Here is a 144,179-nt window from a genome sequence, read left to right as displayed (position 1 = left end):
ATCTTCCTTCAGCTAAAACATGCATGTGGAACCCAGAGTATGATCAACCGTGTGATCGGGAGACGTGTTCCAATATGTCTCAGTTTTCATCCTCTGGTACTCGGGTGCAACATTCCAGACGCTTTACTAACACTCTCCCGACATGGAGAGTCAGTGCCTTTAACCTCCTGTTTGGCCCAGTTTGCAATTTCTGCAGAAGATGAACACGAATAGGGAGGACAAATGAGAGACTAGCTGGAGGTGTCTGGACGGGCAAATTTAACTCTCATTTCCCATCAGGAAGAGGAATTAACCAAAGGCTCAGCGTGCCGTGCTGGAAACAGATTAGGGCCTGAAGCAATCCCGCGGTGTTGCGGCCAGCTCACGAGAAAGCGAGTTGAAGAAAGGAGCTCAGGGGCACTGTAATTCACAAACCTGCCGAGTTATAAATGACAGCTATCGTCCAAAAATATACTGAAGTAAGGCTGCCAAGAGGACTTGAAAGCGGGGCAGAATTGCAGGCAACCGATTTCAGGAGGTAGACTGGAATTGCATTTAAAGCATAGGAAAAGAGGCAGAACGTCCACAATGATGCACTTGGCCAAAAAGGGCGTATGCGTTTTTTCCTGAATATATTCAGGAAAAAACGCATACGCCCTTTTTGGCCAACCAAGCAAGCTTGCAAAGGAAATCTGCACTACAATGAAGTCTCACTTCCCCCCGGTCAAAAGGGCCATCTGAAAAAAGTGTAAAATCCAGAAAGGCAGGACAGGCCATGGAGAACTGGGAGCCTTGTTATGCTGATGGGCGGGATGTAAATTGCCAACAGCCACTCGGGAGAAGTGTATGGTGTTTCCTGAAACATCTAAAAAACAAAGCAACAGAGCTTGGGCACTTCCACTTATGGTCCTATAGCTTAGGGAAATTAAAATCAAACAGACACAGCCACCCCAAAGCTTGGGACGTCTCTGTTTACAAGAAACTCATTTACGGTACAAGTTCAATATCGCAGAAAGTGAAAAATGGATAAAGAAGTTGTGGTACTTACGTACAATGCAATATCACTCAGCAATGAAATCTATGTCATCAGGCCCGTAGCAGCATAATGAGTGGATTCAGGTACGATGATTCTAACTGAAATAAGTCTCACAGAAAAAGAAATATCATAAGATATCACTAATACACGGAATGTAAACTTGGCTACATAGGAACTGAATTACAAAACAGAACAGGGTCTCAAATTTAGAAAACCAACTTATGCTTCCTTAAGGGGAAAGGTGAGTTGGGGTGCTGCATAAAACCAGAGATTGAAATGAGCACAGATAAAGTTCCTTAAGCCAAATATGGAATAGACAAGAGCTACTCCTTACTCAACGAAATGGACTCATCACCCCATATTAAACACCTAAGAATGTACCTGACTAGTAAGTAGCTTAAAACCTAAGGAATGCTATGTCTCCGAAAGAGAATCAAGCGTGTGTACAGGGGCATAAACGCAGCAGTGATAGGATTGGAGAGGTTTGGTGAGCAAATGAAGACCCTTTGAAGTCATATTGCATGGTACCCATTCCACGGGTCTCAACTCTCCAGGTTTAAGGTATTCTTCCTTCAGCGAAAACATGCATGTGGAACCCAGAGTATGATCAACCGTGTGATCGGGAGACGTGTTCCAATATGTGTCAGTTTTCGTCCCCAGGTACTCGGGTGCAACATTCCAGACGCTTTACTAACACTCTCCCGACTTGGAGAGTCAGTGCCTTTAACCTCCTGTTTGGCCCAATTTGCAACTTCTGCGGAAGATGAACAGGAATAGGGAGAAAAAATGACAGACTAGATGGAGGTGTCTGGACGGGCAAATTTAACTCTCATTTACCACCAGGAAGAGGAATTAACCAAAGGCTCAGCGTGCCGTGCCGGAACCAGATTAGGGCCTGAAGCCATCCTGCGGTGTTGCGGCCAGCTCACAAGAAAGCGAGTTGAAGAAAGGAGCTCAGGGGCACTGTAATTCACAAACCTGCAGAGTTATAAATGACAGCTATCGTCCAAAAATATAATGAAGTAAGGCTGCCAAGAGGACTTGAAAGCGGGGCAGAATTGCAGGAAACCGATTTCAGGAGGTAGACTGGAATTGCATTTAAAGCATAGGAAAAGAGGCAGAACGTCCACAATGATGCACTTGGCCAAAGAGGGCGTATGCGTTTTTTCCTGAATATATTCAGGAAAAAACGCATACGCACTTTTTGGCCAACCAAGCAAGCTTGCAAAGGAAATCTGCACTACAATGAAGTCTCAATTCCCCCTGGTCAAAAGGGCCATCTGAAAAAAGTGTAAAATCCAGAAAGGCAGGACAGGCCATGGAGAAGTGGGAGCCTTGTTATGCTGATGGGCGGGATGTCAATTGCCAACAGCCACTCGGGAGAAGTGTATGGTGTTTCCTGAAACATCTAAAAAACAAAGCAACAGAGCCTAGGGCAATTCCACTTATGGTCCTATAGCTTAGGGAAATTAAAATCAAAAAGACACAGCCACCCCAAATGTTGGGACGGCTCTGTTTACAAGAACCTGGTTTACGGTACAAGTTCAATATCGCAGAAAGTGAAAAATGGATAAAGAAGTTGTGGTACTTACGTACAATGCAATATCACACAGCAATGAAATCTATGTCATCAGGCCCGTAGCAGCATAATGAGTGGATTCAGGTAGGATGATTCTAACTGAAATAAGTCTCACAGAAAAAGAAACATCATAAGATATCACTAATACACGGAATGTAAACGTGGCTACACAGGAACAGAATTACAAAACAGAACAGGGTCTCAAATTTAGAAAACCAACTTATGCTTGCTTAAGGGGAAAGGTGAGTTAAGGTGCTGCATAAAACCAGAGATTGAAATGAGCACAGATAAAGTTCCTTAAGCCAAATATGGAATAGACAACAGCTACTCCTTGCTCAACGAAACGGACTCATCACCCCATATTAAACACCTAAGAATGTACCTGACTAGTAAGTAGCTTAAAACCTAAGGAATGCTATGTCTCCGAAAGAGAATCAAGCGTGTGTACAGGGGCATAAACGCAGCAGTGATAGGATTGGAGAGGTTCGCTGAGCAAATGAAGACCCTTTGAAGTCATATTGCATGGTACCCATTCCACGGGTCTCAACTCTCCAGGTTTAAGGGAATCTTCCTTCAGCTAAAACATGCATGTGGAACCCAGAGTATGATCAACCGTGTGATCGGGAGACGTGTTCAAATATGTCTCAGTTTTCATACTCTGGTACTCGGGTGCAACATTCCAGACGCTTTACTAACACTCTCCCTACTTCGAGAGTCAGTGCCTTTAACATCCTGTTTGGCCCAGTTTGCAAATTCTGCAGAAGATGAACACGAATAGGGAGGACCAATGAGAGACTAGCTGGAGGTGTCTGGACGGGCAAATTTAACTCTCATTTCCCACCAGGAAGAGGAATTAACCAAAGGCTCAGCGTGCCGTGCCGGAACAAGATTAGGGCCCGAAGCAATCCCGCGGTGTTGCGGCCAGCTCACGAGAAAGCGAGTTGAAGAAAGGAGCTCAGGGGCACTGTAATTCACAAACCTGCCGAGTTATAAATGACAGCTATCGTCCAAAAATATACTGAAGTAAGCCTGCCAAGAGGACTTGAAAGCGGGGCAGAATTGCAGGAAACCGATTTCAGGAGGTAGACTGGAATTGCATTTAAAGCATAGGAAAAGAGGCAGAACGTCCACAATGATGCACTTGGCCAAAAAGGGCGTATGCGTTTTTTCCTGAATATATTCAGGAAAAAACGCATACGCCCTTTTTGGCCAACCAAGCAAGCTTGCAAAGAAATCTGCACTACAATGAAGTCTCACTTCCCCCCGGTCAAAAGGGCCATCTGAAAAAAGTGTAAAATCCAGAAAGGCAGGACAGGCCATGGAGAACTGGGAGCCTTGTTATGCTGATGGGCGGGATGTAAATTGCCAACAGCCACTCGGGAGAAGTGTATGGTGTTTCCTGAAACATCTAAAAAACAAAGCAACAGAGCCTAGGGCACTTCCACTTATGGTCCTATAGCTTAGGGAAATTAAAATCAAAAAGACACAGCCACCCCAAAGCTTGGGACGGCTGTGTTTACAAGAACCTGGTTTACGGTACAAGTTCAATACCGCAGAAAGTGAAAAATGGATAAAGAAGTTGTGGTACGTACGTACAATGCAATATCACTCAGCAATGAAATCTATGTCATCAGGCCCGTAGCAGCATAATGAGTGGATTCAGGTACTATGATTCTAACTGAAATAAGTCACACAGAAAAAGAAACATCATAAGATATCACTAATACACGGAATGTAAACTTGGCTACAGAGGAACTGAATTACAAAACAGAAAGGGTCTCAAATTTAGAAAACCAACTTATGCTTGCTTAAGGGGAAAGGTGAGTTGGGGTGCTGCATAAAACCAGAGATTGAAATGAGCACAGATAAAGTTCCTTAAGCCAAATATGGAATGGACAACAGCTACTCCTTGCTCAACGAAATGGACTGAACACCCCATATTAAACGCCTAAGAATGTACCTGACTAGGAAGTATCTTAAAACCTATGGATTGCTATGTCTCTGAAAGAGAATCAAGCGTGTGTACAGGGGCATAAACGCAGCAGTGATAGGATTGGAGAGGTTCGGTGAGCAAATGAAGACCCTTTGAAGTCATATTGTATGGTACCCATTCCACGGGTCTCAACTCTCCAGGTTTAAGGTATTCTTCCTACAGCTAAAACATGCATGTGGAACCCAGAGTATGATCAACCGTGTGATCGGGAGACGTGTTCCAATATGTGTCAGTTTTCGTCCCCTGGTACTCGGGTGCAACATTCCAGACGCTTTACTAACACTCTCCCGACTTGGAGAGTCAGTGCCTTTAACCTCCTGTTTGGCCCAGTTTGCAATTTCTGCGGAAGATGAACAGGAATAGGGAGAACCAATGACAGACTAGCTGGAGGTGTCTGGACGGGCAAATTTAACTCTCATTTCCCACCAGGAAGAGGAATTAACCAAAGGCTCAGCGTGCCGTTCCGGAACCAGATTAGGGCCTGAAGCCATCCTGCGGTGTTGCGGCCAGCTCACGAGAAAGCGAGTTGAAGAAAGGAGCTCAGGGGCACAGAAATTCAAAAACCTGCCGAGTTATAAATGACAGCTATCGTCCAAAAATATACTGAAGTAAGGCTGCCAAGAGGACTTGAAAGCGGGGCAGAATTGCAGGAAACCGATTTCTTGAGGTAGACTGGAATTGCATTTAAAGCATAGGAAAAGAGGCAGAACGTCCACAATGATGCACTTGGCCAAAAAGGGCGTATGCGTTTTTTCCTGAATATATTCAGGAAAAAACGCATATGCCCTTTTTGGCCAACCAAGCAAGCCTGCAAAGAAATCTGCACTACAATGAAGTCTCACTTCCCCCCGGTCAAAAGGGCCATCTGAAAAAAGTGTAAAATCCAGAAAGGCAGGACAGGCCATGGAGAACTGGGAGCCTTGTTATGCTGATGGGCGGGATGTCAATTGCCAATAGCCACTCGGGAGAAGTGTATGGTGTTTCCTGAAACATCTAAAAAACAAAGCAACAGAGCCTAGGGCACTTCCACTTATGGTCCTATAGCTTAGGGAAATTAAAATCAAACAGACACAGCCACCGCAAAGGTTGGGACGGCTCTGTTTACAAGAACGTGGTTTGCCGTACAAGTTCAATATCGCAGAAAGTGAAAAATGGATAAAGAAGTTGTGGTACTTACATACAATGCAATATCACTCAGCAATGAAATCTATGTCATCAGGCCCGTAGCAGCATAATGAGTGGATTCAGGTACGATGATTCTAACTGAAATAAGTCTCACAGAAAAAGAAACATCATAAGATATCACTAATACACGGAATGTAAACGTGGCTACACAGGAACTGAATTACAAAACAGAACATGGTCTCAAATTTAGAAACCCAACTTATGCTTCCTTAAGGGGAAAGGTGAGTTGGGGTGCTGCATAAAACCAGAGATTGAAATGAGCACAGATAAAGTTCCTTTAGCCAAATATGGAATAGACAACAGCTACACCTTGCTCAACGAAACGGACTCATCACCCCATATTAAACACCTAAGAATGTACCTGACTAGTAAGTAGCTTAAAACCTAAGGAATGCTATGTCTCCGAAAGAGAATCAAGCGTGTGTACAGGGGCATAAACGCAGCAGTGATAGGATTGGAGAGGTTCGGTGAGCAAATGAAGACCCTTTGAAGTCATATTGCATGGTACCCATTCCACGGGTCTCAACTCTCCAGGTTTAAGGTATTCTTCCTTCAGCTGAAACATGCATGTGGAAACCAGAGTATGATCAACCGTGTGATCGGGAGACGTGTTCCAATATGTGTCAGTTTTCGTCCCCTGGTACTCGGGTGCAACATTCCAGACGCTTTACTAACACTCTCCCGACTTGGAGAGTCAGTGCCTTTAACCTCCTGTTTGGCCCAGTTTGAAATTTCTGCGGAAGATGAACAGGAATAGGGAGGACCAATGAGAGACTAGCTGGAGGTGTCTGGACGGGCCAATTTAACTCTCATTTCGCACCAGGAAGAGGAATTAACCAAAGGCTCAGCGTGCCGTGCCGGAACAAGATTAGGGCCCGAAGCAATCCCGCGGTGTTGCGGCCAGCTCACGAGAAAGCGAGTTGAAGAAAGGAGCTCAGGGGCACTGTAATTCACAAACCTGCCGAGTTATAAATGACAGCTATCGTCCAAAAATATACTGAAGTAAGGCTGCCAAGAGGACTTGAAAGTGGGGCAGAATTGCAGGAAACCGATTTCAGGAGGTAGACTGGAATTGCATTTAAAGCATAGGAAAAGAGGCAGAACGTCCACAATGATGCACTTGGCCAAAAAGGGCGTATGCGTTTTTTCCTGAATATATTCAGGAAAAAACGCATACGCCCTTTTTGGCCAACCAAGCAAGCTTGCAAAGGAAATCTGCACTACAATGAAGTCTCACTTCCCCCCGGTCAAAAGGGCCATCTGAAAAAAGTGTAAAATCCAGAAAGGCAGGACAGGCCATGGAGAACTGGGAGCCTTGTTATGCTGATGGGCGGGATGTAAATTGCCAACAGCCACTCGGGAGAAGTGTATGGTGTTTCCTGAAACATCTAAAAAACAAAGCAACAGAGCCTAGGGCACTTCCACTTATGGTCCTATAGCTTAGGGAAATTAAAATCAAAAAGACACAGCCACCCCAAATGTTGGGACGGCTCTGTTTACAAGAACGTGGTTTGCCGTACAAGTTCAATATCACAGAAAGTGAAAAATGGATAAAGAAGTTGTGGTACTTACGTACAATGCAATATCACTCAGCAATGAAATCTATGTCATCAGGCCCGTAGCAGCATAATGAGTGAATTCAGGTACGATGATTCTAACTGAAATAAGTCTCACAGAAAAAGAAACATCATAAGATATCACTAATACACGGAATGTAAACTTGGCTACACAGGAACTGAATTACAAAACAGAACAGGGTCTCAAATTTAGAAACCCAACTTATGCTTGCTTAAGGGGAAAGGTGAGCTGGGGTGCTGCATAAAACCAGAGATTGAAATGAGCACAGATAAAGTTCCTTAAGCCAAATATGGAATAGACAACAGCTACTCCTTGCTCAACGAAATGGACTCAACACCCCATATTAAACGACTAAGAGTGTACTTGACTAGGAAGTATCTTAAAACCTATGGATTGCTATGTCTCCGAAAGAGAATCAAGCGTGTGTACAGGGGCATAAACGCAGCAGTGATAGGATTGGAGAGGTTCGGTGAGCAAATGAAGACCCTTTGAAGTCATATTGCATGGTACCCATTCCACGCGTCTCAACTCTCCAGGTTTAAGGTATTCTTCCTTCAGCTAAAACATGCATGTGGAAACCAGAGTATGATCAACCGTGTGATCGGGAGACGTGTTCCAATATGTGTCAGTTTTCATCCCCTGGTACTCGGGTGCAACATTCCAGACGCTTTACTAACACTCTCCCGACTTGGAGAGTCAGGGCCTTTAACCTCCTGTTTGGCCCAGTTTGCAATTTCTGCGGAAGATGAACAGGAAGAGGGAGAACGAATGAGAGACTAGCTGGAGGGGTCTGGATGGGCAAATTTAACTCTCATTTCCCACCAGGAAGAGGAATTAACCGAACGCTCAGCGTGCCGTGCCGGAACCAGATTAGGGCCTGAAGCAACCCTGCGGCGTTGCGGCCAGCTCACGAGAAAGCGAGTTGAAGAAAGGAGCTCAGGGGCACTGTAATTCACAAACCTGCCGAGTTATAAATGACAGCTATCGTCCAAAAATATACTGAAGTAAGGCTGCCAAGAGGACTTGAAAGCGGGGCAGAATTGCAGGAAACCGATTTCAGGAGGTAGACTGGAATTGCATTTAAAGCATAGGAAAAGAGGCAGAACGCCCACAATGATGCACTTGGCCAAAAAGGGCGTATGCGTTTTTTCCTGAATATATTCAGGAAAAAACGCATACGCCCTTTTTGGCCAACCAAGCAAGCTTGCAAAGGAAATCTGCACTACAATGAAGTCTCACTTCCCCCCGGTCAAAAGGGCCATCTGAAAAAACTGTAAAATCCAGAAAGGCAGGACAGGCCATGGAGAACTGGGAGCCTTGTTATGCTGATGGGCGGGATGTAAATTGCCAACAGCCACTCGGGAGAAGTGTATGGTGTTTCCTGAAACATCTAAAAAACAAAGCAACAGAGCCTAGGGCACTTCCACTTATGGTCCTATAGCTTAGGGAAATTACAATCAAAAAGACACAGCCACCCCAAAGGTTGGGACGGCTCTGTTTACAAGAACCTTGTTTACGGTACAAGTTCAATATCGCAGAAAGTGAAAAATGGATAAAGAAGTTGTGATACTTACGTACAATGCAATATCACTCAGCAATGAAATCTATGTCATCAGGCCCGTAGCAGCATAATGAGTGGATTCAGGTACGATGATTCTAACTGAAATAAGTCTCACAGAAAAAGAAACATCATAAGATATCACTAATACACGGAATGTAAACTTGGCTACATAGGAACTGAATTACAAAACAGAACATGGTCTCAAATTTAGAAAACCAACTTATGCTTCCTTAAGGGGAAAGGTGAGTTGGGGTGCTGCATAAAACCAGAGATTGAAATGAGCACAGATAAAGTTCCTTTAGCCAAATATGGAATGGACAACAGCTACTCCTTGCTCAACGAAACGGACTCATCACCCCATATTAAACACCTAAGAATGTACCTGACTAGTAAGTAGCTTAAAACCTAAGGAATGCTATGTCTCCGAAAGAGAATCAAGCGTGTGTACAGGGGCATAAACGCAGCAGTGATAGGATTGGAGAGGTTCGGTGAGCAAATGAAGATCCTTTGAAGTCATATTGCATGGTACCCATTCCACGGGTCTCAACTCTCCAGGTTTAAGGGAATCTTCCTTCAGCTAAAACATGCATGTGGAACCCAGAGTATGATCAACCGTGTGATCGGGAGACGTGTTCCAATATGTCTCAGTTTTCATCCTCTGGTACTCGAGTGCAACATTCCAGACGCTTTACTAACACTCTCCCTACTTCGAGAGTCAGTGCCTTTAACATCCTGTTTGGCCCAGTTTGCAATTTCTGCAGAAGATGAACACGAATAGGGAGGACCAATGAGAGACTAGCTGGAGGTGTCTGGACGGGCAAATTTAACTCTCATTTCCCACCAGGAAGAGGAATTAACCAAAGGCTCAGCGTGCCGTGCCGGAACAAGATTAGGGCCCGAAGCAATCCCGCGGTGTTGCGGCCAGCTCACGAGAAAGCGAGTTGAAGAAAGGAGCTCAGGGGCACTGTAATTCACAAACCTGCCGAGTTATAAATGACAGCTATCGTCCAAAAATATACTGAAGTAAGGCTGGCAAGAGGACTTGAAAGCGGGGCAGAATTGCAGGAAACCGATTTCAGGAGGTAGACTGGAATTGCATTTAAAGCATAGGAAAAGAGGCAGAACGTCCACAATGATGCACTTGGCCAAAAAGGGCGTATGCGTTTTTTCCTGAATATATTCAGGAAAAAACGCATACGCCCTTTTTGGCCAACCAAGCAAGCTTGCAAAGGAAATCTGCACTACAATGAAGTCTCACTTCCCCCCGGTCAAAAGGGCCATCTGAAAAAAGTGTAAAATCCAGAAAGGCAGGACAGGCCATGGAGAACTGGGAGCCTTGTTATGCTGATGGGCGGGATGTAAATTGCCAACAGCCACTCGGGAGAAGTGTATGGTGTTTCCTGAAACATCTTAAAAACAAAGCAACAGAGCCTAGGGCACTTCCACTTATGGTCCTATAGCTTAGGGAAATTAAAATCAAAAAGACACAGCCACCCCAAATGTTGGGACGGCTCTGTTTACAAGAACGTGGTTTGCCGTACAAGTTCAATATCGCAGAAAGTGAAAAATGGATAAAGAAGTTGTGGTACTTACGTACAATGCAATATCACTCAGCAATGAAATCTATGTCATCAGGCCCGTAGCAGCATAATGAGTGGATTCAGTTACGATGATTCTAACTGAAATAAGTCTCACAGAAAAAGAAACATCATAAGATATCACTAATACACGGAATGTAAACTTGGCTACAGAGGAACTGAATTACAAAACAGAACACGGTCTCTAATTTAGAAGCCCAACTTATGCTTGCTTAAGGGGAAAGGTGAGTTGGGGTGCTGCATAAAACCAGAGATTGAAATGAGCACAGATAAAGTTCCTTAAGCCAAATATGGAATAGACAACAGCTACTCCTTGCTCAACGAAATGGACTCAACACCGCATATTAAACGACTAAGAGTGTACCTGACTAGGAAGTATCTTAAAACCTATGGATTGCTATGTCTCCGAAAGAGAATCAAGCGTGTGTACAGGGGCATAAACGCAGCAGTGATAGGATTGGAGAGGTTCGGTGAGCAAATGAAGACCCTTTGAAGTCATATTGCATGGTACCCATTCCACGCGTCTCAACTCTCCAGGTTTAAGGTATTCTTCCTTCAGCTAAAACATGCATGTGGAAACCAGAGTATGATCAACCGTGTGATCGGGAGACGTGTTCCAATATGTGTCAGTTTTCATCCCCTGGTACTCGGGTGCAACATTCCAGACGCTTTACTAACACTCTCCCGACTTGGAGAGTCAGGGCCTTTAACCTCCTGTTTGGCCCAGTTTGCAATTTCTGCGGAAGATGAACTGGAAGAGGGAGAACGAATGAGAGACTAGCTGGAGGGGTCTGGATGGGCAAATTTAACTCTCATTTCCCACCAGGAAGAGGAATTAACCGAAGGCTCAGCGTGCTGTGCCGGAACCAGATTAGGGCCTGAAGCAACCCTGCGGCGTTGCGGCCAGCTCACGAGAAAGCGAGTTGAAGAAAGGAGCTCAGGGGCACTGTAATCACAAACCTGCCGAGTTATAAATGACAGCTATCGTCCAAAAATATACTGAAGTAAGGCTGCCAAGAGGACTTGAAAGCGGGGCAGAATTGCAGGAAACCGATTTCAGGAGGTAGACTGGAATTGCATTTAAAGCATAGGAAAAGAGGCAGAACGTCCACAATGATGCACTTGGCCAAAATATATTCAGGAAAAAACGCATACGCCCTTTTTGGCCAACCAAGCAAGCTTGCAAAGAAATCTGCACTACAATGAAGTCTCACTTCCCCCCGGTCAAAAGGGCCATCTGAAAAAAGTGTAAAATCCAGAAAGGCAGGACAGGCCATGGAGAACTGGGAGCCTTGTTATGCTGATGGGCGGGATGTAAATTGCCAACAGCCACTCGGGAGAAGTGTATGGTGTTTCCTGAAACATCTAAAAAACAAAGCAACAGAGCCTAGGGCACTTCCACTTATGGTCCTATAGCTTAGGGAAATTAAAATCAAAAAGACACAGCCACCCCAAAGCTTGGGACGGCTGTGTTTACAAGAACCTGGTTTACGGTACAAGTTCAATACCGCAGAAAGTGAAAAATGGATAAAGAAGTTGTGGTACGTACGTACAATGCAATATCACTCAGCAAGGAAATCTATGTCATCAGGCCCGTAGCAGCATAATGAGTGGATTCAGGTACTATGATTCTAACTGAAATAAGTCACACAGAAAAAGAAACATCATAAGATATCACTAATACACGGAATGTAAACTTGGCTACAGAGGAACTGAATTACAAAACAGAAAGGGTCTCAAATTTAGAAAACCAACTTATGCTTGCTTAAGGGGAAAGGTGAGTTGGGGTGCTGCATAAAACCAGAGATTGAAATGAGCACAGATAAAGTTCCTTAAGCCAAATATGGAATGGACAACAGCTACTCCTTGCTCAACGAAATGGACTCAACACCCCATATTAAACGCCTAAGAATGTACCTGACTAGGAAGTATCTTAAAACCTATGGATTGCTATGTCTCTGAAAGAGAATCAAGCGTGTGTACAGGGGCATAAACGCAGCAGTGATAGGATTGGAGAGGTTCGGTGAGCAAATGAAGACCCTTTGAAGTCATATTGTATGGTACCCATTCCACGGGTCTCAACTCTCCAGGTTTAAGGTATTCTTCCTTCAGCTAAAACATGCATGTGGAACCCAGAGTATGATCAACCGTGTGATCGGGAGACGTGTTCCAATATGTGTCAGTTTTCGTCCCCTGGTACTCGGGTGCAACATTCCAGACGCTTTACTAACACTCTCCCGACTTGGAGAGTCAGTGCCTTTAACCTCCTGTTTGGCCCAGTTTGCAATTTCTGCGGAAGATGAACAGGAATAGGGAGAACCAATGACAGACTAGCTGGAGGTGTCTGGACGGGCAAATTTAACTCTCATTTCCCACCAGGAAGAGGAATTAACCAAAGGCTCAGCGTGCCGTTCCGGAACCAGATTAGGGCCTGAAGCCATCCTGCGGTGTTGCGGCCAGCTCACGAGAAAGCGAGTTGAAGAAAGGAGCTCAGGGGCACAGAAATTCACAAACCTGCCGAGTTATAAATGACAGCTATCGTCCAAAAATATACTGAAGTAAGGCTGCCAAGAGGACTTGAAAGCGGGGCAGAATTGCAGGAAACCGATTTCTTGAGGTAGACTGGAATTGCATTTAAAGCATAGGAAAAGAGGCAGAACGTAAACAATGATGCACTTGGCCAAAAATGGCGTATGCGTTTTTTCCTGAATATATTCAGGAAAAAACGCATATGCCCTTTTTGGCCAACCAAGCAAGCCTGCAAAGAAATCTGCACTACAATGAAGTCTCACTTCCCCCCGGTCAAAAGGGCCATCTGAAAAAAGTGTAAAATCCAGAAAGGCAGGACAGGCCATGGAGAACTGGGAGCCTTGTTATGCTGATGGGCGGGATGTCAATTGCCAATAGCCACTCGGGAGAAGTGTATGGTGTTTCCTGAAACATCTAAAAAACAAAGCAACAGAGCCTAGGGCACTTCCACTTATGGTCCTATAGCTTAGGGAAATTAAAATCAAACAGACACAGCCACCGCAAAGGTTGGGACGGCTCTGTTTACAAGAACCTGGTTTACGGTACAAGTTCAATATCGCAGAAAGTGAAAAATGGATAAAGAAGTTGTGGTACTTACGTACAATGCAATATCACACAGCAATGAAATCTATGTCATCAGGCCCGTAGCAGCATAATGAGTGGATTCAGGTACGAGGATTCTAACTGAAATAAGTCTCACAGAAAAAGAAACATCATAAGATATCACTAATACACGGAATGTAAACGTGGTTACACAGGAACAGAATTACAAAACAGAACAGGGTCTCAAATTTAGAAACCAAACTTATGCTTGCTTAAGGGGAAAGGTGAGTTGGGGTGCTGCATAAAACCAGAGATTGAAATGAGCACAGATAAAGTTCCTTAAGCCAAATATGGAATAGACAACAGCTACTCCTTGCTCAACGAAATGGACTCATCACCCCATATTAAACACCTAAGAATGTACCTGACTAGTAAGTAGCTTAAAACCTAAGGAATGCTATGTCTCCGAAAGAGAATCAAGCGTGTGTACAGGGGCATAAACGCAGCAGTGATAGGATTGGAGAGGTTCGGTGAGCAAATGAAGACCCTTTGAAGTCATATTGCATGGTACCCATTCCACGGGTCTCAACTCTCCAGGTTTAAGGGAATCTTCCTTCAGCTAAAACATGCATGTGGAACCCAGAGTATGATCAACCGTGTGATCGGGAGACGTGTTCCAATATGTCTCAGTTTTCATCCTCTGGTACTCGAGTGCAACATTCCAGACGCTTTACTAACACTCTCCCTACTTCGAGAGTCAGTGCCTTTAACATCCTGTTTGGCCCAGTTTGCAATTTCTGCAGAAGATGAACACGAATAGGGAGGACCAATGAGAGACTAGCTGGAGGTGTCTGGACGGGCCAATTTAACTCTCATTTCCCACCAGGAAGAGGAATTAACCAAAGGCTCAGCGTGCCGTGCCGGAACAAGATTAGGGCCCGAAGCAATCCCGCGGTGTTGCGGCCAGCTCACGAGAAAGCGAGTTGAAGAAAGGAGCTCAGGGGCACTGTAATTCACAAACCTGCCGAGTTATAAATGACAGCTATCGTCCAAAAATATACTGAAGTAAGGCTGCCAAGAGGACTTGAAAGCGGGGCAGAATTGCAGGAAACCGATTTCAGGAGGTAGACTGGAATTGCATTTAAAGCATAGGAAAAGAGGCAGAACGTCCACAATGATGCACTTGGCCAAAAAGGGCGTATGCGTTTTTTCCTGAATATATTCAGGAAAAAACGCATACGCCCTTTTTGGCCAACCAAGCAAGCTTGCAAAGGAAATCTGCACTACAATGAAGTCTCACTTCCCCCCGGTCAAAAGGGCCATCTGAAAAAAGTGTAAAATCCAGAAAGGCAGGACAGGCCATGGAGAACTGGGAGCCTTGTTATGCTGATGGGCGGGATGTAAATTGCCAACAGCCACTCGGGAGAAGTGTATGGTGTTTCCTGAAACATCTAAAAAACAAAGCAACAGAGCCTAGGGCACTTCCACTTATGGTCCTATAGCTTAGGGAAATTAAAATCAAAAAGACACAGCCACCCCAAATGTTGGGACGGCTCTGTTTACAAGAACGTGGTTTGCCGTACAAGTTCAATATCGCAGAAAGTGAAAAATGGATAAAGAAGTTGTGGTACTTACGTACAATGCAATATCACTCAGCAATGAAATCTATGTCATCAGGCCCGTAGCAGCATAATGAGTGGATTCAGTTACGATGATTCTAACTGAAATAAGTCTCACAGAAAAAGAAACATCATAAGATATCACTAATACACGGAATGTAAACTTGGCTACAGAGGAACTGAATTACAAAACAGAACACGGTCTCTAATTTAGAAGCCCAACTTATGCTTGCTTAAGGGGAAAGGTGAGCTGGGGTGCTGCATAAAACCAGAGATTGAAATGAGCACAGATAAAGTTCCTTAAGCCAAATATGGAATAGACAACAGCTACTCCTTGCTCAACGAAATGGACTCAACACCCCATATTAAACGACTAAGAGTGTACTTGACTAGGAAGTATCTTAAAACCTATGGATTGCTATGTCTCCGAAAGAGAATCAAGCGTGTGTACAGGGGCATAAACGCAGCAGTGATAGGATTGGAGAGGTTCGGTGAGCAAATGAAGACCCTTTGAAGTCATATTGCATGGTACCCATTCCACGCGTCTCAACTCTCCAGGTTTAAGGTATTCTTCCTTCAGCTAAAACATGCATGTGGAAACCAGAGTATGATCAACCGTGTGATCGGGAGACGTGTTCCAATATGTGTCAGTTTTCATCCCCTGGTACTCGGGTGCAACATTCCAGACGCTTTACTAACACTCTCCCGACTTGGAGAGTCAGGGCCTTTAACCTCCTGTTTGGCCCAGTTTGCAATTTCTGCGGAAGATGAACAGGAAGAGGGAGAACGAATGAGAGACTAGCTGGAGGGGTCTGGATGGGCAAATTTAACTCTCATTTCCCACCAGGAAGAGGAATTAACCGAACGCTCAGCGTGCCGTGCCGGAACCAGATTAGGGCCTGAAGCAACCCTGCGGCGTTGCGGCCAGCTCACGAGAAAGCGAGTTGAAGAAAGGAGCTCAGGGGCACTGTAATTCACAAACCTGCCGAGTTATAAATGACAGCTATCGTCCAAAAATATACTGAAGTAAGGCTGCCAAGAGGACTTGAAATCGGGGCAGAATTGCAGGAAACCGATTTCAGGAGGTAGACTGGAATTGCATTTAAAGCATAGGAAAAGAGGCAGAACGCCCACAATGATGCACTTGGCCAAAAAGGGCGTATGCGTTTTTTCCTGAATATATTCAGGAAAAAACGCATACGCCCTTTTTGGCCAACCAAGCAAGCTTGCAAAGGAAATCTGCACTACAATGAAGTCTCACTTCCCCCCGGTCAAAAGGGCCATCTGAAAAAACTGTAAAATCCAGAAAGGCAGGACAGGCCATGGAGAACTGGGAGCCTTGTTATGCTGATGGGCGGGATGTAAATTGCCAACAGCCACTCGGGAGAAGTGTATGGTGTTTCCTGAAACATCTAAAAAACAAAGCAACAGAGCCTAGGGCACTTCCACTTATGGTCCTATAGCTTAGGGAAATTACAATCAAAAAGACACAGCCACCCCAAAGGTTGGGACGGCTCTGTTTACAAGAACCTTGTTTACGGTACAAGTTCAATATCGCAGAAAGTGAAAAATGGATAAAGAAGTTGTGATACTTACGTACAATGCAATATCACTCAGCAATGAAATCTATGTCATCAGGCCCGTAGCAGCATAATGAGTGGATTCAGGTACGATGATTCTAACTGAAATAAGTCTCACAGAAAAAGAAACATCATAAGATATCACTAATACACGGAATGTAAACTTGGCTACATAGGAACTGAATTACAAAACAGAACATGGTCTCAAATTTAGAAAACCAACTTATGCTTCCTTAAGGGGAAAGGTGAGTTGGGGTGCTGCATAAAACCAGAGATTGAAATGAGCACAGATAAAGTTCCTTTAGCCAAATATGGAATGGACAACAGCTACTCCTTGCTCAACGAAACGGACTCATCACCCCATATTAAACACCTAAGAATGTACCTGACTAGTAAGTAGCTTAAAACCTAAGGAATGCTATGTCTCCGAAAGAGAATCAAGCGTGTGTACAGGGGCATAAACGCAGCAGTGATAGGATTGGAGAGGTTCGGTGAGCAAATGAAGACCCTTTGAAGTCATATTGCATGGTACCCATTCCACGGGTCTCAACTCTCCAGGTTTAAGGTATTCTTCCTTCAGCTAAAACATGCATGTGGAACCCAGAGTATGATCAACCGTGTGATCGGGAGACGTGTTCCAATATGTGTCAGTTTTCGTCCCCTGGTACTCGGGTGCAACATTCCAGACGCTTTACTAACACTCTCCCGACTTGGAGAGTCAGTGCCTTTAACCTCCTGTTTGGCCCAGTTTGAAATTTCTGCGGAAGATGAACAGGAATAGGGAGAACCAATGACAGACTAGATGGAGGTGTCTGGACGGGCAAATTTAACTCTCATTTCCCACCAGGAAGAGGAATTAACCAAAGGCTCAGCGTGCCGTGCCGGAACCAGATTAGGGCCTGAAGCAATCCTGCGGTGTTGCGGCCAGCTCACGAGAAAGCGAGTTGAAGAAAGGAGCTCAGGGGCACTGTAATTCACAAACCTGCCGAGTTATAAATGACAGCTATCGTCCAAAAATATAATGAAGTAAGGCTGCCAAGAGGACTTGAAAGCGGGGCAGAATTGCAGGAAACCGATTTCAGGAGGTAGACTGGAATTGCATTTAAAGCATAGGAAAAGAGGCAGAACGTCCACAATGATGCACTTGGCCAAAAATGGCGTATGCGTTTTTTCCTGAATATATTCAGGAAAAAACGCATACGCCCTTTTTGGCCAACCAAGCAAGCTTGCAAAGGAAATCTGCACTACAATGAAGTCTCAATTCCCCCTGGTCAAAAGGGCCATCTGAAAAAAGTGTAAAATCCAGAAAGGCAGGACAGGCCATGGAGAAGTGGGAGCCTTGTTATGCTGATGGGCGGGATGTCAATTGCCAACAGCCACTCGGGAGAAGTGTATGGTGTTTCCTGAAACATCTAAAAAACAAAGCAACAGAGCCTAGGGCAATTCCACTTATGGTCCTATAGCTTAGGGAAATTAAAATAAAAAAGACACAGCCACCCCAAAGTTTGGGACGGCTCTGTTTACAAGAACCTGGTTTACGGTACAAGTTCAATATCGCAGAAAGTGAAAAATGGATAAAGAAGTTGTGGTACTTACGTACAATGCAATATCACACAGCAATGAAATCTATGTCATCAGGCCCGTAGCAGCATAATGAGTGGATTCAGGTACGAGGATTCTAACTGAAATAAGTCTCACAGAAAAAGAAACATCATAAGATATCACTAATACACGGAATGTAAACGTGGCTACACAGGAACAGAATTACAAAACAGAACAGGGTCTCAAATTTAGAAACCCAACTTATGCTTGCTTAAGGGGAAAGGTGAGTTGGGGTGCTGCATAAAACCAGAGATTGAAATGAGCACAGATAAAGTTCCTTAAGCCAAATATGGAATAGACAACAGCTACTCCTTGCTCAACGAAATGGACTCATCACCCCATATTAAACACCTAAGAATGTACCTGACTAGTAAGTAGCTTAAAACCTAAGGAATGCTATGTCTCCGAAAGAGAATCAAGCGTGTGTACAGGGGCATAAACGCAGCAGTGATAGGATTGGAGAGGTTCGGTGAGCAAATGAAGATCCTTTGAAGTCATATTGCATGGTACCCATTCCACGGGTCTCAACTCTCCAGGTTTAAGGGAATCTTCCTTCAGCTAAAACATGCATGTGGAACCCAGAGTATGATCAACCGTGTGATCGGGAGACGTGTTCCAATATGTCTCAGTTTTCATCCTCTGGTACTCGAGTGCAACATTCCAGATGCTTTACTAACACTCTCCCTACTTCGAGAGTCAGTGCCTTTAACATCCTGTTTGGCCCAGTTTGCAATTTCTGCAGAAGATGAACACGAATAGGGAGGACCAATGAGAGACTAGCTGGAGGTGTCTGGACGGGCAAATTTAACTCTCATTTCCCACCAGGAAGAGGAATTAACCAAAGGCTCAGCGTGCCGTGCCGGAACAAGATTAGGGCCCGAAGCAATCCCGCGGTGTTGCGGCCAGCTCACGAGAAAGCGAGTTGAAGAAAGGAGCTCAGGGGCACTGTAATTCACAAACCTGCCGAGTTATAAATGACAGCTATCGTCCAAAAATATACTGAAGTAAGGCTGGCAAGAGGACTTGAAAGCGGGGCAGAATTGCAGGAAACCGATTTCAGGAGGTAGACTGGAATTGCATTTAAAGCATAGGAAAAGAGGCAGAACGTCCACAATGATGCACTTGGCCAAAAAGGGCGTATGCGTTTTTTCCTGAATATATTCAGGAAAAAACGCATACGCCCTTTTTGGCCAACCAAGCAAGCTTGCAAAGGAAATCTGCACTACAATGAAGTCTCACTTCCCCCCGGTCAAAAGGGCCATCTGAAAAAAGTGTAAAATCCAGAAAGGCAGGACAGGCCATGGAGAACTGGGAGCCTTGTTATGCTGATGGGCGGGATGTAAATTGCCAACAGCCACTCGGGAGAAGTGTATGGTGTTTCCTGAAACATCTAAAAAACAAAGCAACAGAGCCTAGGGCACTTCCACTTATGGTCCTATAGCTTAGGGAAATTAAAATCAAAAAGACACAGCCACCCCAAATGTTGGGACGGCTCTGTTTACAAGAACGTGGTTTGCCGTACAAGTTCAATATCGCAGAAAGTGAAAAATGGATAAAGAAGTTGTGGTACTTACGTACAATGCAATATCACTCAGCAATGAAATCTATGTCATCAGGCCCGTAGCAGCATAATGAGTGGATTCAGTTACGATGATTCTAACTGAAATAAGTCTCACAGAAAAAGAAACATCATAAGATATCACTAATACACGGAATGTAAACTTGGCTACAGAGGAACTGAATTACAAAACAGAACAGGGTCTCAAATTTAGAAAACCAACTTATGCTTGCTTAAGGGGAAAGGTGAGTTGGGGTGCTGCATAAAACCAGAGATTGAAATGAGCACAGATAAAGTTCCTTAAGCCAAATATGGAATGGACAACAGCTACTCCTTGCTCAAAGAAATGGACTCAACACCCCATATTAAACGCCTAAGAATGTACCTGACTAGGAAGTATCTTAAAACCTATGGATTGCTATGTCTCCGAAAGAGAATCAAGCGTGTGTACAGGGGCATAAACGCAGCAGTGATAGGATTGGAGAGGTTCGGTGAGCAAATGAAGACCCTTTGAAGTCATATTGCATGGTACCCATTCCACGGGTCTCAACTCTCCAGGTTTAAGGTATTCTTCCTTCAGCTAAAACATGCATGTGGAACCCAGAATATGATCAACCGTGTGATCGGGAGACGTGTTCCAATATGTCTCAGTTTTCGTCCCCTGGTACTCGGGTGCAACATTCCAGACGCTTTACTAACACTCTCCCGACTTGGAGAGTCAGTGCCTTTAACCTCCTGTTTGGCCCAGTTTGCAATTTCTGCGGAAGATGAACAGGAATAGGGAGAACCAATGAGAGACTAGCTGGAGGTGTCTGGACGGGCAAATTTAACTCTCATTTCCCACCAGGAAGAGGAATTAACCAAAGGCTCAGCGTGCCGTTCCGGAACCAGATTAGGGCCTGAAGCCATCCTGCGGTGTTGCGGCCAGCTCACGAGAAAGCGAGTTGAAGAAAGGAGCTCAGGGGCACAGAAATTCACAAACCTGCCGAGTTATAAATGACAGCTATCGTCCAAAAATATACTGAAGTAAGGCTGGCAAGAGGACTTGAAAGCGGGGCAGAATTGCAGGAAACCGATTTCAGGAGGTAGACTGGAATTGCATTTAAAGCATAGGAAAAGAGGCAGAACGTCCACAATGATGCACTTGGCCAAAAAGGGCGTATGCGTTTTTTCCTGAATATATTCAGGAAAAAACGCATACGCCCTTTTTGGCCAACCAAGCAAGCTTGCAAAGAAATCTGCACTACAATGAAGTCTCACTTCCCCCCGGTCAAAAGGGCCATCTGAAAAAAGTGTAAAATCCAGAAAGGCAGGACAGGCCATGGAGAATTACGCTGATGGGCGGGATGTAAATTGCCAACAGCCACTCGGGAGAAGTGTATGGTGTTTCCTGAAACATCTAAAAAACAAAGCAACAGAGCCTAGGGCACTTCCACTTATGGTCCTATAGCTTAGGGAAATTAAAATCAAACAGACACAGCCACCGCAAAGGTTGGGACGGCTCTGTTTACAAGAACGTGGTTTGCCGTACAAGTTCAATATCGCAGAAAGTGAAAAATGGATAAAGAAGTTGTGGTACTTACATACAATGCAATATCACTCAGCAATGAAATCTATGTCATCAGGCCCATAGCAGCATAATGAGTGGATTCAGGTACGAGGATTCTAACTGAAATAAGTCTCACAGAAAAAGAAACATCATAAGATATCACTAATACACGGAATGTAAACGTGGCTACACAGGAACTGAATTACAAAACAGAACATGGTCTCAAATTTAGAAACCCAACTTATGCTTCCTTAAGGGGAAAGGTGAGTTGGGGTGCTGCATAAAACCAGAGATTGAAATGAGCACAGATAAAGTTCCTTTAGCCAAATATGGAATAGACAACAGCTACTCCTTGCTCAACGAAACGGACTCATCACCCCATATTAAACACCTAAGAATGTACCTGACTAGTAAGTAGCTTAAAACCTATGGATTGCTATGTCTCCGAAAGAGAATCAAGCGTGTGTACAGGGGCATAAACGCAGCAGTGATAGGATTGGAGAGGTTCGGTGAGCAAATGAAGACCCTTTGAAGTCATATTGCATGGTACCCATTCCACGGGTCTCAACTCTCCAGGTTTAAGGGAATCTTCCTTCAGCTAAAACATGCATGTGGAACCCAGAGTATGATCAACCGTGTGATCGGGAGACGTGTTCCAATATGTGTCAGTTTTCGTCCCCTGGTACTCGGGTGCAACATTCCAGACGCTTTACTAACACTCTCCCGACTTGGAGAGTCAGTGCCTTTAACCTCCTGTTTGGCCCAGTTTGAAATTTCTGCGGAAGATGAACAGGAATAGGGAGAACCAATGACAGACTAGATGGAGGTGTCTGGACGGGCAAATTTAACTCTCATTTCCCACCAGGAAGAGGAATTAACCAAAGGCTCAGCGTGCCGTGCCGGAACCAGATTAGGGCCTGAAGCCATCCTGCGGTGTTGCGGCCAGCTCACGAGAAAGCGAGTTGAAGAAAGGAGCTCAGGGGCACTGTAATTCACAAACCTGCCGAGTTATAAATGACAGCTATCGTCCAAAAATATAATGAAGTAAGGCTGCCAAGAGGACTTGAAAGCGGGGCAGAATTGCAGGAAACCGATTTCAGGAGGTAGACTGGAATTGCATTTAAAGCATAGGAAAAGAGGCAGAACGTCCACAATGATGCACTTGGCCAAAAAGGGCGTATGCGTTTTTTCCTGAATATATTCAGGAAAAAACGCATACGCCCTTTTTGGCCAACCAAGCAAGCTTGCAAAGGAAATCTGCACTACAATGAAGTCTCAATTCCCCCTGGTCAAAAGGGCCATCTGAAAAAAGTGTAAAATCCAGAAAGGCAGGACAGGCCATGGAGAAGTGGGAGCCTTGTTATGCTGATGGGCGGGATGTCAATTGCCAACAGCCACTCGGGAGAAGTGTATGGTGTTTCCTGAAACATCTAAAAAACAAAGCAACAGAGCCTAGGGCAATTCCACTTATGGTCCTATAGCTTAGGGAAATTAAAATAAAAAAGACACAGCCACCCCAAAGGTTGGGACGGCTCTGTTTACAAGAACCTGGTTTACGGTACAAGTTCAATATCGCAGAAAGTGAAAAATGGATAAAGAAGTTGTGGTACTTACGTACAATGCAATATCACACAGCAATGAAATCTATGTCATCAGGCCCGTAGCAGCATAATGAGTGGATTCAGGTACGAGGATTCTAACTGAAATAAGTCTCACAGAAAAAGAAACATCATAAGATATCACTAATACACGGAATGTAAACGTGGTTACACAGGACCAGAATTACAAAACAGAACAGGGTCTCAAATTTAGAAACCCAACTTATGCTTGCTTAAGGGGAAAGGTGAGTTGGGGTGCTGCATAAAACCAGAGATTGAAATGAGCACAGATAAAGTTCCTTAAGCCAAATATGGAATAGACAACAGCTACTCCTTGCTCAACGAAATGGACTCATCACCCCATATTAAACACCTAAGAATGTACCTGACTAGTAAGTAGCTTAAAACCTAAGGAATGCTATGTCTCCGAAAGAGAATCAAGCGTGTGTACAGGGGCATAAACGCAGCAGTGATAGGATTGGAGAGGTTCGGTGAGCAAATGAAGACCCTTTGAAGTCATATTGCATGGTACCCATTCCACGGGTCTCAACTCTCCAGGTTTAAGGGAATCTTCCTTCAGCTAAAACATGCATGTGGAACCCAGAGTATGATCAACCGTGTGATCGGGAGACGTGTTCCAATATGTCTCAGTTTTCATCCTCTGGTACTCGAGTGCAACATTCCAGACGCTTTACTAACACTCTCCCTACTTCGAGAGTCAGTGCCTTTAACATCCTGTTTGGCCCAGTTTGCAATTTCTGCAGAAGATGAACACGAATAGGGAGGACAAATGAGAGACTAGCTGGAGGTGTCTGGACGGGCCAATTTAACTCTCATTTCCCACCAGGAAGAGGAATTAACCAAAGGCTCAGCGTGCCGTGCCGGAACAAGATTAGGGCCCGAAGCAATCCCGCGGTGTTGCGGCCAGCTCACGAGAAAGCGAGTTGAAGAAAGGAGCTCAGGGGCACTGTAATTCACAAACCTGCCGAGTTATAAATGACAGCTATCGTCCAAAAATATACTGAAGTAAGGCTGCCAAGAGGACTTGAAAGCGGGGCAGAATTGCAGGAAACCGATTTCAGGAGGTAGACTGGAATTGCATTTAAAGCATAGGAAAAGAGGCAGAACGTCCACAATGATGCACTTGGCCAAAAAGGGCGTATGCGTTTTTTCCTGAATATATTCAGGAAAAAACGCATACGCCCTTTTTGGCCAACCAAGCAAGCTTGCAAAGGAAATCTGCACTACAATGAAGTCTCACTTCCCCCCGGTCAAAAGGGCCATCTGAAAAAAGTGTAAAATCCAGAAAGGCAGGACAGGCCATGGAGAACTGGGAGCCTTGTTATGCTGATGGGCGGGATGTAAATTGCCAACAGCCACTCGGGAGAAGTGTATGGTGTTTCCTGAAACATCTAAAAAACAAAGCAACAGAGCCTAGGGCACTTCCACTTATGGTCCTATAGCTTAGGGAAATTAAAATCAAAAAGACACAGCCACCCCAAATGTTGGGACGGCTCTGTTTACAAGAACGTGGTTTGCCGTACAAGTTCAATATCGCAGAAAGTGAAAAATGGATAAAGAAGTTGTGGTACTTACGTACAATGCAATATCACTCAGCAATGAAATCTATGTCATCAGGCCCGTAGCAGCATAATGAGTGGATTCAGTTACGATGATTCTAACTGAAATAAGTCTCACAGAAAAAGAAACATCATAAGATATCACTAATACACGGAATGTAAACTTGGCTACAGAGGAACTGAATTACAAAACAGAACACGGTCTCTAATTTAGAAGCCCAACTTATGCTTGCTTAAGGGGAAAGGTGAGCTGGGGTGCTGCATAAAACCAGAGATTGAAATGAGCACAGATAAAGTTCCTTAAGCCAAATATGGAATAGACAACAGCTACTCCTTGCTCAACGAAATGGACTCAACACCCCATATTAAACGACTAAGAGTGTACTTGACTAGGAAGTATCTTAAAACCTATGGATTGCTATGTCTCCGAAAGAGAATCAAGCGTGTGTACAGGGGCATAAACGCAGCAGTGATAGGATTGGAGAGGTTCGGTGAGCAAATGAAGACCCTTTGAAGTCATATTGCATGGTACCCATTCCACGCGTCTCAACTCTCCAGGTTTAAGGTATTCTTCCTTCAGCTAAAACATGCATGTGGAAACCAGAGTATGATCAACCGTGTGATCGGGAGACGTGTTCCAATATGTGTCAGTTTTCATCCCCTGGTACTCGGGTGCAACATTCCAGACGCTTTACTAACACTCTCCCGACTTGGAGAGTCAGGGCCTTTAACCTCCTGTTTGGCCCAGTTTGCAATTTCTGCGGAAGATGAACAGGAAGAGGGAGAACGAATGAGAGACTAGCTGGAGGGGTCTGGATGGGCAAATTTAACTCTCATTTCCCACCAGGAAGAGGAATTAACCGAACGCTCAGCGTGCCGTGCCGGAACCAGATTAGGGCCTGAAGCAACCCTGCGGCGTTGCGGCCAGCTCACGAGAAAGCGAGTTGAAGAAAGGAGCTCAGGGGCACTGTAATTCACAAACCTGCCGAGTTATAAATGACAGCTATCGTCCAAAAATATACTGAAGTAAGGCTGCCAAGAGGACTTGAAAGCGGGGCAGAATTGCAGGAAACCGATTTCAGGAGGTAGACTGGAATTGCATTTAAAGCATAGGAAAAGAGGCAGAACGCCCACAATGATGCAATTGGCCAAAAAGGGCGTATGCGTTTTTTCCTGAATATATTCAGGAAAAAACGCATACGCCCTTTTTGGCCAACCAAGCAAGCTTGCAAAGGAAATCTGCACTACAATGAAGTCTCACTTCCCCCCGGTCAAAAGGGCCATCTGAAAAAACTGTAAAATCCAGAAAGGCAGGACAGGCCATGGAGAACTGGGAGCCTTGTTATGCTGATGGGCGGGATGTAAATTGCCAACAGCCACTCGGGAGAAGTGTATGGTGTTTCCTGAAACATCTAAAAAACAAAGCAACAGAGCCTAGGGCACTTCCACTTATGGTCCTATAGCTTAGGGAAATTACAATCAAAAAGACACAGCCACCCCAAAGGTTGGGACGGCTCTGTTTACAAGAACCTTGTTTACGGTACAAGTTCAATATCGCAGAAAGTGAAAAATGGATAAAGAAGTTGTGATACTTACGTACAATGCAATATCACTCAGCAATGAAATCTATGTCATCAGGCCCGTAGCAGCATAATGAGTGGATTCAGGTACGATGATTCTAACTGAAATAAGTCTCACAGAAAAAGAAACATCATAAGATATCACTAATACACGGAATGTAAACTTGGCTACATAGGAACTGAATTACAAAACAGAACATGGTCTCAAATTTAGAAAACCAACTTATGCTTCCTTAAGGGGAAAGGTGAGTTGGGGTGCTGCATAAAACCAGAGATTGAAATGAGCACAGATAAAGTTCCTTTAGCCAAATATGGAATGGACAACAGCTACTCCTTGCTCAACGAAACGGACTCATCACCCCATATTAAACACCTAAGAATGTACCTGACTAGTAAGTAGCTTAAAACCTAAGGAATGCTATGTCTCCGAAAGAGAATCAAGCGTGTGTACAGGGGCATAAACGCAGCAGTGATAGGATTGGAGAGGTTCGGTGAGCAAATGAAGACCCTTTGAAGTCATATTGCATGGTACCCATTCCACGGGTCTCAACTCTCCAGGTTTAAGGTATTCTTCCTTCAGCTAAAACATGCATGTGGAACCCAGAGTATGATCAACCGTGTGATCGGGAGACGTGTTCAAATATGTGTCAGTTTTCGTCCCCTGGTACTCGGGTGCAACATTCCAGACGCTTTACTAACACTCTCCCGACTTGGAGAGTCAGTGCCTTTAACCTCCTGTTTGGCCCAGTTTGAAATTTCTGCGGAAGATGAACAGGAATAGGGAGAACCAATGACAGACTAGATGGAGGTGTCTGGACGGGCAAATTTAACTCTCATTTCCCACCAGGAAGAGGAATTAACCAAAGGCTCAGCGTGCCGTGCCGGAACCAGATTAGGGCCTGAAGCAATCCTGCGGTGTTGCGGCCAGCTCACGAGAAAGCGAGTTGAAGAAAGGAGCTCAGGGGCACTGTAATTCACAAACCTGCCGAGTTATAAATGACAGCTATCGTCCAAAAATATAATGAAGTAAGGCTGCCAAGAGGACTTGAAAGCGGGGCAGAATTGCAGGAAACCGATTTCAGGAGGTAGACTGGAATTGCATTTAAAGCATAGGAAAAGAGGCAGAACGTCCACAATGATGCACTTGGCCAAAAATGGCGTATGCGTTTTTTCCTGAATATATTCAGGAAAAAACGCATACGCCCTTTTTGGCCAACCAAGCAAGCTTGCAAAGGAAATCTGCACTACAATGAAGTCTCAATTCCCCCTGGTCAAAAGGGCCATCTGAAAAAAGTGTAAAATCCAGAAAGGCAGGACAGGCCATGGAGAAGTGGGAGCCTTGTTATGCTGATGGGCGGGATGTCAATTGCCAACAGCCACTCGGGAGAAGTGTATGGTGTTTCCTGAAACATCTAAAAAACAAAGCAACAGAGCCTAGGGCAATTCCACTTATGGTCCTATAGCTTAGGGAAATTAAAATAAAAAAGACACAGCCACCCCAAAGGTTGGGACGGCTCTGTTTACAAGAACCTGGTTTACGGTACAAGTTCAATATCGCAGAAAGTGAAAAATGGATAAAGAAGTTGTGGTACTTACGTACAATGCAATATCACACAGCAATGAAATCTATGTCATCAGGCCCGTAGCAGCATAATGAGTGGATTCAGGTACGAGGATTCTAACTGAAATAAGTCTCACAGAAAAAGAAACATCATAAGATATCACTAATACACGGAATGTAAACGTGGCTACACAGGAACAGAATTACAAAACAGAACAGGGTCTCAAATTTAGAAACCCAACTTATGCTTGCTTAAGGGGAAAGGTGAGTTGGGGTGCTGCATAAAACCAGAGATTGAAATGAGCACAGATAAAGTTCCTTAAGCCAAATATGGAATAGACAACAGCTACTCCTTGCTCAACGAAATGGACTCATCACCCCATATTAAACACCTAAGAATGTACCTGACTAGTAAGTAGCTTAAAACCTAAGGAATGCTATGTCTCCGAAAGAGAATCAAGCGTGTGTACAGGGGCATAAACGCAGCAGTGATAGGATTGGAGAGGTTCGGTGAGCAAATGAAGATCCTTTGAAGTCATATTGCATGGTACCCATTCCACGGGTCTCAACTCTCCAGGTTTAAGGGAATCTTCCTTCAGCTAAAACATGCATGTGGAACCCAGAGTATGATCAACCGTGTGATCGGGAGACGTGTTCCAATATGTCTCAGTTTTCATCCTCTGGTACTCGAGTGCAACATTCCAGATGCTTTACTAACACTCTCCCTACTTCGAGAGTCAGTGCCTTTAACATCCTGTTTGGCCCAGTTTGCAATTTCTGCAGAAGATGAACACGAATAGGGAGGACCAATGAGAGACTAGCTGGAGGTGTCTGGACGGGCAAATTTAACTCTCATTTCCCACCAGGAAGAGGAATTAACCAAAGGCTCAGCGTGCCGTGCCGGAACAAGATTAGGGCCCGAAGCAATCCCGCGGTGTTGCGGCCAGCTCACGAGAAAGCGAGTTGAAGAAAGGAGCTCAGGGGCACTGTAATTCACAAACCTGCCGAGTTATAAATGACAGCTATCGTCCAAAAATATACTGAAGTAAGGCTGGCAAGAGGACTTGAAAGCGGGGCAGAATTGCAGGAAACCGATTTCAGGAGGTAGACTGGAATTGCATTTAAAGCATAGGAAAAGAGGCAGAACGTCCACAATGATGCACTTGGCCAAAAAGGGCGTATGCGTTTTTTCCTGAATATATTCAGGAAAAAACGCATACGCCCTTTTTGGCCAACCAAGCAAGCTTGCAAAGGAAATCTGCACTACAATGAAGTCTCACTTCCCCCCGGTCAAAAGGGCCATCTGAAAAAAGTGTAAAATCCAGAAAGGCAGGACAGGCCATGGAGAACTGGGAGCCTTGTTATGCTGATGGGCGGGATGTAAATTGCCAACAGCCACTCGGGAGAAGTGTATGGTGTTTCCTGAAACATCTAAAAAACAAAGCAACAGAGCCTAGGGCACTTCCACTTATGGTCCTATAGCTTAGGGAAATTAAAATCAAAAAGACACAGCCACCCCAAATGTTGGGACGGCTCTGTTTACAAGAACGTGGTTTGCCATACAAGTTCAATATCGCAGAAAGTGAAAAATGGATAAAGAAGTTGTGGTACTTACGTACAATGCAATATCACTCAGCAATGAAATCTATGTCATCAGGCCCGTAGCAGCATAATGAGTGGATTCAGTTACGATGATTCTAACTGAAATAAGTCTCACAGAAAAAGAAACATCATAAGATATCACTAATACACGGAATGTAAACTTGGCTACAGAGGAACTGAATTACAAAACAGAACAGGGTCTCAAATTTAGAAAACCAACTTATGCTTGCTTAAGGGGAAAGGTGAGTTGGGGTGCTGCATAAAACCAGAGATTGAAATGAGCACAGATAAAGTTCCTTAAGCCAAATATGGAATGGACAACAGCTACTCCTTGCTCAAAGAAATGGACTCAACACCCCATATTAAACGCCTAAGAATGTACCTGACTAGGAAGTATCTTAAAACCTATGGATTGCTATGTCTCCGAAAGAGAATCAAGCGTGTGTACAGGGGCATAAACGCAGCAGTGATAGGATTGGAGAGGTTCGGTGAGCAAATGAAGACCCTTTGAAGTCATATTGCATGGTACCCATTCCACGGGTCTCAACTCTCCAGGTTTAAGGTATTCTTCCTTCAGCTAAAACATGCATGTGGAACCCAGAATATGATCAACCGTGTGATCGGGAGACGTGTTCCAATATGTCTCAGTTTTCGTCCCCTGGTACTCGGGTGCAACATTCCAGACGCTTTACTAACACTCTCCCGACTTGGAGAGTCAGTGCCTTTAACCTCCTGTTTGGCCCAGTTTGCAATTTCTGCGGAAGATGAACAGGAATAGGGAGAACCAATGACAGACTAGCTGGAGGTGTCTGGACGGGCAAATTTAACTCTCATTTCCCACCAGGAAGAGGAATTAACCAAAGGCTCAGCGTGCCGTTCCGGAACCAGATTAGGGCCTGAAGCCATCCTGCGGTGTTGCGGCCAGCTCACGAGAAAGCGAGTTGAAGAAAGGAGCTCAGGGGCACAGAAATTCACAAACCTGCCGAGTTATAAATGACAGCTATCGTCCAAAAATATACTGAAGTAAGGCTGGCAAGAGGACTTGAAAGCGGGGCAGAATTGCAGGAAACCGATTTCAGGAGGTAGACTGGAATTGCATTTAAAGCATAGGAAAAGAGGCAGAACGTCCACAATGATGCACTTGGCCAAAAAGGGCGTATGCGTTTTTTCCTGAATATATTCAGGAAAAAACGCATACGCCCTTTTTGGCCAACCAAGCAAGCTTGCAAAGAAATCTGCACTACAATGAAGTCTCACTTCCCCCCGGTCAAAAGGGCCATCTGAAAAAAGTGTAAAATCCAGAAAGGCAGGACAGGCCATGGAGAATTATGCTGATGGGCGGGATGTAAATTGCCAACAGCCACTCGGGAGAAGTGTATGGTGTTTCCTGAAACATCTAAAAAACAAAGCAACAGAGCCTAGGGCACTTCCACTTATGGTCCTATAGCTTAGGGAAATTAAAATCAAACAGACACAGCCACCGCAAAGGTTGGGACGGCTCTGTTTACAAGAACGTGGTTTGCCGTACAAGTTCAATATCGCAGAAAGTGAAAAATGGATAAAGAAGTTGTGGTACTTACATACAATGCAATATCACTCAGCAATGAAATCTATGTCATCAGGCCCATAGCAGCATAATGAGTGGATTCAGGTACGATGATTCTAACTGAAATAAGTCTCACAGAAAAAGAAACATCATAAGATATCACTAATACACGGAATGTAAACGTGGCTACACAGGAACTGAATTACAAAACAGAACATGGTCTCAAATTTAGAAACCCAACTTATGCTTCCTTAAGGGGAAAGGTGAGTTGGGGTGCTGCATAAAACCAGAGATTGAAATGAGCACAGATAAAGTTCCTTTAGCCAAATATGGAATAGACAACAGCTACTCCTTGCTCAACGAAACGGACTCATCACCCCATATTAAACACCTAAGAATGTACCTGACTAGTAAGTAGCTTAAAATCTATGGATTGCTATGTCTCCGAAAGAGAATCAAGCGTGTGTACAGGGGCATAAACGCAGCAGTGATAGGATTGGAGAGGTTCGGTGAGCAAATGAAGACCCTTTGAAGTCATATTGCATGGTACCCATTCCACGGGTCTCAACTCTCCAGGTTTAAGGGAATCTTCCTTCAGCTAAAACATGCATGTGGAACCCAGAGTATGATCAACCATGTGATCGGGAGACGTGTTCCAATATGTCTCAGTTTTCATCCTCTGGTACTCGGGTGCAACATTCCAGACGCTTTACTAACACTCTCCCGACTTGGAGAGTCAGTGCCTTTAACCTCCTGTTTGGCCCAGTTTGAAATTTCTGCGGAAGATGAACAGGAATAGGGAGAACCAATGACAGACTAGATGGAGGTGTCTGGACGGGCAAATTTAACTCTCATTTCCCACCAGGAAGAGGAATTAACCAAAGGCTCAGCGTGCCGTGCCGGAACCAGATTAGGGCCTGAAGCAATCCTGCGGTGTTGCGGCCAGCTCACGAGAAAGCGAGTTGAAGAAAGGAGCTCAGGGGCACTGTAATTCACAAACCTGCCGAGTTATAAATGACAGCTATCGTCCAAAAATATAATGAAGTAAGGCTGCCAAGAGGACTTGAAAGCGGGGCAGAATTGCAGGAAACCGATTTCAGGAGGTAGACTGGAATTGCATTTAAAGCATAGGAAAAGAGGCAGAACGTCCACAATGATGCACTTGGCCAAAAATGGCGTATGCGTTTTTTCCTGAATATATTCAGGAAAAAACGCATACGCCCTTTTTGGCCAACCAAGCAAGCTTGCAAAGGAAATCTGCACTACAATGAAGTCTCAATTCCCCCTGGTCAAAAGGGCCATCTGAAAAAAGTGTAAAATCCAGAAAGGCAGGACAGGCCATGGAGAAGTGGGAGCCTTGTTATGCTGATGGGCGGGATGTCAATTGCCAACAGCCACTCGGGAGAAGTGTATGGTGTTTCCTGAAACATCTAAAAAACAAAGCAACAGAGCCTAGGGCAATTCCACTTATGGTCCTATAGCTTAGGGAAATTAAAATAAAAAAGACACAGCCACCCCAAAGGTTGGGACGGCTCTGTTTACAAGAACCTGGTTTACGGTACAAGTTCAATATCGCAGAAAGTGAAAAATGGATAAAGAAGTTGTGGTACTTACGTACAATGCAATATCACACAGCAATGAAATCTATGTCATCAGGCCCGTAGCAGCATAATGAGTGGATTCAGGTACGAGGATTCTAACTGAAATAAGTCTCACAGAAAAAGAAACATCATAAGATATCACTAATACACGGAATGTAAACGTGGCTACACAGGAACAGAATTACAAAACAGAACAGGGTCTCAAATTTAGAAACCCAACTTATGCTTGCTTAAGGGGAAAGGTGAGTTGGGGTGCTGCATAAAACCAGAGATTGAAATGAGCACAGATAAAGTTCCTTAAGCCAAATATGGAATAGACAACAGCTACTCCTTGCTCAACGAAATGGACTCATCACCCCATATTAAACACCTAAGAATGTACCTGACTAGTAAGTAGCTTAAAACCTAAGGAATGCTATGTCTCCGAAAGAGAATCAAGCGTGTGTACAGGGGCATAAACGCAGCAGTGATAGGATTGGAGAGGTTCGGTGAGCAAATGAAGACCCTTTGAAGTCATATTGCATGGTACCCATTCCACGGGTCTCAACTCTCCAGGTTTAAGGGAATCTTCCTTCAGCTAAAACATGCATGTGGAACCCAGAGTATGATCAACCGTGTGATCGGGAGACGTGTTCCAATATGTCTCAGTTTTCATCCTCTGGTACTCGGGTGCAACATTCCAGACGCTTTACTAACACTCTCCCGACTTGGAGAGTCAGTGCCTTTAACCTCCTGTTTGGCCCAGTTTGAAATTTCTGCGGAAGATGAACAGGAATAGGGAGAACCAATGACAGACTAGATGGAGGTGTCTGGACGGGCAAATTTAACTCTCATTTCCCACCAGGAAGAGGAATTAACCAAAGGCTCAGCGTGCCGTGCCGGAACAAGATTAGGGCCTGAAGCAATCCTGCGGTGTTGCGGCCAGCTCACGAGAAAGCGAGTTGAAGAAAGGAGCTCAGGGGCACTGTAATTCACAAACCTGCCGAGTTATAAATGACAGCTATCGTCCAAAAATATAATGAAGTAAGGCTGCCAAGAGGACTTGAAAGCGGGGCAGAATTGCAGGAAACCGATTTCAGGAGGTAGACTGGAATTGCATTTAAAGCATAGGAAAAGAGGCAGAACGTCCACAATGATGCACTTGGCCAAAAATGGCGTATGCGTTTTTTCCTGAATATATTCAGGAAAAAACGCATACGCCCTTTTTGGCCAACCAAGCAAGCTTGCAAAGGAAATCTGCACTACAATGAAGTCTCAATTCCCCCTGGTCAAAAGGGCCATCTGAAAAAAGTGTAAAATCCAGAAAGGCAGGACAGGCCATGGAGAAGTGGGAGCCTTGTTATGCTGATGGGCGGGATGTCAATTGCCAACAGCCACTCGGGAGAAGTGTATGGTGTTTCCTGAAACATCTAAAAAACAAAGCAACAGAGCCTAGGGCAATTCCACTTATGGTCCTATAGCTTAGGGAAATTAAAATAAAAAAGACACAGCCACCCCAAAGGTTGGGACGGCTCTGTTTACAAGAACCTGGTTTACGGTACAAGTTCAATATCGCAGAAAGTGAAAAATGGATAAAGAAGTTGTGGTACTTACGTACAATGCAATATCACACAGCAATGAAATCTATGTCATCAGGCCCGTAGCAGCATAATGAGTGGATTCAGGTACGAGGATTCTAACTGAAATAAGTCTCACAGAAAAAGAAACATCATAAGATATCACTAATACACGGAATGTAAACGTGGCTACACAGGAACAGAATTACAAAACAGAACAGGGTCTCAAATTTAGAAACCCAACTTATGCTTGCTTAAGGGGAAAGGTGAGTTGGGGTGCTGCATAAAACCAGAGATTGAAATGAGCACAGATAAAGTTCCTTAAGCCAAATATGGAATAGACAACAGCTACTCCTTGCTCAACGAAATGGACTCATCACCCCATATTAAACACCTAAGAATGTACCTGACTAGTAAGTAGCTTAAAACCTAAGGAATGCTATGTCTCCGAAAGAGAATCAAGCGTGTGTACAGGGGCATAAACGCAGCAGTGATAGGATTGGAGAGGTTCGGTGAGCAAATGAAGATCCTTTGAAGTCATATTGCATGGTACCCATTCCACGGGTCTCAACTCTCCAGGTTTAAGGGAATCTTCCTTCAGCTAAAACATGCATGTGGAACCCAGAGTATGATCAACCGTGTGATCGGGAGACGTGTTCCAATATGTCTCAGTTTTCATCCTCTGGTACTCGAGTGCAACATTCCAGATGCTTTACTAACACTCTCCCTACTTCGAGAGTCAGTGCCTTTAACATCCTGTTTGGCCCAGTTTGCAATTTCTGCAGAAGATGAACACGAATAGGGAGGACCAATGAGAGACTAGCTGGAGGTGTCTGGACGGGCAAATTTAACTCTCATTTCCCACCAGGAAGAGGAATTAACCAAAGGCTCAGCGTGCCGTGCCGGAACAAGATTAGGGCCCGAAGCAATCCCGCGGTGTTGCGGCCAGCTCACGAGAAAGCGAGTTGAAGAAAGGAGCTCAGGGGCACTGTAATTCACAAACCTGCCGAGTTATAAATGACAGCTATCGTCCAAAAATATACTGAAGTAAGGCTGGCAAGAGGACTTGAAAGCGGGGCAGAATTGCAGGAAACCGATTTCAGGAGGTAGACTGGAATTGCATTTAAAGCATAGGAAAAGAGGCAGAACGTCCACAATGATGCACTTGGCCAAAAAGGGCGTATGCGTTTTTTCCTGAATATATTCAGGAAAAAACGCATACGCCCTTTTTGGCCAACCAAGCAAGCTTGCAAAGGAAATCTGCACTACAATGAAGTCTCACTTCCCCCCGGTCAAAAGGGCCATCTGAAAAAAGTGTAAAATCCAGAAAGGCAGGACAGGCCATGGAGAACTGGGAGCCTTGTTATGCTGATGGGCGGGATGTAAATTGCCAACAGCCACTCGGGAGAAGTGTATGGTGTTTCCTGAAACATCTAAAAAACAAAGCAACAGAGCCTAGGGCACTTCCACTTATGGTCCTATAGCTTAGGGAAATTAAAATCAAAAAGACACAGCCACCCCAAATGTTGGGACGGCTCTGTTTACAAGAACGTGGTTTGCCGTACAAGTTCAATATCGCAGAAAGTGAAAAATGGATAAAGAAGTTGTGGTACTTACGTACAATGCAATATCACTCAGCAATGAAATCTATGTCATCAGGCCCGTAGCAGCATAATGAGTGGATTCAGTTACGATGATTCTAACTGAAATAAGTCTCACAGAAAAAGAAACATCATAAGATATCACTAATACACGGAATGTAAACTTGGCTACAGAGGAACTGAATTACAAAACAGAACACGGTCTCTAATTTAGAAGCCCAACTTATGCTTGCTTAAGGGGAAAGGTGAGCTGGGGTGCTGCATAAAACCAGAGATTGAAATGAGCACAGATAAAGTTCCTTAAGCCAAATATGGAATAGACAACAGCTACTCCTTGCTCAACGAAATGGACTCAACACCCCATATTAAACGACTAAGAATGTACCTGACTAGGAAGTATCTTAAAACCTATGGATTGCTATGTCTCCGAAAGAGAATCAAGCGTGTGTACAGGGGCATAAACGCAGCAGTGATAGGATTGGAGAGGTTCGGTGAGCAAATGAAGACCCTTTGAAGTCATATTGCATGGTACCCATTCCGCGCGTCTCAACTCTCCAGGTTTAAGGTATTCTTCCTTCAGCTAAAACATGCATGTGGAAACCAGAGTATGATCAACCGTGTGAACGGGAGACGTGTTCCAATATGTGTCAGTTTTCATCCCCTGGTACTCGGGTGCAACATTCCAGACGCTTTACTAACACTCTCCCGACTTGGAGAGTCAGGGCCTTTAACCTCCTGTTTGGCCCAGTTTGCAATTTCTGCGGAAGATGAACAGGAAGAGGGAGAACGAATGAGAGACTAGCTGGAGGGGTCTGGATGGGCAAATTTAACTCTCATTTCCCACCAGGAAGAGGAATTAACCGAACGCTCAGCGTGCCGTGCCGGAACCAGATTAGGGCCTGAAGCAACCCTGCGGCGTTGCGGCCAGCTCACGAGAAAGCGAGTTGAAGAAAGGAGCTCAGGGGCACTGTAATTCACAAACCTGCCGAGTTATAAATGACAGCTATCGTCCAAAAATATACTGAAGTAAGGCTGCCAAGAGGACTTGAAAGCGGGGCAGAATTGCAGGAAACCGATTTCAGGAGGTAGACTGGAATTGCATTTAAAGCATAGGAAAAGAGGCAGAACGTCCACAATGATGCACTTGGCCAAAATATATTCAGGAAAAAACGCATACGCCCTTTTTGGCCAACCAAGCAAGCTTGCAAAGAAATCTGCACTACAATGAAGTCTCACTTCCCCCCGGTCAAAAGGGCCATCTGAAAAAAGTGTAAAATCCAGAAAGGCAGGACAGGCCATGGAGAACTGGGAGCCTTGTTATGCTGATCGGCGGGATGTAAATTGCCAACAGCCACTCGGGAGAAGTGTATGGTGTTTCCTGAAACATCTAAAAAACAAAGCAACAGAGCCTAGGGCACTTCCACTTATGGTCCTATAGCTTAGGGAAATTAAAATCAAAAAGACACAGCCACCCCAAAGCTTGGGATGGCTGTGTTTACAAGAACCTGGTTTACGGTACAAGTTCAATACCGCAGAAAGTGAAAAATGGATAAAGAAGTTGTGGTACGTACGTACAATGCAATATCACTCAACAAGGAAATCTATGTCATCAGGCCCGTAGCAGCATAATGAGTGGATTCAGGTACTATGATTCTAACTGAAATAAGTCACACAGAAAAAGAAACATCATAAGATATCACTAATACACGGAATGTAAACTTGGCTACAGAGGAACTGAATTACAAAACAGAACAGGGTCTCAAATTTAGAAACCCAACTTATGCTTGCTTAAGGGGAAAGGTGAGTTGGGGTGCTGCATAAAACCAGAGATTGAAATGAGCACAGATAAAGTTCCTTAAGCCAAATATGGAATGGACAACAGCTACTCCTTGCTCAAAGAAATGGAATCAACACCCCATATTAAACGCCTAAGAATGTACCTGACTAGGAAGTATCTTAAAACCTAAGGAATGCTATGTCTCCGAAAGAGAATCAAGCGTGTGTACAGGGGCATAAACGCAGCAGTGATAGGATTGGAGAGGTTCGGTGAGCAAATGAAGACCCTTTGAAGTCATATTGCATGGTACCCATTCCACGGGTCTCAACTCTCCAGGTTTAAGGTATTCTTCCTTCAGCTAAAACATGCATGTGGAACCCAGAGTATGATCAACCGTGTGATCGGGAGACGTGTTCCAATATGTGTCAGTTTTCGTCCCCTGGTACTCGGGTGCAACATTCCAGACGCTTTACTCACACTCTCCCGACTTGGAGAGTCAGTGCCTTTAACCTCCTGTTTGGCCCAGTTTGCAATTTCTGCGGAAGATGAACAGGAATAGGGAGAACCAATGACAGACTAGATGGAGGTGTCTGGACGGGCAAATTTAACTCTCATTTCCCACCAGGAAGAGGAATTAACCAAAGGCTCAGTGTGCCGTGCCGGAACCAGATTAGGGCCTGAAGCCATCCTGCGGTGTTGCGGCCAGCTCACGAGAAAGCGAGTTGAAGAAAGGAGCTCAGGGGCACTGTAATTCACAAACCTGCCGAGTTATAAATGACAGCTATCGTCCAAAAATATACTGAAGTAAGGCTGCCAAGAGGACTTGAAAGCGGGGCAGAATTGCAGGAAACCGATTTCAGGAGGTAGACTGGAATTGCATTTAAAGCATAGGAAAAGAGGCAGAACGTCCACAATGATGCACTTGGCCAAAAAGGGCGTATGCGTTTTTTCCTGAATATATTCAGGAAAAAACGCATACGCCCTTTTTGGCCAACCAAGCAAGCTTGCAAAGGAAATCTGCACTACAATGAAGTCTCAATTCCCCCTGGTCAAAAGGGCCATCTGAAAAAAGTGTAAAATCCAGAAAGGCAGGACAGGCCATGGAGAAGTGGGAGCCTTGTTATGCTGATGGGCGGGATGTCAATTGCCAACAGCCACTCGGGAGAAGTGTATGGTGTTTCCTGAAACATCTAAAAAACAAAGCAACAGAGCCTAGGGCAATTCCACTTATGGTCCTATAGCTTAGGGAAATTAAAATAAAAAAGACACAGCCACCCCAAAGGTTGGGACAGCTCTGTTTATAAGAACCTGGTTTACGGTACAAGTTCAATATCGCAGAAAGTGAAAAATGGATAAAGAAGTTGTGGTACTTACGTACAATGCAATATCACACAGCAATGAAATCTATGTCATCAGGCCCGTAGCAGCATAATGAGTGGATTCAGGTACGAGGATTCTAACTGAAATAAGTCTCACAGAAAAAGAAACATCATAAGATATCACTAATACACGGAATGTAAACGTGGCTACACAGGAACAGAATTACAAAACAGAACAGGGTCTCAAATTTAGAAACCCAACTTATGCTTGCTTAAGGGGAAAGGTGAGTTGGGGTGCTGCATAAAACCAGAGATTGAAATGAGCACAGATAAAGTTCCTTAAGCCAAATATGGAATAGACAACAGCTACTCCTTGCTCAACGAAATGGACTCATCACCCCATATTAAACACCTAAGAATGTACCTGACTAGTAAGTAGCTTAAAACCTAAGGAATGCTATGTCTCCGAAAGAGAATCAAGCATGTGTACAGGGGCATAAACGCAGCAGTGATAGGATTGGAGAGGTTCGGTGAGCAAATGAAGACCCTTTGAAGTCATATTGCATGGTACCCATTCCACGGGTCTCAACTCTCCAGGTTTAAGGGAATCTTCCTTCAGCTAAAACATGCATGTGGAACCCAGAGTATGATCAACCGTGTGATCGGGAGACGTGTTCCAATATGTCTCAGTTTTCATCCTCTGGTACTCGGGTGCAACATTCCAGACGCTTTACTAACACTCTCCCGACATCGAGAGTCAGTGCCTTTAACATCCTGTTTGGCCCAGTTTGCAATTTCTGCAGAAGATGAACACGAATAGGGAGGACCAATGAGAGACTAGCTGGAGGTGTCTGTACGGGCCAATTTAACTCTCATTTCGCACCAGGAAGAGGAATTAACCAAAGGCTCAGCGTGCCGTGCCGGAACAAGATTAGGGCCCGAAGCAATCCCGCGGTGTTGCGGCCAGCTCACGAGAAAGCGAGTTGAAGAAAGGAGCTCAGGGGCACTGTAATTCACAAACCTGCCGAGTTATAAATGACAGCTATCGTCCAAAAATATACTGAAGTAAGCCTGCCAAGAGGACTTGAAAGCGGGGCAGAATTGCAGGAAACCGATTTCAGGAGGTAGACTGGAATTGCATTTAAAGCATAGGAAAAGAGGCAGAACGTCCACAATGATGCACTTGGCCAAAAAGGGCGTATGCGTTTTTTCCTGAATATATTCAGGAAAAAACGCATACGCCCTTTTTGGCCAACCAAGCAAGCTTGCAAAGGAAATCTGCACTACAATGAAGTCTCACTTCCCCCCGGTCAAAAGGGCCATCTGAAAAAAGTGTAAAATCCAGAAAGGCAGGACAGGCCATGGAGAACTGGGAGCCTTGTTATGCTGATGGGCGGGATGTAAATTGCCAACAGCCACTCGGGAGAAGTGTATGGTGTTTCCTGAAACATCTAAAAAACAAAGCAACAGAGCCTAGGGCACTTCCACTTATGGTCCTATAGCTTAGGGAAATTAAAATCAAACAGACACAGCCACCCCAAAGCTTGGGACGGCTCTGTTTACAAGAAACTCATTTACGGTACAAGTTCAATATCGCAGAAAGTGAAAAATGGATAAAGAAGTTGTGGTACTTACGTACAATGCAATATCACTCAGCAATGAAATCTATGTCATCAGGCCCGTAGCAGCATAATGAGTGGATTCAGGTACGATGATTCTAACTGAAATAAGTCTCACAGAAAAAGAAATATCATAAGATATCACTAATACACGGAATGTAAACTTGGCTACATAGGAACTGAATTACAAAACAGAACAGGGTCTCAAATTTAGAAAACCAACTTATGCTTCCTTAAGGGGAAAGGTGAGTTGGGGTGCTGCATAAAACCAGAGATTGAAATGAGCACAGATAAAGTTCCTTAAGCCAAATATGGAATAGACAAGAGCTACTCCTTACTCAACGAAATGGACTCATCACCCCATATTAAACACCTAAGAATGTACCTGACTAGTAAGTAGCTTAAAACCTAAGGAATGCTATGTCTCCGAAAGAGAATCAAGCGTGTGTACAGGGGCATAAATGCAGCAGTGATAGGATTGGAGAGGTTTGGTGAGCAAATGAAGACCCTTTGAAGTCATATTGCATGGTACCCATTCCACGGGTCTCAACTCTCCAGGTTTAAGGTATTCTTCCTTCAGCTAAAACATGCATGTGGAACCCAGAGTATGATCAACCGTGTGATCGGGAGACGTGTTCCAATATGTGTCAGTTTTCGTCCCCAGGTACTCGGGTGCAACATTCCAGACGCTTTACTAACACTCTCCCGACTTGGAGAGTCAGTGCCTTTAACCTCCTGTTTGGCCCAATTTGCAATTTCTGAGGAAGATGAATAGGAATAGGGAGAACCAATGACAGACTAGATGGAGGTGTCTGGACGGGCAAATTTAACTCTCATTTCGCACCAGGAAGAGGAATTAACCAAAGGCTCAGCGTGCCGTGCCGGAACAAGATTAGGGCCTGAAGCCATCCTGCGGTGTTGCGGCCAGCTCACGAGAAAGCGAGTTGAAGAAAGGAGCTCAGGGGCACTGTAATTCACAAACCTGCCGAGTTATAAATGACAGCTATCGTCCAAAAATATAATGAAGTAAGGCTGCAAAGAGGACTTGAAAGCGGGGCAGAATTGCAGGAAACCGATTTCAGGAGGTAGACTGGAATTGCATTTAAAGCATAGGAAAAGAGGCAGAACGTCCACAATGATGCACTTGGCCAAAGAGGGCGTATGCGTTTTTTCCTGAATATATTCAGGAAAAAACGCATACGCCCTTTTTGGCCAACCAAGCAAGCTTGCAAAGGAAATCTGCACTACAATGAAGTCTCAATTCCCCCCGGTCAAAAGGGCCATCTGAAAAAAGTGTAAAATCCAGAAAGGCAGGACAGGCCATGGAGAAGTGGGAGCCTTGTTATGCTGATGGGCGGGATGTCAATTGCCAACAGCCACTCGGGAGAAGTGTATGGTGTTTCCTGAAACATCTAAAAAACAAAGCAACAGAGCCTAGGGCAATTCCACTTATGGTCCTATAGCTTAGGGAAATTAAAATAAAAAAGACACAGCCACCCCAAAGGTTGGGACGGCTCTGTTTACAAGAACCTGGTTTACGGTACAAGTTCAATATCGCAGAAAGTGAAAAATGGATAAAGAAGTTGTGGTACTTACGTACAATGCAATATCACACAGCAATGAAATCTATGTCATCAGGCCCGTAGCAGCATAATGAGTGGATTCAGGTACGAGGATTCTAACTGAAATAAGTCTCACAGAAAAAGAAACATCATAAGATATCACTAATACACGGAATGTAAACGTGGCTACGCAGGAACAGAATTACAAAACAGAACAGGGTCTCAAATTTAGAAACCAAACTTATGCTTGCTTAAGGGGAAAGGTGAGTTGGGGTGCTGCATAAAACCAGAGATTGAAATGAGCACAGATAAAGTTCCTTAAGCCAAATATGGAATAGACAACAGCTACTCCTTGCTCAACGAAACGGACTCATCACCCCATATTAAACACCTAAGAATGTACCTGACTAGTAAGTAGCTTAAAACCTAAGGAATGCTATGTCTCCGAAAGAGAATCAAGCGTGTGTACAGGGGCATAAACGCAGCAGTGATAGGATTGGAGAGGTTCGGTGAGCAAATGAAGACCCTTTGAAGTCATATTGCATGGTACCCATTCCACGGGTCTCAACTCTCCAGGTTTAAGGTATTCTTCCTTCAGGTAAAACATGCATGTGGAACCCAGAGTATGATCAACCGTGTGATCGGGAGACGTGTTCCAATATGTCTCAGTTTTCATCCTCTGGTACTCGGGTGCAACATTCCAGACGCTTTACTAACACTCTCCCGACTTCGAGAGTCAGTGCCTTTAACCTCCTCTTTGGCCCAGTTTGCAATTTCTGCAGAAGATGAACACGAATAGGGAGAACCAATGAGAGACTAGCTGGAGGTGTCTGGACGGGCAAATTTAACTCTCATTTCCCACCAGGAAGAGGAATTAACCAAAGGCTCAGCGTGCCGTGCCAGAACCAGATTACAGCCTGAAGCCATCCTGCGGTGTTGCGGCCAGCTCACGAGAAAGCGAGTTGAAGAAAGGAGCTCAGGGGCACTGTAATTCACAAACCTGCAGAGTTATAAATGACAGCTATCGTCCAAAAATATACTGAAGTAAGGCTGCCAAGAGGACTTGAAAGCGGGGCAGAATTGCAGGAAACCGATTTCAGGAGGTAGACTGGAATTGCATTTAAAGCATAGGAAAAGAGGCAGAACGCCCACAATGATGCACTTGGCCAAAAAGGGCGTATGCGTTTTTTCCTGAATATATTCAGGAAAAAACGCATACGCCCTTTTTGGCCAACCAAGCAAGCTTGCAAAGGAAATCTGCACTACAATGAAGTCTCACTTCCCCCCGGTCAAAAGGGCCATCTGAAAAAAGTGTAAAATCCAGAAAGGCAGGACAGGCCATGGAGAAGTGGGAGCCTTGTTATGCTGATGGGCGGGATGTAAATTGCCAACAGCCACTCGGGAGAAGTGTATGGTGTTTCCTGAAACATCTAAAAAACAAAGCAACAGAGCCTAGGGCACTTCCACTTATGGTCCTATAGCTTAGGGAAATTAAAATCAAAAAGACACAGCCACCCCAAAGGTTGGGACGGCTCTGTTTACAAGAACCTGGTTTACGGTACAAGTTCAATATCGCAGAAAGTGAAAAATGGATAAAGAAGTTGTGATACTTACGTACAATGCAATATCACTCAGCAATGAAATCTATGTCATCAGGCCCGTAGCAGCATAATGAGTGGATTCAGGTACGATGATTCTAACTGAAATAAGTCTCACAGAAAAAGAAACATCATAAGATATCACTAATACACGGAATGTAAACTTGGCTACATAGGAACTGAATTACAAAACAGAACATGGTCTCAAATTTAGAAAACCAACTTATGCTTCCTTAAGGGGAAAGGTGAGTTGGGGTGCTGCATAAAACCAGAGATTGAAATGAGCACAGATAAAGTTCCTTTAGCCAAATATGGAATGGACAACAGCTACTCCTTGCTCAACGAAACGGACTCATCACCCCATATTAAACACCTAAGAATGTACCTGACTAGTAAGTAGCTTAAAACCTAAGGAATGCTATGTCTCCGAAAGAGAATCAAGCGTGTGTACAGGGGCATAAACGCAGCAGTGATAGGATTAGAGAGGTTCGGTGAGCAAATGAAGACCCTTTGAAGTCATATTGCATGGTACCCATTCCACGGGTCTCAACTCTCCAGGTTTAAGGTATTCTTCCTTCAGCTAAAACATGCATGTGGAACCCAGAGTATGATCAACCGTGTGATCGGGAGACGTGTTCCAATATGTGTCAGTTTTCGTCCCCTGGTTCGAGTGCAACATTCCAGACGCTTTACTAACACTCTCCCGAATTGGAGAGTCAGTGCCTTTAACCTCCTGTTTGGCCCAGTTTGCAATTTCTGCGGAAGATGAACAGGAATAGGGAGAACCAATGACAGACTAGATGGAGGTGTCTGGACGGGCAAATTTAACTCTCATTTCCCACCAGGAAGAGGAATTAACCAAAGGCTCAGCGTGCCGTGCCGGAACCAGATTAGGGCCTGAAGCCATCCTGCGGTGTTGCGGCCAGCTCACGAGAAAGCGAGTTGAAGAAAGGAGCTCAGGGGCACTGTAATTCACAAACCTGCCGAGTTATAAATGACAGCTATTGTCCAAAAATATAATGAAGTAAGGCTGCCAAGAGGACTTGAAAGTGGGGCAGAATTGCAGGAAACCGATTTCAGGAGGTAGACTGGAATTGCATTTAAAGCATAGGAAAAGAGGCAGAACGTCCACAATGATGCACTTGGCCAAAAAGGGCGTATGCGTTTTTTCCTGAATATATTCAGGAAAAAACGCATACGCCCTTTTTGGCCAACCAAGCAAGCTTGCAAAGGAAATCTGCACTACAATGAAGTCTCAATTCCCCCTGGTCAAAAGGGCCATCTGAAAAAAGTGTAAAATCCAGAAAGGCAGGACAGGCCATGGAGAAGTGGGAGCCTTGTTATGCTGATGGGCGGGATGTCAATTGCCAACAGCCACTCGGGAGAAGTGTATGGTGTTTCCTGAAACATCTAAAAAACAAAGCAACAGAGCCTAGGGCAATTCCACTTATGGTCCTATAGCTTAGGGAAATTAAAATAAAAAAGACACAGCCACCCCAAAGGTTGGGACAGCTCTGTTTATAAGAACCTGGTTTACGGTACAAGTTCAATATCGCAGAAAGTGAAAAATGGATAAAGAAGTTGTGGTACTTACGTACAATGCAATATCACACAGCAATGAAATCTATGTCATCAGGCCCGTAGCAGCATAATGAGTGGATTCAGGTACGAGGATTCTAACTGAAATAAGTCTCACAGAAAAAGAAACATCATAAGATATCACTAATACACGGAATGTAAACGTGGCTACACAGGAACAGAATTACAAAACAGAACAGGGTCTCAAATTTAGAAACCCAACTTATGCTTGCTTAAGGGGAAAGTTGAGTTGGGGTGCTGCATAAAACCAGAGATTGAAATGAGCACAGATAAAGTTCCTTAAGCCAAATATGGAATAGACAACAGCTACTCCTTGCTCAACGAAATGGACTCATCACCCCATATTAAACACCTAAGAATGTACCTGACTAGTAAGTAGCTTAAAACCTAAGGAATGCTATGTCTCCGAAAGAGAATCAAGCGTGTGTACAGGGGCATAAACGCAGCAGTGATAGGATTGGAGAGGTTCGGTGAGCAAATGAAGACCCTTTGAAGTCATATTGCATGGTACCCATTCCACGGGTCTCAACTCTCCAGGTTTAAGGGAATCTTCCTTCAGCTAAAACATGCATGTGGAACCCAGAGTATGATCAACCGTGTGATCGGGAGACGTGTTCCAATATGTCTCAGTTTTCATCCTCTGGTACTCGGGTGCAACATTCCAGACGCTTTACTAACACTCTCCCGACTTGGAGAGTCAGTGCCTTTAACCTCCTGTTTGGCCCAGTTTGCAATTTCTGCAGAAGATGAACACGAATAGGGAGGACCAATGAGAGACTAGCTGGAGGTGTCTGGACGGGCCAATTTAACTCTCATTTCCCACCAGGAAGAGGAATTAACCAAAGGCTCAGCGTGCCGTGCCGGAACAAGTTTAGGGCCCGAAGCAATCCCGCGGTGTTGCGGCCAGCTCACGAGAAAGCGAGTTGAAGAAAGGAGCTCAGGGGCACTGTAATTCACAAACCTGCCGAGTTATAAATGACAGCTATCGTCCAAAAATATACTGAAGTAAGCCTGCCAAGAGGACTTGAAAGCGGGGCAGAATTGCAGGAAACCGATTTCAGGAGGTAGACTGGAATTGCATTTAAAGCATAGGAAAAGAGGCAGAACGTCCACAATGATGCACTTGGCCAAAAAGGGCGTATGCATTTTTTCCTGAATATATTCAGGAAAAAACGCATACGCCCTTTTTGGCCAACCAAGCAAGCTTGCAAAGGAAATCTGCACTACAATGAAGTCTCACTTCCCCCCGGTCAAAAGGGCCATCAGAAAAAAGTGTAAAATCCAGAAAGGCAGGACAGGCCATGGAGAACTGGGAGCCTTGTTATGCTGATGGGCGGGATGTAAATTGCCAACAGCCACTCGGGAGAAGTGTATGGTGTTTCCTGAAACATCTAAAAAACAAAGCAACAGAGCCTAGGGCACTTCCACTTATGGTCCTATAGCTTAGGGAAATTAAAATCAAACAGACACAGCCACCCCAAAGCTTGGGACGGCTCTGTTTACAAGAAACTCATTTACGGTACAAGTTCAATATCGCAGAAAGTGAAAAATGGATAAAGAAGTTGTGGTACTTACGTACAATGCAATATCACTCAGCAATGAAATCTATGTCATCAGGCCCGTAGCAGCATAATGAGTGGATTCAGGTACGATGATTCTAACTGAAATAAGTCTCACAGAAAAAGAAATATCATAAGATATCACTAATACACGGAATGTAAACTTGGCTACATAGGAACTGAATTACAAAACAGAACAGGGTCTCAAATTTAGAAAACCAACTTATGCTTCCTTAAGGGGAAAGGTGAGTTGGGGTGCTGCATAAAACCAGAGATTGAAATGAGCACAGATAAAGTTCCTTAAGCCAAATATGGAATAGACAAGAGCTACTCCTTACTCAACGAAATGGACTCATCACCCCATATTAAACACCTAAGAATGTACCTGACTAGTAAGTAGCTTAAAACCTAAGGAATGCTATGTCTCCGAAAGAGAATCAAGCGTGTGTACAGGGGCATAAACGCAGCAGTGATAGGATTGGAGAGGTTTGGTAAGCAAATGAAGACCCTTTGAAGTCATATTGCAGGGTACCCATTCCACGGGTCTCAACTCTCCAGGTTTAAGGTATTCTTCCTTCAGCTAAAACATGCATGTGGAACCCAGAGTATGATCAACCGTGTGATCGGGAGACGTGTTCCAATATGTGTCAGTTTTCGTCCCCAGGTACTCGGGTGCAACATTCCAGACGCTTTACTAACACTCTCCCGACTTGGAGAGTCAGTGCCTTTAACCTCCTGTTTGGCCCAATTTGCAATTTCTGAGGAAGATGAACAGGAATAGGGAGAACCAATGACAGACTAGATGGAGGTGTCTGGACGGGCAAATTTAACTCTCATTTCCCACCAGGAAGAGGAATTAACCAAAGGCTCAGCGTGCCGTGCCGGAACAAGATTAGGGCCCGAAGCAATCCCGCGGTGTTGCGGCCAGCTCACGAGAAAGCGAGTTGAAGAAAGGAGCTCAGGGGCACTGTAATTCACAAACCTGCCGAGTTATAAATGACAGCTATCGTCCAAAAATATACTGAAGTAAGGCTGCCAAGAGGACTTGAAAGCGGGGCAGAATTGCAGGAAACCGATTTCAGGAGGTAGACTGGAATTGCATTTAAAGCATAGGAAAAGAGGCAGAACGTCCACAATGATGCACTTGGCCAAAAAGGGCGTATGCGTTTTTTCCTGAATATATTCAGGAAAAAACGCATACGCCCTTTTTGGCCAACCAAGCAAGCTTGCAAAGGAAATCTGCACTACAATGAAGTCTCACTTCCCCCCGGTCAAAAGGGCCATCTGAAAAAAGTGTAAAATCCAGAAAGGCAGGACAGGCCATGGAGAACTGGGAGCCTTGTTATGCTGATGGGCGGGATGTAAATTGCCAACAGCCACTCGGGAGAAGTGTATGGTGTTTCCTGAAACATCTAAAAAACAAAGCAACAGAGCCTAGGGCACTTCCACTTATGGTCCTATAGCTTAGGGAAATTAAAATCAAAAAGACACAGCCACCCCAAAGGTTGGGACGGCTCTGTTTACAAGAACGTGGTTTGCTGTACAAGTTCAATATCGCAGAAAGTGAAAAATGGATAAAGAAGTTGTGGTACTTACGTACAATGCAATATCACTCAGCAATGAAATCTATGTCATCAGGCCCGTAGCAGCATAATGAGTGGATTCAGTTACGATGATTCTAACTGAAATAAGTCTCACAGAAAAATAAACATCATAAGATATCACTAATACACGGAATGTAAACTTGGCTACATAGGAACTGAATTACAAAACAGAACATGGTCTCAAATTTAGAAAACCAACTTATGCTTCCTTAAGGGGAAAGGTGAGTTGGGGTGCTGCATAAAACCAGAGATTGAAATGAGCACAGATAAAGTTCCTTTAGCCAAATATGGAATGGACAACAGCTACTCCTTGCTCAACGAAACGGACTCATCACCCCATATTAAACACCTAAGAATGTACCTGACTAGTAAGTAGCTTAAAACCTAAGGAATGCTATGTCTCCGAAAGAGAATCAAGCGTGTGTACAGGGGCATAAACGCAGCAGTGATAGGATTGGAGAGGTTCGGTGAGCAAATGAAGACCCTTTGAAGTCATATTGCATGGTACCCATTCCACGGGTCTCAACTCTCCAGGTTTAAGGTATTCTTCCTTCAGGTAAAACATGCATGTGGAACCCAGAGTATGATCAACCGTGTGATCGGGAGACGTGTTCCAATATGTCTCAGTTTTCATCCTCTGGTACTCGGGTGCAACATTCCAGACGCTTTACTAACACTCTCCCGACTTCGAGAGTCAGTGCCTTTAACCTCCTGTTTGGCCCAGTTTGCAATTTCTGCAGAAGATGAACACGAATAGGGAGAACCAATGAGAGACTAGCTGGAGGTGTCTGGACGGGCAAATTTAACTCTCATTTCCCACCAGGAAGAGGAATTAACCAAAGGCTCAGCGTGCCGTGCCAGAACCAGATTACAGCCTGAAGCCATCCTGCGGTGTTGCGGCCAGCTCACGAGAAAGCGAGTTGAAGAAAGGAGCTCAGGGGCACTGTAATTCACAAACCTGCCGAGTTATAAATGACAGCTATCGTCCAAAAATATACTGAAGTAAGGCTGCCAAGAGGACTTGAAAGCGGGGCAGAATTGCAGGAAACCGATTTCAGGAGGTAGACTGGAATTGCATTTAAAGCATAGGAAAAGAGGCAGAACGTCCACAATGATGCACTTGGCCAAAAAGGGCGTATGCGTTTTTTCCTGAATATATTCAGGAAAAAACGCATACGCCCTTTTTGGCCAACCAAGCAAGCTTGCAAAGGAAATCTGCACTACAATGAAGTCTCACTTCCCCCCGGTCAAAAGGGCCATCTGAAAAAAGTGTAAAATCCAGAAAGGCAGGACAGGCCATGGAGAACTGGGAGCCTTGTTATGCTGATGGGCGGGATGTAAATTGCCAACAGCCACTCGGGAAAAGTGTATGGTGTTTCCTGAAACATCTAAAAAACAAAGCAACAGAGCCTAGGGCACTTCCACTTATGGTCCTATAGCTTAGGGAAATTAAAATCAAAAAGACACAGCCACCCCAAAGGTTGGGACGGCTCTGTTTACAAGAACCTGGTTTACGGTACAAGTTCAATATCGCAGAAAGTGAAAAATGGATAAAGAAGTTGTGAAACTTACGTACAATGCAATATCACTCAGCAATGAAATCTATGTCATCAGGCCCGTAGCAGCATAATGAGTGGATTCAGGTACGATGATTCTAACTGAAATAAGTCTCACAGAAAAAGAAACATCATAAGATATCACTAATACACGGAATGTAAACTTGGCTACATAGGAACTGAATTACAAAACAGAACATGGTCTCAAATTTAGAAAACCAACTTATGCTTCCTTAAGGGGAAAGGTGAGTTGGGGTGCTGCATAAAACCAGAGATTGAAATGAGCACAGATAAAGTTCCTTTAGCCAAATATGGAATGGACAACAGCTACTCCTTGCTCAACGAAACGGACTCATCACCCCATATTAAACACCTAAGAATGTACCTGACTAGTAAGTAGCTTAAAACCTAAGGAATGCTATGTCTCCGAAAGAGAATCAAGCGTGTGTACAGGGGCATAAACGCAGCAGTGATAGGATTGGAGAGGTTTGGTGAGCAAATGAAGACCCTTTGAAGTCATATTGCATGGTACCCATTCCACGGGTCTCAACTCTCCAGGTTTAAGGGATTCTTCCTTCAGCTAAAACATGCATGTGGAACCCAGAGTATGATCAACCGTGTGATCGGGAGACGTGTTCCAATATGTGTCAGTTTTCGTCCCCTGGTACTCGGGTGCAACATTCCAGACGCTTTACTAACACTCTCCCGACTTGGAGAGTCAGTGCCTTTAACCTCCTGTTTGGCCCAGTTTGCAATTTCTGCGGAAGATGAACAGGAATAGGGAGAACCAATGACAGACTAGATGGAGGTGTCTGGACGGGCAAATTTAACTCTCATTTCCCACCAGGAAGAGGAATTAACCAAAGGCTCAGCGTGCCGTGCCGGAACCAGATTAGGGCCTGAAGCCATCCTGCGGTGTTGCGGCCAGCTCACGAGAAAGCGAGTTGAAGAAAGGAGCTCAGGGGCACTGTAATTCACAAACCTGCCGAGTTATAAATGACAGCTATCGTCCAAAAATATAATGAAGTAAGGCTGCCAAGAGGACTTGAAAGCGGGGCAGAATTGCAGGAAACCGATTTCAGGAGGTAGACTGGAATTGCATTTAAAGCATAGGAAAAGAGGCAGAACGTCCACAATGATGCACTTGGCCAAAAAGGGCGTATGCGTTTTTTCCTGAATATATTCAGGAAAAAACGCATACGCCCTTTTTGGCCAACCAAGCAAGCTTGCAAAGGAAATCTGCACTACAATGAAGTCTCAATTCCCCCTGGTCAAAAGGGCCATCTGAAAAAAGTGTAAAATCCAGAAAGGCAGGACAGGCCATGGAGAAGTGGGAGCCTTGTTATGCTGATGGGCGGGATGTCAATTGCCAACAGCCACTCGGGAGAAGTGTATGGTGTTTCCTGAAACATCTAAAAAACAAAGCAACAGAGCCTAGGGCAATTCCACTTATGGTCCTATAGCTTAGGGAAATTAAAATAAAAAAGACACAGCCACCCCAAAGGTTGGGACAGCTCTGTTTATAAGAACCTGGTTTACGGTACAAGTTCAATATCGCAGAAAGTGAAAAATGGATAAAGAAGTTGTGGTACTTACGTACAATGCAATATCACACAGCAATGAAATCTATGTCATCAGGCCCGTAGCAGCATAATGAGTGGATTCAGGTACGAGGATTCTAACTGAAATAAGTCTTACAGAAAAAGAAACATCATAAGATATCACTAATACACGGAATGTAAACGTGGCTACACAGGAACAGAATTACAAAACAGAACAGGGTCTCAAATATAGAAACCCAACTTATGCTTGCTTAAGGGGAAAGGTGAGTTGGGGTGCTGCATAAAACCAGAGATTGAAATGAGCACAGATAAAGTTCCTTAAGCCAAATATGGAATAGACAACAGCTACTCCTTGCTCAACGAAATGGACTCATCACCCCATATTAAACACCTAAGAATGTACCTGACTAGTAAGTAGCTTAAAACCTAAGGAATGCTATGTCTCCGAAAGAGAATCAAGCGTGTGTACAGGGGCATAAACGCAGCAGTGATAGGATTGGAGAGGTTCGGTGAGCAAATGAAGACCCTTTGAAGTCATATTGCATGGTACCCATTCCACGGGTCTCAACTCTCCAGGTTTAAGGGAATCTTCCTTCAGCTAAAACATGCATGTGGAACCCAGAGTATGATCAACCGTGTGATCGGGAGACGTGTTCCAATATGTCTCAGTTTTCATCCTCTGGTACTCGGGTGCAACATTCCAGACGCTTTACTAACACTCTCCCGACTTCGAGAGTCAGTGCCTTTAACATCCTGTTTGGCCCAGTTTGCAATTTCTGCAGAAGATGAACACGAATAGGGAGGACCAATGAGAGACTAGCTGGAGGTGTCCGGACGGGCCAATTTAACTCTCATTTCGCACCAGGAAGAGGAATTAACCAAAGGCTCAGCGTGCCGTGCCGGAACAAGATTAGGGCCCGAAGCAATCCCGCGGTGTTGCGGCCAGCTCACGAGAAAGCGAGTTGAAGAAAGGAGCTCAGGGGCACTGTAATTCACAAACCTGCCGAGTTATAAATGACAGCTATCGTCCAAAAATATACTGAAGTAAGCCTGCCAAGAGGACTTGAAAGCGGGGCAGAATTGCAGGAAACCGATTTCAGGAGGTAGACTGGAATTGCATTTAAAGCATAGGAAAAGAGGCAGAACGTCCACAATGATGCACTTGGCCAAAAAGGGCGTATGCGTTTTTTCCTGAATATATTCAGGAAAAAACGCATACGCCCTTTTTGGCCAACCAAGCAAGCTTGCAAAGGAAATCTGCACTACAATGAAGTCTCACTTCCCCCCGGTCAAAAGGGCCATCAGAAAAAAGTGTAAAATCCAGAAAGGCAGGACAGGCCATGGAGAACTGGGAGCCTTGTTATGCTGATGGGCGGGATGTAAATTGCCAACAGCCACTCGGGAGAAGTGTATGGTGTTTCCTGAAACATCTAAAAAACAAAGCAACAGAGCCTAGGGCACTTCCACTTATGGTCCTATAGCTTAGGGAAATTAAAATCAAAAAGACACAGCAACCCCAAAGGTTGGGACGGCTCTGTTTACAAGAACGTGGTTTGCTGTACAAGTTCAATATCGCAGAAAGTGAAAAATGGATAAAGAAGTTGTGGTACTTACGTACAATGCAATATCACTCAGCAATGAAATCTATGTCATCAGGCCCGTAGCAGCATAATGAGTGGATTCAGTTACGATGATTCTAACTGAAATAAGTCTCACAGAAAAAGAAACATCATAAGATATCACTAATACACGGAATGTAAACTTGGCTACATAGGAACTGAATTACAAAACAGAACATGGTCTCAAATTTAGAAAACCAACTTATGCTTCCTTAAGGGGAAAGGTGAGTTGGGGTGCTGCATAAAACCAGAGATTGAAATGAGCACAGATAAAGTTCCTTTAGCCAAATATGGAATGGACAACAGCTACTCCTTGCTCAACGAAACGGACTCATCACCCCATATTAAACACCTAAGAATGTACCTGACTAGTAAGTAGCTTAAAACCTAAGGAATGCTATGTCTCCGAAAGAGAATCAAGCGTGTGTACAGGGGCATAAACGCAGCAGTGATAGGATTGGAGAGGTTCGGTGAGCAAATGAAGACCCTTTGAAGTCATATTGCATGGTACCCATTCCACGGGTCTCAACTCTCCAGGTTTAAGGGATTCTTCCTTCAGCTAAAACATGCATGTGGAACCCAGAGTATGATCAACCGTGTGATCGGGAGACGTGTTCCAATATGTCTCAGTTTTCATCCTCTGGTACTCGGGTGCAACATTCCAGACGCTTTACTAACACTCTCCCGACTTCGAGAGTCAGTGCCTTTAACATCCTGTTTGGCCCAGTTTGCAATTTCTGCAGAAGATGAACACGAATAGGGAGGACCAATGAGAGACTAGCTGGAGGTGTCCGGACGGGCCAATTTAACTCTCATTTCGCACCAGGAAGAGGAATTAACCAAAGGCTCAGTGTGCCGTGCCGGAACAAGATTAGGGCCCGAAGCAATCCCGCGGTGTTGCGGCCAGCTCACGAGAAAGCGAGTTGAAGAAAGGAGCTCAGGGGCACTGTAATTCACAAACCTGCCGAGTTATAAATGACAGCTATCGTCCAAAAATATACTGAAGTAAGCCTGCCAAGAGGACTTGAAAGCGGGGCAGAATTGCAGGAAACCGATTTCAGGAGGTAGACTGGAATTGCATTTAAAGCATAGGAAAAGAGGCAGAACGTCCACAATGATGCACTTGGCCAAAAAGGGCGTATGCGTTTTTTCCTGAATATATTCAGGAAAAAACGCATACGCCCTTTTTGGCCAACCAAGCAAGCTGCAAAGGAAATCTGCACTACAATGAAGTCTCACTTCCCCCCGGTCAAAAGGGCCATCAGAAAAAAGTGTAAAATCCAGAAAGGCAGGACAGGCCATGGAGAACTGGGAGCCTTGTTATGCTGATGGGCGGGATGTAAATTGCCAACAGCCACTCGGGAGAAGTGTATGGTGTTTCCTGAAACATCTAAAAAACAAAGCAACAGAGCCTAGGGCACTTCCACTTATGGTCCTATAGCTTAGGGAAATTAAAATCAAACAGACACAGCCACCCCAAAGCTTGGGACGGCTCTGTTTACAAGAAACTCATTTACGGTACAAGTTCAATATCGCAGAAAGTGAAAAATGGATAAAGAAGTTGTGGTACTTACATACAATGCAATATCACTCAGCAATGAAATCTATGTCATCAGGCCCGTAGCAGCATAATGAGTGGATTCAGGTACGAGGATTCTAACTGAAATAAGTCTCACAGAAAAAGAAACATCATAAGATATCACTAATACACGGAATGTAAACTTGGCTACATAGGAACTGAATTACAAAACAGAACAGGGTCTCAAATTTAGAAAACCAACTTATGCTTCCTTAAGGGGAAAGGTGAGTTGGGGTGCTGCATAAAACCAGAGATTGAAATGAGCACAGATAAAGTTCCTTAAGCCAAATATGGAATAGACAAGAGCTACTCCTTACTCAACGAAATGGACTCATCACCCCATATTAAACACCTAAGAATGTACCTGACTAGTAAGTAGCTTAAAACCTAAGGAATGCTATGTCTCCGAAAGAGAATCAAGCGTGTGTACAGGGGCATAAACGCAGCAGTGATAGGATTGGAGAGGTTTGGTGAGCAAATGAAGACCCTTTGAAGTCATATTGCATGGTACCCATTCCACGGGTCTCAACTCTCCAGGTTTAAGGTATTCTTCCTTCAGCTAAAACATGCATGTGGAACCCAGAGTATGATCAACTGTGTGATCGGGAGACGTGTTCCAATATGTGTCAGTTTTCGTCCCCAGGTACTCGGGTGCAACATTCCAGACGCTTTACTAACACTCTCCCTACTTCGAGAGTCAGTGCCTTTAACATCCTGTTTGGCCCAGTTTGCAATTTCTGCAGAAGATGAACACGAATAGGGAGGACCAATGACAGACTAGATGGAGGTGTCTGGACGGGCAAATTTAACTCTCATTTCCACCAGGAAGAGGAATTAACCAAAGGCTCAGCGTGCCGTGCCGGAACAAGATTAGGGCCCGAAGCAATCCCGCGGTGTTGCGGCCAGCTCACGAGAAAGCGAGTTGAAGAAAGGAGCTCAGGGGCACTGTAATTCACAAACCTGCCGAGTTATAAATGACAGCTATCGTCCAAAAATATACTGAAGTAAGGCTGCCAAGAGGACTTGAAAGCGGGGCAGAATTGCAGGAAACCGATTTCAGGAGGTAGACTGGAATTGCATTTAAAGCATAGGAAAAGAGGCAGAACGTCCACAATGATGCACTTGGCCAAAAAGGGCGTATGCGTTTTTTCCTGAATATATTCAGGAAAAAACGCATACGCCCTTTTTGGCCAACCAAGCAAGCTTGCAAAGGAAATCTGCACTACAATGAAGTCTCACTTCCCCCCGGTCAAAAGGGCCATCTGAAAAAAGTGTAAAATCCAGAAAGGCAGGACAGGCCATGGAGAACTGGGAGCCTTGTTATGCTGATGGGCGGGATGTAAATTGCCAACAGCCACTCGGGAGAAGTGTATGGTGTTTCCTGAAACATCTAAAAAACAAAGCAACAGAGCCTAGGGCACTTCCACTTATGGTCCTATAGCTTAGGGAAATTAAAATCAAAAAGACACAGCCACCCCAAAGGTTGGGACGGCTCTGTTTACAAGAACGTGGTTTGCTGTACAAGTTCAATATCGCAGAAAGTGAAAAATGGATAAAGAAGTTGTGGTACTTACGTACAATGCAATATCACTCAGCAATGAAATCTATGTCATCAGGCCCGTAGCAGCATAATGAGTGGATTCAGTTACGATGATTCTAACTGAAATAAGTCTCACAGAAAAAGAAACATCATAAGATAGCACTAATACACGGAATGTAAACTTGGCTACATAGGAACTGAATTACAAAACAGAACATGGTCTCAAATTTAGAAAACCAACTTATGCTTCCTTAAGGGGAAAGGTGAGTTGGGGTGCTGCATAAAACCAGAGATTGAAATGAGCACAGATAAAGTTCCTTTAGCCAAATATGGAATGGACAACAGCTACTCCTTGCTCAACGAAACGGACTCATCACCCCATATTAAACACCTAAGAATGTACCTGACTAGTAAGTAGCTTAAAACCTAAGGAATGCTATGTCTCCGAAAGAGAATCAAGCGTGTGTACAGGGGCATAAACGCAGCAGTGATAGGATTGGAGAGGTTCGGTGAGCAAATGAAGACCCTTTGAAGTCATATTGCATGGTACCCATTCCACGGGTCTCAACTCTCCAGGTTTAAGGTATTCTTCCTTCAGGTAAAACATGCATGTGGAACCCAGAGTATGATCAACCGTGTGATCGGGAGACGTGTTCCAATATGTGTCAGTTTTCATCCTCTGGTACTCGGGTGCAACATTCCAGACGCTTTACTAACACTCTCCCGACTTCGAGAGTCAGTGCCTTTAACCTCCTCTTTGGCCCAGTTTGCAATTTCTGCAGAAGATGAACAGGAATAGGGAGAACCAATGAGAGACTAGCTGGAGGTGTCTGGACGGGCAAATTTAACTCTCATTTCCCACCAGGAAGAGGAATTAACCAAAGGCTCAGCGTGCCGTGCCAGAACCAGATTACAGCCTGAAGCCATCCTGCGGTGTTGCGGCCAGCTCACGAGAAAGCGAGTTGAAGAAAGGAGCTCAGGGGCACTGTAATTCACAAACCTGCAGAGTTATAAATGACAGCTATCGTCCAAAAATATACTGAAGTAAGGCTGCCAAGAGGACTTGAAAGCGGGGCAGAATTGCAGGAAACCGATTTCAGGAGGTAGACTGGAATTGCATTTAAAGCATAGGAAAAGAGGCAGAACGCCCACAATGATGCACTTGGCCAAAAAGGGCGTATGCGTTTTTTCCTGAATATATTCAGGAAAAAACGCATACGCCCTTTTTGGCCAACCAAGCAAGCTTGCAAAGGAAATCTGCACTACAATGAAGTCTCACTTCCCCCCGGTCAAAAGGGCCATCTGAAAAAAGTGTAAAATCCAGAAAGGCAGGACAGGCCATGGAGAAGTGGGAGCCTTGTTATGCTGATGGGCGGGATGTAAATTGCCAACAGCCACTCGGGAGAAGTGTATGGTGTTTCCTGAAACATCTAAAAAACAAAGCAACAGAGCCTAGGGCACTTCCACTTATGGTCCTATAGCTTAGGGAAATTAAAATCAAAAAGACACAGCCACCCCAAAGGTTGGGACGGCTCTGTTTACAAGAACCTGGTTTACGGTACAAGTTCAATATCGCAGAAAGTGAAAAATGGATAAAGAAGTTGTGATACTTACGTACAATGCAATATCACTCAGCAATGAAATCTATGTCATCAGGCCCGTAGCAGCATAATGAGTGGATTCAGGTACGATGATTCTAACTGAAATAAGTCTCACAGAAAAAGAAACATCATAAGATATCACTAATACACGGAATGTAAACTTGGCTACATAGGAACTGAATTACAAAACAGAACATGGTCTCAAATTTAGAAAACCAACTTATGCTTCCTTAAGGGGAAAGGTGAGTTGGGGTGCTGCATAAAACCAGAGATTGAAATGAGCACAGATAAAGTTCCTTTAGCCAAATATGGAATGGACAACAGCTACTCCTTGCTCAACGAAACGGACTCATCACCCCATATTAAACACCTAAGAATGTACCTGACTAGTAAGTAGCTTAAAACCTAAGGAATGCTATGTCTCCGAAAGAGAATCAAGCGTGTGTACTGGGGCATAAACGCAGCAGTGATAGGATTGGAGAGGTTCGGTGAGCAAATGAAGACCCTTTGAAGTCATATTGCATGGTACCCATTCCACGGGTCTCAACTCTCCAGGTTTAAGGTATTCTTCCTTCAGCTAAAACATGCATGTGGAACCCAGAGTATGATCAACCGTGTGATCGGGAGACGTGTTCCAATATGTGTCAGTTTTCGTCCCCTGGTACTCGAGTGCAACATTCCAGACGCTTTACTAACACTCTCCCGAATTGGAGAGTCAGTGCCTTTAACCTCCTGTTTGGCCCAGTTTGCAATTTCTGCGGAAGATGAACAGGAATAGGGAGAACCAATGACAGACTAGATGGAGGTGTCTGGACGGGCAAATTTAACTCTCATTTCCCACCAGGAAGAGGAATTAACCAAAGGCTCAGCGTGCCGTGCCGGAACCAGATTAGGGCCTGAAGCCATCCTGCGGTGTTGCGGCCAGCTCACGAGAAAGCGAGTTGAAGAAAGGAGCTCAGGGGCACTGTAATTCACAAACCTGCCGAGTTATAAATGACAGCTATTGTCCAAAAATATAATGAAGTAAGGCTGCCAAGAGGACTTGAAAGTGGGGCAGAATTGCAGGAAACCGATTTCAGGAGGTAGACTGGAATTGCATTTAAAGCATAGGAAAAGAGGCAGAACGTCCACAATGATGCACTTGGCCAAAAAGGGCGTATGCGTTTTTTCCTGAATATATTCAGGAAAAAACGCATACGCCCTTTTTGGCCAACCAAGCAAGCTTGCAAAGGAAATCTGCACTACAATGAAGTCTCAATTCCCCCTGGTCAAAAGGGCCATCTGAAAAAAGTGTAAAATCCAGAAAGGCAGGACAGGCCATGGAGAAGTGGGAGCCTTGTTATGCTGATGGGCGGGATGTCAATTGCCAACAGCCACTCGGGAGAAGTGTATGGTGTTTCCTGAAACATCTAAAAAACAAAGCAACAGAGCCTAGGGCAATTCCACTTATGGTCCTATAGCTTAGGGAAATTAAAATAAAAAAGACACAGCCACCCCAAAGGTTGGGACAGCTCTGTTTATAAGAACCTGGTTTACGGTACAAGTTCAATATCGCAGAAAGTGAAAAATGGATAAAGAAGTTGTGGTACTTACGTACAATGCAATATCACACAGCAATGAAATCTATGTCATCAGGCCCGTAGCAGCATAATGAGTGGATTCAGGTACGAGGATTCTAACTGAAATAAGTCTCACAGAAAAAGAAACATCATAAGATATCACTAATACACGGAATGTAAACGTGGCTACACAGGAACAGAATTACAAAACAGAACAGGGTCTCAAATTTAGAAACCCAACTTATGCTTGCTTAAGGGGAAAGTTGAGTTGGGGTGCTGCATAAAACCAGAGATTGAAATGAGCACAGATAAAGTTCCTTAAGCCAAATATGGAATAGACAACAGCTACTCCTTGCTCAACGAAATGGACTCATCACCCCATATTAAACACCTAAGAATGTACCTGACTAGTAAGTAGCTTAAAACCTAAGGAATGCTATGTCTCCGAAAGAGAATCAAGCGTGTGTACAGGGGCATAAACGCAGCAGTGATAGGATTGGAGAGGTTCGGTGAGCAAATGAAGACCCTTTGAAGTCATATTGCATGGTACCCATTCCACGGGTCTCAACTCTCCAGGTTTAAGGGAATCTTCCTTCAGCTAAAACATGCATGTGGAACCCAGAGTATGATCAACCGTGTGATCGGGAGACGTGTTCCAATATGTCTCAGTTTTCATCCTCTGGTACTCGGGTGCAACATTCCAGACGCTTTACTAACACTCTCCCGACTTGGAGAGTCAGTGCCTTTAACCTCCTGTTTGGCCCAGTTTGCAATTTCTGCAGAAGATGAACACGAATAGGGAGGACCAATGAGAGACTAGCTGGAGGTGTCTGGACGGGCCAATTTAACTCTCATTTCCCACCAGGAAGAGGAATTAACCAAAGGCTCAGCGTGCCGTGCCGGAACAAGATTAGGGCCCGAAGCAATCCCGCGGTGTTGCGGCCAGCTCACGAGAAAGCGAGTTGAAGAAAGGAGCTCAGGGGCACTGTAATTCACAAACCTGCCGAGTTATAAATGACAGCTATCGTCCAAAAATATACTGAAGTAAGCCTGCCAAGAGGACTTGAAAGCGGGGCAGAATTGCAGGAAACCGATTTCAGGAGGTAGACTGGAATTGCATTTAAAGCATAGGAAAAGAGGCAGAACGTCCACAATGATGCACTTGGCCAAAAAGGGCGTATGCATTTTTTCCTGAATATATTCAGGAAAAAACGCATACGCCCTTTTTGGCCAACCAAGCAAGCTTGCAAAGGAAATCTGCACTACAATGAAGTCTCACTTCCCCCCGGTCAAAAGGGCCATCAGAAAAAAGTGTAAAATCCAGAAAGGCAGGACAGGCCATGGAGAACTGGGAGCCTTGTTATGCTGATGGGCGGGATGTAAATTGCCAACAGCCACTCGGGAGAAGTGTATGGTGTTTCCTGAAACATCTAAAAAACAAAGCAACAGAGCCTAGGGCACTTCCACTTATGGTCCTATAGCTTAGGGAAATTAAAATCAAACAGACACAGCCACCCCAAAGCTTGGGACGGCTCTGTTTACAAGAAACTCATTTACGGTACAAGTTCAATATCGCAGAAAGTGAAAAATGGATAAAGAAGTTGTGGTACTTACGTACAATGCAATATCACTCAGCAATGAAATCTATGTCATCAGGCCCGTAGCAGCATAATGAGTGGATTCAGGTACGATGATTCTAACTGAAATAAGTCTCACAGAAAAAGAAATATCATAAGATATCACTAATACACGGAATGTAAACTTGGCTACATAGGAACTGAATTACAAAACAGAACAGGGTCTCAAATTTAGAAAACCAACTTATGCTTCCTTAAGGGGAAAGGTGAGTTGGGGTGCTGCATAAAACCAGAGATTGAAATGAGCACAGATAAAGTTCCTTAAGCCAAATATGGAATAGACAAGAGCTACTCCTTACTCAACGAAATGGACTCATCACCCCATATTAAACACCTAAGAATGTACCTGACTAGTAAGTAGCTTAAAACCTAAGGAATGCTATGTCTCCGAAAGAGAATCAAGCGTGTGTACAGGGGCATAAACGCAGCAGTGATAGGATTGGAGAGGTTTGGTAAGCAAATGAAGACCCTTTGAAGTCATATTGCAGGGTACCCATTCCACGGGTCTCAACTCTCCAGGTTTAAGGTATTCTTCCTTCAGCTAAAACATGCATGTGGAACCCAGAGTATGATCAACCGTGTGATCGGGAGACGTGTTCCAATATGTGTCAGTTTTCGTCCCCAGGTACTCGGGTGCAACATTCCAGACGCTTTACTAACACTCTCCCGACTTGGAGAGTCAGTGCCTTTAACCTCCTGTTTGGCCCAATTTGCAATTTCTGAGGAAGATGAACAGGAATAGGGAGAACCAATGACAGACTAGATGGAGGTGTCTGGACGGGCAAATTTAACTCTCATTTCCCACCAGGAAGAGGAATTAACCAAAGGCTCAGCGTGCCGTGCCGGAACAAGATTAGGGCCCGAAGCAATCCCGCGGTGTTGCGGCCAGCTCACGAGAAAGCGAGTTGAAGAAAGGAGCTCAGGGGCACTGTAATTCACAAACCTGCCGAGTTATAAATGACAGCTATCGTCCAAAAATATACTGAAGTAAGGCTGCCAAGAGGACTTGAAAGCGGGGCAGAATTGCAGGAAACCGATTTCAGGAGGTAGACTGGAATTGCATTTAAAGCATAGGAAAAGAGGCAGAACGTCCACAATGATGCACTTGGCCAAAAAGGGCGTATGCGTTTTTTCCTGAATATATTCAGGAAAAAACGCATACGCCCTTTTTGGCCAACCAAGCAAGCTTGCAAAGGAAATCTGCACTACAATGAAGTCTCACTTCCCCCCGGTCAAAAGGGCCATCTGAAAAAAGTGTAAAATCCAGAAAGGCAGGACAGGCCATGGAGAACTGGGAGCCTTGTTATGCTGATGGGCGGGATGTAAATTGCCAACAGCCACTCGGGAGAAGTGTATGGTGTTTCCTGAAACATCTAAAAAACAAAGCAACAGAGCCTAGGGCACTTCCACTTATGGTCCTATAGCTTAGGGAAATTAAAATCAAAAAGACACAGCCACCCCAAAGGTTGGGACGGCTCTGTTTACAAGAACGTGGTTTGCTGTACAAGTTCAATATCGCAGAAAGTGAAAAATGGATAAAGAAGTTGTGGTACTTACGTACAATGCAATATCACTCAGCAATGAAATCTATGTCATCAGGCCCGTAGCAGCATAATGAGTGGATTCAGTTACGATGATTCTAACTGAAATAAGTCTCACAGAAAAATAAACATCATAAGATATCACTAATACACGGAATGTAAACTTGGCTACATAGGAACTGAATTACAAAACAGAACATGGTCTCAAATTTAGAAAACCAACTTATGCTTCCTTAAGGGGAAAGGTGAGTTGGGGTGCTGCATAAAACCAGAGATTGAAATGAGCACAGATAAAGTTCCTTTAGCCAAATATGGAATGGACAACAGCTACTCCTTGCTCAACGAAACGGACTCATCACCCCATATTAAACACCTAAGAATGTACCTGACTAGTAAGTAGCTTAAAACCTAAGGAATGCTATGTCTCCGAAAGAGAATCAAGCGTGTGTACAGGGGCATAAACGCAGCAGTGATAGGATTGGAGAGGTTCGGTGAGCAAATGAAGACCCTTTGAAGTCATATTGCATGGTACCCATTCCACGGGTCTCAACTCTCCAGGTTTAAGGTATTCTTCCTTCAGGTAAAACATGCATGTGGAACCCAGAGTATGATCAACCGTGTGATCGGGAGACGTGTTCCAATATGTCTCAGTTTTCATCCTCTGGTACTCGGGTGCAACATTCCAGACGCTTTACTAACACTCTCCCGACTTCGAGAGTCAGTGCCTTTAACCTCCTGTTTGGCCCAGTTTGCAATTTCTGCAGAAGATGAACACGAATAGGGAGAACCAATGAGAGACTAGCTGGAGGTGTCTGGACGGGCAAATTTAACTCTCATTTCCCACCAGGAAGAGGAATTAACCAAAGGCTCAGCGTGCCGTGCCAGAACCAGATTACAGCCTGAAGCCATCCTGCGGTGTTGCGGCCAGCTCACGAGAAAGCGAGTTGAAGAAAGGAGCTCAGGGGCACTGTAATTCACAAACCTGCCGAGTTATAAATGACAGCTATCGTCCAAAAATATACTGAAGTAAGGCTGCCAAGAGGACTTGAAAGCGGGGCAGAATTGCAGGAAACCGATTTCAGGAGGTAGACTGGAATTGCATTTAAAGCATAGGAAAAGAGGCAGAACGTCCACAATGATGCACTTGGCCAAAAAGGGCGTATGCGTTTTTTCCTGAATATATTCAGGAAAAAACGCATACGCCCTTTTTGGCCAACCAAGCAAGCTTGCAAAGGAAATCTGCACTACAATGAAGTCTCACTTCCCCCCGGTCAAAAGGGCCATCTGAAAAAAGTGTAAAATCCAGAAAGGCAGGACAGGCCATGGAGAACTGGGAGCCTTGTTATGCTGATGGGCGGGATGTAAATTGCCAACAGCCACTCGGGAAAAGTGTATGGTGTTTCCTGAAACATCTAAAAAACAAAGCAACAGAGCCTAGGGCACTTCCACTTATGGTCCTATAGCTTAGGGAAATTAAAATCAAAAAGACACAGCCACCCCAAAGGTTGGGACGGCTCTGTTTACAAGAACCTGGTTTACGGTACAAGTTCAATATCGCAGAAAGTGAAAAATGGATAAAGAAGTTGTGAAACTTACGTACAATGCAATATCACTCAGCAATGAAATCTATGTCATCAGGCCCGTAGCAGCATAATGAGTGGATTCAGGTACGATGATTCTAACTGAAATAAGTCTCACAGAAAAAGAAACATCATAAGATATCACTAATACACGGAATGTAAACTTGGCTACATAGGAACTGAATTACAAAACAGAACATGGTCTCAAATTTAGAAAACCAACTTATGCTTCCTTAAGGGGAAAGGTGAGTTGGGGTGCTGCATAAAACCAGAGATTGAAATGAGCACAGATAAAGTTCCTTTAGCCAAATATGGAATGGACAACAGCTACTCCTTGCTCAACGAAACGGACTCATCACCCCATATTAAACACCTAAGAATGTACCTGACTAGTAAGTAGCTTAAAACCTAAGGAATGCTATGTCTCCGAAAGAGAATCAAGCGTGTGTACAGGGGCATAAACGCAGCAGTGATAGGATTGGAGAGGTTTGGTGAGCAAATGAAGACCCTTTGAAGTCATATTGCATGGTACCCATTCCACGGGTCTCAACTCTCCAGGTTTAAGGGATTCTTCCTTCAGCTAAAACATGCATGTGGAACCCAGAGTATGATCAACCGTGTGATCGGGAGACGTGTTCCAATATGTGTCAGTTTTCGTCCCCTGGTACTCGGGTGCAACATTCCAGACGCTTTACTAACACTCTCCCGACTTGGAGAGTCAGTGCCTTTAACCTCCTGTTTGGCCCAGTTTGCAATTTCTGCGGAAGATGAACAGGAATAGGGAGAACCAATGACAGACTAGATGGAGGTGTCTGGACGGGCAAATTTAACTCTCATTTCCCACCAGGAAGAGGAATTAACCAAAGGCTCAGCGTGCCGTGCCGGAACCAGATTAGGGCCTGAAGCCATCCTGCGGTGTTGCGGCCAGCTCACGAGAAAGCGAGTTGAAGAAAGGAGCTCAGGGGCACTGTAATTCACAAACCTGCCGAGTTATAAATGACAGCTATCGTCCAAAAATATAATGAAGTAAGGCTGCCAAGAGGACTTGAAAGCGGGGCAGAATTGCAGGAAACCGATTTCAGGAGGTAGACTGGAATTGCATTTAAAGCATAGGAAAAGAGGCAGAACGTCCACAATGATGCACTTGGCCAAAAAGGGCGTATGCGTTTTTTCCTGAATATATTCAGGAAAAAACGCATACGCCCTTTTTGGCCAACCAAGCAAGCTTGCAAAGGAAATCTGCACTACAATGAAGTCTCAATTCCCCCTGGTCAAAAGGGCCATCTGAAAAAAGTGTAAAATCCAGAAAGGCAGGACAGGCCATGGAGAAGTGGGAGCCTTGTTATGCTGATGGGCGGGATGTCAATTGCCAACAGCCATTCGGGAGAAGTGTATGGTGTTTCCTGAAACATCTAAAAAACAAAGCAACAGAGCCTAGGGCAATTCCACTTATGGTCCTATAGCTTAGGGAAATTAAAATAAAAAAGACACAGCCACCCCAAAGGTTGGGACAGCTCTGTTTATAAGAACCTGGTTTACGGTACAAGTTCAATATCGCAGAAAGTGAAAAATGGATAAAGAAGTTGTGGTACTTACGTACAATGCAATATCACACAGCAATGAAATCTATGTCATCAGGCCCGTAGCAGCATAATGAGTGGATTCAGGTACGAGGATTCTAACTGAAATAAGTCTCACAGAAAAAGAAACATCATAAGATATCACTAATACACGGAATGTAAACGTGGCTACACAGGAACAGAATTACAAAACAGAACAGGGTCTCAAATATAGAAACCCAACTTATGCTTGCTTAAGGGGAAAGGTGAGTTGGGGTGCTGCATAAAACCAGAGATTGAAATGAGCACAGATAAAGTTCCTTAAGCCAAATATGGAATAGACAACAGCTACTCCTTGCTCAACGAAATGGACTCATCACCCCATATTAAACACCTAAGAATGTACCTGACTAGTAAGTAGCTTAAAACCTAAGGAATGCTATGTCTCCGAAAGAGAATCAAGCGTGTGTACAGGGGCATAAACGCAGCAGTGATAGGATTGGAGAGGTTCGGTGAGCAAATGAAGACCCTTTGAAGTCATATTGCATGGTACCCATTCCACGGGTCTCAACTCTCCAGGTTTAAGGGAATCTTCCTTCAGCTAAAACATGCATGTGGAACCCAGAGTATGATCAACCGTGTGATCGGGAGACGTGTTCCAATATGTCTCAGTTTTCATCCTCTGGTACTCGGGTGCAACATTCCAGACGCTTTACTAACACTCTCCCGACTTCGAGAGTCAGTGCCTTTAACATCCTGTTTGGCCCAGTTTGCAATTTCTGCAGAAGATGAACACGAATAGGGAGGACCAATGAGAGACTAGCTGGAGGTGTCTGGACGGGCCAATTTAACTCTCATTTCGCACCAGGAAGAGGAATTAACCAAAGGCTCAGCGTGCCGTGCCGGAACAAGATTAGGGCCCGAAGCAATCCCGCGGTGTTGCGGCCAGCTCACGAGAAAGCGAGTTGAAGAAAGGAGCTCAGGGGCACTGTAATTCACAAACCTGCCGAGTTATAAATGACAGCTATCGTCCAAAAATATACTGAAGTAAGCCTGCCAAGAGGACTTGAAAGCGGGGCAGAATTGCAGGAAACCGATTTCAGGAGGTAGACTGGAATTGCATTTAAAGCATAGGAAAAGAGGCAGAACGTCCACAATGATGCACTTGGCCAAAAAGGGCGTATGCGTTTTTTCCTGAATATATTCAGGAAAAAACGCATACGCCCTTTTTGGCCAACCAAGCAAGCTGCAAAGGAAATCTGCACTACAATGAAGTCTCACTTCCCCCCGGTCAAAAGGGCCATCAGAAAAAAGTGTAAAATCCAGAAAGGCAGGACAGGCCATGGAGAACTGGGAGCCTTGTTATGCTGATGGGCGGGATGTAAATTGCCAACAGCCACTCGGGAGAAGTGTATGGTGTTTCCTGAAACATCTAAAAAACAAAGCAACAGAGCCTAGGGCACTTCCACTTATGGTCCTATAGCTTAGGGAAATTAAAATCAAAAAGACACAGCAACCCCAAAGGTTGGGACGGCTCTGTTTACAAGAACGTGGTTTGCTGTACAAGTTCAATATCGCAGAAAGTGAAAAATGGATAAAGAAGTTGTGGTACTTACGTACAATGCAATATCACTCAGCAATGAAATCTATGTCATCAGGCCCGTAGCAGCATAATGAGTGGATTCAGTTACGATGATTCTAACTGAAATAAGTCTCACAGAAAAAGAAACATCATAAGATATCACTAATACACGGAATGTAAACTTGGCTACATAGGAACTGAATTACAAAACAGAACATGGTCTCAAATTTAGAAAACCAACTTATGCTTCCTTAAGGGGAAAGGTGAGTTGGGGTGCTGCATAAAACCAGAGATTGAAATGAGCACAGATAAAGTTCCTTTAGCCAAATATGGAATGGACAACAGCTACTCCTTGCTCAACGAAACGGACTCATCACCCCATATTAAACACCTAAGAATGTACCTGACTAGTAAGTAGCTTAAAACCTAAGGAATGCTATGTCTCCGAAAGAGAATCAAGCGTGTGTACAGGGGCATAAACGCAGCAGTGATAGGATTGGAGAGGTTCGGTGAGCAAATGAAGACCCTTTGAAGTCATATTGCATGGTACCCATTCCACGGGTCTCAACTCTCCAGGTTTAAGGTATTCTTCCTTCAGGTAAAACATGCATGTGGAACCCAGAGTATGATCAACCGTGTGATCGGGAGACGTGTTCCAATATGTCTCAGTTTTCATCCTCTGGTACTCGGGTGCAACATTCCAGACGCTTTACTAACACTCTCCCGACTTCGAGAGTCAGTGCCTTTAACCTCCTGTTTGGCCCAGTTTGCAATTTCTGCAGAAGATGAACACGAATAGGGAGAACCAATGAGAGACTAGCTGGAGGTGTCTGGACGGGCAAATTTAACTCTCATTTCCCACCAGGAAGAGGAATTAACCAAAGGCTCAGCGTGCCGTGCCAGAACCAGATTACAGCCTGAAGCCATCCTGCGGTGTTGCGGCCAGCTCACGAGAAAGCGAGTTGAAGAAAGGAGCTCAGGGGCACTGTAATTCACAAACCTGCCGAGTTATAAATGACAGCTATCGTCCAAAAATATACTGAAGTAAGGCTGCCAAGAGGACTTGAAAGCGGGGCAGAATTGCAGGAAACCGATTTCAGGAGGTAGACTGGAATTGCATTTAAAGCATAGGAAAAGAGGCAGAACGTCCACAATGATGCACTTGGCCAAAAAGGGCGTATGCGTTTTTTCCTGAATATATTCAGGAAAAAACGCATACGCCCTTTTTGGCCAACCAAGCAAGCTTGCAAAGGAAATCTGCACTACAATGAAGTCTCACTTCCCCCCGGTCAAAAGGGCCATCTGAAAAAAGTGTAAAATCCAGAAAGGCAGGACAGGCCATGGAGAACTGGGAGCCTTGTTATGCTGATGGGCGGGATGTAAATTGCCAACAGCCACTCGGGAGAAGTGTATGGTGTTTCCTGAAACATCTAAAAAACAAAGCAACAGAGCCTAGGGCACTTCCACTTATGGTCCTATAGCTTAGGGAAATTAAAATCAAAAAGACACAGCCACCCCAAAGGTTGGGACGGCTCTGTTTACAAGAACCTGGTTTACGGTACAAGTTCAATATCGCAGAAAGTGAAAAATGGATAAAGAAGTTGTGAAACTTACGTACAATGCAATATCACTCAGCAATGAAATCTATGTCATCAGGCCCGTAGCAGCATAATGAGTGGATTCAGGTACGATGATTCTAACTGAAATAAGTCTCACAGAAAAAGAAACATCATAAGATATCACTAATACACGGAATGTAAACTTGGCTACATAGGAACTGAATTACAAAACAGAACATGGTCTCAAATTTAGAAAACCAACTTATGCTTCCTTAAGGGGAAAGGTGAGTTGGGGTGCTGCATAAAACCAGAGATTGAAATGAGCACAGATAAAGTTCCTTTAGCCAAATATGGAATGGACAACAGCTACTCCTTGCTCAACGAAACGGACTCATCACCCCATATTAAACACCTAAGAATGTACCTGACTAGTAAGTAGCTTAAAACCTAAGGAATGCTATGTCTCCGAAAGAGAATCAAGCGTGTGTACAGGGGCATAAACGCAGCAGTGATAGGATTGGAGAGGTTTGGTGAGCAAATGAAGACCCTTTGAAGTCATATTGCATGGTACCCATTCCACGGGTCTCAACTCTCCAGGTTTAAGGTATTCTTCCTTCAGCTAAAACATGCATGTGGAACCCAGAGTATGATCAACCGTGTGATCGGGAGACGTGTTCCAATATGTGTCAGTTTTCGTCCCCTGGTACTCGGGTGCAACATTCCAGACGCTTTACTAACACTCTCCCGACTTGGAGAGTCAGTGCCTTTAACCTCCTGTTTGGCCCAGTTTGCAATTTCTGCGGAAGATGAACAGGAATAGGGAGAACCAATGACAGACTAGATGGAGGTGTCTGGACGGGCAAATTTAACTCTCATTTCCCACCAGGAAGAGGAATTAACCAAAGGCTCAGCGTGCCGTGCCGGAACCAGATTAGGGCCTGAAGCCATCCTGCGGTGTTGCGGCCAGCTCACGAGAAAGCGAGTTGAAGAAAGGAGCTCAGGGGCACTGTAATTCACAAACCTGCCGAGTTATAAATGACAGCTATCGTCCAAAAATATAATGAAGTAAGGCTGCCAAGAGGACTTGAAAGCGGGGCAGAATTGCAGGAAACCGATTTCAGGAGGTAGACTGGAATTGCATTTAAAGCATAGGAAAAGAGGCAGAACGTCCACAATGATGCACTTGGCCAAAAAGGGCGTATGCGTTTTTTCCTGAATATATTCAGGAAAAAACGCATACGCCCTTTTTGGCCAACCAAGCAAGCTTGCAAAGGAAATCTGCACTACAATGAAGTCTCAATTCCCCCTGGTCAAAAGGGCCATCTGAAAAAAGTGTAAAATCCAGAAAGGCAGGACAGGCCATGGAGAAGAGGGAGCCTTGTTATGCTGATGGGCGGGATGTCAATTGCCAACAGCCACTCGGGAGAAGTGTATGGTGTTTCCTGAAACATCTAAAAAACAAAGCAACAGAGCCTAGGGCAATTCCACTTATGGTCCTATAGCTTAGGGAAATTAAAATAAAAAAGACACAGCCACCCCAAAGGTTGGGACAGCTCTGTTTATAAGAACCTGGTTTACGGTACAAGTTCAATATCGCAGAAAGTGAAAAATGGATAAAGAAGTTGTGGTACTTACGTACAATGCAATATCACACAGCAATGAAATCTATGTCATCAGGCCCGTAGCAGCATAATGAGTGGATTCAGGTACGAGGATTCTAACTGAAATAAGTCTCACAGAAAAAGAAACATCATAAGATATCACTAATACACGGAATGTAAACGTGGCTACACAGGAACAGAATTACAAAACAGAACAGGGTCTCAAATTTAGAAACCCAACTTATGCTTGCTTAAGGGGAAAGGTGAGTTGGGGTGCTGCATAAAACCAGAGATTGAAATGAGCACAGATAAAGTTCCTTAAGCCAAATATGGAATAGACAACAGCTACTCCTTGCTCAACGAAATGGACTCATCACCCCATATTAAACACCTAAGAATGTACCTGACTAGTAAGTAGCTTAAAACCTAAGGAATGCTATGTCTCCGAAAGAGAATCAAGCGTGTGTACAGGGGCATAAACGCAGCAGTGATAGGATTGGAGAGGTTCGGTGAGCAAATGAAGACCCTTTGAAGTCATATTGCATGGTACCCATTCCACGGGTCTCAACTCTCCAGGTTTAAGGGATTCTTCCTTCAGCTAAAACATGCATGTGGAACCCAGAGTATGATCAACCGTGTGATCGGGAGACGTGTTCCAATATGTCTCAGTTTTCATCCTCTGGTACTCGGGTGCAACATTCCAGACGCTTTACTAACACTCTCCCGACTTCGAGAGTCAGTGCCTTTAACATCCTGTTTGGCCCAGTTTGCAATTTCTGCGGAAGATGAACAGGAATAGGGAGAACCAATGAGAGACTAGCTGGAGGTGTCCGGACGGGCCAATTTAACTCTCATTTCGCACCAGGAAGAGGAATTAACCAAAGGCTCAGCGTGCCGTGCCGGAACAAGATTAGGGCCCGAAGCAATCCCGCGGTGTTGCGGCCAGCTCACGAGAAAGCGAGTTGAAGAAAGGAGCTCAGGGGCACTGTAATTCACAAACCTGCCGAGTTATAAATGACAGCTATCGTCCAAAAATATACTGAAGTAAGCCTGCCAAGAGGACTTGAAAGCGGGGCAGAATTGCAGGAAACCGATTTCAGGAGGTAGACTGGAATTGCATTTAAAGCATAGGAAAAGAGGCAGAACGTCCACAATGATGCACTTGGCCAAAAAGGGCGTATGCGTTTTTTCCTGAATATATTCAGGAAAAAACGCATACGCCCTTTTTGGCCAACCAAGCAAGCTGCAAAGGAAATCTGCACTACAATGAAGTCTCACTTCCCCCCGGTCAAAAGGGCCATCAGAAAAAAGTGTAAAATCCAGAAAGGCAGGACAGGCCATGGAGAACTGGGAGCCTTGTTATGCTGATGGGCGGGATGTAAATTGCCAACAGCCACTTGGGAGAAGTGTATGGTGTTTCCTGAAACATCTAAAAAACAAAGCAACAGAGCCTAGGGCACTTCCACTTATGGTCCTATAGCTTAGGGAAATTAAAATCAAACAGACACAGCCACCCCAAAGCTTGGGACGGCTCTGTTTACAAGAAACTCATTTACGGTACAAGTTCAATATCGCAGAAAGTGAAAAATGGATAAAGAAGTTGTGGTACTTACATACAATGCAATATCACTCAGCAATGAAATCTATGTCATCAGGCCCGTAGCAGCATAATGAGTGGATTCAGGTACGAGGATTCTAACTGAAATAAGTCTCACAGAAAAAGAAACATCATAAGATATCACTAATACACGGAATGTAAACTTGGCTACATAGGAACTGAATTACAAAACAGAACAGGGTCTCAAATTTAGAAAACCAACTTATGCTTCCTTAAGGGGAAAGGTGAGTTGGGGTGCTGCATAAAACCAGAGATTGAAATGAGCACAGATAAAGTTCCTTAAGCCAAATATGGAATAGACAAGAGCTACTCCTTACTCAACGAAATGGACTCATCACCCCATATTAAACACCTAAGAATGTACCTGACTAGTAAGTAGCTTAAAACCTAAGGAATGCTATGTCTCCGAAAGAGAATCAAGCGTGTGTACAGGGGCATAAACGCAGCAGTGATAGGATTGGAGAGGTTTGGTGAGCAAATGAAGACCCTTTGAAGTCATATTGCATGGTACCCATTCCACGGGTCTCAACTCTCCAGGTTTAAGGTATTCTTCCTTCAGCTAAAACATGCATGTGGAACCCAGAGTATGATCAACTGTGTGATCGGGAGACGTGTTCCAATATGTGTCAGTTTTCGTCCCCAGGTACTCGGGTGCAACATTCCAGACGCTTTACTAACACTCTCCCTACTTCGAGAGTCAGTGCCTTTAACATCCTGTTTGGCCCAGTTTGCAATTTCTGCAGAAGATGAACACGAATAGGGAGGACCAATGACAGACTAGATGGAGGTGTCTGGACGGGCAAATTTAACTCTCATTTCCACCAGGAAGAGGAATTAACCAAAGGCTCAGCGTGCCGTGCCGGAACAAGATTAGGGCCCGAAGCAATCCCGCGGTGTTGCGGCCAGCTCACGAGAAAGCGAGTTGAAGAAAGGAGCTCAGGGGCACTGTAATTCACAAACCTGCCGAGTTATAAATGACAGCTATCGTCCAAAAATATACTGAAGTAAGCCTGCCAAGAGGACTTGAAAGCGGGGCAGAATTGCAGGAAACCGATTTCAGGAGGTAGACTGGAATTGCATTTAAAGCATAGGAAAAGAGGCAGAACGTCCACAATGATGCACTTGGCCAAAAAGGGCGTATGCGTTTTTTCCTGAATATATTCAGGAAAAAACGCATACGCCCTTTTTGGCCAACCAAGCAAGCTTGCAAAGGAAATCTGCACTACAATGAAGTCTCACTTCCCCCCGGTCAAAAGGGCCATCTGAAAAAAGTGTAAAATCCAGAAAGGCAGGACAGGCCATGGAGAAGTGGGAGCCTTGTTATGCTGATGGGCGGGATGTAAATTGCCAACAGCCACTCGGGAGAAGTGTATGGTGTTTCCTGAAACATCTAAAAAACAAAGCAACAGAGCCTAGGGCACTTCCACTTATGGTCCTATAGCTTAGGGAAATTAAAATCAAAAAGACACAGCCACCCCAAATGTTGGGACGGCTCTGTTTACAAGAACGTGGTTTGCTGTACAAGTTCAATATCGCAGAAAGTGAAAAATGGATAAAGAAGTTGTGGTACTTACGTACAATGCAATATCACTCAGCAATGAAATCTATGTCATCAGGCCCGTAGCAGCATAATGAGTGGATTCAGTTACGATGATTCTAACTGAAATAAGTCTCACAGAAAAAGAAACATCATAAGATATCACTAATACACGGAATGTAAACTTGGCTACATAGGAACTGAATTACAAAACAGAACATGGTCTCAAATTTAGAAAACCAACTTATGCTTCCTTAAGGGGAAAGGTGAGTTGGGGTGCTGCATAAAACCAGAGATTGAAATGAGCACAGATAAAGTTCCTTTAGCCAAATATGGAATAGACAACAGCTACTCCTTGCTCAACGAAACGGACTCATCACCCCATATTAAACACCTAAGAATGTACCTGACTAGTAAGTAGCTTAAAACCTAAGGAATGCTATGTCTCCGAAAGAGAATCAAGCGTGTGTACAGGGGCATAAACGCAGCAGTAATAGGATTGGAGAGGTTCGGTGAGCAAATGAAGACCCTTTGAAGTCATATTGCATGGTACCCATTCCACGGGTCTCAACTCTCCAGGTTTAAGGTATTCTTCCTTCAGCTAAAACATGCATGTGGAACCCAGAGTATGATCAACCGTGTGATCGGGAGACGTGTTCCAATATGTCTCAGTTTTCATCCTCTGGTACTCGGGTGCAACATTCCAGACGCTTTACTAACACTCTCCCGACTTCGAGAGTCAGTGCCTTTAACCTCCTCTTTGGCCCAGTTTGCAATTTCTGCAGAAGATGAACACGAATAGGGAGAACCAATGAGAGACTAGCTGGAGGTGTCTGGACGGGCAAATTTAACTCTCATTTCCCACCAGGAAGAGGAATTAACCAAAGGCTCAGCGTGCCGTGCCAGAACCAGATTACAGCCTGAAGCCATCCTGCGGTGTTGCGGCCAGCTCACGAGAAAGCGAGTTGAAGAAAGGAGCTCAGGGGCACTGTAATTCACAAACCTGCCGAGTTATAAATGACAGCTATCGTCCAAAAATATACTGAAGTAAGGCTGCCAAGAGGACTTGAAAGCGGGGCAGAATTGCAGGAAACCGATTTCAGGAGGTAGACTGGAATTGCATTTAAAGCATAGGAAAAGAGGCAGAACGTCCACAATGATGCACTTGGCCAAAAAGGGCGTATGCGTTTTTTCCTGAATATATTCAGGAAAAAACGCATACGCCCTTTTTGGCCAACCAAGCAAGCTTGCAAAGGAAATCTGCACTACAATGAAGTCTCACTTCCCCCCGGTCAAAAGGGCCATCTGAAAAAAGTGTAAAATCCAGAAAGGCAGGACAGGCCATGGAGAAGTGGGAGCCTTGTTATGCTGATGGGCGGGATGTAAATTGCCAACAGCCACTCGGGAGAAGTGTATGGTGTTTCCTGAAACATCTAAAAAACAAAGCAACAGAGCCTAGGGCACTTCCACTTATGGTCCTATAGTTTAGGGAAATTAAAATCAAAAAGACACAGCCACCCCAAATGTTGGGACGGCTCTGTTTATAAGAACATGGTTTGCCGTACAAGTTCAATATCGCAGAAAGTGAAAAATGGATAAAGAAGTTGTGGTACCTACGTACAATGCAATATCACTAAGCAATGAAATCTATGTCATCAGGCCCGTAGCAGCACATAATGAGTGGATTCAGTTACGATGATTCTAACTGAAATAAGTCTCACAGAAAAAGAAATATCATAAGATATCACTAATACACAGAATGTAAACTTGGCTACATAGGAACTGAATTACAAAACAGAACAGGGTCTCAAATTTAGAAAACCAACTTATGCTTCCTTAAGGGGAAAGGTGAGTTGGGGTGCTGCATAAAACCAGAGATTGAAATGAACACAGATAAAGTTCCTTTAGCCAAATATGGAATGGACAACAGCTACTCTTTGCTCAACGAAACGGACTCATCACCCCATATTAAACACCTAAGAATGTACCTGACTAGTAAGTAGCTTAAAACCTAAGGAATGCTATGTCTCCGAAAGAGAATCAAGCGTGTGTACAGGGGCATAAACGCAGCAGTGATAGGATTGGAGAGGTTCGGTGAGCAAATGAAGACCCTTTGAAGTCATATTGCATGGTACCCATTCCAAGGGTCTCAACTCTCCAGGTTTAAGGTATTCTTCCTTCAGCTAAAACATGCATGTGGAACCCAGAGTATGATCAACCGTGTGATCGGGAGACGTGTTCCAATATGTCTCAGTTTTCATCCTCTGGTACTCGGGTGCAACATTCCAGATGATTTACTAACACTCTCCCGACTTCGAGAGTCAGTGCCTTTAACCTCCTGTTTGGCCCAGTTTGCAATTTCTGCGGAAGATGAACACGAATAGGGAGAACCAATGAGAGACTAGCTGGAGGTGTCTGGACGGGCAAATTTAACTCTCATTTCCCACCAGGAAGAGGAATTAACCAAAGGCTCAGCGTGCCGTGCCAGAACCAGATTAGGGCCTGAAGCCATCCTGCGGTGTTGCGGCCAGCTCACGAGAAAGCGAGTTGAAGAAAGGAGCTCAGGGGCACTGTAATTCACTAACCTGCCGAGTTATAAATGACAGCTATCGTCCAAAAATATACTGAAGTAAGGCTGCCAAGAGGACTTGAAAGCGGGGCAGAATTGCAGGAAACCGATTTCAGGAGGTAGACTGGAATTGCATTTAAAGCATAGGAAAAGAGGCAGAACGTCCACAATGATGCACTTGGCCAAAAAGGGCGTATGCGTTTTTTCCTGAATATATTCAGGAAAAAACGCATACGCCCTTTTTGGCCAACCAAGCAAGCTTGCAAAGGAAATCTGCACTACAATGAAGTCTCACTTCCCCCCGGTCAAAAGGGCCATCTGAAAAAAGTGTAAAATCCAGAAAGGCAGGACAGGCGATGGAGAAGTGGGAGCCTTGTTATGCTGATGGGCGGGATGTCAATTGCCAACAGCCACTCGGGAGAAGTGTATGGTGTTTCCTGAAACATCTAAAAAACAAAGCAACAGAGCCTAGGGCACTTCCACTTATGGTCCTATAGCTTAGGGAAATTAAAATCAAAAAGACACAGCCACCCCAAAGGTTGGGACGGCTCTGTTTACAAGAACCTGGTTTACGGTACAAGTTCAATATCGCAGAAAGTGAAAAATGGATAAAGAAGTTGTGGTACTTACGTACAATGCAGTATCACTCAGCAAGGAAATCTATGTCATCAGGCCCGTAGCAGCATAATGAGTGGATTCAGGTATGATGATTCTAACTGAAATAAGTCACACAGAAAAAGAAACATCATAAGATATCTCTAATACACGGAATGTAAACGTGGCTACACAGGAACTGAATTACAAAACAGAACAGGGTCTCAAATTTAGAAACCCAACTTATGCTTGCTTAAGGGGAAAGGTGAGTTGGGGTGCTGCATAAAACCAGAGATTGAAATGAGCACAGATAAAGTTCCTTAAGCCAAATATGGAATAGACAACAGCTACTCCTTGCTCAACGAAATGGACTCAACACCCCATATTAAACGCCTAAGAATGTACCTGACTAGGAAGTATCTTAAAGCCTATGGACTGCTATGTCTCCGAAAGAGAATCAAGCGTGTGTACAGGGGCATAAACGCAGAAGTGATAGGATTGGAGAGGTTCGGTGAGCAAATGAAGACCCTTTGAAGTCGTATTGCATGGTACCCATTCCACGGGTCTCAACTCTCCAGGTTTAAGGTATTCTTCCTTCAGCTAAAACATGCATGTGGAACCCAGAGTATGATCAACCGTGTGATCGGGAGACGTGTTCCAATATGTGTCAGTTTTCGTCCCCTGGTACTCGGGTGCAACATTCCAGACGCTTTACTAACACTCTCCCGACTTGGAGAGTCAGTGCCTTTAACCTCCTGTTTGGCCCAGTTTGAAATTTCTGCAGAAGATGAACAGGAATAGGGAGAACCAATGACAGACTAGATGGAGGTGTCTGGACGGGCAAATTTAACTCTCATTTCGCACCAGGAAGAGGAATTAACCAAAGGCTCAGCGTGCCGTGCCAGAACCAGATTAGGGCCTGAAGCCATCCTGCGGTGTTGCGGCCAGCTCACAAGAAAGGGAGTTGAAGAAAGGAGCTCAGGGGCACTGTAATTCACAAACCTGCCGAGTTATAAATGACAGCTATCGTCCAAAAATATACTGAAGTAAGCCTGCCAAGAGGACTTGAAAGCGGGGCAGAATTGCAGGAAACCGATTTCCGGAGGTAGACTGGAATTGCATTTAAAGCATAGGAAAAGAGGCAGAACGTCCACAATGATGCACTTGACCAAAAAGTGCGTATGCGTTTTTTCCTGAATATATTCAGGAAAAAACGCATACGCCCTTTTTGGCCAACCAAGCAAGCTTGCAAAGGAAATCTGCACTACAATGAAGTCTCACTTCCCCCCGGTCAAAAGGGCCATCTGAAAAAAGTGTAAGATCCAGAAAGGCAGGAGAGGCCATGGAGAACAGGGAGCCTTGTTATGATGATGGGCGGGATGTTATTTGCCAACAGCCACTCGGGAGATGTGTATGGTGTTTCCTGAAACATCTAAAAATCAAAGCAACAGAGCCTAGGGCACTTCCACTTATGGTCCTATAGCTTAGGGAAATTAAAATCAAAAAGACACAGCCACCCCAAAGGTTGGGACGGCTCTGTTTACAAGAACCTGGTTTACGGTACAAGTTCAATATCGCAGAAAGTGAAAAATGGATAAAGAAGTTGTGGTACTTACGTACAATGCAGTATCACTCACCAATGAAATCTACGTCATCAGGCCCGTAGCAGCATAATGAGTGGATTCAGGTACGATGATTCTAACTGAAATAAGTCTCACAGAAAAAGAAACATCATAAGATAGCACTAATACACGGAATGTAAACTTGGCTACACAGGAACTGAATTACAAAACAGAACAGGGTCTCAAATTTAGAAACCCAACTTGTGCTTGCTTAAGGGGAAAGGTGAGTTGGGGTGCTGCATAAAACCAGAGATTGAAATGAGCACAGATAAAGTTCCTTAAGCCAAATATGGAATAGACAAGAGCTACTCCTTGCTCAACGAAATGGACTCAACACACCATATTAAATGCCTAAGAGTGTACCTGACTAGGAAGTATCTTAAAACCTATGGATTGCTATGTCTCTGAAAGAGAATCAAGCGTGTGTACAGGGTCATAAACGCAGCAGTGATAGGACTGGAGAGGTTCGGTGAGCAAATGAAGACCCTTTGAAGTCATATTGCATGGTACCCATTCCACGGGTCTCAACTCTCCAGGTTTAAGGTATTCTTCCTTCAGCTAAAACATGCATGTGGAACCCAGAGTATGATCAACCGTGTGATCGGGAGACGTGTTCCAATATGTGTCAGTTTTCGTCCCCTGGTACTCGGGTGCAACATTCCAGACGCTTTACTAACACTCTCCCGACTTGGAGAGTCAGTGCCTTTAACCTCCTGTTTGGCCCAGTTTGCAATTTCTGCGGAAGATGAACAGGAATAGGGAGAACCAATGACAGACTAGATGGAGGTGTCTGGATGGGCAAATTTAACTCTCATTTCCCACCAGGAAGAGGAATTAACCAAAGGCTCAGCGTGCCATGCCGGAACCAGATTAGGGCCTGAAGCAATCCTGCGGTGTTGCGGCCAGCTCACGAGAAAGCGAGTTGAAGAAAGGAGCTCAGGGGCACTGTAATTCACAAACCTGCCGAGTTATAAATGACAGCTATCGTCCAAAAATATACTGAAGTAAGGCTGCCAAGAGGACTTGAAAGCGGGGCAGAATTGCAGGAAACCGATTTCAGGAGGTAGACTGGAATTGCATTTAAAGCATAGGAAAAGAGGCAGAACGTCCACAATGATGCACTTGGCCAAAAAGGGCGTATGCGTTTTTTCCTGAATATATTCAGGAAAAAACGCATACGCCCTTTTTGGCCAACCAAGCAAGCTTGCAAAGGAAATCTGCACTACAATGAAGTCTCACTTCCCCCCGGTCAAAAGGGCCATCTGAAAAAAGTGTAAAATCCAGAAAGGCAGGACAGGCCATGGAGAACTGGGAGCCTTGTTATGCTGATGGGCGGGATGTAAATTGCCAACAGCCACTCGGGAGAAGTGTATGGTGTTTCCTGAAACATCTAAAAAACAAAGCAACAGAGCCTAGGGCACTTCCACTTATGGTCCTATAGCTTAGTTAATTTAAAATCAAAAAGACACAGCCACCCCAAAGGTTGGGACGGTTCTTTTTACTGGAATCTCTTCTATGGCACAAGTTAAATATCCCAGAGAGCAAATAATGGATAAAGAAGTTGCGGTACTTATGTACAACAGAATACCACTCTGCAATGAAATCTATGTCACCAGGCCCGTAGCAGCATAATGAGTGGATTGAGGCACGAGGATTCTAAGTGAAATAAGTCACACAGAAAAAGAAACATCATAAGGTATCACTAATACACGGAATATGAACTTGGCTACACAGGAACTGAATTACAAAACAGAACAGGGTCTCAAGTTTAGAAAACTAACTTATGCTTGCTTAAGGGGGAAGGTGAGTTGGGGTGCTGCATTAAACCAGAGTTTGAAATTAGCACAGATACCGTTCCATAAGCCAAATATGGAATAGACAAGACCTACCCCTTGCTCCACGAAATGGATTCAACAATGAGGTATCACCTCACACCTGGTAGAATAGGCATCATAGAAAATCTACAAGCAAAAAATGCTGGAAAGGGTGTGGAGAAAAGGAACCCTCTTCCACTATTGTTGGGAATATAAATTGATACAGTCACTATGGAGAACAATATGGAATTTCTTAAGAAACTAACAATAGAATTACCATATGATACAGCAATCCCAGTACTGGACATATACCCAGACAAAACCATAAATCAAAAAGAGACATTCACCGCAATGTTCATTGCATCACTATTTACAATATCGAGGTAATGGAAGCAACCTAAATGCCCACAGACAGACGAATGCATAAAGCCGTGGTACATATATAAAATGGAATATTACTAAGCCATGAAAAGGAATGAAATTGGGTCATTTGTAGAGACGTCGATGCATCTAGAGACTGTCATACAGAGTGAAGTAAGTCAGAAGGAGAAAAACAAATCTTGTATATTCATGCATATATGTGGAACCTAGAAAACCTGTACAGATTAACCATTTTGCAAGGCATAAATAGAGCAACAGATGTAGACAACAAACGTATGGACAACAAGGGGGGAAAGCTGTTGGGGGGGGTGGTGGGAGGAGTTGAGAGACTGGGATTGGCATGTATACATTTATATGTATAAAATAGATAACCAATAAGAACCTGCTGTATAAAAATATAAAATAAAATTCAAAATTAAAAAGAAATAAAATTTAAAAAATAGAAAAAACAATTATTCCCTTCACATACATGTATTTATATGAATAAATTATTTCCATGCTTATATCTGTAAATACAAAAAAGAGGAATAAAATCTACCTTGAACCCAAAACGAAAAAGAGAAAAAAAACACAGAACCCACCAGTTCCACAGAGGAAAACCGTATCAGGGCACTTGCTCCAGTTGTAAACAATTCTGAAGTTGGTCAGTGGTGGGGAATCGTCTCCCATTCAGCCAGCAGCCCCCACGCAACAAGCGTCCTCATTGCAAAGCTGGGGCACCGTGCCGAGGCATCTGTGAGTAAACGTGAGCTGAGCCCCAGGCCAGTTGCTGCTGAACTATTCCCACCCATCCCAGGTAAAACACCTGAATATATACAAGGACTTGAAAGCCTAGAGGGAGGGCCATAGAGCCACACGAGTGACAGCATGCCGGCCGACTTGGTGCCTGCAGGCCAGCCAGGATGGTCCTGGCCCTGGGTGCTCTTCTGGAAGATTTCCATTTCCCTGCCTGAGATACCCGTCCTGTCCCTGCCCCCACTGCTTTTTTCCTTCCTCACCTCTGCCCAGGGAGAAATTCCAGCAGCAGGTATGGGTGACACATCTTCTTCTTTAGCAGGTGGCAGCCTGGCAACTGCTGCAGAAAGTCCAGCAGAGCCCCACTCACACTGGGCCACCCACAAAGCCGTGGCCTCTCACTCCCTCCCACCAGCCCAGCCCCGAGACTGCTGACAGGGCAGAGAAAATGGCGTCAGGCACGGCTGCAGGGGCTCTTGCTGCCTGGAGTGGTATTTATAGTGATCTCAACCCAGGCACACCTGGGGAGGGCTGGCCGGCACGGTAAGGCTGCCCAGGTCAGCCAATCATCACCCCTCAGGGGCTCACAGTTGCAGAAAATGGAACTTGCTGAACCGGCCAGGTCCAAGGAACAGGTGTGGGCTCCTGAGAGTCAGGATAGACAAGGGGCTGCAGCTTTGGCTTGTTTTCTAATCATTTTATCTGGCCCATGAGTGGGAGACAACTTCAAGAAAACCCTCTCCTAATGAGAGGAACCCAGGAGTCAGGGAGAGGAGGGGTGGGTGGTGGTTGGAGACAGAGGCCTGGTGCCCCGGGTGCAGTGGAAGTCTCTGGAAGACCAGGTGGAGGGAGGCCTCACGGAGTGATGCCCAGGGTCACAGACCTGTCGCAGCTGCTGTTTGTTAGTTCAAGTCCTGCTCTGAGGTGCTCTGTGTCAGCTCTGAGCGACAGGTGAGCTGGGGGTGCTCTGCAATGAGGGCTATGTGCACGGTTCCTGTGTGCCCAGCCCTGCCACAGTACCTGCAAGGGTAGCTCTGTATCCTGGGAGGGGCCTGACCACGAGAGCCCTGTGGGCTGGGGTGGGGGTGGGGTACCTGCCCAGGTGAGCTCCATATTCTGGGATTGGTCTGACCACGAGAGCCCCATGGGCTGCTGGGGACCTGGTAAAGGATGTCAGGACAGTCAGTGAAGCCACCGAGGATATACCTCCAGTTGCTCCTAATTCCTACACCCTGCTGGTCATTCTACCAACCACCAGGACATGGTATTCTGTATTAGTCTTCAATGATGCCTTCTTTTGTATTCCATTAGTCCCAGAGTCACAAGAAATTTTGGCTTGTGAGTGGCAGGACTCAACATACAACTAAAACAATACTTCCGGGCCGTCTGGCCCCAAGGGTGCAAAAATTCCCACACCATCTTTGGGGAAAGCTTAGCTAAAGACCTAAAAGTTCTACCTCTGGAAAAGGAAACCCTCCTTCAATATGCAGACGACATTCTGATCGCCAGCCCTACTAAGGAGGCCTCTGAACTACCAAGCCAATAAAGGATAGAAGTTGTCCAAGAAAAAGCTCAAATATCACAGACTGCCGTGACCTGCCTGGGCTTCATTCTCACAGAAGGTTGGAGAAGTCCATCCCAGGAAAGGGAAGAAACCATTTTCAGCCTTACCCCTTTCTAAAACTAGAAGACAGCTTAGGGGTTCCTGGGGAGGCCAGGGTTTGCTGCTTCTGGATCCCTAACTACAGTCTACTAGCTGGGCCTCTATATGAAACACTGAAAGGAAAAGATGATGATCCTTTTGAATAGAATCCACAAGTGGCCTTTCAAGAATGGAAAGAGCAGTCAATTCAGACCCTTGCCCTGGAACTCCCTAATTTAGCTAAACCCTTTGACCTTTACATTCCCGGTGAAAGGTGAATCGCCATTGGAGAATTAGTGCAAAACCTGGGACCACTTGAAATGGAACAATGCAAGAATGCCATCCAGGTAGGATAAACTATGGTCACCAAGGGGCTTGGCCCACTGCCACATCTGGCCAAGATACTGGCGGTATCTAAAAACCTGGAAATCAGCAGCCCAAAAGGCCACCTCCCTCCTAAGGGAAAAGGACCCCACGTGGTGATCCTAACCACCAACCATGCCCTGAAGTTGCAGGGTTCGCTCCGTGGGCACACCGACCTCGAGTGAGGAGGCCCTCCAACTCCAACATCCAGAGAGATAACCGGGGGCAACAGGGCACCATGACGACTCGTGTGAACATCACTTGACCTGGAGTTTCTCTCATAAAACAACAAGAGTGTGTCCCAAAAGAGTAGACTACTGCTTGCAGGACTTACTGCACCCAGAGGGGAGCTAATAATCATGGTGGGGGAACCGTATATCACACTGTCACCATAGAAAAGCCTACAGACACCGTGATGATGGTGGCCAGTAAGACCGGCTGGACTCTTGTTTACTTCAAAAGGCTGTTGACTCAGTGGCCATCATGGTCCTTGATCACCACTGACCCTGGACTGTCTGGGAGTTGAGCGGGCAGGGCTCTGACACCTGGTGCTGTTTGTACGTTAATTCAGGGGCCTAACTGAAGAAAGCGCAGACTACTGGTCAGAGCATCTAGGCTGGCAGAAACAGTCAGCCTAAGGTGGCCGAACAAATGTGGGGCGGGGTGAAACCGGCCCCCACAGCGTCTCTGCACATCTCTTTCCTGGACCCTTAAAGGTCATTAGAATCTATAACACTTCCAATGCTGGTGCTCAGGTGGACGAGCAGGGAGGCAGGGGGCCTGGGGACAATCAACGTCACCTGGAGGCTGCTGGGGAGAAGCTCTGACCCTCGCCCCAGGGTATGAGGGCTCCCAACTCAGCACTCAGCAGTTACAGAAGAAGGGTCTGCACCCTCAGCACTCCAAGAATGAGGAACGGGACAAAAGGCAGAGGGGGGGTTTGTCCCCAGCAAAGCCCATTAAAAATCCCTGGGAGATAAAAATAGAATCTGGGCAATAAAGTCAAGTCTAACCTTTTTTATCCTTTGTGCTTTGTCTAATTTCACGTGCTCCTAGGGTCCCGCATGCAGAGGTTCCACACCCGGCGCTTCAGACCAGATTTCCTAGTGCAGAATGGCTGGGTTGACACCTCAGCTCCTGGGGCCCAGTGCAGACTCCGCGATATAGAGCCTGAGCTACAGCCAACCCGGCCCTCGAGAGCTCCGCCCCCTCCCTCCCACTGACTCTGACAGGATCTCTACACAGCAGCCCAGCCCACAGCCCACGGGGTAGTACATGCTCTCACCTCTCCATTCTCTGATCAAAATATAAAGTTTCCTTTGCTTGTGAACCAAACTCAGTCTCGATCTGTTGGCCCCAATGACACTGGGCAGGGGGACACTTGTTGGGGTCCACTCTGGAGGATCAGTAACAGAAATTGAGACTATTGTAACCTCAATGAACAGATGTGTGAGCCAAAGTGTAGTTAACATAGAACAGTGTATAAGGCTCGGGTAAAATAAGATGTTTCTAACACTTCCATTGGATATTTCCATCACTTTATTATAAGCAAGTTCAGTGAAAAGGTTTGTCTTATTTGTCAGCTCAATATTAGAGAAATGAAGTGATTTCTTTCCAAGGATGTACATCTAATAATCTTGGTTAAACCTTCAATCTTGTTTTAAATGCTTTTCCATTGAAATGCTTTTTTTAATGCTTTTTTTTAATGCTTTTCCATTGAAATGCTTTTTTTTTTAAATTTAACTAAATTTTTTTAAATGCTTTTCCATTTCAGCTCCCCCATTTCTGAGAAGTATAAAATCTTATAATTTATTATTACCAAAGGGGAAAGGTGGGAGGAGGGATAAATTAACAGTTTGGGATTAACACATACACACTGCTATGTATAAAATAGATCATCAACAAGGAACTACTGTATAGCACAGGGAACTACACTCAACATTTTGCAATAACCTATAAGGGGAAATAATCTGAAAAAGAATAGATATTTTTATTGACATCATCTATCAATGACAGTTAAAGTGTAACCTAAGGGAAGCTGGTGGTGAGTGCTTCTGACCCTGAAGACTTCAATCATCTAAAGTTTGGACTCTGCCTACTTCCCAAGGCCCTTAATGAACATATGTGTAGCCGTAGCTTAAAAAATTCCCCAGTTTGGGTTTCGGGGAGACACTGATTTTGAAAAAGCCCTGGTGTTCTCCTTACATGAATGGGACTCTTCCTACTGCTAAAACATGTCTGTCACACCCAGAGGATGGTATACCGTCTGATCGGGAAGAGTTTGGAAAAGGCATCTCATCTCCTCATCTCCTGGTGCTCGGGTTCACCCCTCCAGCGTCTTTACTAACAGTCTCCCCACTTGGAGATGTCAGCACTGTCAACATCCTGTTGCGTACAGTTTGGAATTTGTCCAGAGGATGAAGCGGAAGGATGAGGAACAATGAGAGACAAGTCCTACGTGTTCAGACAGGCACATGTCACTCTAATTTCCAATCAGGAAGACGAATTGACCAAAGGCTAGGGTTGCCCATGGAAACAGTATAGGGCTTGAGGAAATCCCGCTGCTTTGTGGCCAGTTCCCATAAACACAAGTTGAACAATAGAACTCAGGGGCAGTACAATTCACAAAACTGCAGAGTTGAAAATATCCATCACTGAAAAATGTCTTGAGGAAAGTCAGAGAAAAGGACTTGTAAGCAAGGGAGAATGGCAGGAAAGGGATTTGAGGAGGTAGAAAGGACTCGCCATTAAGCACAAGAAAAGGAGCTGAACATTGCCAACATTGCAGTTGGCCAAAAAGGGTGTATGCGTTTTTTTGTGTATATATTCAAGAAAAGAGCGTACACCTTTTTAGCCACCCAAACAGGTGGGCACTGGAAGTCAATACTACAAAAGACATCACTTTGCATCAGTCAGAAGAGCCATCCTCATAAAGCGTAAACAACAGAAATGCAGGACAGGGCAAGGAGAAGAGGGAGCCCTGTGAGACTTATAGTGGAAATGTATATTGCCAACGGCCATTCTGGAGAAGTGTATTGTGTTTACTAAAGCATCTAAACAATGAGCTACAGAGCATAGGGCACTTGCACTCATGGGCGTATATCTTGGGAAAAACAAAACTCGAGAGGACACAGGCACCCCAATGTTTACCCCCTCTCTGTTTAAAAGATCCTCGACTAGGATATAACTTAAATGTCTCTGGAGGGAAAAAATGGATAGAGATGTGGTACTTAGGTAGAGTGGAATATTATTCAGCCTGGAAATCAATGAAATATGGCCAGCTGTAACAACTCCGGAGGAGTTACGTATGATCATTCTAAGTGACAGAATTCAAAAAGAAAAAGACACATATCATAAGATATCACTTAAAGGTGGAATCCAAAATGGCTACACATGAAATAAATTACAAAACAAAAACATAGTCAAATATGTAGAAAACACGCATAAGGCTGCTAAACGGGAAAGGTGGGGAGGGGTGAGGCATCATCCAGGAGGTTGAAATTAGCAAAGATACCATTCCAAATACCAAACTGATAATCAACAAGGCCTACACGGTAGCTAAAAGAACTGCACTCAGCACACTCAAGTCACCGGAAAAGAATATATACGACTGGTAAGAATCTGAAAAAGAATTTATTGATGTCTCTCTGTACGTGAATCAAGTGGATGTACAGCAGCAAGAAACAGAGCTTTGAAAATCAGCTGTAACCAATATAGTAATAAATTGAAAAAAATAAACGACAGAGAGACAGAGAAAACCTCTTACAACTTTTCCTCAGGGACGGTGATGCAACATGGATTGAACACATCTAGACCCACAGCAGGATGAGACATAAGGCTGGAAACTGTTTGCGCTAAGAGAAATGTGAGGTTGGGTGAGGAAATGCACACCCTTTAAAGTAATACTACCTGGTACCCATTCAATGGGTCCCAAATCTGCAGGTTCAAGGGATCTTCCTACAGCTAAAACATGCATGGAAAACCCAGAGGACTGTACACCATGTGATGCACCTCATTTATCCTCTCCTGGTGCTCCTGTTCACCATTCCAGCCACGTTACTTAGAAGCTCCCCACTTGGAGAATCAGCACATTTAAACTTCTGTTTCACACATTTTGCAAATTGTGAGGAGGATGAACGGGAAGAGGGGGAACCAATGAGAGAAGAGTTGTAGGGGTTTGGACGGGCACATATCACTCTAATTTCCCATTAAGAATAAGAATTAAAAAAAGGCTCAGCCTGCCTCGCCGGAGCCAAAATAGGGCCTGAAGCAATCCTGCGGGTTTGAGGCCAGCTCACAAAAGAGCAACTTAAAACATGGAGCTCAGGGTCACTGCAATTCACAAACCTGCAGAGTTATAAATGAAAACTAACGTCCAAAAATATGTTGAGGTAAGGCAAAGAAGAGGATCTGAATGCAAGACAGAATTGCAAGAAACAGATTTCAAGAGATAGATTGGACTCGTCTTTAACGCACATGAAAAGCGGCAGAATTTCGACAATGATGCAGTTGGCCCAAAAGGGCGTATGCGATTTTTCCTGATTATATCCAGGAAAAAACGCATACGCACTTTATGGGCAACGAAGCAAGCAAGCAATGCAAATGTGCACAACAAAGAAGTCTCATTTCCCACCGGTCAAAAGGGCCATCCTAAAAAGTTGTAAAAACCAGAAATGCAGGACAGGCCATGGAGAACAGGGAGCCTTTATACGCTGATGGGCAGTGTGTGAACTGCCGAGAGCCACTCTGGAGAAGTGTATGGTGGTTCCTAAATCATCTAAAAACAGAGCTACAGAGCATAGGACACTTCCAATCATGGGAGTATATCTAGGGAAGTCTAAAAATCAACAAGACACAAGCACACCACAGTTTAGGGCTACTCTGTTTACAAGAACCTCAACTTCAGTACACCTTAAATATCCCAGGAAAGAGAACAATGGATAAAGAAGATGTGGTACTTATGTACAATGGAATATCTCTTCACTATGAAATCAATGTAATAAGGCTAGTAGAAGGATAAAGAGTGGATTTAGGTCCGATAATACTACTTGAAATAAGTCAAACAGAAAAAGAAACATATCATAAGATATCACTTATAGAGGGAGGGTAAATATGGCTGCACAAGAAATGAATTACAGAACAGAACAGTGTCTCACATTTAGAAAACACACTTATGTCAGCTTAAGGGGAAAGGAGAGGTGGGGTGATGCATAAAACCAGAGTTTGAAATTAGCACAGATACCGTTCAAGAAACCAAATAGGTATTAGACAAGATCTACACCTTGCTCAATGAACTGGCCTCAACACACCCTATACACCGCAGAGAAATATATCTGAGTAATAAGAATCTTAAAACCCATGTATTGATCTATCTCCATAAGGGAATCAAGTGTGTGCAGAGCGGCACAAACACAGCAGTGAAAATGAGCTAAACCCCATTATAGAAATAAATGTTAAAAACAAAACGCAGAAACAATGAAAGAGAGAAAAATTCTTACAAAATTCGCTCAGGGGCTGTGATGCAACCTGGATTGACCACATATAAACCCACAGCTGGATAAGACATAAGGCTGGACACTTGGGGCTGAGAGGATTGGTGAGCTTCGGTGAGCAACTGCCGAAAGTTTAATGCAATACTTCATGCTACTCATTCCAAGGGTCCCAACACTCCAGGTTGAAGGGAATCTTCCTACAGCTAAACCATGCTTGGGAAACCCAGCGACTGATCGGGAAAGGTTTCTAAAACGCACCACATTTTTCCTCTCCTGGGGCTCCGGATCGACATTCCAGCCGCTTTACTAACAACATCCCCACATGGAGAGTCAATGCCTTTAAGTTCTGGTATCGCACAGTCTTCAGTTAGTGCGGAGGATGAATGGGAATAGGGGGAACCAGTGAGAAACTAGCTGTAGCGGTTTCAATGGGCACATGTCACTCTAATTTCACATCAGTAAGAAGAATGAACCAAAGGCACAGCAAGGTGCCCCAGAAGAAGAATAGGGCTTCAAGGAATCCTGTGGTTATGGGGCAAGATCACAAAACTAAGAGCTGAAAAATGGAGCTAAGGGCCACTGCAATTCAAAAACCTGACTTGCCCAAAAAGGGCGTATGTGTTTTTTCCTGAATATATTCAGGAAAAAACGCATACACCCTTTTTGGCCAACCAAGCAAGCTTGCAAAGGAAATCTGCACTACAATGAAGTCTCAATTCCCCCTGGTCAAAAGGGCCATCTGAAAAAAGTGTAAAATCCATAAAGGCATGACAGGCCATGGAGAACTGGGAGCCATCTTATGCTGATGGGCGGGATGTAAATTGCCAACAGCCACTCTGGAGGAGTGTTTGGTGTTTCCTGAAACATCTAAAAAACAAAGCAACAGACCCTAGGGCACTTCCACTTATGGTACTATAGTTTAGGGCAATTAAAATCAAAAAGACACAGCCACCCCAAAGTTTGGGATGGCTCTGTTTACAAGAACCTCATATACGGTACAAGTTCAATATCGCAGAAAGTGAAAAATGGATAAAGAAGTTGTGGTACTTACGTACAATGCAATATCACTCAGCAATGAAATCTATGTCATCAGGCCCGTAGCAGCATAATGAGTGGACTAAGTACGATGAATCTACCTGAAATAAGTCACACAGAAAAAGAAACATCATAAGGTATCATTAATACACGGAATGTAAACTTGGCTACACAGGAACTGAATTCCAAAACAGAACAGGGTCTCAAATTTAGAAAACCAACTTATGCTTGCTTAAGGGGAAAGGTGAGTTGGGGTGCTGCATAAAACCAGAGATTGAAATGAGCACAGATAAAGTTCCTTAAGCCAAATATGGAATAGACAACAGCTACTCCTTGCTCAAGGAAATGGACTCAACACCCCATATTCAACGCCTAGGAATATACCTGACTAGTAAGAATCATAAAACCTATGGATTTATATATCTCTGTAAGAGAATCAAGAGTGTGTACAGCGGCATTAAAGCAGTGAAAATCAGGTAAATCCCATAATAAAAATAAATTTCTTAAACAAAACACAATGACAGTGAAATAGAGAGAAATACTTAAGTAATTCATTCAAGGCTTCTGATGCAACCTGCATTTACCACATCTACACCCAGAGCTGGGTGACACATAAGGCTGGACACTTGGGGCTCATAAGATTGGTGAGGTTCGGTGAGCAAATGAAGACCTTTGAAGTCATATTGCATGGTACCCATTCCATGGGTCTCAACTCTCCAGGTTTAAGGGATACTTCCTTCAGCTAAAACATGCATGTGGAACCCAGAGTATGATCCACCATGTGATCGAGAAACATGTTCAAATGTGTCTCACTTTTCGTTCCCTGGAACTCGGGTGCAACATGCCAGACGCTTTACTAACACTCTCCCAAATTGGAGAGTCAGTGCCTTTAACCTCCTGTTTGGCCCAGTTTGCAATTTCTGCGGAAGATGAACAGGAATAGGGAGAACCAATGACAGACTAGCTGGAGGTGTCTGGACGGGCAAATTTAACTCTCATTTCCCACCAGGAAGAGGAATTAACCAAAGGCTCAGCATGCCGTGCCGGAACCAGATTAGGGCCTGAAGCCATCCTGCGGTGTTGCGGCCAGCTCACGAGAAAGCGAGTTGAAGAAAGGAGCTCAGGGGCACTGTAATTCACAAACCTGCAGAGTTATAAATGACAGCTATCGTCCAAAAATATACTGAAGTAAGGCTGCCAAGAGGACTTGAAAGCGGGGCAGAATTGCAGGAAACCGATTTCAGGAGGTAGACTGGAATTGCATTTAAAGCATAGGAAAAGAGGCAGAACGTCCACAATGATGCACTTGGCCAAAAAGGGCGTATGCGTTTTTTCCTGAATATATTCAGGAAAAAACGCATACGCCCTTTTTGGCCAACCAAGCAAGCTTGCAAAGGAAATCTGCACTACAATGAAATCTCACTTCCCCCAGGTCAAAAGAGCCATCTGAAAAAAGTGTAAAATCCAGAAAGGCAGGACAGGCCATGGAGAACTGGGAGCCTTGTTATGCTGATGGGCGGGATTTAAATTGCCTACAGCCATTCCGGAGAAGTGTATGGTGTTTCCTGAAACATCTAAAAACCAAAGCAACAGAGCCTAGGGCACTTCCACTTATGGTCCTATAGCTTAGGGAAATCAAAATCAAAAAGACACAGCCACCCCAAAGGTTGGGACGGCTCTGTTTACAAGAACCTGGTTTACGGTACAAGTTCAATATCGCAGAAAGTGAAAAATGGATAAAGAAGTTGTGGTACTTACGTACAATGCAGTATCACTCAGCAATGAAATCTATGTCATCAGGCCCGTAGCAGCATAATGAGTTGATTCAGGTATGATGATTCTAACTGAAATAAGTCACACAGAAAAAGAAACATCATAAGATATCACTAATACACGGAATGTAAACTTGGCTACACAGGAACTGAATTACAAAACAGAACAGGGTCTCAAATTTAGAAACCCAACTTACGCTTGCTTAATGGGAATGGTGAGTTGGGGTGCTGCATAAAACCAGAGATTGAAATGAGCACAGATAAAGTTCCTTAAGCCAAATATGGAATAGACAAGAGCTACTCCTTGCTCAACGAAATGGATTCAACACCCCATATTAAACACCTAAGAATACACCTGACTAGGAAGTATCTTAAAACCTATGGATTGCTATGTCTCTGAAAGAGAATCAAGCGTGTGTACAGGGGCATAAACGCAGCAGTGATAGGACTGGAGAGGTTTGGTGAGCAAATGAAGACCCTTTGAAGTCATATTGCATGGTACCCATTCCACGGGTCTCAACTCTCCAGGTTTAAGGTATTCTTCCTTCAGCTAAAACATGCATGTGGAACCCAGAGTATGATCAGCCGTGTGATCGGGAGACGTGTTCCAATATGTGTCAGTTTTCGTCCCCTGGTACTCGGGTGCAACATTCCAGACGCTTTACTAACACTCTCCCGACTTGGAGAGTCAGTGCCTTTAACCTCCTCTTTGGCCCAGTTTGCAATTTCTGCGGAAGATGAACAGGAATAGGGAGAACCAATGACAGACTAGCTGGAGGTGTCTGGACGGGCAAATTTAACTCTCATTTCCCACCAGGAAGAGGAATTAACCAAAGGCTCAGCGTGCCGTGCCGGAACCAGATTAGGGCCTGAAGCCATCCTGCGGTGTTGCGGCCAGCTCACGAGAAAGCGAGTTGAAGAAAGGAGCTCAGGGGCACTGTAATTCACAAACCTGCAGAGTTATAAATGACAGCTATCGTCCAAAAATATACTGAAGTAAGGCTGCCAAGAGGACTTGAAAGCGGGGCAGAATTGCAGGAAACCGATTTCGGGAGGTAGACTGGAATTGCATTTAAAGCATAGGAAAAGAGGCAGAACGTCCACAATGATGCACTTGGCAAAAAGGGCGTATGCGTTTTTTCCTGAATATATTCAGGAAAAAACGCATACGCCCTTTTTGGCCAACCAAGCAAGCTTGCCAAGGAAATCTGCACTACAATGAAGTCTCACTTTCCACCGGTCAAAAGGGACATCTGAAAAAAGTGTAAACTCCAGAAAGGCAGGACAGGCCATAGAGAACTGGGAGCCTTGTTATGCTGATGGGCGGGATGTCAATTGCCAACAGCCACTCGGGAGAAGTGTATGGTGTTTCCTGAAACATCTAAAAATCAAAGCAACAGAGCCTAGGGCACTTCCACTTATGGTCCTATAGCTTAGAGAAATTAAAATCAAAAAGACACAGCCACCCCAAAGGTTGGGACGGCTCTGTTTACAAGAACCTGGTTTACGGTACAAGTTCAATATCGCAGAAAGTGAAAAATGGATAAAGAAGTTGTGGTACTTATGTACAATGCAGTATCACTCAGCAATCAAATCTATGTCATCAGGCCCATAGCAGCATAACGAGTGGATTCAGGTACGATGATTCTAACTGAAATAAGTCTCACAGAAAAAGAAACATCATAAGATATCACTAATACACGGAATGTAAACTTGGCTACACAGGAACTGAATTCCAAAACAGAACATGGTCTCAAATTTAGAAACCCAACTTATGCTTGCTTAAGGGGAAAGGTGAGTTGGGGTGCTGCATAAAACCAGAGATTGAAATGAGCACAGATAAAGTTCCTTAAGCCAAATATGGAATAGACAAGAGCTACTCCTTGCTCAACGAAATGGACTCAACACCCCATATTAAACGCCTAAGAGTGTACCTGACTAGGAAGTATCTTAAAACCTATGGATTGCTATGTCTCCGAAAGAGAATCAAGCGTGTGTACAGGGGCATAAACGCAGCAGTGATAGGATTGGAGAGGTTCGGTGAGCAAATGAAGACCCTTTGAAGTCATATTGCATGGTACCCATTCCACGGGTCTCAACTCTCCAGGTTTAAGGTATTCTTCCTTCAGCTAAAACATGCATGTGGAACCCAGAGTATGATCAACCGTGTGATCGGGAGACGTGTTCCAATATGTGTCAGTTTTCGTCCCCTGGTACTCGGGTGCAACATTCCAGACGCTTTACTAACACTCTCCCGACTTGGAGAGTCAGTGCCTTTAACCTCCTGTTTGGCCCAGTTTGCAATTTCTGCGGAAGATGAACAGGAATAGGGAGAACCAATGAGAGACTAGCTGGAGGTGTCTGGACGGGCAAATTTAACTCTCATTTCCCACCAGGAAGAGGAATGAACCAAAGGCTCAGCGTGCCGTGCCAGAACCAGATTAGGGCCTGAAGCCATCCTGCGGTGTTGCGGCCAGCTCACGAGAAAGCGAGTTGAAGAAAGGAGCTCAGGGGCACTGTAATTCACAAACCTGCAGAGTTATAAATGACAGCTATCGTCCAAAAATACACTGAAATAAGGCGGCCAAGAGGACTTGAAAGTGGGGCAGACTTGCAGGAAACCAATTTCAGGAGGTAGACTGGAATTGCATTTAAAGCATAGGAAAAGAGGCAGAACGTCCACAATGATGCACTTGGCCAAAAAGGGCGTATGCGTTTTTTCCTGAATATATTCAGGAAAAAACGCATACGCCCTTTTTGGCCAACCAAGCAAGCTTGCAAAGGAAATCTGCACTACAATGAAGTCTCACTTCCCCCCGGTCAAAAGGGCCATCTGAAAAAAGTGTAAAATCCAGAAAGGCAGGACAGGCCATGGAGAACTGGGAGCCTTGTTATGCTGATGGGCGGGATGTAAATTGCCAACAGCCACTCGGGAGAAGTGTATGGTGTTTCCTGAAACATCTAAAAAACAAAGCAACAGAGCCTAGGGCACTTCCACTTATGGTCCTATAGCTTAGGGAAATTAAAATCAAAAAGACACAGCCACCCCAAAGGTTGGGACGGCTCCGTTTACAAGAACCTGGTTTACAGTACAAGTTCAATATCGCAGAAAGTGAAAAATGGATAAAGAAGTTGTGGTACTTACGTACAATGCAATATCACTCAGCAATGAAATCTATGTCATCAGGCCCGTAGCAGCATAATGAGTGGATTCAGGTACGATGATCCTAACTGAAATAAGTCACACAGGAAAAGAAACATCATAAGATATCAATAATACACGGAATGTAAACTTGGCTACATAGGAACTGAATTACAAAACAGAACAGGGTCTCAAATTTAGAAAACCAACTTATGCTTGCTTAAGGGGAAAGGTGAGTTGGGGTGCTGCATAAAACCAGAGATTGAAATGAGCACAGATAAAGTTCCTTAAGCCAAATATGGAATAGACAAGAGCTACTGCTTGCTCAACGAAATGGACTCAACACCCCATATTAAACGCCTAAGAATGTACCTGACTAGGAAGTATCTTAAAACCTATGGACTGCTATGTCTCCGAAAGAGAATCAAGCGTGTGTACAGGGGCATAAACGCAGCAGTAATAGGATTGGAGAGGTTCGGTGAGCAAATGAAGACCCTTTGAAGTCATATTGCATGGTACCCATTCCACGGGTCTCAACTCTCTAGGTTTAAGGTATTCTACCTTCAGCTAAAACATGCATGTGGAACCCAGAGTATGATCAACCGTGTGATCGGGAGACGTGTTCCAATATGTGTCAGTTTTCGTCCCCTGGTACTCGGGTGCAACATTCCAGACGCTTTACTAACACTCTCCCGACTTGGAGAGTCAGTGCCTTTAACCTCCTGTTTGGCCCAGTTTGCAATTTCTGTGAAAGATGAACAGGAATAGGGAGAACCAATGAGAGACTAGCTGGAGGTGTCTGGACGGGCAAATTTAACTCTCATTTCCCACCAGGAAGAGGAATTAACCAAAGGCTCAGCGTGCCGTGCCGGAACCAGATTAGGGCCTGAAGCCATCCTGCGGTGTTGCGGCCAGCTCACGAGAAAGCGAGTTGAAGAAAGGAGCTCAGGGGCACAGAAATTCACAAACCTGCAGAGTTATAAATGACAGCTATCGTCCAAAAATATACTGAAGTAAGGCTGCCAAGAGGACTTGAAAGCGGGGCAGAATTGCAGGAAACCGATTTCAGGAGGTAGACTGGAATTGCATTTAAAGCATAGGAAAAGAGGCAGAACGTCCACAATGATGCACTTGGCCAAAAAGGGCGTATGCGTTTTTTCCTGAATATATTCAGGAAAAAACGCATACGCCCTTTTTGGCCAACCAAGCAAGCTTGCAAAGGAAATCTGCACTACAATGAAGTCTCACTTCCCCCCGGTCAAAAGGGCCATCTGAAAAAAGTGTAAAATCCAGAAAGGCAGGACAGGCCATGGAGAAGTGGGAGCCTTGTTATGCTGATGGGCGGGATGTCAATTGCCAACAGCCACTCGGGAGAAGTGTATGGTGTTTCCTGAAACATCTAAAAAACAAAGCAACAGAGCCTAGGGCACTTCCACTTATGGTCCTATAGCTTAGGGAAATTAAAAGCAAAAAGACACAGCCACCCCAAAGGTTGGGACAGCTCTGTTTACAAGAACCTGGTTTACGGTACAAGTTCAATATCGCAGAAAGTGAAAAATGGATAAAGAAGTTGTGGTACTTACGTACAATGCAGTATCACTCAGCAAGGAAATCTATGTCATCAGGCCCGTAGCAGCATAATGAGTGGATTCAGGTATGATGATTCTAAATGAAATAAGTCACACAGAAAAAGAAACATCATAAGATATCACTAATACACGGAATGTAAACGTGGCTACAGAGGAACTGAAGTACAAAACAGAACAGGGTCTCAAATTTAGAAAACCAACTTATGCTTGCTTAAGGGGAAAGGTGAGTTGGGGTGCTGCATAAAACCAGAGATTGAAATGAGCACAGATAAAGTTCCTTAAGCCAAATATGGAATAGACAACAGCTACTCCTTGCTCAACGAAATGGACTCATCATCCCATATTAAACACCTAAGAATGTACCTGACTAGGAAGTATCTTAAAACCTAAGGAATGCTATGTCTCTGAAAGAGAATCAAGCGTGTGTACAGGGGCATAAACGCAGCAGTGATAGGATTGGAGAGGTTCGGTGAGCAAATTAAGACCCTTTGAAGTCATATTGCATGGTACCAATTCCATGGGTCTCAACTCTCCGGGGTTAAGGTATTCTTCCTTCAGCTAAAACATGCATGTGGAACCCAGAGTATGATCAACCGTGTGATCGGGAGACGTGTTCCAATATGTGTCAGTTTTCGTCCCCTGGTACTCGGGTGCAACATTCCAGACGCTTTACTAACACCCTCCCGACTTGGAGAGTCAGTGCCTTTAACCTCCTGTTTGGCCCAGTTTGCAATTTCTGCGGAAGATGAACAGGAATAGGGAGAACCAATGAGAGACTAGCTGGAGGTGTCTGGACGGGCAAATTTAACTCTCATTTCCCACCAGGAAGAGGAATTAACCAAAGGCTCAGAGTGCCGTGCCGGAACCAGATTAGGGCCTGAAGCCATCCTGCGGTGTTGCGGCAGCTCACGAGAAAGCGAGTTGAAGAAAGGAGCTCAGGGGCACTGTAATTCACAAACCTGCAGAGTTATAAATGACAGCTATCGTCCAAAAATATACTGAAGTAAGGCTGCCAAGAGGACTTGAAAGCAGGGCAGAATTGCAGGAAACCGATTTCAGGAGGTAGACTGGAATTGCATTTAAAGCATAGGAAAAGAGGCAGAACGTCCACAATGATGCACTTGGCCAAAAAGGGCGTACGCGTTTTTTCCTGAATATATTCAGGAAAAAACGCGTACGCCCTTTTTGGCCAACCAAGCAAGCTTGCAAAGGAAATCTGCACTACAATGAAGTCTCACTTCCCCCCGGTCAAAAGGGCCATCTGAAAAAAGTGTAAAATCCAGAAAGGCAGGACAGGCCATGGAGAACTGGGAGCCTTGTTATGCTGATGGGCGGGATGTAAATTGCCAACAGCCACTCGGGAGAAGTGTATGATGTTTCCTGAAACATCTAAAAAACAAAGCAACAGAGCCTAGGGCACTTCCACTTATGGTCCTATAGCTTAGTTAATTTAAAATCAAAAAGACACAGCCACCCCAAAGGTTGGGACGGTTCTTTTTACTGGAATCTCTTCTTCGGCACAAGTTAAATATCCCAGAGAGCAAATAATGGATAAAGAAGTTGCGGTACTTATGGACAACAGAATACCACTCAGCAATGAAATCTATGTCACCAGGCCCGTACCAGCATAATGAGTGGATTGAGGCACGATGATTCTAAGTGAAATAAGTCACACAGAAAAAGAAACATCATAAGGTATCACTAATACACGGAATGTGAACTTGGCTACACATGAACTGAATTACAAAACAGAACAGGGTCTCAAGTTTAGAAAACTAACTTATGCTTGTTTAAGGGGGAAGGTGAGTTGGGGTGCTGCATTAAACCAGAGTTTGAAATTAGCACAGATACCGTTCCATAAGCCAAATATGGAATAGACAAGACCTACCCCTTGCTCAACGAAATGGATTCAACAATGAGGTATCACCTCACACCTGGTAGAATAGGCATCATAGAAAATCTACAAGCAAAAAATGCTGGAAAGGGTGTGGAGAAAAGGAACCCTCTTCCACTATTGTTGGGAATATAAATTGATACAGTCACTATGGAGAACAATATGGAATTTCTTAAGAAACTAACAATAGAATTACCATATGATACAGCAATCCCAGTACTGGACATATACCCAGACAAAACCATAAATCAAAAAGAGACATTCACCGCAATGTTCATTGCATCACTATTTACAATATCGAGGTAATGGAAGCAACCTAAATGCCCACAGACAGACGAATGCATAAAGCCGTGGTACATATATAAAATGGAATATTACTAAGCCATGAAAAGGAATGAAATTGGGTCATTTGTAGAGACGTCGATGCATCTAGAGACTGTCATACAGAGTGAAGTAAGTCAGAAAGAGAAAAACAAATCTTGTATATTCATGCATATATGTGGAACCTAGAAAACCTGTACAGATTAACCATTTTGCAAGGCATAAATAGAGCAACAGATGTAGACAACAAACGTATGGACAACAAGGGGGGAAAGCTGTTGGGGGTGGTGGTGGGAGGAGTTGAGAGACTGGGATTGGCATGTATATATTTATATGTATAAAATAGATAACCAATAAGAACCTGCTGTATAAAAATATAAAATAAAATTCAAAATTAAAATTTAAAAAATAGAAAAAACAATTATTCCCTTCACATACATGTATTTATATGAATAAATTATTTCCATGCTTATATCTGTAAATACAAAAAAGAGGAATAAAATCTACCTTGAACCCAAAACGAAAAAGAGAAAAAAAACACAGAACCCACCAGTTCCACAGAGGAAAACCGTATCAGGGCACTTGCTCCAGTTGTAAATAATTCTGAAGCTGGTCAGTGGTGGGGAACCGTCTCCCATTCAGCCAGCAGCCCCCACGCAACAAGCGTCCTCATTGCAAAGCTGGGGCACCGTGCCGAGGCATCTGTGAGTAAACGTGAGCTGAGCCCCAGGCCAGTTGCTGCTGAACTATTCCCACCCATCCCAGGTAAAACACCTGAATATATACAAGGACTTGAAAACCTAGAGGGAGGGCCATAGAGCCACACGAGTGACAGCATGCCGGCCGACTTGGTGCCTGCAGGCCAGCCAGGATGGTCCTGGCCCTGGGTGCTCTTCTGGAAGATTTCCATTTCCCTGCCTGAGATACCCGTCCTGTCCCTGCCCCCACTGCTTTTTTCCTTCCTCACCTCTGCCCAGGGAGAAATTCCAGCAGCAGGTATGGGTGACACATCTTCTTCTTTAGCAGGTGGCAGCCTGGCAACTGCTGCAGAAAGTCCAGCAGAGCCCCACTCACACTGGGCCACCCACAAAGCCGTGGCCTCTCACTCCCTCCCACCAGCCCAGCCCCGAGACTGCTGACAGGGCAGAGAAAATGGCGTCAGGCACGGCTGCAGGGGCTCTTGCTGCCTGGAGTGGTATTTATAGTGATCTCAACCCAGGCACACCTGGGGAGGGCTGGCCGGCACGGTAAGGCTGCCCAGGTCAGCCAATCATCACCCCTCAGGGGCTCACAGTTGCAGAAAATGGAACTTGCTGAACCGGCCAGGTCCAAGGAACAGGTGTGGGCTCCTGAGAGTCAGGATAGACAAGGGGCTGCAGCTTTGGCTTGTTTTCTAATCATTTTATCTGGCCCATGAGTGGGAGACAACTTCAAGAAAACCCTCTCCTAATGAGAGGAACCCAGGAGTCAGGGAGAGGAGGGGTGGGTGGTGGTTGGAGACAGAGGCCTGGTGCCCCGGGTGCAGTGGAAGTCTCTGGAAGACCAGGTGGAGGGAGGCCTCACGGAGTGATGCCCAGGGTCACAGACCTGTCGCAGCTGCTGTTTGTTAGTTCAAGTCCTGCTCTGAGGTGCTCTGTGTCAGCTCTGAGCCACAGGTGAGCTGGGGGTGCTCTGCAATGAGGGCTATGTGCACGGTTCCTGTGTGCCCAGCCCTGCCACAGTACCTGCAAGGGTAGCTCTGTATCCTGGGAGGGGCCTGACCACGAGAGCCCTGTGGGCTGGGGTGGGGGTGGGGTACCTGCCCAGGTGAGCTCCATATTCTGGGATTGGTCTGACCACGAGAGCCCCATGGGCTGCTGGGGACCTGGTAAAGGATGTCAGGACAGTCAGTGAAGCCACCGAGGATATACCTCCAGTTGCTCCTAATTCCTACACCCTGCTGGTCATTCTACCAACCACCAGGACATGGTATTCTGTATTAGTCTTCAATGATGCCTTCTTTTGTATTCCATTAGTCCCAGAGTCACAAGAAATTTTGGCTTGTGAGTGGCAGGACTCAACATACAACTAAAACAATACTTCCGGGCCGTCTGGCCCCAAGGGTGCAAAAATTCCCACACCATCTTTGGGGAAAGCTTAGCTAAAGACCTAAAAGTTCTACCTCTGGAAAAGGAAACCCTCCTTCAATATGCAGACGACATTCTGATCGCCAGCCCTACTAAGGAGGCCTCTGAACTACCAAGCCAATAAAGGATAGAAGTTGTCCAAGAAAAAGCTCAAATATCACAGACTGCCGTGACCTGCCTGGGCTTCATTCTCACAGAAGGTTGGAGAAGTCCATCCCAGGAAAGGGAAGAAACCATTTTCAGCCTTACCCCTTTCTAAAACTAGAAGACAGCTTAGGGGTTCCTGGGGAGGCCAGGGTTTGCTGCTTCTGGATCCCTAACTACAGTCTACTAGCTGGGCCTCTATATGAAACACTGAAAGGAAAAGATGATGATCCTTTTGAATAGAATCCACAAGTGGCCTTTCAAGAATGGAAAGAGCAGTCAATTCAGACCCTTGCCCTGGAACTCCCTAATTTAGCTAAACCCTTTGACCTTTACATTCCCGGTGAAAGGTGAATCGCCATTGGAGAATTAGTGCAAAACCTGGGACCACTTGAAATGGAACAATGCAAGAATGCCATCCAGGTAGGATAAACTATGGTCACCAAGGGGCTAGGCCCACTGCCACATCTGGCCAAGATACTGGCGGTATCTAAAAACCTGGAAATCAGCAGCCCAAAAGGCCACCTCCCTCCTAAGGGAAAAGGACCCCACGTGGTGATCCTAACCACCAACCATGCCCTGAAGTTGCAGGGTTCGCTCCGTGGGCACACCGACCTCGAGTGAGGAGGCCCTCCAACTCCAACATCCAGAGAGATAACCGGGGGCAACAGGGCACCATGACGACTCGTGTGAACATCACTTGACCTGGAGTTTCTCTCATAAAACAACAAGAGTGTGTCCCAAAAGAGTAGACTACTGCTTGCAGGACTTACTGCACCCAGAGGGGAGCTAATAATCTTGGCGGGGGAACCGTATATCACACTGTCACCATAGAAAAGCCTACAGACACCGTGATGATGGTGGCCAGTAAGACCGGCTGGACTCTTGTTTACTTCAAAAGGCTGTTGACTCAGTGGCCATCATGGTCCTTGATCACCACTGACCCTGGACTGTCTGGGAGTTGAGCGGGCAGGGCTCTGACACCTGGTGCTGTTTGTACGTTAATTCAGGGGCCTAATTGAAGAAAGCGCAGACTACTGGTCAGAGCATCTAGGCTGGCAGAAACGGTCGGCCTAAGGTGGCCGAACAAATGTGGGGCGGGGTGAAACCGGCCCCCACAGCGTCTCTGCACATCTCTTTCCTGGACCCTTAAAGGTCATTAGAATCTATAACACTTCCAATGCTGGTGCTCAGGTGGACGAGCAGGGAGGCAGGGGGCCTGGGGACAATCAACGTCACCTGGAGGCTGCTGGGGAGAAGCTCTGACCCTCGCCCCAAGGTATGAGGGCTCCCAACTCAGCACTCAGCAGTTACAGAAGAAGGGTCTGCACCCTCAGCACTCCAAGAATGAGGAACGGGACAAAAGGCAGAGGGGGGGTTTGTCCCCAGCAAAGCCCATTAAAAATCCCTGGGAGATAAAAATAGAATCTGGGCAATAAAGTCAAGTCTAACCTTTTTTATCCTTTGTGCTTTGTCTAATTTCACGTGCTCCTAGGGTCCCGCATGCAGAGGTTCCACACCCGGCACTTCAGACCAGATTTCCTAGTGCAGAATGGCTGGGTCGACACCTCAGCTCCTGGGGCCCAGTGCAGACTCCGCGATATAGAGCCTGAGCTACAGCCAACCCGGCCCTCGAGAGCTCCGCCCCCTCCCTCCCACTGACTCTGACAGGATCTCTACACAGCAGCCCAGCCCACAGCCCACGGGGTAGTACATGCTCTCACCTCTCCATTCTCTGATCAAAATATAAAGTTTCCTTTGCTTGTGAACCAAACTCAGTCTCGATCTGTTGGCCCCAATGACACTGGGCAGGGGGACACTTGTTGGGGTCCACTCTGGAGGATCAGTAACAGAAATTGAGGTGACTATTGTAACCTCAATGAACAGATGTGTGAGCCAAAGTGTAGTTAACATAGAACAGTGTATAAGGCTCGGGTAAAATAAGATGTTTCTAACACTTCCATTGGATATTTCCATCACTTTATTATAAGCAAGTTCAGTGAAAAGGTTTGTCTTATTTGTCAGCTCAATATTAGAGAAATGAAGTGATTTCTTTCCAAGGATGTACATCTAATAATCTTGGTTAAACCTTCAATCTTGTTTTAAATGTTTTTCCATTGAAATGCTTTTTTTTTAATGCTTTTTTTTAATGCTTTTCCATTGAAATGCTTTTTTTTTTAAATTTAATTAAATTTTTTTAAATGCTTTTCCATTTCAGCTCCCCCATTTCTGAGAAGTATAAAATCTTATAATTTATTATTACCAAAGGGGAAAGGTGGGAGGAGGGATAAATTAACAGTTTGGGATGAACACATACACACTGCTATGTATAAAATAGATCATCAACAAGGAACTACTGTATAGCACAGGGAACTACACTCAACATTTTGCAATAACCTATAAGGGGAAATAATCTGAAAAAGAATAGATATTTTTATTGACATCATCTATCAATGACAGTTAAAGTGTAACCTAAGGGAAGCTGGTGGTGAGTGCTTCTGACCCTGAAGACTTCAATCATCTAAAGTTTGGACTCTGCCTACTTCCCAAGGCCCTTAATGAACATATGTGTAGCCGTAGCTTAAAAAATTCCCCAGTTTGGGTTTCGGGGAGACACTGATTTTGAAAAAGCCCTGGTGTTCTCCTTACATGAATGGGACTCTTCCTACTGCTAAAACATGTCTGTCACACCCAGAGGATGGCATACCGTCTGATCGGGAAGAGTTTGGAAAAGGCATCTCATCTCCTCATCTCCTGGTGCTCGGGTTCACCCCTCCAGCGTCTTTACTAACAGTCTCCCCACTTGGAGATGTCAGCACTGTCAACATCCTGTTGCGTACAGTTTGGAATTTGTCCAGAGGATGAAGCGGAAGGATGAGGAACAATGAGAGACAAGTCCTACGTGTTCAGACAGGCACATGTCACTCTAATTTCCAATCAGGAAGACGAATTGACCAAAGGCTAGGGTTGCCCATGGAAACAGTATAGGGCTTGAGGAAATCCCGCTGCTTTGTGGCCAGTTCCCATAAACACAAGTTGAACAATAGAACTCAGGGGCAGTACAATTCACAAAACTGCAGAGTTGAAAATATCCATCACTGAAAAATGTCTTGAGGAAAGTCAGAGAAAAGGACTTGTAAGCAAGGGAGAATGGCAGGAAAGGGATTTGAGGAGGTAGAAAGGACTCGCCATTAAGCACAAGAAAAGGAGCTGAACATTGCCAACACTGCAGTTGGCCAAAAAGGGTGTATGCGTTTTTTTGTGTATATATTCAAGAAAAGAGCGTACACCTTTTTAGCCACCCAAACAGGTGGGCACTGGAAGTCAATACTACAAAAGACATCACTTTGCATCAGTCAGAAGAGCCATCCTCATAAAGCGTAAACAACAGAAATGCAGGACAGGGCAAGGAGAAGAGGGAGCCCTGTGAGACTTATAGTGGAAATGTATATTGCCAACGGCCATTCTGGAGAAGTGTATTGTGTTTACTAAAGCATCTAAACAATGAGCTACAGAGCATAGGGCACTTGCACTCATGGGCGTATATCTTGGGAAAAACAAAACTCGAGAGGACACAGGCACCCCAATGTTTACCCCCTCTCTGTTTAAAAGATCCTCGACTAGGATATAACTTAAATGTCTCTGGAGGGAAAAAATGGATAGAGATGTGGTACTTAGGTAGAGTGGAATATTATTCAGCCTGGAAATCAATGAAATATGGCCAGCTGTAACAACTCCGGAGGAGTTACGTATGATCATTCTAAGTGACAGAATTCAAAAAGAAAAAGACACATATCATAAGATATCACTTAAAGGTGGAATCCAAAATGGCTACACATGAAATAAATTACAAAACAAAAACATAGTCAAATATGTAGAAAACACGCATAAGGCTGCTAAACGGGAAAGGTGGGGAGGGGTGAGGCATCATCCAGGAGGTTGAAATTAGCAAAGATACCATTCCAAATACCAAACTGATAATCAACAAGGCCTACATGGTAGCTAAAAGAACTGCACTCAGCACACTCAAGTCACCGGAAAAGAATATATACGACTGGTAAGAATCTGAAAAAGAATTTATTGATGTCTCTCTGTACGTGAATCAAGTGGATGTACAGCAGCAAGAAACAGAGCTTTGAAAATCAGCTGTAACCAATATAGTAATAAATTGAAAAAAATAAACGACAGAGAGACAGAGAAAACCTCTTACAACTTTTCCTCAGGGACGGTGATGCAACATGGATTGAACACATCTAGACCCACAGCAGGATGAGACATAAGGCTGGAAACTGTTTGCGCTAAGAGAAATGTGAGGTTGGGTGAGGAAATGCACACCCTTTAAAGTAATACTACCTGGTACCCATTCAATGGGTCCCAAATCTGCAGGTTCAAGGGATCTTCCTACAGCTAAAACATGCATGGAAAACCCAGAGGACTGTACACCATGTGATGCACCTCATTTATCCTCTCCTGGTGCTCCTGTTCACCATTCCAGCCACGTTACTTAGAAGCTCCCCACTTGGAGAATCAGCACATTTAAACTTCTGTTTCACACATTTTGCAAATTGTGAGGAGGATGAACGGGAAGAGGGGGAACCAATGAGAGAAGAGTTGTAGGGGTTTGGATGGGCACATATCACTCTAATTTCCCATTAAGAATAAGAATTAAAAAAAGGCTCAGCCTGCCTCGCCGGAGCCAAAATAGGGCCTGAAGCAATCCTGCGGGTTTGAGGCCAGCTCACAAAAGAGCAACTTAAAACATGGAGCTCAGGGTCACTGCAATTCACAAACCTGCAGAGTTATAAATGAAAACTAACGTCCAAAAATATGTCGAGGTAAGGCAAAGAAGAGGATCTGAATGCAAGACAGAATTGCAAGAAACAGATTTCAAGAGATAGATTGGACTCGTCTTTAACGCACATGAAAAGCGGCAGAATTTCGACAATGATGCAGTTGGCCCAAAAGGGCGTATGCGATTTTTCCTGATTATATCCAGGAAAAAACGCATACGCACTTTATGGGCAACGAAGCAAGCAAGCAATGCAAATGTGCACAACAAAGAAGTCTCATTTCCCACCGGTCAAAAGGGCCATCCTAAAAAATTGTAAAAACCAGAAATGCAGGACAGGCCATGGAGAACAGGGAGCCTTTATACGCTGATGGGCAGTGTGTGAACTGCCGAGAGCCACTCTGGAGAAGTGTATGGTGGTTCCTAAATCATCTAAAAACAGAGCTACAGAGCATAGGACACTTCCAATCATGGGAGTATATCTAGGGAAGTCTAAAAATCAACAAGACACAAGCACACCACAGTTTAGGGCTACTCTGTTTACAAGAACCTCAACTTCAGTACACCTTAAATATCCCAGGAAAGAGAACAATGGATAAAGAAGATGTGGTACTTATGTACAATGGAATATCTCTTCACCATGAAATCAATGTAATAAGGCTAGTAGAAGGATAAAGAGTGGATTTAGGTCCGATAATACTACTTGAAATAAGTCAAACAGAAAAAGAAACATATCATAAGATATCACTTATAGAGGGAGGGTAAATATGGCTGCACAAGAAATGAATTACAGAACAGAACAGTGTCTCACATTTAGAAAACACACTTATGTCAGCTTAAGGGGAAAGGAGAGGTGGGGTGATGCATAAAACCAGAGTTTGAAATTAGCACAGATACCGTTCAAGAAACCAAATAGGTATTAGACAAGATCTACACCTTGCTCAATGAACTGGCCTCAACACACCCTATACACCGCAGAGAAATATATCTGAGTAATAAGAATCTTAAAACCCATGTATTGATCTATCTCCATAAGGGAATCAAGTGTGTGCAGAGCGGCACAAACACAGCAGTGAAAATGAGCTAAACCCCATTATAGAAATAAATGTTAAAAACAAAACGCAGAAACAATGAAAGAGAGAAAAATTCTTACAAAATTCGCTCAGGGGCTGTGATGCAACCTGGATTGACCACATATAAACCCACAGCTGGATAAGACATAAGGCTGGACACTTGGGGCTGAGAGGATTGGTGAGCTTCGGTGAGCAACTGCCGAAAGTTTAATGCAATACTTCATGCTACTCATTCCAAGGGTCCCAACACTCCAGGTTGAAGGGAATCTTCCTACAGCTAAACCATGCTTGGGAAACCCAGCGACTGATCGGGAAAGGTTTCTAAAACGCACCACATTTTTCCTCTCCTGGGGCTCCGGATCGACATTCCAGCCGCTTTACTAACAACATCCCCACATGGAGAGTCAATGCCTTTAAGTTCTGGTATCGCACAGTCTTCAGTTAGTGCGGAGGATGAATGGGAATAGGGGGAACCAGTGAGAAACTAGCTGTAGCGGTTTCAATGGGCACATGTCACTCTAATTTCACATCAGTAAGAAGAATGAACCAAAGGCACAGCAAGGTGCCCCAGAAGAAGAATAGGGCTTCAAGGAATCCTGTGGTTATGGGGCAAGATCACAAAACTAAGAGCTGAAAAATGGAGCTAAGGGCCACTGCAATTCAAAAACCTGACTTGCCCAAAAAGGGCGTATGTGTTTTTTCCTGAATAGATTCAGGAAAAAACGCATACGCCCTTTTTGGCCAACCAAGCAAGCTTGCAAAGGAAATCTGCACTACAATGAAGTCTCAATTCCCCCTGGTCAAAAGGGCCATCTGAAAAAAGTGTAAAATCCATAAAGGCATGACAGGCCATGGAGAACTGGGAGCCATCTTATGCTGATGGGCAGGATGTAAATTGCCAACAGCCACTCGGGAGAAGTGTATGGTGTTTCCTGAAACACCTAAAAAACAAAGCAACAGAGCCTAGGGCACTTCCACTTATGGTCCTATAGCTTAGGGTAATTAAAATCAAAAAGACACAGCCACCAGAAATTTTGGCACGGCTGTGTTTACAAGAACCACGTTTACGGTACAAGTTCAATATTGCAGAAATTGAAAAATGGATAAAGAAGTTGTGGTACTTACGTACAATGCAATATCACTCAGCAATGAAATCTATGTCATCAGGCCCATAGCAGCATAATGAGTGGATTCAGGTACGGTGATTCTAACTGAAATAAGTCACACAGAAAAAGAAACATCATAAGATATCACTAATACACGAAATGTAAACTTGGCTACACAGGAACTGAATTACAAAACAGAACAGGGTCTCAAATTTAGAAAACCAACTTATGCTTGCTTAAGGGGAAAGGTGAGTTGGGGTGCTGCATAAAACCAGAGATTGAAATGAGCACAGATAAAGTTCCTTAAGCCAAATATGGAATAGACAAGAGCTACTCCTTGCTCAACGAAATGGACTCAACACACCATATTAAATGCCTAAGAGTGTACCTGACTAGGAAGTATCTTAAAACCTATGGATTGCTATGTCTCCGAAAGAGAATCAAGCGTGTGTACAGGGGCATAAACGCAGCAGTGATAGGACTGGAGAGGTTCGGTGAGCAAATGAAGACCCTTTGAAGTCATATTGCATGGTACCCATTCCACGGGTCTCAACTCTCCAGGTTTAAGGTATTCTTCCTTCAGCTAAAACATGCATGTGGAACCCAGAGTATGATCAACCATGTGATCGGGAGATGTGTTCCAATATGTGTCAGTTTTCGTCCCCTGGTACTCGGGTGCAACATTCCAGACGCTTTACTAACACTCTCCCGACTTGGAGAGTCAGTGCCTTTAACCTCCTGTTTGGCCCAGTTTGCAATTTCTGCGGAAGATGAACACGAATAGGGAGAACCAATGAGAGACTAGCTGGAGGTGTCTGGACGGGCAAATTTAACTCTCATTTCCCACCAGGAAGAGGAATTAACCAAAGGCTCAGCGTGCCGTGCCGGAACCAGATTAGGGCCTGAAGCCATCCTGCGGTGTTGCGGCCAGCTCACGAGAAAGCGAGTTGAAGAAAGGAGCTCAGGGGCACTGTAATTCACAAACCTGCCGAGTTATAAATGACAGCTATCGTCCAATAATATACTGAAGTAAGGCTGCCAAGAGGACTTGAAAGCGGGGCAGAATTGCAGGAAACCGATTTCAGGAGGTAGACTGGAATTGCATTTAAAGCATAGGAAAAGAGGCAGAACGTCCACAATGATGCACTTGGCCAAAAAGGGCGTATGCGTTTTTTCCTGAATATATTCAGGAAAAAACGCATACGCCCTTTTTGGCCAACCAAGCAAGCTTGCAAAGGAAATCTGCACTACAATGAAGTCTCACTTCCCCCCGGTCAAAAGGGCCATCAGAAAAAAGTGTAAAATCCAGAAAGGCAGGACAGGCCATGGAGAACTGGGAGCCTTGTTATGCTGATGGGAGGGATGTCAATTGCCAACAGCCACTCGGGAGAAGTGTATGGTGTTTCTTGAAACATCTAAAAAACAAAGCAACAGAGCCTAGGGCACTTCCACTTATGGTCCTATAGCTTAGGGAAATTAAAATCAAAAAGACAGAGCCACCCAAAAGCTTGGGACGGCTCTGTTTACAAGAACCTGGTTTACGGTACAAGTTCAATATCGCAGAAAGTGAAAAATGGATAAAGAAGTTGTGGTACTTACGTACAATGCAGTATCACTCAGCAAGGAAATCTATGTCATCAGGCCCGTAGCAGTATAATGAGTGGATTCAGGTATGATGATTCTAACTGAAATAAGTCACACAGAAAAAGAAACATCATAAGATATCACTAATACACGGAATGTAAACTTGGCTACACAGGAACTGAATTACAAAACAGAACAGGGTCTCAAATTTAGAAACCCAACTTATGCTTGCTTAAGGGGAACGGTGAGTTGGGGTGCTGCATAAAACCAGAGATTGAAATGAGCACAGATAAAGTTCCTTAAGCCAAATATAGAATAGACAAGAGCTACTCCTTGCTCAACGAAATGGACTCAACACCCCATATTAAACGCCTAAGAATGTACCTGACTAGGAAGTATCTTAAAACCTATGGATTGCTATGTCTCCGAAAGAGAATCAAGCGTCTGTACAGGGGCATAAACGCAGCAGTGATAGGACTGGAGAGGTTCGGTGAGCAAATGAAGACCCTTTGAAGTCATATTGCATGGTACCCATTCCACGGGTCTCAACTCTCCAGGTTTAAGGTATTCTTCCTTCAGCTAAAACATGCATGTGGAACCCAGAGTATGATCAACCATGTGATCGGGAGATGTGTTCCAATATGTGTCAGTTTTCGTCCCCTGGTACTCGGGTGCAACATTCCAGACGCTTTACTAACACTCTCCCGACTTGGAGAGTCAGTGCCTTTAACCTCCTGTTTGGCCCAGTTTGCAATTTCTGCGGAAGATGAACACGAATAGGGAGAACCAATGAGAGACTAGCTGGAGGTGTCTGGACGGGCAAATTTAACTCTCATTTCCCACCAGGAAGAGGAATTAACCAAAGGCTCAGCATGCCGTGCCGGAACCAGATTAGGGCCTGAAGCCATCCTGCGGTGTTGCGGCCAGCTCACGAGAAAGCGAGTTGAAGAAAGGAGCTCAGGGGCACTGTAATTCACAAACCTGCAGAGTTATAAATGACAGCTATCGTCCAAAAATATACTGAAGTAAGGCTGCCAAGAGGACTTGAAAGCGGGGCAGAATTGCAGGAAACCGATTTCAGGAGGTAGACTGGAATTGCATTTAAAGCATAGGAAAAGAGGCAGAACGTCCACAATGATGCACTTGGCCAAAAAGGGCGTATGCGTTTTTTCCTGAATATATTCAGGAAAAAACGCATACGCCCTTTTTGGCCAACCAAGCAAGCTTGCAAAGGAAATCTGCACTACAATGAAGTCTCACTTCCCCCCGGTCAAAAGGGCCATCAGAAAAAAGTGTAAAATCCAGAAAGGCAGGACAGGCCATGGAGAACTGGGAGCCTTGTTATGCTGATGGGCGGGATGTCAATTGCCAACAGCCACTCGGGAGAAGTGTATGGTGTTTCTTGAAACATCTAAAAAACAAAGCAACAGAGCCTAGGGCACTTCCACTTATGGTCCTATAGCTTAGGGAAATTAAAATCAAAAAGACAGAGCCACCCAAAAGCTTGGGACGGCTCTGTTTACAAGAACCTGGTTTACGGTACAAGTTCAATATCACAGAAAGTGAAAAATGGATAAAGAAGTTGTGGTACTTACGTACAATGCAATATCACTCAGCAAGGAAATCTATGTCATCAGGCCCGTAGCAGTATAATGAGTGGATTCAGGTATGATGATTCTAACTGAAATAAGTCACACAGAAAAAGAAACATCATAAGATATCACTAATACACGGAATGTAAACTTGGCTACACAGGAACTGAATTACAAAACAGAACAGGGTCTCAAATTTAGAAACCCAACTTATGCTTGCTTAAGGGGAAAGGTGAGTTGGGGTGCTGCATAAAACCAGAGATTGAAATGAGCACAGATAAAGTTCCTTAAGCCAAATATGGAATAGACAAGAGCTACTCCTTGCTCAACGAAATGGACTCAACACCCCATATTAAATGCCTAAGAATGTACCTGACTAGGAAGTATCTTAAAACCTATGGATTGCTATGTCTCCGAAAGAGAATCAAGCGTGTGTACAGGGTCATAAACACAGCAGTGATAGGACTGGAGAGGTTCGGTGAGCAAATGAAGACCCTTTGAAGTCATATTGCATGGTACCCATTCCACGGGTCTCAACTCTCCAGGTTTAAGGTATTCTTCCTTCAGCTAAAACATGCATGTGGAACCCAGAGTATGATCAACCGTGTGATCGGGAGACGTGTTCCAATATGTGTCAGTTTTCGTCCCCTGGTACTCGGGTGCAACATTCCAGACGCTTTACTAACACTCTCCCGACTTGGAGAGTCAGTGCCTTTAACCTCCTGTTTGGCCCAGTTTGCAATTTCTGCGGAAGATGAACAGGAATTGGGAGAACCAATGAGAGACTAGCTGGAGGTGTCTGCACGTGCAATTTTAACTCTCATTTCCCACCAGGAAGAGGAATTAACCAAAGGCTCAGCATGCCGTGCCGGAACCAGATTAGGGCCTGAAGCCATCCTGCAGTGTTGCGGCCAGCTCACGAGAAAGCGAGTTGAAGAAAGGAGCTCAGGGGCACTGTAATTCACAAACCTGCAGAGTTATAAATGACAGCTATCGTCCAAAAATATACTGAAGTAAGGCTGCCAAGAGGACTTGAAAGCGGGGCAGAATTGCAGGAAACCGATTTCAGGAGGTAGACTGGAATTGCATTTAAAGCATAGGAAAAGAGGCAGAACGTCCACAATGATGCACTTGGCCAAAAAGGGCGTATGCGTTTTTTCCTGAATATATTCAGGAAAAAACGCATACGCCCTTTTTGGCCAACCAAGCAAGCTTGCAAAGGAAATCTGCACTACAATGAAGTCTCACTTCCCCCCGGTCAAAAGGGCCATCTGAAAAAAGTGTAAAATCCAGAAAGGCAGGAGAGGCCATGGAGAACTGGGAGCCTTGTTATGCTGATGGGCGGGATGTAAATTGCCAACAGCCACTCGGGAGAAGTGTATGGTGTTTCCTGGAACATCTAAAAAACAAAGCAACAGAGCCTAGGGCACTTCCACTTATGGTCCTATAGCTTAGGGAAATTAAAATCAAAAAGACACAACCACCCCAAAGGTTGGGACGGCTCTGTTTACAAGAACCTGGTTTACGGTACAAGTTCAATATCGCAGAAAGTGAAAAATGGATAAAGAAGTTGTGGTACTTACGTACAATGCAATATCACTCAGCAAGGAAATCTATGTCATCAGGCCCGTAGCAGCATAATGAGTGGATTCAGGTATGATGATTCTAACTGAAATAAGTCACACAGAAAAAGAAACATCATAAGATATCACTAATACACGGAATGTAAACTTGGCTACACAGGAACTGAATTACAAAACAGAACAGGGTCTCAAATTTAGAAAACCAACTTATGCTTGCTTAAGGGGAAAGGTGAGTTCGGGTGCTGCATAAAACCAGAGATTGAAATGAGCACAGATAAAGTTCCTTAAGCCAAATATGGAATAGACAAGAGCTACTCCTTGCTCAACGAAATGGACTCAACACCCCATATTAAACGCCTAAGAATGTACCTGACTAGGAAGTATCTTAAAACCTATGGATTGCTATGTCTCCGAAAGAGAATCAAGCGTGTGTACAGGGGCATAAACGCAGCAGTGATAGGACTGGAGAGGTTCGGTGAGCAAATGAAGACCCTTTGAAGTCATATTGCATGGTACCCATTCCAAGGGTCTCAACTCTCCAGGTTTAAGGGATTCTTCCTTCAGCTAAAACATGCATGTGGAACCCAGAGTATGATCAACCGTGTGATCGGGAGACGTGTTCCAATATGTGTCAGTTTTCGTCCCCTGGTACTCGGGTGCAACATTCCAGACGCTTTACTAACACTCTCCCGACTTGGAGAGTCAGTGCCTTTAACCTCCTGTTTGGCCCAGTTTGCAATTTCTGCGGAAGATGAACAGGAATAGGGAGAACCAATGAGAGACTAGCTGGAGGTGTCTGGACGGGCAAATTTAACTCTCATTTCCCACCAGGAAGAGGAATTAACCAAAGGCTCAGCATGCCGTGCCGGACCCAGATTAGGGCCTGAAGCCATCCTGCGGTGTTGCGGCCAGCTCACGAGAAAGCGAGTTGAAGAAAGGAGCTCAGGGGCACTGTAATTCACAAACCTGCAGAGTTATAAATGACAGTTATCGTCCAAAAATATACTGAAGTAAGGCTGCCAAGAGGACTTGAAAGCGGGGCAGAATTGCAGGAAACCGATTTCAGGAGGTAGACTGGAATTGCATTTAAAGCATAGGAAAAGAGGCAGAACGTCCACAATGATGCACTTGGCCAAAAAGGGCGTGTGCGTTTTTTCCTGAATATATTCAGGAAAAAACTCACACGCCCTTTTTGGCCAACCAAGCAAGCTTGCAAAGGAAATCTGCACTACAATGAAGTCTCACTTCCCCCCGGTCAAAAGGGCCATCTGAGAAAAGTGTAAAATCCAGAAAGGCAGGACAGGCCATGGAGAACTGGGAGCCTTGTTATGCTGATGGGCGGGATGTAAATTGCCAACAGCCACTCGGGAGAAGTGTATGGTGTTTCCTGAAACATCTAAAAAACAAAGCAACAGAGCCTAGGGCACTTCCACTTATGCTCCTATAGCTTAGGGAAATTAAAATCAAAAAGATACAGCCACCCCAAAGGTTGGGACAGCTCTGTTTACAAGAACCTGGTTTACGGTACAAGTTCAATATCGCAGAAAATGAAAAATGGATAAAGAAGTTGTGGTACTTACGTACAATGCAATATCACACATCAATGAAATCTATGTCATCAGGCCCGTAGCAGCATAATGAGTGGATTCAGGTATGATGATTCTAACTGAAAAAAGTCACACAGAAAAAGAAACATCATAAGATATCACTAATACACGGAATGTAAACTTGGCTACACAGGAACTGAATTACAAAACAGAACAGGGTCTCAAATTTAGAAACCCAACTTATGCTTGCTTAAGGGGAAAGGTGAGTTGGGGTGCTGCATAAAACCAGAGATTGAAATGAGCACAGATAAAGTTCCTTAAGCCAAATATGGAATAGACAAGAGCTACTCCTTGCTCAAGGAAACGGACTCAACACCCCATATTAAACGCCTAAGAATGTACCTGACTAGGAAGTATCTTAAAACCTATGGATTGCTATGTCTCCGAAAGAGAATCAAGCGTCTGTACAGGGGCATAAACGCAGCAGTGATAGGACTGGAGAGGTTCGGTGAGCAAATGAAGACCCTTTGAAGTCATATTGCATGGTACCCATTCCACGTGTCTCAACTCTCCAGGTTTAAGGTATTCTTCCTTCAGCTAAAACATGCATGTGGAACCCAGAGTATGATCAACCATGTGATCGGGAGACGTGTTCCAATATGTGTCAGTTTTCGTCCCCTGGTACTCGGGTGCAACATTCCAGACGCTTTACTAACACTCTCCCGACTTGGAGAGTCAGTGCCTTTAACCTCCTGTTTGGCCCAGTTTGCAATTTCTGCGGAAGATGAACACGAATAGGGAGAACCAATGAGAGACTAGCTGGACGTGTCTGGACGGGCAAATTTAACTCTCATTTCCCACCAGGAAGAGGAATTAACCAAAGGCTCAGCGTGCCGTGCCGGAACCAGATTAGGGCCTGAAGCCATCCTGCGGTGTTGCGGCCAGCTCACGAGAAAGCGAGTTGAAGAAAGGAGCTCAGGGGCACTGTAATTCACAAACCTGCCGAGTTATAAATGACAGCTATCGTCCAATAATATACTGAAGTAAGGCTGCCAAGAGGACTTGAAAGCGGGGCAGAATTGCAGGAAACCGATTTCAGGAGGTAGACTGGAATTGCATTTAAAGCATAGGAAAAGAGGCAGAACGTCCACAATGATGCACTTGGCCAAAAAGGGCGTATGCGTTTTTTCCTGAATATATTCAGGAAAAAACGCATACGCCCTTTTTGGCCAACCAAGCAAGCTTGCAAAGGAAATCTGCACTACAATGAAGTCTCACTTCCCCCCGGTCAAAAGGGCCATCAGAAAAAAGTGTAAAATCCAGAAAGGCAGGACAGGCCATGGAGAACTGGGAGCCTTGTTATGCTGATGGGAGGGATGTCAATTGCCAACAGCCACTCGGGAGAAGTGTATGGTGTTTCTTGAAACATCTAAAAAACAAAGCAACAGAGCCTAGGGCACTTCCACTTATGGTCCTATAGCTTAGGGAAATTAAAATCAAAAAGACAGAGCCACCCAAAAGCTTGGGACGGCTCTGTTTACAAGAACCTGGTTTACGGTACAAGTTCAATATCGCAGAAAGTGAAAAATGGATAAAGAAGTTGTGGTACTTACGTACAATGCAGTATCACTCAGCAAGGAAATCTATGTCATCAGGCCCGTAGCAGTATAATGAGTGGATTCAGGTATGATGATTCTAACTGAAATAAGTCACACAGAAAAAGAAACATCATAAGATATCACTAATACACGGAATGTAAACTTGGCTACACAGGAACTGAATTACAAAACAGAACAGGGTCTCAAATTTAGAAACCCAACTTATGCTTGCTTAAGGGGAACGGTGAGTTGGGGTGCTGCATAAAACCAGAGATTGAAATGAGCACAGATAAAGTTCCTTAAGCCAAATATAGAATAGACAAGAGCTACTCCTTGCTCAACGAAATGGACTCAACACCCCATATTAAACGCCTAAGAATGTACCTGACTAGGAAGTATCTTAAAACCTATGGATTGCTATGTCTCCGAAAGAGAATCAAGCGTCTGTACAGGGGCATAAACGCAGCAGTGATAGGACTGGAGAGGTTCGGTGAGCAAATGAAGACCCTTTGAAGTCATATTGCATGGTACCCATTCCACGGGTCTCAACTCTCCAGGTTTAAGGTATTCTTCCTTCAGCTAAAACATGCATGTGGAACCCAGAGTATGATCAACCATGTGATCGGGAGATGTGTTCCAATATGTGTCAGTTTTCGTCCCCTGGTACTCGGGTGCAACATTCCAGACGCTTTACTAACACTCTCCCGACTTGGAGAGTCAGTGCCTTTAACCTCCTGTTTGGCCCAGTTTGCAATTTCTGCGGAAGATGAACACGAATAGGGAGAACCAATGAGAGACTAGCTGGAGGTGTCTGGACGGGCAAATTTAACTCTCATTTCCCACCAGGAAGAGGAATTAACCAAAGGCTCAGCATGCCGTGCCGGAACCAGATTAGGGCCTGAAGCCATCCTGCGGTGTTGCGGCCAGCTCACGAGAAAGCGAGTTGAAGAAAGGAGCTCAGGGGCACTGTAATTCACAAACCTGCAGAGTTATAAATGACAGCTATCGTCCAAAAATATACTGAAGTAAGGCTGCCAAGAGGACTTGAAAGCGGGGCAGAATTGCAGGAAACCGATTTCAGGAGGTAGACTGGAATTGCATTTAAAGCATAGGAAAAGAGGCAGAACGTCCACAATGATGCACTTGGCCAAAAAGGGCGTATGCGTTTTTTCCTGAATATATTCAGGAAAAAACGCATACGCCCTTTTTGGCCAACCAAGCAAGCTTGCAAAGGAAATCTGCACTACAATGAAGTCTCACTTCCCCCCGGTCAAAAGGGCCATCAGAAAAAAGTGTAAAATCCAGAAAGGCAGGACAGGCCATGGAGAACTGGGAGCCTTGTTATGCTGATGGGCGGGATGTCAATTGCCAACAGCCACTCGGGAGAAGTGTATGGTGTTTCTTGAAACATCTAAAAAACAAAGCAACAGAGCCTAGGGCACTTCCACTTATGGTCCTATAGCTTAGGGAAATTAAAATCAAAAAGACAGAGCCACCCAAAAGCTTGGGACGGCTCTGTTTACAAGAACCTGGTTTACGGTACAAGTTCAATATCACAGAAAGTGAAAAATGGATAAAGAAGTTGTGGTACTTACGTACAATGCAATATCACTCAGCAAGGAAATCTATGTCATCAGGCCCGTAGCAGTATAATGAGTGGATTCAGGTATGATGATTCTAACTGAAATAAGTCACACAGAAAAAGAAACATCATAAGATATCACTAATACACGGAATGTAAACTTGGCTACACAGGAACTGAATTACAAAACAGAACAGGGTCTCAAATTTAGAAACCCAACTTATGCTTGCTTAAGGGGAAAGGTGAGTTGGGGTGCTGCATAAAACCAGAGATTGAAATGAGCACAGATAAAGTTCCTTAAGCCAAATATGGAATAGACAAGAGCTACTCCTTGCTCAACGAAATGGACTCAACACCCCATATTAAATGCCTAAGAATGTACCTGACTAGGAAGTATCTTAAAACCTATGGATTGCTATGTCTCCGAAAGAGAATCAAGCGTGTGTACAGGGTCATAAACACAGCAGTGATAGGACTGGAGAGGTTCGGTGAGCAAATGAAGACCCTTTGAAGTCATATTGCATGGTACCCATTCCACGGGTCTCAACTCTCCAGGTTTAAGGTATTCTTCCTTCAGCTAAAACATGCATGTGGAACCCAGAGTATGATCAACCGTGTGATCGGGAGACGTGTTCCAATATGTGTCAGTTTTCGTCCCCTGGTACTCGGGTGCAACATTCCAGACGCTTTACTAACACTCTCCCGACTTGGAGAGTCAGTGCCTTTAACCTCCTGTTTGGCCCAGTTTGCAATTTCTGCGGAAGATGAACAGGAATTGGGAGAACCAATGAGAGACTAGCTGGAGGTGTCTGCACGTGCAATTTTAACTCTCATTTCCCACCAGGAAGAGGAATTAACCAAAGGCTCAGCATGCCGTGCCGGAACCAGATTAGGGCCTGAAGCCATCCTGCAGTGTTGCGGCCAGCTCACGAGAAAGCGAGTTGAAGAAAGGAGCTCAGGGGCACTGTAATTCACAAACCTGCAGAGTTATAAATGACAGCTATCGTCCAAAAATATACTGAAGTAAGGCTGCCAAGAGGACTTGAAAGCGGGGCAGAATTGCAGGAAACCGATTTCAGGAGGTAGACTGGAATTGCATTTAAAGCATAGGAAAAGAGGCAGAACGTCCACAATGATGCACTTGGCCAAAAAGGGCGTATGCGTTTTTTCCTGAATATATTCAGGAAAAAACGCATACGCCCTTTTTGGCCAACCAAGCAAGCTTGCAAAGGAAATCTGCACTACAATGAAGTCTCACTTCCCCCCGGTCAAAAGGGCCATCTGAAAAAAGTGTAAAATCCAGAAAGGCAGGAGAGGCCATGGAGAACTGGGAGCCTTGTTATGCTGATGGGCGGGATGTAAATTGCCAACAGCCACTCGGGAGAAGTGTATGGTGTTTCCTGGAACATCTAAAAAACAAAGCAACAGAGCCTAGGGCACTTCCACTTATGGTCCTATAGCTTAGGGAAATTAAAATCAAAAAGACACAACCACCCCAAAGGTTGGGACGGCTCTGTTTACAAGAACCTGGTTTACGGTACAAGTTCAATATCGCAGAAAGTGAAAAATGGATAAAGAAGTTGTGGTACTTACGTACAATGCAATATCACTCAGCAAGGAAATCTATGTCATCAGGCCCGTAGCAGCATAATGAGTGGATTCAGGTATGATGATTCTAACTGAAATAAGTCACACAGAAAAAGAAACATCATAAGATATCACTAATACACGGAATGTAAACTTGGCTACACAGGAACTGAATTACAAAACAGAACAGGGTCTCAAATTTAGAAAACCAACTTATGCTTGCTTAAGGGGAAAGGTGAGTTCGGGTGCTGCATAAAACCAGAGATTGAAATGAGCACAGATAAAGTTCCTTAAGCCAAATATGGAATAGACAAGAGCTACTCCTTGCTCAACGAAATGGACTCAACACCCCATATTAAACGCCTAAGAATGTACCTGACTAGGAAGTATCTTAAAACCTATGGATTGCTATGTCTCCGAAAGAGAATCAAGCGTGTGTACAGGGGCATAAACGCAGCAGTGATAGGACTGGAGAGGTTCGGTGAGCAAATGAAGACCCTTTGAAGTCATATTGCATGGTACCCATTCCAAGGGTCTCAACTCTCCAGGTTTAAGGGATTCTTCCTTCAGCTAAAACATGCATGTGGAACCCAGAGTATGATCAACCGTGTGATCGGGAGACGTGTTCCAATATGTGTCAGTTTTCGTCCCCTGGTACTCGGGTGCAACATTCCAGACGCTTTACTAACACTCTCCCGACTTGGAGAGTCAGTGCCTTTAACCTCCTGTTTGGCCCAGTTTGCAATTTCTGCGGAAGATGAACAGGAATAGGGAGAACCAATGAGAGACTAGCTGGAGGTGTCTGGACGGGCAAATTTAACTCTCATTTCCCACCAGGAAGAGGAATTAACCAAAGGCTCAGCATGCCGTGCCGGACCCAGATTAGGGCCTGAAGCCATCCTGCGGTGTTGCGGCCAGCTCACGAGAAAGCGAGTTGAAGAAAGGAGCTCAGGGGCACTGTAATTCACAAACCTGCAGAGTTATAAATGACAGTTATCGTCCAAAAATATACTGAAGTAAGGCTGCCAAGAGGACTTGAAAGCGGGGCAGAATTGCAGGAAACCGATTTCAGGAGGTAGACTGGAATTGCATTTAAAGCATAGGAAAAGAGGCAGAACGTCCACAATGATGCACTTGGCCAAAAAGGGCGTGTGCGTTTTTTCCTGAATATATTCAGGAAAAAACTCACACGCCCTTTTTGGCCAACCAAGCAAGCTTGCAAAGGAAATCTGCACTACAATGAAGTCTCACTTCCCCCCGGTCAAAAGGGCCATCTGAGAAAAGTGTAAAATCCAGAAAGGCAGGACAGGCCATGGAGAACTGGGAGCCTTGTTATGCTGATGGGCGGGATGTAAATTGCCAACAGCCACTCGGGAGAAGTGTATGGTGTTTCCTGAAACATCTAAAAAACAAAGCAACAGAGCCTAGGGCACTTCCACTTATGCTCCTATAGCTTAGGGAAATTAAAATCAAAAAGATACAGCCACCCCAAAGGTTGGGACAGCTCTGTTTACAAGAACCTGGTTTACGGTACAAGTTCAATATCGCAGAAAATGAAAAATGGATAAAGAAGTTGTGGTACTTACGTACAATGCAATATCACACATCAATGAAATCTATGTCATCAGGCCCGTAGCAGCATAATGAGTGGATTCAGGTATGATGATTCTAACTGAAAAAAGTCACACAGAAAAAGAAACATCATAAGATATCACTAATACACGGAATGTAAACTTGGCTACACAGGAACTGAATTACAAAACAGAACAGGGTCTCAAATTTAGAAACCCAACTTATGCTTGCTTAAGGGGAAAGGTGAGTTGGGGTGCTGCATAAAACCAGAGATTGAAATGAGCACAGATAAAGTTCCTTAAGCCAAATATGGAATAGACAAGAGCTACTCCTTGCTCAAGGAAACGGACTCAACACCCCATATTAAACGCCTAAGAATGTACCTGACTAGGAAGTATCTTAAAACCTATGGATTGCTATGTCTCCGAAAGAGAATCAAGCGTCTGTACAGGGGCATAAACGCAGCAGTGATAGGACTGGAGAGGTTCGGTGAGCAAATGAAGACCCTTTGAAGTCATATTGCATGGTACCCATTCCACGTGTCTCAACTCTCCAGGTTTAAGGTATTCTTCCTTCAGCTAAAACATGCATGTGGAACCCAGAGTATGATCAACCATGTGATCGGGAGACGTGTTCCAATATGTGTCAGTTTTCGTCCCCTGGTACTCGGGTGCAACATTCCAGACGCTTTACTAACACTCTCCCGACTTGGAGAGTCAGTGCCTTTAACCTCCTGTTTGGCCCAGTTTGCAATTTCTGCGGAAGATGAACACGAATAGGGAGAACCAATGAGAGACTAGCTGGACGTGTCTGGACGGGCAAATTTAACTCTCATTTCCCACCAGGAAGAGGAATTAACCAAAGGCTCAGCATGCCGTGCCGGAACCAGATTAGGGCCTGAAGCCATCCTGCGGTGTTGCGGCCAGCTCATGAGAAAGCGAGTTGAAGAAAGGAGCTCAGGGGCACTGTAATTCACAAACCTGCAGAGTTATAAATGACAGCTATCGTCCAAAAATATACTGAAGTAAGGCTGCCAAGAGGACTTGAAAGCGGGGCAGAATTGCAGGAAACCGATTTCAGGAGGTAGACTGGAATTGCATTTAAAGCATAGGAAAAGAGGCAGAACGTCCACAATGATGCACTTGGCCAAAAAGGACGTATGCGTTTTTTCCTGAATATATTCAGGAAAAAACGCATACGCCCTTTTTGGCCAACCAAGCAAGCTTGCAAAGGAAATCTGCACTACAATGAAGTCTCACTTCCCCCCGGTCAAAAGGGCCATCAGAAAAAAGTGTAAAATCCAGAAAGGCAGGACAGGCCATGGAGAACTGGGAGCCTTGTTATGCTGATGGGCGGGATGTCAATTGCCAACAGCCACTCGGGAGAAGTGTATGGTGTTTCTTGAAACATCTAAAAAACAAAGCAACAGAGCCTAGGGCACTTCCACTTATGGTCCTATAGCTTAGGGAAATTAAAATCAAAAAGACAGAGCCACCCAAAAGCTTGGGACGGCTCTGTTTACAAGAACCTGGTTTACGGTACAAGTTCAATATCGCAGAAAGTGAAAAATGGATAAAGAAGTTGTGGTACTTACGTACAATGCAATATCACTCAGCAAGGAAATCTATGTCATCAGGCCCGTAGCAGCATAATGAGTGGATTCAGGTATGATGATTCTAACTGAAATAAGTCACACAGAAAAAGAAACATCATAAGATATCACTAATACACGGAATGTAAACTTGGCTACACAGGAACTGAATTACAAAACAGAACAGGGTCTCAAATTTAGAAAAGCAACTTATGCTTGCTTAAGGGGAAAGGTGAGTTGGGGTGCTGCATAAAACCAGAGATTGAAATGAGCACAGATAAAGTTCCTTAAGCCAAATATGGAATAGACAAGAGCTACTCCTTGCTCAACGAAATGGACTCAACACCCCATATTAAATGCCTAAGAATGTACCTGACTAGGAAGTATCTTAAAACCTATGGATTGCTATGTCTCCGAAAGAGAATCAAGCGTGTGTACAGGGTCATAAACGCAGCAGTGATAGGACTGGAGAGGTTCGGTGAGCAAATGAAGACCCTTTGAAGTCATATTGCATGGTACCCATTCCACGGGTCTCAACTCTCCAGGTTTAAGGTATTCTTCCTTCAGCTAAAACATGCATGTGGAACCCAGAGTATGATCAACCGTGTGATCGGGAGACGTGTTCCAATATGTGTCAGTTTTCGTCCCCTGGTACTCGGGTGCAACATTCCAGACGCTTTACTAACACTCTCCCGACTTGGAGAGTCAGTGCCTTTAACCTCCTGTTTGGCCCAGTTTGCAATTTCTGCGGAAGATGAACAGGAATTGGGAGAACCAATGAGAGACTAGCTGGAGGTGTCTGCACGTGCAATTTTAACTCTCATTTCCCACCAGGAAGAGGAATTAACCAAAGGCTCAGCATGCCGTGCCGGAACCAGATTAGGGCCTGAAGCCATCCTGCAGTGTTGCGGCCAGCTCACGAGAAAGCGAGTTGAAGAAAGGAGCTCAGGGGCACTGTAATTCACAAACATGCCGAGTTATAAATGACAGCTATCGTCCAAAAATATACTGAAGTAAGGCTGCCAAGAGGACTTGAAAGCGGGGCAGAATTGCAGGAAACCGATTTCAGGAGGTAGACTGGAATTGCATTTAAAGCATAGGAAAAGAGGCAGAACGTCCACAATGATGCACTTGGCCAAAAAGGGCGTATGCGTTTTTTCCTGAATATATTCAGGAAAAAACGCATACGCCCTTTTTGGCCAACCAAGCAAGCTTGCAAAGGAAATCTGCACTACAATGAAGTCTCACTTCCCCCCGGTCAAAAGGGCCATCTGAAAAAAGTGTAAAATCCAGAAAGTCAGGACAGGCCATGGAGACCTGGGAGCCTTGTTATGCTGATGGGCGGGATGTAAATTGCCAACAGCCACTGGGGAGAAGTGTATGGTGTTTCCTGAAACATCTAAAAAACAAAGAAACAGAGCTTAGGGCACTTCCACTTATGGTCCTATAGCTTAGGGAAATTAAAATAAAAAAGACAGAGCCACCAAAATAGTTGCGACGGCTCTGTTTACAAGAAACTCATTTTCGGTACAAGTTCAATATCGCAGAAAGTGAAAAATGGATAAAGAAGTTGTGGTACTTACGTACAATGCAATATCACTCAGCTATGAAATCTATGTCATCAGGCCCGTAGCAGCATAATGAGTGGATTCAGGTATGATGATTCTAACTGAAATAAGTCTCACAGAAAAAGAAACATCATAAGATATCACTAATACACGGAATGTAAACTTGGCTACACAGGAACTGAATTACAAAACAGAACAGGGTCTCAAATTTAGAAACCCAACTTATGCTTGCTTAAGGGGAAAGGTGAGTTGGGGTGCTGCATAAAACCAGAGATTGAAATGAGCACAGATAAAGTTCCTTAAGCCAAATATGGAATAGAAAAGTGCTACTCCTTGCTCAACGAAATGGACTCAACACCCCATATTAAACGCCTAAGAATGTACCTGACTAGGAAGTATCTTAAAACCTATGGATTGCTATGTCTCCGAAAGAGAATCAAGCGTGTGTACAGGGCCATAAACGCAGCAGTGATAGGACTGGAGAGGTTCGGTGAGCAAATGAAGACCCTTTGAAGTCATATTGCATGGTACCCATTCCACGGGTCTCAACTCTCCAGGTTTAAGGTATTCTTCCTTCAGCTAAAACATGCATGTGGAACCCAGAGTATGATCAACCATGTGATCGGGAGACGTGTTCCAATATGTGTCAGTTTTCATCTTCTGGTACTCGGGTGCAACATTCCAGACACTTTACTAACACTCTCCTGACTTCGGGAGTCAGTGCCTTTAACCTCCTGTTTTGTCCAGTTTGCAATTTTTGCAGAAGATGAACACGAATAGGGAGGACCAATGAGAGACTAGCTGGAGGTGTCTGGACGGGCAAATTTAACTCTCATTTCGCACCAGGAAGAGGAATTAACCAAAGGCTCAGCGTGCCGTGCCGGAACCAGATTAGGGCCTGAAGCCATCCTGCGGTGTTGCGTCAGCTCAAGAGAAAGCGAGTTGAAGAAAGGAGCTCAGGGGCACTGTAATTCACAAACCTGCCGAGTTATAAATGACAGCTATCATCCAAAAATATACTGAAGTAAGGCTGCCAAGAGGACTTGAAAGCGGGGCAGAATTGCAGGAAACCGATTTCAGGAGGTAGACTGGAATTGCATTTAAAGCATAGGAAAAGAGGCAGAACGTCCACAATGATGCACTTGGCCAAAAAGGGCGTATGCGTTTTTTCCTGAATATATTCAGGAAAAAACGCATACGCCCTTTTTGGCCAACCAAGCAAGCTTGCAAAGGAAATCTGCACTACAATGAAGTCTCACTTCCCCCCGGTCAAAAGGGCCATCTGAAAAAAGTGTAAAATCCAGAAAGGCAGGACAGGCCATGGAGAACTGGGAGCCTTGTTATGCTGATGGGCGGGATGTAAATTGCCAACAGCCACTCGGGAGAAGTGTATGGTGTTTCCTGAAACATCTAAAAAACAAAGCAACAGAGCCTAGGGCACTTCCACTTATGGTCCTATAGCTTAGGGAAATTAAAGTCAAAAAGACAGAGCCACCCAAAAGGTTGGGACGGCTCTGTTTACAAGAAACTCATTTACGGTACAAGTTCAATATCGCAGAAAGTGAAAAATGGATAAAGAAGTTGTGGTACTTACGTACAATGCAATATCACTCAGCAATGAAATCTATGTCATCAGGCCCGTAGCAGCATAATGAGTGGATTCAGGTACGATGATTCTAACTGAAATAAGTCTCACAGAAAAAGAAACATCATAAGATATCACTAACACACGGAATGTAAACTTGGCTACATAGGAACTGAATTACCAAACAGAACAGGGTCTCAAATTTAGAAAACCAACTTATGCTTCCTTAAGGGGAAAGGTGAGTTGGGGTGCTGCATAAAACCAGAGATTGAAATGAGCACAGATAAAGTTCCTTAAGCCAAATATGGAATAGACAAGAGCTACTCCTTGCTCAACGAAATGGACTCAACACCCCATATTAAACGCCTAAGAATGTACCTGACTAGGAAGTATCTTAAAACCTATGGACTGCTATGTCTCCGAAAGAGAATCAAGCGTGTGTACAGGGGCATAAACGCAGCAGTGATAGGATTGGAGAGGTTCGGTGAGCAAATGAAGACCCTTTGAAGTCATATTGCATGGTACCCATTCCACGGGTCTCAACTCTCCAGGTTTAAGGTATTCTTCCTTCAGCTAAAACATGCATGTGGAACCCAGAGTATGATCAACCGTGTGATCGGGAGACGTGTTCCAATATGTGTCAGTTTTCGTCCCCTGGTACTCGGGTGCAACATTCCAGACACTTTACTAACACTCTCCCGACTTGGAGAGTCAGTGCCTTTAACCTCCTGTTTGGCCCAGTTTGCAATTTCTGCGGAAGATGAACAGGAATAGGGAGAACCAATGAGAGACTAGCTGGAGGTGTCTGGACGGGCAAATTTAACTCTCATTTCCCACCAGGAAGAGGAATTAACCAAAGGCTCAGCGTGCCGTGCCGGAACCAGATTAGGGCCTGAAGCCATCCTGCGGTGTTGCGGCCAGCTCACGAGAAAGCGAGTTGAAGAAAGGAGCTCAGGGGCACAGAATTTCACAAACCTGAAGAGTTATAAATGACAGCTATCGTCCAAAAATATACTGAAGTAAGGCTGCCAAGAGGACTTGAAAGCGGGGCAGAATTGCAGGAAACCGATTTCAGGAGGTAGACTGGAATTGCATTTAAAGCATAGGAAAAGAGGCAGAACGTCCACAATGATGCACTTGGCCAAAAAGGGCGTATGCGTTTTTTCCTGAATATATTCAGGAAAAAACGCATACGCCCTTTTTGGCCAACCAAGCAAGCTTGCAAAGGAAATCTGCACTACAATGAAGTCTCACTTCCCCCCGGTCAAAAGGGCCATCTGAAAAAAGTGTAAAATCCAGAAAGGCAGGACAGGCCATGGAGAACTGGGAGCCTTGTTATGCTGATGGGCGGGATGTCAATTGCCAACAGCCACTCGGGAGAAGTGTATGGTGTTTCCTGAAACACCGAAAAAACAAAGCAACAGAGCCTAGGGCACTTCCACTTACGGTCCTATAGCTTAGGGAAATTAAAATCAAAAAGACACAGCCACCCCAAAGGTTGGGACGGCTCTGTTTACAAGAACCTGGTTTACGGTACAAGTTCAATATCGCAGAAAGTGAAAAATGGATAAAGAAGTTGTGGTACTTACGTACAATGCAGTATCACTCAGCAAGGAAATCTATGTCATCAGGCCCGTAGCAGCATAATGAGTGGATTCAGGTATGATGATTCTAACTGAAATAAGTCACACAGAAAAAGAAACATCATAAGATATCACTAATACACGGAATGTAAACGTGGCTACACAGGAACTGAATTACAAAACAGAACAGGGTCTCAAATTTAGAAACCCAACTTATGCTTGCTTAAGGGGAAAGGTGAGTTGGGGTGCTGCATAAAACCAGAGATTGAAATGAGCACAGATAAAGTTCCTTAAGCCAAATATGGAATAGACAACAGCTACTCCTTGCTCAACGATTTGGACTCATCACCCCATATTAAACACCTAAGAATGTACCTGACTAGTAAGTAGCTTAAAACCTAAGGAATGCTACGTCTCAGAAAGAGAATCAAGCGTGTGCACAGGGGCATAAACGCAGCAGTGATAGGACTGGAGAGGTTCGGTGAGCAAATGAAGACCCTTTGAAGTCATATTGCATGGTACCCATTCCACGGGTCTCAACTCTCCAGGTTTAAGGGATTCTTCCTTCAGCTAAAACATGCATGTGGAACCCAGAGTATGATCAACCGTGTGATCGGGAGACGTGTTCCAATATGTCTCAGTTTTCGTCCTCTGGTACTCGGGTGCAACATTCCAGACGCTTTACTAACACTCTCCCGACTTCGAGAGTCAGTGCCTTTAACCTCCTGTTTGGCCCAGTTTGCAATTTCTGCAGAAGATGAACACGAACAGGGAGGACCAATGAGAGACTAGCTGGAGGTGTCTGGACGGGCAAATTTAACTCTCATTTCCCACCAGGAAGAGGAATTAACCAAAGGCTCAGCGTGCCGTGCCAGAACCAGATTAGGGCCTGAAGCCATCCTGCGGTGTTGCGGCCAGCTCACGAGAAAGCGAGTTGAAGAAAGGAGCTCAGGGGCACTGTAATTCACAATCCTGCCGAGTTATAAATGACAGCTATCGTCCAAAAATATACTGAAGTAAGGCTGCCAAGAGGACGTGAAAGCGGGGCAGAATTGCAGGAAACCGATTTCAGGAGGTAGACTGGAATTGCATTTAAAGCATAGGAAAAGAGGCAGAACGTCCACAATGATGCACTTGGCCAAAAAGGGCGTATGCGTTTTTTCCTGAATATATTCAGGAAAAAACGCATACGCCCTTTTTGGCCAACCAAGCAAGCTTGCAAAGGAAATCTGCACTACAATGAAGTCTCACTTCCCCCCGGTCAAAAGGGCCATCTGAAAAAAGTGTAAAATCCAGAAAGGCAGGACAGGCCATGGAGAACTGGGAGCCTTGTTATGCTGATGGGCGGGATGTCAATTGCCAACAGCCACTCGGGAGAAGTGTATGGTGTTTCCTGAAACATCTAAAAAACAAAGCAACAGAGCCTAGGGCACTTCCACTTATGGTCCTATAGCTTAGGGAAATTAAAAGCAAAAAGACACAGCCACCCCAAAGGTTGGGACAGCTCTGTTTACAAGAACCTGGTTTACGGTACAAGTTCAATATCGCAGAAAGTGAAAAATGGATAAAGAAGTTGTGGTACTTACGTACAATGCAGTATCACTCAGCAAGGAAATCTATGTCATCAGGCCCGTAGCAGCATAATGAGTGGATTCAGGTATGATGATTCTAAATGAAATAAGTCACACAGAAAAAGAAACATCATAAGATATCACTAATACACGGAATGTAAACGTGGCTACAGAGGAACTGAAGTACAAAACAGAACAGGGTCTCAAATTTAGAAAACCAACTTATGCTTGCTTAAGGGGAAAGGTGAGTTGGGGTGCTGCATAAAACCAGAGATTGAAATGAGCACAGATAAAGTTCCTTAAGCCAAATATGGAATAGACAACAGCTACTCCTTGCTCAACGAAATGGACTCATCATCCCATATTAAACACCTAAGAATGTACCTGACTAGGAAGTATCTTAAAACCTAAGGAATGCTATGTCTCTGAAAGAGAATCAAGCGTGTGTACAGGGGCATAAACGCAGCAGTGATAGGATTGGAGAGGTTCGGTGAGCAAATTAAGACCCTTTGAAGTCATATTGCATGGTACCAATTCCATGGGTCTCAACTCTCCGGGGTTAAGGTATTCTTCCTTCAGCTAAAACATGCATGTGGAACCCAGAGTATGATCAACCGTGTGATCGGGAGACGTGTTCCAATATGTGTCAGTTTTCGTCCCCTGGTACTCGGGTGCAACATTCCAGACGCTTTACTAACACCCTCCCGACTTGGAGAGTCAGTGCCTTTAACCTCCTGTTTGGCCCAGTTTGCAATTTCTGCGGAAGATGAACAGGAATAGGGAGAACCAATGAGAGACTAGCTGGAGGTGTCTGGACGGGCAAATTTAACTCTCATTTCCCACCAGGAAGAGGAATTAACCAAAGGCTCAGAGTGCCGTGCCGGAACCAGATTAGGGCCTGAAGCCATCCTGCGGTGTTGCGGCAGCTCACGAGAAAGCGAGTTGAAGAAAGGAGCTCAGGGGCACTGTAATTCACAAACCTGCAGAGTTATAAATGACAGCTATCGTCCAAAAATATACTGAAGTAAGGCTGCCAAGAGGACTTGAAAGCGGGGCAGAATTGCAGGAAACCGATTTCAGGAGGTAGACTGGAATTGCATTTAAAGCATAGGAAAAGAGGCAGAACGTCCACAATGATGCACTTGGCCAAAAAGGGCGTATGCGTTTTTTCCTGAATATATTCAGGAAAAAACGCGTACGCCCTTTTTGGCCAACCAAGCAAGCTTGCAAAGGAAATCTGCACTACAATGAAGTCTCACTTCCCCCCGGTCAAAAGGGCCATCTGAAAAAAGTGTAAAATCCAGAAAGGCAGGACAGGCCATGGAGAACTGGGAGCCTTGTTATGCTGATGGGCGGGATGTAAATTGCCAACAGCCACTCGGGAGAAGTGTATGATGTTTCCTGAAACATCTAAAAAACAAAGCAACAGAGCCTAGGGCACTTCCACTTATGGTCCTATAGCTTAGTTAATTTAAAATCAAAAAGACACAGCCACCCCAAAGGTTGGGACGGTTCTTTTTACTGGAATCTCTTCTTCAGCACAAGTTAAATATCCCAGAGAGCAAATAATGGATAAAGAAGTTGCGGTACTTATGGACAACAGAATACCACTCAGCAATGAAATCTATGTCACCAGGCCCGTACCAGCATAATGAGTGGATTGAGGCACGATGATTCTAAGTGAAATAAGTCACACAGAAAAAGAAACATCATAAGGTATCACTAATACACGGAATGTGAACTTGGCTACACATGAACTGAATTACAAAACAGAACAGGGTCTCAAGTTTAGAAAACTAACTTATGCTTGTTTAAGGGGGAAGGTGAGTTGGGGTGCTGCATTAAACCAGAGTTTGAAATTAGCACAGATACCGTTCCATAAGCCAAATATGGAATAGACAAGACCTACCCCTTGCTCAACGAAATGGATTCAACAATGAGGTATCACCTCACACCTGGTAGAATAGGCATCATAGAAAATCTACAAGCAAAAAATGCTGGAAAGGGTGTGGAGAAAAGGAACCCTCTTCCACTATTGTTGGGAATATAAATTGATACAGTCACTATGGAGAACAATATGGAATTTCTTAAGAAACTAACAATAGAATTACCATATGATACAGCAATCCCAGTACTGGACATATACCCAGACAAAACCATAAATCAAAAAGAGACATTCACCGCAATGTTCATTGCATCACTATTTACAATATCGAGGTAATGGAAGCAACCTAAATGCCCACAGACAGACGAATGCATAAAGCCGTGGTACATATATAAAATGGAATATTACTAAGCCATGAAAAGGAATGAAATTGGGTCATTTGTAGAGACGTCGATGCATCTAGAGACTGTCATACAGAGTGAAGTAAGTCAGAAGGAGAAAAACAAATCTTGTATATTCATGCATATATGTGGAACCTAGAAAACCTGTACAGATTAACCATTTTGCAAGGCATAAATAGAGCAACAGATGTAGACAACAAACGTATGGACAACAAGGGGGGAAAGCTGTTGGGGGTGGTGGTGGGAGGAGTTGAGAGACTGGGATTGGCATGTATATATTTATATGTATAAAATAGATAACCAATAAGAACCTGCTGTATAAAAATATAAAATAAAATTCAAAATTAAAATTTAAAAAATAGAAAAAACAATTATTCCCTTCACATACATGTATTTATATGAATAAATTATTTCCATGCTTATATCTGTAAATACAAAAAAGAGGAATAAAATCTACCTTGAACCCAAAACGAAAAAGAGAAAAAAAACACAGAACCCACCAGTTCCACAGAGGAAAACCGTATCAGGGCACTTGCTCCAGTTGTAAATAATTCTGAAGCTGGTCAGTGGTGGGGAACCGTCTCCCATTCAGCCAGCAGCCCCCACGCAACAAGCGTCCTCATTGCAAAGCTGGGGCACCGTGCCGAGGCATCTGTGAGTAAACGTGAGCTGAGCCCCAGGCCAGTTGCTGCTGAACTATTCCCACCCATCCCAGGTAAAACACCTGAATATATACAAGGACTTGAAAACCTAGAGGGAGGGCCATAGAGCCACACGAGTGACAGCATGCCGGCCGACTTGGTGCCTGCAGGCCAGCCAGGATGGTCCTGGCCCTGGGTGCTCTTCTGGAAGATTTCCATTTCCCTGCCTGAGATACCCGTCCTGTCCCTGCCCCCACTGCTTTTTTCCTTCCTCACCTCTGCCCAGGGAGAAATTCCAGCAGCAGGTATGGGTGACACATCTTCTTCTTTAGCAGGTGGCAGCCTGGCAACTGCTGCAGAAAGTCCAGCAGAGCCCCACTCACACTGGGCCACCCACAAAGCCGTGGCCTCTCACTCCCTCCCACCAGCCCAGCCCCGAGACTGCTGACAGGGCAGAGAAAATGGCGTCAGGCACGGCTGCAGGGGCTCTTGCTGCCTGGAGTGCTATTTATAGTGATCTCAACCCAGGCACACCTGGGGAGGGCTGGCCGGCACGGTAAGGCTGCCCAGGTCAGCCAATCATCACCCCTCAGGGGCTCACAGTTGCAGAAAATGGAACTTGCTGAACCGGCCAGGTCCAAGGAACAGGTGTGGGCTCCTGAGAGTCAGGATAGACAAGGGGCTGCAGCTTTGGCTTGTTTTCTAATCATTTTATCTGGCCCATGAGTGGGAGACAACTTCAAGAAAACCCTCTCCTAATGAGAGGAACCCAGGAGTCAGGGAGAGGAGGGGTGGGTGGTGGTTGGAGACAGAGGCCTGGTGCCCCGGGTGCAGTGGAAGTCTCTGGAAGACCAGGTGGAGGGAGGCCTCACGGAGTGATGCCCAGGGTCACAGACCTGTCGCAGCTGCTGTTTGTTAGTTCAAGTCCTGCTCTGAGGTGCTCTGTGTCAGCTCTGAGCGACAGGTGAGCTGGGGGTGCTCTGCAATGAGGGCTATGTGCACGGTTCCTGTGTGCCCAGCCCTGCCACAGTACCTGCAAGGGTAGCTCTGTATCCTGGGAGGGGCCTGACCACGAGAGCCCTGTGGGCTGGGGTGGGGGTGGGGTACCTGCCCAGGTGAGCTCCATATTCTGGGATTGGTCTGACCACGAGAGCCCCATGGGCTGCTGGGGACCTGGTAAAGGATGTCAGGACAGTCAGTGAAGCCACCGAGGATATACCTCCAGTTGCTCCTAATTCCTACACCCTGCTGGTCATTCTACCAACCACCAGGACATGGTATTCTGTATTAGTCTTCAATGATGCCTTCTTTTGTATTCCATTAGTCCCAGAGTCACAAGAAATTTTGGCTTGTGAGTGGCAGGACTCAACATACAACTAAAACAATACTTCCGGGCCGTCTGGCCCCAAGGGTGCAAAAATTCCCACACCATCTTTGGGGAAAGCTTAGCTAAAGACCTAAAAGTTCTACCTCTGGAAAAGGAAACCCTCCTTCAATATGCAGACGACATTCTGATTGCCAGCCCTACTAAGGAGGCCTCTGAACTACCAAGCCAATAAAGGATAGAAGTTGTCCAAGAAAAAGCTCAAATATCACAGACTGCCGTGACCTGCCTGGGCTTCATTCTCACAGAAGGTTGGAGAAGTCCATCCCAGGAAAGGGAAGAAACCATTTTCAGCCTTACCCCTTTCTAAAACTAGAAGACAGCTTAGGGGTTCCTGGGGAGGCCAGGGTTTGCTGCTTCTGGATCCCTAACTACAGTCTACTAGCTGGGCCTCTATATGAAACACTGAAAGGAAAAGATGATGATCCTTTTGAATAGAATCCACAAGTGGCCTTTCAAGAATGGAAAGAGCAGTCAATTCAGACCCTTGCCCTGGAACTCCCTAATTTAGCTAAACCCTTTGACCTTTACATTCCCGGTGAAAGGTGAATCGCCATTGGAGAATTAGTGCAAAACCTGGGACCACTTGAAATGGAACAATGCAAGAATGCCATCCAGGTAGGATAAACTATGGTCACCAAGGGGCTTGGCCCACTGCCACATCTGGCCAAGATACTGGCGGTATCTAAAAACCTGGAAATCAGCAGCCCAAAAGGCCACCTCCCTCCTAAGGGAAAAGGACCCCACGTGGTGATCCTAACCACCAACCATGCCCTGAAGTTGCAGGGTTCGCTCCGTGGGCACACCGACCTCGAGTGAGGAGGCCCTCCAACTCCAACATCCAGAGAGATAACCGGGGGCAACAGGGCACCATGACGACTCGTGTGAACATCACTTGACCTGGAGTTTCTCTCATAAAACAACAAGAGTGTGTCCCAAAAGAGTAGACTACTGCTTGCAGGACTTACTGCACCCAGAGGGGAGCTAATAATCTTGGCGGGGGAACCGTATATCACACTGTCACCATAGAAAAGCCTACAGACACCGTGATGATGGTGGCCAGTAAGACCGGCTGGACTCTTGTTTACTTCAAAAGGCTGTTGACTCAGTGGCCATCATGGTCCTTGATCACCACTGACCCTGGACTGTCTGGGAGTTGAGCGGGCAGGGCTCTGACACCTGGTGCTGTTTGTACGTTAATTCAGGGGCCTAATTGAAGAAAGCGCAGACTACTGGTCAGAGCATCTAGGCTGGCAGAAACGGTCGGCCTAAGGTGGCCGAACAAATGTGGGGCGGGGTGAAACCGGCCCCCACAGCGTCTCTGCACATCTCTTTCCTGGACCCTTAAAGGTCATTAGAATCTATAACACTTCCAATGCTGGTGCTCAGGTGGACGAGCAGGGAGGCAGGGGGCCTGGGGACAATCAACGTCACCTGGAGGCTGCTGGGGAGAAGCTCTGACCCTCGCCCCAAGGTATGAGGGCTCCCAACTCAGCACTCAGCAGTTACAGAAGAAGGGTCTGCACCCTCAGCACTCCAAGAATGAGGAACGGGACAAAAGGCAGAGGGGGGGTTTGTCCCCAGCAAAGCCCATTAAAAATCCCTGGGAGATAAAAATAGAATCTGGGCAATAAAGTCAAGTCTAACCTTTTTTATCCTTTGTGCTTTGTCTAATTTCACGTGCTCCTAGGGTCCCGCATGCAGAGGTTCCACACCCGGCACTTCAGACCAGATTTCCTAGTGCAGAATGGCTGGGTCGACACCTCAGCTCCTGGGGCCCAGTGCAGACTCCGCGATATAGAGCCTGAGCTACAGCCAACCCGGCCCTCGAGAGCTCCGCCCCCTCCCTCCCACTGACTCTGACAGGATCTCTACACAGCAGCCCAGCCCACAGCCCACGGGGTAGTACATGCTCTCACCTCTCCATTCTCTGATCAAAATATAAAGTTTCCTTTGCTTGTGAACCAAACTCAGTCTCGATCTGTTGGCCCCAATGACACTGGGCAGGGGGACACTTGTTGGGGTCCACTCTGGAGGATCAGTAACAGAAATTGAGGTGACTATTGTAACCTCAATGAACAGATGTGTGAGCCAAAGTGTAGTTAACATAGAACAGTGTATAAGGCTCGGGTAAAATAAGATGTTTCTAACACTTCCATTGGATATTTCCATCACTTTATTATAAGCAAGTTCAGTGAAAAGGTTTGTCTTATTTGTCAGCTCAATATTAGAGAAATGAAGTGATTTCTTTCCAAGGATGTACATCTAATAATCTTGGCTAAACCTTCAATCTTGTTTTAAATGCTTTTCCATTGAAAATGATACCTCTCTTTCAGCTCCCCCATTTCTGAGAAGTATAAAATCTTATAATTTATTATTACCAAAGGGGAAAGGTGGGAGGAGGGATAAATTAACAGTTTGGGATGAACACATACACACTGCTATGTATAAAATAGATCATCAACAAGGAACTACTGTATAGCACAGGGAACTACACTCAACATTTTGCAATAACCTATAAGGGGAAATAATCTGAAAAAGAATAGATATTTTTATTGACATCATCTATCAATGACAGTTAAAGTGTAACCTAAGGGAAGCTGGTGGTGAGTGCTTCTGACCCTGAAGACTTCAATCATCTAAAGTTTGGACTCTGCCTACTTCCCAAGGCCCTTAATGAACATATGTGTAGCCGTAGCTTAAAAAATTCCCCAGTTTGGGTTTCGGGGAGACACTGATTTTGAAAAAGCCCTGGTGTTCTCCTTACATGAATGGGACTCTTCCTACTGCTAAAACATGTCTGTCACACCCAGAGGATGGTATACCGTCTGATCGGGAAGAGTTTGGAAAAGGCATCTCATCTCCTCATCTCCTGGTGCTCGGGTTCACCCCTCCAGCGTCTTTACTAACAGTCTCCCCACTTGGAGATGTCAGCACTGTCAACATCCTGTTGCGTACAGTTTGGAATTTGTCCAGAGGATGAAGCGGAAGGATGAGGAACAATGAGAGACAAGTCCTACGTGTTCAGACAGGCACATGTCACTCTAATTTCCAATCAGGAAGACGAATTGACCAAAGGCTAGGGTTGCCCATGGAAACAGTATAGGGCTTGAGGAAATCCCGCTGCTTTGTGGCCAGTTCCCATAAACACAAGTTGAACAATAGAACTCAGGGGCAGTACAATTCACAAAACTGCAGAGTTGAAAATATCCATCACTGAAAAATGTCTTGAGGAAAGTCAGAGAAAAGGACTTGTAAGCAAGGGAGAATGGCAGGAAAGGGATTTGAGGAGGTAGAAAGGACTCGCCATTAAGCACAAGAAAAGGAGCTGAACATTGCCAACATTGCAGTTGGCCAAAAAGGGTGTATGCGTTTTTTTGTGTATATATTCAAGAAAAGAGCGTACACCTTTTTAGCCACCCAAACAGGTGGGCACTGGAAGTCAATACTACAAAAGACATCACTTTGCATCAGTCAGAAGAGCCATCCTCATAAAGCGTAAACAACAGAAATGCAGGACAGGGCAAGGAGAAGAGGGAGCCCTGTGAGACTTATAGTGGAAATGTATATTGCCAACGGCCATTCTGGAGAAGTGTATTGTGTTTACTAAAGCATCTAAACAATGAGCTACAGAGCATAGGGCACTTGCACTCATGGGCGTATATCTTGGGAAAAACAAAACTCGAGAGGACACAGGCACCCCAATGTTTACCCCCTCTCTGTTTAAAAGATCCTCGACTAGGATATAACTTAAATGTCTCTGGAGGGAAAAAATGGATAGAGATGTGGTACTTAGGTAGAGTGGAATATTATTCAGCCTGGAAATCAATGAAATATGGCCAGCTGTAACAACTCCGGAGGAGTTACGTATGATCATTCTAAGTGACAGAATTCAAAAAGAAAAAGACACATATCATAAGATATCACTTAAAGGTGGAATCCAAAATGGCTACACATGAAATAAATTACAAAACAAAAACATAGTCAAATATGTAGAAAACACGCATAAGGCTGCTAAACGGGAAAGGTGGGGAGGGGTGAGGCATCATCCAGGAGGTTGAAATTAGCAAAGATACCATTCCAAATACCAAACTGATAATCAACAAGGCCTACACGGTAGCTAAAAGAACTGCACTCAGCACACTCAAGTCACCGGAAAAGAATATATACGACTGGTAAGAATCTGAAAAAGAATTTATTGATGTCTCTCTGTACGTGAATCAAGTGGATGTACAGCAGCAAGAAACAGAGCTTTGAAAATCAGCTGTAACCAATATAGTAATAAATTGAAAAAAATAAACGACAGAGAGACAGAGAAAACCTCTTACAACTTTTCCTCAGGGACGGTGATGCAACATGGATTGAACACATCTAGACCCACAGCAGGATGAGACATAAGGCTGGAAACTGTTTGCGCTAAGAGAAATGTGAGGTTGGGTGAGGAAATGCACACCCTTTAAAGTAATACTACCTGGTACCCATTCAATGGGTCCCAAATCTGCAGGTTCAAGGGATCTTCCTACAGCTAAAACATGCATGGAAAACCCAGAGGACTGTACACCATGTGATGCACCTCATTTATCCTCTCCTGGTGCTCCTGTTCACCATTCCAGCCACGTTACTTAGAAGCTCCCCACTTGGAGAATCAGCACATTTAAACTTCTGTTTCACACATTTTGCAAATTGTGAGGAGGATGAACGGGAAGAGGGGGAACCAATGAGAGAAGAGTTGTAGGGGTTTGGACGGGCACATATCACTCTAATTTCCCATTAAGAATAAGAATTAAAAAAAGGCTCAGCCTGCCTCGCCGGAGCCAAAATAGGGCCTGAAGCAATCCTGCGGGTTTGAGGCCAGCTCACAAAAGAGCAACTTAAAACATGGAGCTCAGGGTCACTGCAATTCACAAACCTGCAGAGTTATAAATGAAAACTAACGTCCAAAAATATGTTGAGGTAAGGCAAAGAAGAGGATCTGAATGCAAGACAGAATTGCAAGAAACAGATTTCAAGAGATAGATTGGACTCGTCTTTAACGCACATGAAAAGCGGCAGAATTTCGACAATGATGCAGTTGGCCCAAAAGGGCGTATGCGATTTTTCCTGATTATATCCAGGAAAAAACGCATACGCACTTTATGGGCAACGAAGCAAGCAAGCAATGCAAATGTGCACAACAAAGAAGTCTCATTTCCCACCGGTCAAAAGGGCCATCCTAAAAAGTTGTAAAAACCAGAAATGCAGGACAGGCCATGGAGAACAGGGAGCCTTTATACGCTGATGGGCAGTGTGTGAACTGCCGAGAGCCACTCTGGAGAAGTGTATGGTGGTTCCTAAATCATCTAAAAACAGAGCTACAGAGCATAGGACACTTCCAATCATGGGAGTATATCTAGGGAAGTCTAAAAATCAACAAGACACAAGCACACCACAGTTTAGGGCTACTCTGTTTACAAGAACCTCAACTTCAGTACACCTTAAATATCCCAGGAAAGAGAACAATGGATAAAGAAGATGTGGTACTTATGTACAATGGAATATCTCTTCACTATGAAATCAATGTAATAAGGCTAGTAGAAGGATAAAGAGTGGATTTAGGTCCGATAATACTACTTGAAATAAGTCAAACAGAAAAAGAAACATATCATAAGATATCACTTATAGAGGGAGGGTAAATATGGCTGCACAAGAAATGAATTACAGAACAGAACAGTGTCTCACATTTAGAAAACACACTTATGTCAGCTTAAGGGGAAAGGAGAGGTGGGGTGATGCATAAAACCAGAGTTTGAAATTAGCACAGATACCGTTCAAGAAACCAAATAGGTATTAGACAAGATCTACACCTTGCTCAATGAACTGGCCTCAACACACCCTATACACCGCAGAGAAATATATCTGAGTAATAAGAATCTTAAAACCCATGTATTGATCTATCTCCATAAGGGAATCAAGTGTGTGCAGAGCGGCACAAACACAGCAGTGAAAATGAGCTAAACCCCATTATAGAAATAAATGTTAAAAACAAAACGCAGAAACAATGAAAGAGAGAAAAATTCTTACAAAATTCGCTCAGGGGCTGTGATGCAACCTGGATTGACCACATATAAACCCACAGCTGGATAAGACATAAGGCTGGACACTTGGGGCTGAGAGGATTGGTGAGCTTCGGTGAGCAACTGCCGAAAGTTTAATGCAATACTTCATGCTACTCATTCCAAGGGTCCCAACACTCCAGGTTGAAGGGAATCTTCCTACAGCTAAACCATGCTTGGGAAACCCAGCGACTGATCGGGAAAGGTTTCTAAAACGCACCACATTTTTCCTCTCCTGGGGCTCCGGATCGACATTCCAGCCGCTTTACTAACAACATCCCCACATGGAGAGTCAATGCCTTTAAGTTCTGGTATCGCACAGTCTTCAGTTAGTGCGGAGGATGAATGGGAATAGGGGGAACCAGTGAGAAACTAGCTGTAGCGGTTTCAATGGGCACATGTCACTCTAATTTCACATCAGTAAGAAGAATGAACCAAAGGCACAGCAAGGTGCCCCAGAAGAAGAATAGGGCTTCAAGGAATCCTGTGGTTATGGGGCAAGATCACAAAACTAAGAGCTGAAAAATGGAGCTAAGGGCCACTGCAATTCAAAAACCTGACTTGCCCAAAAAGGGCGTATGTGTTTTTTCCTGAATATATTCAGGAAAAAACGCATACACCCTTTTTGGCCAACCAAGCAAGCTTGCAAAGGAAATCTGCACTACAATGAAGTCTCAATTCCCCCTGGTCAAAAGGGCCATCTGAAAAAAGTGTAAAATCCATAAAGGCATGACAGGCCATGGAGAACTGGGAGCCATCTTATGCTGATGGGCGGGATGTAAATTGCCAACAGCCACTCTGGAGGAGTGTTTGGTGTTTCCTGAAACATCTAAAAAACAAAGCAACAGACCCTAGGGCACTTCCACTTATGGTACTATAGTTTAGGGCAATTAAAATCAAAAAGACACAGCCACCCCAAAGTTTGGGATGGCTCTGTTTACAAGAACCTCATATACGGTACAAGTTCAATATCGCAGAAAGTGAAAAATGGATAAAGAAGTTGTGGTACTTACGTACAATGCAATATCACTCAGCAATGAAATCTATGTCATCAGGCCCGTAGCAGCATAATGAGTGGACTAAGTACGATGAATCTACCTGAAATAAGTCACACAGAAAAAGAAACATCATAAGGTATCATTAATACACGGAATGTAAACTTGGCTACACAGGAACTGAATTCCAAAACAGAACAGGGTCTCAAATTTAGAAAACCAACTTATGCTTGCTTAAGGGGAAAGGTGAGTTGGGGTGCTGCATAAAACCAGAGATTGAAATGAGCACAGATAAAGTTCCTTAAGCCAAATATGGAATAGACAACAGCTACTCCTTGCTCAAGGAAATGGACTCAACACCCCATATTCAACGCCTAGGAATATACCTGACTAGTAAGAATCATAAAACCTATGGATTTATATATCTCTGTAAGAGAATCAAGAGTGTGTACAGCGGCATTAAAGCAGTGAAAATCAGGTAAATCCCATAATAAAAATAAATTTCTTAAACAAAACACAATGACAGTGAAATAGAGAGAAATACTTAAGTAATTCATTCAAGGCTTCTGATGCAACCTGCATTTACCACATCTACACCCAGAGCTGGGTGACACATAAGGCTGGACACTTGGGGCTCATAAGATTGGTGAGGTTCGGTGAGCAAATGAAGACCTTTGAAGTCATATTGCATGGTACCCATTCCATGGGTCTCAACTCTCCAGGTTTAAGGGATACTTCCTTCAGCTAAAACATGCATGTGGAACCCAGAGTATGATCCACCATGTGATCGAGAAACATGTTCAAATGTGTCTCACTTTTCGTTCCCTGGAACTCGGGTGCAACATGCCAGACGCTTTACTAACACTCTCCCAAATTGGAGAGTCAGTGCCTTTAACCTCCTGTTTGGCCCAGTTTGCAATTTCTGCGGAAGATGAACAGGAATAGGGAGAACCAATGACAGACTAGCTGGAGGTGTCTGGACGGGCAAATTTAACTCTCATTTCCCACCAGGAAGAGGAATTAACCAAAGGCTCAGCGTGCCGTGCCGGAACCAGATTAGGGCCTGAAGCCATCCTGCGGTGTTGCGGCCAGCTCACGAGAAAGCGAGTTGAAGAAAGGAGCTCAGGGGCACTGTAATTCACAAACCTGCAGAGTTATAAATGACAGCTATCGTCCAAAAATATACTGAAGTAAGGCTGCCAAGAGGACTTGAAAGCGGGGCAGAATTGCAGGAAACCGATTTCAGGAGGTAGACTGGAATTGCATTTAAAGCATAGGAAAAGAGGCAGAACGTCCACAATGATGCACTTGGCCAAAAAGGGCGTATGCGTTTTTTCCTGAATATATTCAGGAAAAAACGCATACGCCCTTTTTGGCCAACCAAGCAAGCTTGCAAAGGAAATCTGCACTACAATGAAATCTCACTTCCCCCAGGTCAAAAGAGCCATCTGAAAAAAGTGTAAAATCCAGAAAGGCAGGACAGGCCATGGAGAACTGGGAGCCTTGTTATACTGATGGGCGGGATTTAAATTGCCTACAGCCATTCCGGAGAAGTGTATGGTGTTTCCTGAAACATCTAAAAACCAAAGCAACAGAGCCTAGGGCACTTCCACTTATGGTCCTATAGCTTAGGGAAATCAAAATCAAAAAGACACAGCCACCCCAAAGGTTGGGACGGCTCTGTTTACAAGAACCTGGTTTACGGTACAAGTTCAATATCGCAGAAAGTGAAAAATGGATAAAGAAGTTGTGGTACTTATGTACAATGCAGTATCACTCAGCAATGAAATCTATGTCATCAGGCCCATAGCAGCATAATGAGTGGATTCAGGTACGATGATTCTAACTGAAATAAGTCTCACAGAAAAAGAAACATCATAAGATATCACTAATACACGGAATGTAAACTTGGCTACACAGGAACTGAATTCCAAAACAGAACAGGGTCTCAAATTTAGAAACCCAACTTATGCTTGCTTAAGGGGAAAGGTGAGTTGGGGTGCTGCATAAAACCAGAGATTGAAATGAGCACAGATAAAGTTCCTTAAGCCAAATATGGAATAGACAAGAGCTACTCCTTGCTCAACGAAATGGATTCAACACCCCATATTAAACACCTAAGAATACACCTGACTAGGAAGTATCTTAAAACCTATGGATTGCTATGTCTCCGAAAGAGAATCAAGCGTGTGTACAGGGGCATAAACGCAGCAGTGATAGGACTGGAGAGGTTCGGTGAGCAAATGAAGACCCTTTGAAGTCATATTGCATGGTACCCATTCCACGGGTCTCAACTCTCCAGGTTTAAGGTATTCTTCCTTCAGCTAAAACATGCATGTGGAACCCAGAGTATGATCAGCCGTGTGATCGGGAGACGTGTTCCAATATGTGTCAGTTTTCGTCCCCTGGTACTCGGGTGCAACATTCCAGACGCTTTACTAACACTCTCCCGACTTGGAGAGTCAGTGCCTTTAACCTCCTCTTTGGCCCAGTTTGCAATTTCTGCGGAAGATGAACAGGAATAGGGAGAACCAATGACAGACTAGCTGGAGGTGTCTGGACGGGCAAATTTAACTCTCATTTCCCACCAGGAAGAGGAATTAACCAAAGGCTCAGCGTGCCGTGCCGGAACCAGATTAGGGCCTGAAGCCATCCTGCGGTGTTGCGGCCAGCTCACGAGAAAGCGAGTTGAAGAAAGGAGCTCAGGGGCACTGTAATTCACAAACCTGCAGAGTTATAAATGACAGCTATCGTCCAAAAATATACTGAAGTAAGGCTGCCAAGAGGACTTGAAAGCGGGGCAGAATTGCAGGAAACCGATTTCGGGAGGTAGACTGGAATTGCATTTAAAGCATAGGAAAAGAGGCAGAACGTCCACAATGATGCACTTGGCAAAAAGGGCGTATGCGTTTTTTCCTGAATATATTCAGGAAAAAACGCATACGCCCTTTTTGGCCAACCAAGCAAGCTTGCCAAGGAAATCTGCACTACAATGAAGTCTCACTTTCCACCGGTCAAAAGGGACATCTGATAAATGTGTAAACTCCAGAAAGGCAGGACAGGCCATAGAGAACTGGGAGCCTTGTTATGCTGATGGGCGGGATGTCAATTGCCAACAGCCACTCGGGAGAAGTGTATGGTGTTTCCTGAAACATCTAAAAATCAAAGCAACAGAGCCTAGGGCACTTCCACTTATGGTCCTATAGCTTAGAGAAATTAAAATCAAAAAGACACAGCCACCCCAAAGGTTGGGACGGCTCTGTTTACAAGAACCTGGTTTACGGTACAAGTTCAATATCGCAGAAAGTGAAAAATGGATAAAGAAGTTGTGGTACTTATGTACAATGCAGTATCACTCAGCAATGAAATCTATGTCATCAGGCCCATAGCAGCATAATGAGTGGATTCAGGTACGATGATTCTAACTGAAATAAGTCTCACAGAAAAAGAAACATCATAAGATATCACTAATACACGGAATGTAAACTTGGCTACACAGGAACTGAATTCCAAAACAGAACAGGGTCTCAAATTTAGAAACCCAACTTATGCTTGCTTAAGGGGAAAGGTGAGTTGGGGTGCTGCATAAAACCAGAGATTGAAATGAGCACAGATAAAGTTCCTTAAGCCAAATATGGAATAGACAAGAGCTACTCCTTGCTCAACGAAATGGACTCAACACCCCATATTAAACGCCTAAGAGTGTACCTGACTAGGAAGTATCTTAAAACCTATGGATTGCTATGTCTCCGAAAGAGAATCAAGCGTGTGTACAGGGGCATAAACGCAGCAGTGATAGGATTGGAGAGGTTCGGTGAGCAAACGAAGACCCTTTGAAGTCATATTGCATGGTACCCATTCCACGGGTCTCAACTCTCCAGGTTTAAGGTATTCTTCCTTCAGCTAAAACATGCATGTGGAACCCAGAGTATGATCAACCGTGTGATCGGGAGACGTGTTCCAATATGTGTCAGTTTTCGTCCCCTGGTACTCGGGTGCAACATTCCAGACGCTTTACTAACACTCTCCCGACTTGGAGAGTCAGTGCCTTTAACCTCCTGTTTGGCCCAGTTTGCAATTTCTGCGGAAGATGAACAGGAATAGGGAGAACCAATGAGAGACTAGCTGGAGGTGTCTGGACGGGCAAATTTAACTCTCATTTCCCACCAGGAAGAGGAATGAACCAAAGGCTCAGCGTGCCGTGCCAGAACCAGATTAGGGCCTGAAGCCATCCTGCGGTGTTGCGGCCAGCTCACGAGAAAGCGAGTTGAAGAAAGGAGCTCAGGGGCACTGTAATTCACAAACCTGCAGAGTTATAAATGACAGCTATCGTCCAAAAATACACTGAAATAAGGCGGCCAAGAGGACTTGAAAGTGGGGCAGACTTGCAGGAAACCAATTTCAGGAGGTAGACTGGAATTGCATTTAAAGCATAGGAAAAGAGGCAGAACGTC

The sequence above is a fragment of the Lagenorhynchus albirostris genome, chromosome 6 (genome assembly GCF_949774975.1).
Source record: "Lagenorhynchus albirostris chromosome 6, mLagAlb1.1, whole genome shotgun sequence".
Classification (NCBI taxonomy): domain Eukaryota; kingdom Metazoa; phylum Chordata; class Mammalia; order Artiodactyla; family Delphinidae; genus Lagenorhynchus; species Lagenorhynchus albirostris.
Note: the sequence above shows the minus strand (reverse complement) of the source record.